This window comes from Adiantum capillus-veneris, chromosome 7 (genome assembly GCF_014529385.1).
Source record: "Adiantum capillus-veneris isolate H3 chromosome 7, ASM1452938v2, whole genome shotgun sequence".
NCBI classification, from domain to species: Eukaryota; Viridiplantae; Streptophyta; class Polypodiopsida; order Polypodiales; family Pteridaceae; genus Adiantum; species Adiantum capillus-veneris.
The window spans coordinates 153950612-154094790 of NC_140937.1; the positions used below are offsets into that span (position 1 = coordinate 153950612).

The 144179-nt window shown below is 44.5% G+C and overlaps 1 pseudogene across 1 annotated transcript; it reads left to right on the forward strand.

Moving 5' to 3' along the window:
- The first annotated feature begins 21956 nt into the window (after positions 1-21956).
- LOC147454849 (DEAD-box ATP-dependent RNA helicase 17-like) lies at positions 21957-109514 on the forward strand (annotated as a pseudogene). Its single transcript, XR_015188703.1, has 10 exons — positions 21957-22207; positions 22279-22351; positions 22489-22598; positions 22731-22874; positions 43737-43845; positions 44267-44619; positions 44729-44802; positions 44890-45192; positions 81153-81399; positions 109158-109514. The product of XR_015188703.1 is annotated as a DEAD-box ATP-dependent RNA helicase 17-like (transcript).
- The last annotated feature ends 34665 nt before the right edge of the window (positions 109515-144179 follow it).

The following is a 144179-nucleotide window of genomic DNA, read 5'->3' on the forward strand; positions in this document are numbered from 1 at the left end:
CAGAAGAGTTAACAATGGAATTCAGTGAGGAATGAGCTTCAAGACTAATGAATAAAGTAAAATAGTATGTGGCTCAAAATACAAATATGGGGCTTGGGATACAATCCAGGGTAAGAGGGATGAAAGAGTGAAAGATATGATATGAAGTAGTGGGTCCTATCTATAGCCATCATCTGGCTTCTGACTAATTGTGTACTATCAATTACTGTGGTAACTTTCTTTGGATTACTGCTTGTAGAGGACTCTAGTGTAGTCAGCTGCCGCCAGCCACTTGCTAAGGACTGGTCTCACCTTCTACATTTCTCCTCCCCTTTCTTGAATTTTGGTATAAATATCAAAATTTCTAGTAGCATTACGGGGTAGGGATAACCTGTGCATCATCCATTTCCTTATGTAACAAAGCATCACGACACTAAGGATGATAGCATCCACCACACCATGCGTCTTCAGGATGTCAAACAAGGGGAGTGTGCATGACCAAAGCAAGCCATCCCTTCACGAAATGATATGTAGGGCTATGCATCCATATGATAAGGATAAGAGAGAGAATGCCAAATACCCTCACGGTGCCAGTTTAATAAAATAGCGGCCAAAAACCAATACATAGGAGAAAAGTATGGTGCAATACTTACAAACAAGTAAGACAAGACAGTCGGCTACTCAGATGGGGAGACTAAAGGCCCTAGTTTGTTGAGGGATGAGAGGGAGGTTAGCTACCAAGGGGCAACCAGGTGATGTAGAGTCCACAAAGATAGGGAAGAGGGGGAGGGAGTCTTCACAAGGCCATACAATGTTCGAGAAGGTCTGCATCAACTTAGCCTAGAGCCGGTTCAAATTCAAGATTAGCCAGTTTGAAACCAGGAAAAAGGGAAGAATTTAAAAAAAAAATCACAAGGAAATAGTTCAAAAGTCTTGCAAATTTGGAAGATTTTACTAGTAGTGCTAGTTTGCTCTTAAGGAGGAGGAAACAAGGCTACCTAGGGAAAAAGAATTTCTGAACACTGGGCCACACGATGAGGAAGGCAATAATAACCGCTTCCTCAAAGTCCGAGGGACCTTGGTGGTAGGTGGGGGATTTACAAGGTGAAGTAATCCTTTACGGAGTTGAAAACTAAAAGAGGTTAACAAGAGAGCACCTTCATAGGGGCCTCCAAAGTGAGAGATAGAAAGTGTTTAGGCAAAAATAAGCCAAGAGAAAGGGTATAATTCTATAAAAATCAGACCCCAATGAAAGAGTGGATCCATCATCAAAGGATCAAAAGGAGTTCTCATTCAAGTATTGAATTCATGTTATAGATTAATGGGTAGGTAGACTTTCCAAAAAGGACAACCTTTTACTAGGTTTTTCCTCAAGTCATATAACTGGAGTGGTTAATTCTATTCCAACAAAAGGTCATTAAATGCAAGAGACCCAACAAGATCCTGAGAGGTCTGTTGTATGTATAAAAGAAAATATTTTCAAATTGGAGGAGGCCAAGCTGCAATCAAAGGTACTTCATGAGTTAAAAAAGATGTCATAATGTGTTAATGATTGAAGTACCAAAACAAGTTTCATCACTACATATGTGTGTGTACATTAGAGAAACAAATGAAGTTCTTAGTAGAGTAGGACTTCTTCCAGAAAGTGAAACAATAGGCCAAATCTAGACAAGGTTCTTGTTTAGTCCCAATAAACAAAGAAGTAATCTACTGTGTTGTAACAAAGTCCATGTAGCCTAGTTTAGGTAAATATATGGAAAGGCATAAGAAGAGGAAGTTAGGAGTCTGTTAGGAGGATAAATTTTTGCACCAAGTCAATAGAAAATGTGCGTGTGTGTGTGTGTGCGTGCGCGTGCGCACGTGCAGTACACGCATGCACCCATCCTTTCCCACGAACCATACTCAATGTTTTGGTAGTAGTCCCATTGAGTATAGGCCTACTATCTCATCAAGTCAATGAGAGTTTTACAATATACCCTAAGACAAGGCCAATTGTTATACTTAATATAGCATAGACGGTAGTATGATACATGTCACGTTTTTTTAAACCATTACAATATTACTTGTTGATCTCGGAGAGGTCACCTGAGAAAAATGTAACGTATCATGCGAGTTTAACAAAAGGGTATTTAAAGTTCTTGAAACTTACAAAAACATATTAAATTCTTGAAACTTAATATTACAATATTACTTGTTGATCTCGAAGAGGTCACCTGAGAAAAATGTAACCTATCACGCGAGTTTAACAGAAGGGCATTTAAAGTTCTTGTAACTTACAGAAATATATATACAGAAGGATACTATTTTTTCAAATTTTAAAATAAGATTTAAAAAGAAAAGGGTACATTATATTCCTTAAAGAATTGACAGATAAGCGGTTTTACAAACATGTCTTGAACGCACGTGATATGGTAGTTTTACACATAGTGAACCCTCTGAGTTGTTGATCAAGAATTTGATTTCCTTAAAGGTTGATAAAATGTTAGAGGAGGATTAAAGGATTAGGTAAATCATACCTAGAGTACTAACTGCTTTAGCCAACATATTGCTTTATTTTTTGACCAATCCAACATTAATAATGTCTACTTTATCTTTTTTCTAGATAAAATCTAAGGTTGATGTCAACTTAAAAAGGAGTAAGTAGAGTGATAGAGAAGGTAAAAAATTGAACCGAAGTGGAAAAATTTCCAGGTTCTAATTCAAGAACTGAGATATATGTGGGTTCAATTTTTCAAAACCTTAGGTTAAATAAAAAGAAATTCTTTTTGGAAGCATCTATTGTTAATTCTTAGTAAATGATCCATTTAGCTATATGTATGCGAGAAGAAGCAACTTTTTGAAAGGATCTATTGTTAGCCATGTTTGTCAAGAACCATTTATACTCAAAATAGCCAAGATAAAGGCTATACATAACCGATGAACGGAGAATCCCATTGGAATCCCTTTACTTTGTTTAAAACATGGCCTCCAAATTGGACAAAGAAATCTTCTAAAACCTAAGATATATTGTTCCTATTACTTGAATCATTTATCCACTATCCTAATTCATCCAAAAAAAAAATCAGGTGCAAGAAAAAATTCATATTGTTTTTATGAAAATATTCAGAATTTCCATCAAAAGGCCATCAATGGTTTTGATGTCCATGGATGATCAACTTCTTATTAATGTTTTAAAGTTCTATTATATTAATATATTTCATGTTTTTTTGAAAACTATAGTTTTTAAATATAGAAAAGTTTTGATGTGTCGGTGGCCAAAAACTGCTTCATAATGGAAGCTCTTAAAGCTTTCCATGTTCGTGGAGCTTCACAAATGGCCCGTAGGCTAGACCACCATTGTTTGGCGGACTTTTGAAAATAGCTACATGGTGTAGCTTAGAGGGCTCCGTGAAGCCCTCATCTCCAAATGCCGCACCGAACTGTTGGATAAAGGCCAAGACTTTGTCCGTAGCACCAAAGGTGCCATCGTAGGTAAGGAAAGAGATGCTCTTTCCTCCCTCTTTGAACTTCTTGAGCTTGGACGACCTCTTCCATGTGGCATAGAATTTCCTATGGCCTCTTCTTTTTTATGGTTCAAAAGTTGCACCATCACTTTCTTCAGAAGATGAAGAATTTGAGGAAGATGGAGAAGAGGGTGACCTCTTTCTCGCCTTTTTCTTGCCTTGATCTTCTTTGTCTGCACCATCACTTTCATAAGAGAAAGAGGATGAAGAAGATGGAGAAGTTCTTCTCTTGCTTTTTGTCATCCGTCTTTGAATTATGGTGTGGAGAAGTGTGCGGTGGTCTTCTCCGTTGTGGAGGTGATGGAGAGCGTTTAGCCCGCCATCTTCATGGAGCCATCTCCGTCGAGGTGGCAGGAGACTCACTTATTTCTCGTTCCTTCGGTGGGGGCTCTTGAATTCTCCTTTGGGAAGGAGATGCATCATCAAGAAGCAAATTTTTGAGCCCTTTGTATGGATCCTCTTCTTCTTCCCGAATCGGAGAGAGGCCTCTTTTGGTAGTCTCACAAGGAGGCTTCATAGGTGCTCTCTCGTCATGGTGGGGATTTTGGAGAATCCCATGAGCACGAAGCTGCCATTGCACTTCACTTTGAAGGGATGGATTGCCCATGGCTTGTTGAATCCTAGAAACAAGATAGTTAACAAGCATAGGGGCATCATTAGTAGCCTGCTCATTAGCAAAATCAAAGTTATCAACATTAATTTCACTCTCTTTACTATTGTCAGCCATTCTAACAACTTTTAGGTGTAAACTTTTTAGGTGTACTTTGGCACTTCAAGCCCTAGTTGCTACTCCTCTTTACCCCTTTAGAAAAAGCACTCATCTTACTGTACCCGTGGCTCGAATACCATTAATTGCAAGGAATAGAAGAGAGGGTCGTTCAACACCAAAACAGCACTGGCTCCTGTCAAGATTCTAATAGCTCAATAGTGGTTAAGCTGTAGGCAAGCCCCGTAGGACTCCACTATTAAGACCATAGCTCTCGACGGTGATGCTCCATTATCTGCACAAAGGCAGGCGCATTGCAAGGCTAAAAAATCCCTATTGTACTTACTCAAATGCAATTAATAGTACCAACCATTTATAGCTAGCTTAAGGACCTCCCTTCTTGAGCAAGTAAAGAGAAACCGTGTGCTCTGGTACCAATGTAACATTTAATGGCCTAGTAACTTGTGTGTAGCGGAAAATAGCATGAACATAGTGAGCATTTCATTAGAATACATTCCTAATGAGAATAACAAGAGTGCTTGGGTGGAGAGAGCAACAAAAAGAATACTTCAAAAGAGAGTGAAATTAAGCTATTGACAATAGTTGAGGACCGGATTTACATGGAGCCGGTCCCCCCTCCAAAAGGCTTTGTATTATGGTTTCTCCCATTAAGAGAGACATTTTACAATACAATTCTTTGTGTTCCTTCAATACTAGCTAGTGCAATGAAGATGGAAGCTTCAAGCACTAAGCAAAACGCTTATAAAACACAACATCAATTCCCTCACGGTCTCAGACTCAAGACCTCACACACCTTCGAAGATGGTGAGAGCTAGCGGGGTATGAGTAGATTGAGAGGAAGAAGGAGTAGTCTTACGAAGAAGATGTAGATCTCCTCACGTAATCACTCATATTAGCAAAGCTTAGCTTAGTAATTAGCATGGTAGAGGAGATGAGCATGCAGTGAAGCTTGTCTCTTGGTTGGATTTGCATCACAAAGCCAAGAGTTGTTGGTGTAGTCCTCCCTTCTCTCAAGCTTGGAGTAGGTGATAAGCTTTCCATTAAAGCTTGAGAAGGAGAGAGAGAGAGAGAGAGAGAGAGAGAGAGAGAGAGAGAGAGAGAGAGAGAGAGTCTTGTTACTCCACACATGGACTAGTGTGAATATGTATGCAATAATGCCTTGAGAAAATCGGCCCCCTCTCTCTCTTGGTCGACCCCTCTTGCTATTTGCTCATGCTCACACCCTATTGGACCTCTCCAGGCTTAGCCAATGGAATTTCAAGAGCATAAGTGATAGCCTTTTGACATGTGTCCCCCTTTCCCCTTTTGTGAGATCTTTAGGTACTTAATTAATGCAACTAAACTCGCATTGGACCCCTTTGTCTCCTGGCCAATAGGAATCAGGCAAGCCATTGGGCTGTTGAATGCTCATTGGACCCCTTGGGAGACTGTCCAATAGTCTTCTAGAGAGCTTAATTCTTATTGATTCTTTGATTAAGTGTTTTTAAATTAATTAAATTAGATTTACTCTAGCCTAATTCTCATTGGTCAAGTACACCTTCTTGTGGGCATCTGGGCTAGAGAGCTGACATGTGTCCCTCTTTCCCCTTGTGTAAAGGAAGCTTGTGAGTGTGTGTGTGTGTTTCTCTCTCATCCCCTACTAGTAGGGCTCGCCCCCTCCTAAGTAGGACTCTTTGAAAACTTTTTGGCACACACACTAAGCATCCAATTCTCCTAGTGATTGACCTTTGGAGACAATCTTTGAATTTTGGAACCTTAGCATTTTGGAAGTCTTAATGGGCCGAACCTTAGGGTCTTTTAAGCCCATTGTGCACATTGCTCTTTTGCAGATGGCCCCCCCTTTGGATCCCTATTTTCCCTCCTTTGTATCCCTATTGTGGCCGATCTGCCAACTTAACCAATATTCTAGATTTTTCTCCCCTGGCACTTCCCCAAATTAAATGATAAGTTTAACATGAGAAAACCATTTAGGAGAATTAGATATTAGTTATTATGACAATGACCTAGAGCAGTGATATTGGACATGGGCAGATTTTTTGATTGAGTGGTGGTTAGCTTGCTGAGTTGAAATGTTTGCTTGCTAGGTTCACTTATTAAGTTGCTAGGTTCCCATCTTAAAGGAATGACAACCTCAAAGAGTCTCCGTGCCCCATCCGAGTCACTTCTTTGACTATTGACATTACCATGTTTGTTCCAGATAGCTATGCTTCAGAAGTCCGTCGCGATAACCTGCTAACATTGGCACTGTTGCCGGAAAATGATCCTTAGGTGGTGAATGACCTAGTGCATATTTTGAGTTTATGACAGATTATAAGAACCTCTATGCATTCACATATATAGATGCCCAAGGAGTGCAAGTTTTGATTGCAGATAAGTATGGACAAGTGTACATAATTGTTGATCCATTTGACGTAGACAAATATACATACAAGGGTACTCCAATCTCTATATATTGTTAGCCGAGTGTGAGTGCACCAACAATCTTTGAGATCAAAACTCAAGGAGTTGAGGCTCAATCTATGGGAAGAATACGATTCAAAGAGTCTCATGAATATACTCATGCTTTAGAGACTACCTAGAGACTAGATCTATGGAGTCAATGGGACCACAATTCAAACATAGATTTCCAAAAACGACGTCAGAGCATATATCAGAGAGGATTCTACCATGATTTTCTCCAAAATGAGAAGAGAGAGCGAGAGATGTCTTTGCAAGAGACCTTAAATTGGTAAGATTGGTAATTGAACCACAACAAATGAGACCATCTCAAGTGGCAAAATGTGTCAAGACAAAGTATCCATACGCACATGTGTCACATCGAAACAAATGTTAAGGGCTGAACAAGTATCTAATCTCCATACACAATGTGAGGGATTTAGCTTATTCTTGGAAGTGATAGCAATTGACTTGGTTCCAGCCATTGAACATGGAGGCTTTTTCAAATGTTGAACAACTTTTGCAAGAATTTGCAGAGGAGTTCTCTAAAAGGGAGATCAAGCACAACACGGTGTCGTACATCTAGGCCTTCAAGCAAATGGACAATGAAAAGGTGAAGAAAGCATAACAGTCATGATCCATAATCGATGGTTTCAGTGACAAAGTGACATTAATAATCCTTACCGATTGAGTTGTTATCAACAACAATAGCACTTGACCAACATGGAAGGAAAAAGTTTGCATTGGCTACCTCAAACTTCCTTGTGTGTATCATTTTCTACACACATGGATCAACCCACTGAAATATTATGACATGATATAGCTGATGTGTATCACAGTTATGATTGAAACCTCTAATATGTTTGTTGATGGAGAGATCGTTGTAAACCACCCTACATGGCTTTTTGAACATTCTATGAATATGAGATCAAGTTTTTTTTTCTTCAAAAAAAAATTATTTGACTACTTAAGTCATGTGATTGAGCTTTAAGTTGACTGAATAAGTCCACTAAAAGCTTTTAGTGGACTGGATAAGTCTAGTCTACAAAATATCTTAGTCTTTTGAGTTATTATAAACATTTAGTCATTATAATATGTTAGTATATGTGTACACTTTAGGGGAACCCTCAAATCACTCCTATTTTGGAAAACCCTATGAATGATCGCATATACACAAAAATTTAGGAGAAGAAGTTGTTGCTCAAAAAAATACAACCACCTTCTTTTAAGGGAGAGGGCGATGATATTGAGAGGATAGAAAATTATGGATTGAAGCTATGGATAATACTTCTTTGTTGCAAAAGCCGCACCTGGAAACCAGGCAATGCTAGGGATGTTTCAACTCTTAGGAGAAGCAAAATTATGGTGGAAACAACATTGCCATGACATAGGAGTATTGGAAAACTCCTAGAGTTGGAGGGAGATCAAACAAGAAGTGAAGGAAAGATATTTGCTTCCTACCCATGAGGAGATAAAGATGATTGAGATCTTTAGCTTTAAAAAATACAGCTTATCCCTAGAAGAGTACTACTCAAATTTCGTAAGCCTTAGATGTTACGTACCGCCAATGACCATAGAAAAGTAGTAGGTAGCCTGCTTTTGTCAAGGCTAAAGGGAACCAATTAGCTCGTGACTAGAAGCTTTGAAACCTACCATCATATAAGATGCCTTACTAAGAGCAAAACCCTTAATCAAGGAGTAGGTGATTAGAAGGAGAGTCAAAAAAATGAGAGCTTTGATGGTGCTAGGCAACCAAGAAGATTTTCCAACAATAGAAAACCACAAAGAGCTTATGCCGATAATAACCAAAATCCTCCATGCTTGGATGTTTGATGCTTTGAATGTAACGATTTGGGACATTATCGAGACAGGTGTCCACATCTAACTAATAGAGCAATAGTAGCAACTGAGGTAGACCAAAGACACTACCCTTTTGGACGTAATTGTGGAAGAAGTGGTGAACAAGGTAGAGGGCAAGGAAGATAAACCAAGGCCTTTAGAAGAGGTCAATGTAGGAATGCCCATGCACACTTGGTGAAGAAGAATAGAGAGCAAGTATTTATGTAGCTATTGACAACCCCAGATCTCAAAGACAATTTGCTATTATTCAAGTACCAGCCACCCATTAAGGTCAATGTTTTAATCTTCTCATCGACTGTGGTAATACTCATTCCTTTCTAACCCCAAAATGCTTGCAAAAGTTGAAAAACAAGCTAGACCTATGACAATATAATTGGCTAATGGGAAAATGGTGGTATTTCAATATTCTGTGGGAACCTTTGATTTTGAACTACGAGGACACACTACCTCATCTTTCTTTAGAACCCTCTCAATTGGGATGTATGATGGAATTCTTGGGATGGACTAGCTATCTAGAAATCAAGCCAGCATCCACTGTGTCCAAGGTAGTTTGAGCTTAAAGATAATCAGGCAAGGCAAGTTGAAGTGTAGAGAAAGAATGGGATTCCAAGGATTCATTTAGCTAAGGCAAACCGTCTACTCAAAGGTATGAGAGTTGGACAACAAATATTTGTTGTGAAGTTGAATAAGGTCGATCCAAAATCAAGTAGTACAAAACCTTGTGGCTTCATGAATATATAGATGTCTTCCCAAAGACCTCACCACTCTTCCTCCTAATCAAGAAATTGATAATGAGAGAAAGATTCTCCGAGGAAGTGAACCCATATCAAAGAGACCTTATAAAATGGCTCTACTTGAGGCCGTTGAGTTGAAGGAGCAACTTTGTCAACTTCTAGAATAGGGATTTATTAGACCGAGTAAATCAAGTTGGAGAGCATAGTACTCTTCCAAAAGAAGAAAGATGGGACTCTCTGACTCTGCATTGGCTATAGAGAACTAAACCACGTCACATTTAAGAACAGCTATCATATAACACAAGTCGATGAATTGCTAAACACGCTACATGAATCCAAGGTCTTGTAAAAAATAGATCTAAGATTGGTTACTGTCAAATCAGAATAAAGGAATCAAATACCCTGAAGACAACTTTCAAAACCCCCGATATGGCCATTTGAATTTATAGAAATGTCATTTGGTCTGACTAATTCTCCAGCTACAATCAATATATTGATGTCAGATATCTTCAGGCCTTATCTAGATGATTTTTTCCTTGTCTTCTTTGATGATATTCTAATCTACTGAAGGATGAAGAATAACATGAAGCCCACCTGAGGAAGGTTTTGGACATCCTTCAACAACACAAGCTATATGCAAAGATGAGCAAGTGTTCATTCTTCTCTCTAAAAATTGAATATTTGGGATTTATTGTTTTGCAAGAAGGAATCTTGATGGACCCTGCTAAAATCCGAGACATTGTTGAATGGCTACAACCATCTAATCTAAAGCAAGCTTAGAGGATTCTTGGGAATCATGGGCTGGTATAGAATCTTTATAAAAGATTGTGTGGTGATTGCTTCGCCCTTGACTGACCTTCTGCAGAAAGGGGTGAAGAAGTAGACCTAGTGGTATAGCAGTTGAAGGAGTATTAGTTCAAGAAGGCACTCCAATAGCTTTCACCTCACGGAAGCTTAAGATTCATGAAAAGAACCATGACCTCGAACTATTGGCATTCATTCATGCTTTGAAACTATGGAGACATTACTTATTGGAAAGGAAATTTTGACTTATAATTGACCATAAGATCTTAAAGTGGATCTTCACCCACGCAACCTCGAATATACGAGAAAGGAAATGGGTAGAACTCATTAGGAAGAGAATGGGGTCTAAGAGGGCCTCTTTATTTGGCAATGTAAAGAAGTCAAACCTTTGGATTAAGAAAGTAATCAAAGGACAACTTTTGAATTCAAACAAACAAAACGACTAGTTTATTTGAATTCAAAATTTTCCCCCAAAACGAAATTTGAAATCTAGCAGGTAAAACCATATCATGTAGCATGTATGTGGAAAGAGCTCAATCATTAGATTGGAGATCTATGATCTTGGCTCAAAACGGAGATTATGTGGAAGTTATGGAAGGCAAAAATCATAAAATTATCTACCTCCTTTTTGGAGAGAAAGTGCATCCTTTGACCACTCACACATCTCTTACACACCCACCATTCTTGCACACATAGCGTACACCTATTCATCAAAATGTTAATCACCTCCATAAGCTCATGGAAAATAAAAAGGCTCTCTTAGACCCCATCTTCTTCCTAATGTATTGCAAGAGTATGACTTTGACATTATCTATCACCGTAGAAAGGAAAACATGGTTGCAAATTCACTCAGTCAAAAGCATTGTTTGAGCCTCATATCCATACTCAACAACCTGACCATTGAAAGGAATAAGGAAGCTAAATCATCTCTATCTAGAGTATTAAAGGCAACTTACCCTCATTCGAACTAGAGAATCAAAGAATATACCCCCAATGCAGCTCTTCTCATATGATAAACCTTGTCTCTATTTTAGAGATAGGTTATGTGTACCAAAGGATCCTAGCTAAAAAAGGCTATCTTCGTCGAGGCCAATGCTTCAAGACACCTAGGGTATACAAAGACTATTGACCCATGGGTCAATAGTACGGCATAACTCAATTTTTACACCAAAGTCTTATTTTTGAGAGTTATAAAACGATGTGGATTATGGTTAAAAACATCATTTGTAATGAGTAGCTATTCTAGTTGCAGAAGTCGTGGTGCGATGACACTTCTAGATTGTAAATACAAATCCATTTGACCCATTGAACTCTATTTTGGTTTAACATATGCTAGGCTTAATATATAAGTTACCTAGGTCATTTTGTAAAGAAGAACTTTCATCTTAATCAAGGTATTTTGATGTCGTCGAATGTGTGTGAGAGAGAAAGAGAGAGAGCGAGAGCTTCATCCTGGCACGCTAATAAATTTGCAAGCTATTTATGGTCGTCAGTGTATCAAATAATGTGTGTTTTCTACATGCAAGTAGTCGTTAGAATCGTGGCAACATAAGCTATGCATAGGTACTCATAGATTTCAATTTTGGGCACTTTCAAAGTTCTGATCTGTCTTCATACACGTTTTTATGCATATGGGTTTGGAGTGAGGATTTTGAGTGTAGAGGCTTTGGGGCAGGTGTATCCTAGTGAGGGGATGGTGTTCCTTAAGTTTCGTACGATTCTGGTATGACTTGGTGATTTTCCTTCCGTTTGTGTGTATGTGGATTAGGTGGTGTAGTTGAGAGCATTGAGAATCTCGATTTTGGTTTAGTTGACCTTCTAGAGTGTTGTATGTGTGGGATGGTCCCAGCCTGACAAGCTATAGAGATTTCCTTCGTGTGCCTATCGTCATCTGTGTCCTCGATGACATTATGTTGATCTAGGTAGTGTTGCATGCACTTAATAGGTGGTGTGATTCACTCCTGCAACATTGGGGCCATGGTCGGGGACACAATGACTTAAATAGGTAATCCTACTAACACTCATGTGATGGTTGCTTTCTTTAGTTTTGATTAAAGAGAGCTTTTTTTCTTAAGTGGATCCGGAAGAGGATAATCCAAGATCAAGTGGACAACTAGGAAGCGTGTGTCTTTTCGAGGGTCTGCAACTAGATAGATTTAGCTAGGATTTGTAATATTAGCTCTAGATCATAGTAGTTGTTGGTGGTCGAGTGATTTGTGAGGTGATAAAATTGTTTACTAGTCCGTGTGTGGCAGTGAAGCGTTTTTCTATTCACAATTGTAAAACCCCATATGATGAGTAGGAATAGCTTTAGGTAAGTGATCTGATTCTGGTCTAGAGCTATTCATCACTGATTTATTTGTTGAAGTGCTTGTTTGCATTTAAAATCACAAAAAAGTTTTATTTTGAGGATAAAAATATAATAAACAGGTTTTTGTTGACTTTTTTTAATGACTGATTGATGCTATGCATATAAGAGGGCATTTGCAAGAGTTCTGTGAAGAAAAATTGAAATTCTGCAAACATAGATAGCATACACATATGATGTCTCAAGAGGCACCAGAAAACCAAATTTGACAAATCTGACTACACCAAAGTGTTCAAAAGGGGTGTTCTACCCTAAGTACACCTTGAGACTAGGATTTTGACCAACCCAGAAGACAAAAGTCGAAGTGTTGGAAACAGAAAAATAGGAAACTTGTGATTCTGAGCATATTTTTGCATGAAAATTGGTAGAAGTGCTTGAAAACCAGTTCTATGGAATCGTGGATGACTGTGAACGAATTATGGACAAAAATTTATCAGCAGACATCATACACGTATGATGTATGAAGGGTGAATATGATATCCAAAATGAACCTTTGACTTTATACCCACATTCTACATGTTGTGTTGAGCACATACACCAAATTTCATTGCATTTGGAGCACATAGGCATCATATGCATATGAAGACTTTTAGGCCATAGCTGGGTCAAATCAGACATCTGAGCATACCCTAGTGTCCTAAAGCATAAAAGAAGTATCTAGCCAAAATTTCATTGCATTTGGAGCACATAGACATCATATGCATATGAAGACTTTACATCATACGCATATGAAGATTAGACATCATACGCATATGAAGACTAGACATCATACGCGTATGAAGACTTTTAGGGCAGATCTGGGTCAAATCAGACATCTAAGTATACCCTAGTGTCCTATAGACAAAATTTCATTGCATTTAGAGCACATTTGGGCTAAAAAGTACCTAAAGACAAAAATCGATCAAGGTTCATTCTTGTATTGACCATAACTTGCACAAAAGGTGTTGAAATTGAATTTTGAAAGTTGCTGAGAGTTGCTTGAGTGATAAAGAGTCTTTGGGATAAAATTCACTTCATTTTCCCACAAAAGAAATCATATGTGTAGGATGTCTCAAGTCCCAAATTAGAGGTCAAAACTTACATCTTACCTTTTAGAAGTGTTTGCCATCACAAAATAGGCCTAGGGACCAAGTTTCTTTCTATTTGGATCACTTTTGGCTTAGCTAACTCCTAGGGAAGTTACAAGCAACCAAACAAAAAAAGGAGTGATAGACCTGACTAAAAGTGTCAGAATCACAAACTGAGACTTGGGGTGGTTGGAGTACATCAAGGAGAGTCTAAAATTAAAGTTTGGACCTATTTTGAGTCAGAAAATATCATACGCGTATGAAGACTCCGTGCACATGTTGAGGCCAGATAGGAACTTTGACTAGTCAACGGACTTCCTTTTGACCCTAGAATCCCAAATATCACTCCAAAACGTAATTTGGACACCCATAAGTGGATCAAAGCATGTATCTAGTGTTGACACTCTGAAATCACCAAAATTGACCTACAGAAAGACTAAATGCGATATAAGACTGTTTTGGCCATAACTCGAGCTCTCGGTATCGGATTAAGAAACGTTTTTTATCGAAACAAAGCTCAAGAGTAGCTCTACAACAATTACCAGGAAGTTAAGATTATTGCAAGATACTAGGGTTTTATTCCTCCTTCTCGGAAATGACATTGTGAATGAAAATAAGCGGGTTTACTTTGAGGTGAGATAAGTCAAATCTATACATTTAGGTAAAGCGGATGAACTAAGGGAATTTTGAATAATGAACACAGTGGTCGTAAGTGCGTTTTTTGCCCAAAAAATAATGTGAAATGAATCCAAAAGCAAGAGCCTATAGAACTTATTTGTGTCATAAGTCCACCAGTTAGCCGCATAATCTAGTATGGACCAATCTCTATGTTTGTTCTCCTCATTTGTGATCGATGGGATTTGGATATTGCTTATACAAGCTCCCATAGTAGCCCAAGTCCTGCAAACATGTATGCAAGTCCAAATTGTCTTCTAGCCAGAGAAAACAATTTAAAGTGGTTGTGAGAGTCCCAATGTAATAGGCACCGTTCTTGTGCAAAGAAAGTGCCCTTCTTCCCAGTACATAAACATTGGGTTTCTTTAAAGCAAAAGACAAGAAGAAATTTTCAATAGAAAGAGAGTTCCCTGTGTACTTAACCCATCCATTCCATACACATTAGAACATGTAAGCTTCCAGGACTTGACAAGCATCTCAGAAGTAGCAAAGTTAGTTTGAATAGGGGCAACATAAAAGAGTTTATCCCAAGAAGACCATTTTGAGAGACCATGAAAGTACACCATGGATGCATCCACCAGTAACCACATGCACTCTCTATCAATATGTAGCATATGTTTAAGAAAAGGTTGCTCTCTTGGCATGAGCATGCATTTCAAAGTTCAAAATTCCCAAACCCCCCATATTAAGAGGGATAGACATAAAGTCCCAATTGAACATAGTTGCATATCCTTTATTGGTACCCCATAAAAAATTAATCAAGACAGGTCTGAATGCAGTTAGATTCTTTTTTGACCACTCCAAGAGAGGCAAAAGATAATGAATATAAGGAATCAAGATGCCCTACAAAATTCTTACTTGGACATGAAATGGCCACTCGGCACAGTGCCATGCAGCTAACTTCTTTTATACCCTAGCTCGAACCCAATCTTGCATCTATGTCTGGGACACCAAACCCCCTAATGGATAGCCCGAATGTTTAAATATGAGACCAACCGTTTCTTTCATTGATTTGCCTTGCCAAATCAATGAAAGAAAGAGCACTTACATCAATCAATTGAGATTTAAGCACATTAACATCATGCAGACCAAGGATGCGTTCATTGTCGTGGTCAGGTTGACATTGTTAGCCTTTAAAGATAGGATAGTATCATTTGCAAACCCTTACCCAAACATTTATTTTTGTTTCAACTGCAGACCTTGAATGTGTCCCTTAGAAGCCAAGCACTCTAAATATGTGAACAAGGGATGGGAAATCCATTATCAATGAAGCCTGCAATGTCGTTGACATAGGGAAGACCACCAATAAAGTAAATAGCAAAGGATTTTTCTTTGAGGATGCTGACATGATTCCAAACATGCAATGTTGAAATTTTAATTGTATGTTGCTCTTTTACCTCACGGTCGATAGTAAGACTATCCCTAAGCATGGATTTCATGGCCACAAGGTCGAAGGGCTTATCATTTTCACCCAAGGCTTGGGTCGAAGCCACATCTTTGGGGTTGAGGAAAAAAGCTTCAGGAAGAGACATTGCAAGGTCCACAACAGATTTGTGCAACCACAGTTCTATGTTGATAGAAGATGGGGACTAGAGGGTGGTGTGTTGTTTTGTGATTTAATGACCATGGCAACGTTTACTTTGTCGTGCATGTTGATCTATATTCTCTCTCTCTCTCTCTCTCTCTCTCTCTCTCTCTCTCTCTCTCTCTCTCTCTCTCTCTCTCTCTCTCTCTCTCTCTCTCTCTCTCTGTGAGCAATATTCTTCCAATGTCAATTAATTGAAACCTTTATATGCTACAAGAAAACGAGAGTGGGGGGAAGGGGGGCAATTAATCTAGGAGCCAAGGTTGAAGTTGGTGGCATAGGCCTAGGCCTAGGCATTGTTGATGGTGGGGTGGGCGAGGTTGTCAAAGAGGTTTTCGATGGGGCCCTTTCAGGTGGAAATGTCCTGCATGAAGAAGCCGAACATGGAGAACATGGCAAGGCCCCTGTTCTTGAGCTCCTTCACCTTGAGCTTGGCAAAGACCTCAAGGTTGTTGGCCAAGCCCAAGGGGTTGAACTGGTTGCACGGGTAGATGGGGTCAGACAAGTCGCTCACAATGGCCGTCGACCACTCGATAGCCCTCCATGGCACCCATGAGGATGACATGGCAAGCCCAAATGGTGAGGATGCTTTGCGTGTGCAATAGGCCAAGGTTGTCAAGTAGTTCAATCCTTTGTCTCGCTGAAGATCTACAAGTCGCGCCTAGCCTAGTAATTATCGAGACTAGTTATTGAAGTAACCAGCACAGGGAACAATCAGTCAAAAGCCAGTAGAAAGCTATAAATAGGACCCATTACTTCATTTTCAGGGATCCGATCCCTGAGTTCCCAATCCCAAGCCTAATGTCATTATACATTTGTAGCCAAAAGCTATTTGTACTTTGTAACTCTCATTTAGCTAGAAGCTTGTTACCCTGACTTCATTGGAAGCAAGTGGGAGGAGAGAGAAAGAGAGAGGGTATCTTCAATGCTTGCAAGAGAAAGTGGGAGAGAGTAAAAGAAGAGACTTTATCTTAGGCGCTTGGACTAAGGGAGAGAGAGAGTGAGAGTCCAAGGGAAGAGAGAGAACATCTTAGGCGCGCCTAAGATGGACTGGGGAGGGAGATTTTATTTATTTTTTGACCCTTTAAAGTTTAAACCTTAATAAACCGCAAGGGATGATTCTCCCCTACACACGTCGTCGAAGTTGGATTTTCGTCCGAATCTCGAAATGTTACCCATTGAGTCCACACAACCGTCGAAATTCGTCGAAGCGAACGTCCAAGATTGCGATCAACCACCGGCACTCCTCGAAATCAATATTATTCAAAAAAATTTAAATGAGCCCGAAAATGCCAAAATTAGTCCGAAAGCGCTGAAAATCACCCGAAAATCCAAAAACTTGCCTAGAAATTATGAAAATTTCAGAAAATCATTGGCAATCACATTCAAACAATTTTGACACACATAAACACACCAAAAATAGCAATTTTTGCCGAAAACGTTAGTTACAACAAAATCAACAACGTGGCCTCCAAAAATAGCAAAATGCACAAAACTTGACCAATGAGGGCACAAAAGCACTTAAAATGATTTCGTAAATATGCGCACAAAATAGCTCATCAAGATCACAAGATATCAATTTTTTACGGAATGAAGCGGAAATTAATGCAAAAATAGTAAAAATTGCACAAAAAAAAAAAAAAAAAACCATTTTTTGCGTGAAAATTATCCACACATAAAGGATTAGTGCAGCCAGGTCAAAACTCAATAATCACATCGATTCAATCACCAATTAATTCCGTCAACAAAATCCAAAACTTTGCAATAAAAACGACAAAATTAGGTCAAAACTTGACGCAATTCAAGTGCGTAAATCCTTGTTTCGAGCTCCAAAATGCAACAATTAACCATTACACACATCAAATATGCAACCAAACATCGAATTAATCATGCACATTAAGCACTTTATACGCGCGCGCGCACACACACACACACACACACACACTAATAATTGGCAGTTTTTACCAATTTTTAGGTGCGCACACACAAGGTTTAATGATGTCAAATTTGCAATTTGAATTCACAAATATCTAATTGGCATAACCACAATGCAAATCAATCATCAAATTAGAAAAATCTTTATGCACACATTGATTTTAGGTGCACACACAAGGGGAAAATAGTGCACACACACCTAAAATTAGGCCTACACACACTCAATCAGAATACACATAGACTTGATTTTAGTGCACACACTTGCAATTGACCATCCAAACATGTAATTAAGCAAATTAACATTGCACATCAGCACATGAAACCATCAATTTTGCACATTCGATTCTATGAAAAATTGGGCATTACGACGGTATGCAAATGCACAAAATTAAAAGTTCCAAATCATCAAATTGACAATCGCGAATCATACCGCACAAGATTTGAGTTCAACAGCACCATCCAATTGCCAATTACACAATATTTAGGCGACTTCCGTCGATGCTCCAAAGCCCTAATCTTGCATTCCAAAATCAACAAATCATTAAGCAATTAGCACAAACCGTCATTGTTAAAATGAAATCCAAGCCTCTAATTAAGCACATATCAAAGCAAAAGGACAAAATGTTAGTGCAATTAGTAGAAAATTAGTGTGTAAGTTAGTTAGTGTGCCTAAGTTGTAGATTCAGTAAGTTGTGGAGCCCTTAAGGCCTTAGGTGGTCACATTGCATATTTTTACCCTAAGTATATAAGGCATCATGTAGATGAAATGAGGGTTCTCAACCTCATTTGTTGAGACTACTCTTTAGTGAGAGCTCATGAGGTATGTGGTTATGGAGCTTGTCCTTGCTCATGTGATTTGATTTACACTAATGAATGCTTAATTCTCTTTGACTATGCCTCTCTCATACTCTTTTGTGATTACTAATGATGCTTTGATTAGCTAGATCGTAACTAATTAGTGGTTAATCTCACTCTAATCTTGTGTGATTGTCCTCTAATTATTGTGTGTGCATGTAGGTTTAATTGGAGTGTAGATGCTCAATGGATCTATGTGTGTGCGCTTGTGATTAGTGTGTTACATGATAGGATTAGTGATGTGTGCATCTTTGCAATCAGTAGTGTGTGTGATTGGGTTGATTTGAGGTGAAGAGAAGTGGATATGGAGATTGCCAGACATCATGACTTAGCTCCTCCATACATCGAGAAGCCCACTTCATAGAGTCTCCATTTATGTTGCCATGATTAACTCAATAATCGTTGAGTGTTTCCATGCGCTAGCCGGGTAGCTCATCCCTTCGGATTGACAATTATTTTATTCATTACTCCCTTAGATGCTTTCTGAGACTTTGTCTCAAGTGCATGATTCACTACCTATAATATAAAAGGGTAACCACAGATTCCGAACCCCCACCAAGCCAAAGATTACCCATCCAACTGCTCCCATAACCACTCGAGCAAGAATGTGGAGCTGATGTTGTTTCGAAGTTGTGCAAACAAAAAACACAGCTTATCTCCCTCCCTCCACCCCGGGTCGGGTGTTGCGCTGCAGCTCCCAGCCAACATTGCGTGCCTCCCTCTCTTTCTCCTTTGCTCACGCTCAGCCTATCTGCCTGCCCTAGTCGCCTGCTCACGCTCGTGTCGCCATTCCCATCACCATAAGGGAATCCTCTAAAGATTCTTCTCCCAATTCTTTTTCCAGAATGTGCAGGACATACTCATCCCTCCAGATTGACAATTATTGTTGGTCATTGGAGCTATGCTACGATGGTACCCCCCAACATTTGACGTCATTGTGTCGGGGAGCGATGATCTATGCTAGTGTAATTATGGCATAATCGAATCGGTTTTCTCACTATCTTCACTTGTGTGTTTATGGTTTTGTGGATTTTGGATGTGTGTGCATGAAGCAATGTGCTCAATTTTCTCTAAGTTGATAAAATATATTTCTAATTGTGTGCCTACACACTCTAATTTCACACTAACCCCTTGCTAATGTCACTAATTTTTGTGGGAGTAACCAAGTCGGGCCTCCTCTCTTTTGTTTAGCCATGGGTTCAACTTCTTTCTCAGTTCTGATTGCATCTCGTTAATTGCCATTATTGTACCAGGAAGTTATATTCCTTTAAGCAATGCCTTGAGTATGTGGTCACGATTTTCCAAAATCCCCATTAATAGGAATCTTCGCACGATTGCTTTTGGTCTTTCATAGCAAGAAGCGTTAGCAACCGAGGAACGACAAGAGGAGAAGGCAGGTGCAGCTGAGGGGTGATGGGAGGAGAAAGTGCGTTTTTTCTTTTTAAAAAAAAGGAGTGCATGTTAGCATACATACCCTGCGCTGATGGTTAGCTCATAGAGAGAGAGATAACTCATTTACCAGTGTTCAAACACAGCCTGAGAAGGTGAGCAACAAAGGAGAGATTCTCTAGATTACAATAAGAGTTGATCATCTTTTATTGAAATTGACCAGACATACAAACTAGTCTACTCTACATACTGGCATACTAGAATAATACTTAATACCCCCGAATCTATCCCCCCTCCCCCTTTCCACGTCAGCTCCCTTGCAAGAGACAAAGGGAGAGAATCCTGCGCCCGTCACCCCCCCCCCCCCCATCCATCTCTCAAGCCTGGCTGCTCATCCTACGACGCACAGAGAGAGAGAGAGAGAGAGAGAGAGAGAGAGAGAGAGAGAGAGAGAGAGAGAGAGAGAGAGAGAGAGAGAGAGAGAGAGAGAGAGAGAGAGAGAGAGAGAGAGACTACTCCACCTACTCCGCTGCAAGAGCTTGTGCAAACAAGAAGGAGCACAGTAATGGTGGGTTCAAACTAGGCGGCGGAAGAAAAATGCAAAGGGGCGTCGATCCTTCATGGCGAAATTTCATTGGTTGGAGTTGAGGCACTCTTCCGCCAGGCCCTCCATTTTTCTTCCCACCCCCCCGGAAGAGTTGATGGCCTCTCTCAGCCCCCTTCACTTTTTCACATTTTCTTCTCCACACTGTTTTCCACTAGGCGTCGACACATTTAGGAAGGCTTGTTTCTTCCGCCGGTTCAGTCTGAACCCAGCCCAAGGGACAGTCAGCAAACTACCGTCCCCTGCTACGTAGACCTTGAGAGAGAGAGAGAGAGAGAGAGAGAGAGAGAGAGAGAGAGAGAGAGAGAGAGAGAGAGAGAGAGAGAGAGAGAGAGAGAGAGAGAGAGAGAGAGAGAGAGAGAGAACCCCTCACAACCTTTGCAAAACTTTAGAGTGTTGGGCTGGGGACGACGGACGATGGGACATAGTCCTGACCTAGATTTTCTCCTCACCTCACCGTCTAGGTACTACGGATGCGTGCGGGGGTTTGAGAGTGCCTGGTAACGGGAGTGTCCCCCTCTACTTCATCACGTGGAGGTAATCGGGGGAGTCCGCCACGCACGGGGACTCCATGACCCAGTTTCGGGGCCGTCGGCTCGTAGTCGTAGCCGACGGGTCTCTTCGGCGAGCATTGGCAAGGCGCCACACGCGGACGGGTTGTCCATTTTGGACGTTCAAGTACTCCATGCGGAGCTTGACTTCCTCTTCGAGCTCAGCCATGTAGACGAAGGCTGCGGCAGATTCGTAGTCGGTTTATTTCGGCGCTTCTCGTTTGCAGACGAAGGTTGCAGCAGATTCGTAGTCGGTTTATTTGGGCGAGCGTCGGCTCGACGCTACACGCAGACGGCATGTCCGTTTTGGATGTTCAGGTACTCCACGCGGAGACCTCGGCTTCCTCTTCGAGATCAGCCATGCACATTCATGAACGCGCGTCCATGGCGCTCCTTGTTCTCAACCGACGGGATGCTGGCAGGTTCAGCCCACCCCAACCCGAGGCGGTCCGGGACTTTTCGGCATTTTTCCAAGTTAGCCCAAAGTGGCCTGAGAGAGTTCCAGCGGGACCTCTTAGATATGCGCTCAAGGTCCGAATAGCCTCGTTCGCTCAACATTGATCCTAAAGACGCTTCCACACTCAACTAAACTTCAACTCCGCGCGGTGCCACCAAGGCTCCCGCGCGCGTCAAGCAAGATGTGATCTCGGGCCGTTTTCTGAACGAGGCCATCAACGAGCCGCTAGAGGGACTCAAGTGAGTGGACGCGAGCCTCCCAGCATGCAAGCTCCAAGTTGCGGGCCCTTGACCTCTAGGTGAAGGTGTTCATCTTGAGTGTCTCGGGCAGCCCCGTAACATAGAGAGCGAGCTCGAGAGAGAAAGGAGGAATTCCCTTCATCCCTACCCCTTCTATGCCCGCCACCTCGACCTCACGCTAGGGAATCCTCACCACATTCCACCAAACTTCACCACATACTTAAACTTTCAAACAACACCTATTTCAGTCAGCTTGAGACAGAGTCACCTGATTGCCTAAAACCCAGAACCTCACCGTAGACACTAGCGATGAATAGAAAGAGACGACGGGCGGCGGCGGAGGAGGAGGAGCTGGAAGCTCAGCGGCAGCAAACACCTTTTGTGCACTGCAGCTTCCAGGATTTGGGTCTCTGTGAAACCCTCTGCACACACATGCGCGGTAATTCTTTTTCTGCTCAGGACTTTCACCTTGACTCAGCAGTGAAATTTAATCGCCTGTCTTTGCTCCAGAGCGCATGGGATTCTCCGCACCCACCCATATCCAACAAGCTGCCATTCCTTCAATTCTCTCCGACAAAGATGTGTATCTTTTATAAATGCATGTGCTGTGCTGCATGAATGCTTTTTTTTGGTTGTGTGTGTGTGTGTGTGTGTGTGTGTGTATGTGTGTGTGATGCTTTCAACTTTCCTGGACATCTTCCTTTACTGTCTCATTCTCAGTTTGGTTAATGCCGAAACGGGTACTGGAAAGACTGTTGTGTACCTGGCACCAATTGTTCATAAATTGCAGGCCAAAATGAAGAAAATATCTCGGACTGATGGCACATACGGTAAAAGGCTTTTTGTGACATCAAGGTCGTCTTTCAATGTGATTTTGTGTCATGTTGTCTTGCCTCTAAAAGAACTCTGTTGTCCTTCGAGCAATAAAATGAAAGAGAGCATTCTGATGGATCAGGCAACAGCTTTGGTGCTTGTTCCCACTCGGGAGCTTTGCTTGCAGGTCTACGAAGTTGTAAAACAATTAGTGCATTGATTCCAGTGGCTAGTTCCAGGCCATGTCATGGGAGGAGAGAGCAGGATGAAAGAAAAGGCGCGACTCCGTAAAGGTAACAAGGCCTTTAGATCTTGCATGTAGAGATTATATCTTGTCTCGATTGATGATGCGGTATACAATGCCACTTCCCCCCCCCCCCCCCCTCCCGGTTCTTATTTGAGGGTATTTTTTGTTGTACTCTATTGCTCTGCAATCTACATGTGCTAGAATGTCGGAGAGGTCCTCCAAGTCACATTTTTAAAGGCCTTAGTCCCTAAAAAGCATCAGATACAAACAACTAGGGCCCAAAAACAGAATTTCGTAAAATTGGAGCTGCCACGATTCATAACGCGATTTCTAGGATTTTGTACATCAGCCATGTCATCAGTTTTTAGGTGCTATGTTCATCAGTTTTTATGTGCTATGTTTGGTCTCGTCAGTGGGACATGTCATGTCATCACTTTTATGACAGGTCCAATAGTCAACTTCTACTTGAGTCTCTCAAATGCTGCAATCTGTGAATGTCTTCTCCAAGTGAATGGTATCACTTTCTGAGTCAGGGTATGCAACGATGAAATAATCCCTGCATTCTAATGAACCGCATGTAGTAGGAGCATAATTCCAAAAAGCACCTTACATCATGTACATTCCTCAACGTAAGCCAATCACACGAATAGCCTCCACTTTAGCTGGACCCATTCTAACACCCTCGGCCAAAACAATGTCCCAAAAAGTGTATCTTTGATAAAAGAACTCGCTCTTCTTCCCGTTGATAACCAATTTGTATTCTCTTAGTGCTTTGAATATCTGCAACAAATGCTATCTCGGATTTGGAGAAAACAACGTATTACTGCAAGATCCGTCTTTCTTTAGTACAAGTAATATTGGAAAATGAAAGGTGAAGTACTATGCTGGATCAAACCCTTTTCAATGGGGTTTTGCACTTGGCTGATAATCTCCTTGTTTGACTCTCCTCACTCTGTAAGGTATTCAGTTCGGAGTAGTAGTGTCGGGGATCAATTCTATGGTGTGATCCTCAGTTCTTTCCAGAGGTAACTTGCGAGGCAAACCTCTGTAACTAGACAAACGTGCCAACGGAAAGGAGCAGACGAGACACCTTTGAGCAGTTCAAAACAATTAAACTGAGAGAGAGTGCATGACACACGAGACGGGAGTGGTGGAGTTCCACCCCAAGAGAGCACTAGCCCCAAACCCTGGCGCCCCTTTTGGTATTTCTTTATATTGCTTGAACTCAGTACAACTCTGCGGGAGACTGGCAGTTGGCTCTATTTCACCTCCTGGTTGGAAGAGCCCAACCCATCTTTGTAAAGGCCCTTGGCCTCTCTAAAAACAGTACATGAAAAGCTTTAACACTAAAAGCTTCTGGCCTTCAAAAAGCTGGCAGTGTAATTTCAACAAATCTATACAGTGTCTTCAGTGGCTTGACATGTCAGCAGTTTGTGACATCCCCGCTTCTTGAAAGAAGAGTAATCGTCTGCGATTACCGTATATCTGCAAAACAACTCAAGTTAGCTCAAAACTTTCCAAGGGACATTCTGAGGGACAATCAGTTTTCTCATTCCAGATCGGAGCTCTTGATATTCTAGTGTAGCAAATTAGCCATCACACTCAAACTGCGTTGATCGGTAATGGGTGTCTCGATGCACTAAGATTACATACCCATGCAATCTCACCCAATTTGGAATATTCAGTGGTTGGCCGCATATACATGTTATGTCACGAAGTGATGACGTGGCATGACCAACTGGAAGAGAAATGGCTGAGTGAACAAAACTGTTCCAATCAACTTAAAGAACTTATGGAGCACTAGCCGACAGGCCTAAAACCCCAAATACCAAAAGCTTGGCCTCTGGGAGAGATTTTCGTAAAATGCGTTGACATGCTGACGTGGCAGATCGTACGGATGGTGATATGGCAGGGCCATACGGAATTTCCGCAATTTGCGTTGCAGGTGCCACGTGGCAGGCTGTACGGATTTTCGCAGATTACACTGGTTGCTTTTGGGTATCTCTAGTGCTAGCTTTTGAGAGCAGATGCTTTTGAGGGGAAGTGCTTTTGAACCTGCTTGCTTTTGGGGCTTTGCTTATGGGCATCCCTTGTAAGAATAAAAGAGCCCTTGGGGCCTCACTCTGCAGAGCATCTGGACGCAGAGTCTGTTACAGAGTTTGGGCACCCCAAGTCGGAAATCGGACACGACTCGAGAGAATCACTTAAAATACTTCACAACTTTAAAATCACAGTTCAATTTGGTCGACACGGCCCAACGTAGTTCCGTGCCCAAAGAGAGTGGCCCCAAAGACTGGCGCCCTTTCAATATTTCTTTTATATTAATACTGCTGAGCGAGAGTCCTTCGCGAGGAGGAAAACGCATAGGGCTGAATGCTTGATGAATCATACTGGAAAGTGTAGGCTAAGGTTGCCTTATGTATGCCCGCATGGTTTTTCCCGACCAACTTTTGGCAAAAACGACATTTTTATTTTAGCCTAATTATGAATGTTTATTTAATTATGCTCTAACTTGCTCGTCCAGACTCAGAAATGAGTTCCGAAACTTGCGGCTAACTGCTCCTTCTTCGCAGCTCACTAGGAGACTCTCCAGAGTGGCATACGACAACTGAAGGATAGTCCTAAAATGCATGTGCATGCACATAATATGATTGTTAGAGTGTGTCATCGTGCATCGATAGGTGGTGCACATGACATACAAGATACTTGGAAGATTCACAATGCATTTCATGTGAGTCTATTGAGACCTTTCAAAGGTGAGGTGCCAGTGGATAGGGAGCCAGAGGAGCAACCCAAAGAGGAAGAGAGAGGAAATTCTCATTCCAGAACAGGTCCTGGCTCACAAGGAAAGGAAAGTGAAAGAGATCAGATCATAGTGCGCCTCAAGATCCCGACAAACACAACGGACAAGGGCGGATAGGGAAGCTACCCACACATCCCAGGGCACAAGGAAAGAAAAACAATGGAATCAACTAGTAGATCATAGAATTCCACAAGACCCTTCGGGAGTTGTACTTTCGTGCTCCGCGTACCCGCATCTCCATAGTCAAGAAACGCACCAGCGTTTTCAGCATTCCAGCAGTTCGTGTATTGGATTTCTAATACAGCAGTTGGGTAACGCAATTGTGTTACCGCAGTCCATCTCTCTCTCTCTCTCTCTCTCTTTTTCTCTCTCTCTCTCTCTCTCTCTCAGTTTCTTATCTACATATACATTCTCACATTCATTTTAGTTCAATTTTCGGCAAGTGGGCACCCATCAACATAGACAGTATCGTAGGTGGTGTGTTACATTGGTATCAGAGCTTCGCAGGTTGATCGGCGGCGTATGCAGACTTGCGTTTTTGGATTTCGATGGATTTCAGATTTGCGTTGTTGGACTTTTGTGGGTTACCCGGCCTCTCCTACCCCGGACTCAACTGTTTCCTACAGTTACAAGCCACTCCCACCCTTTCAATCATCGCGCATCGGGCGCGTTCTCGTCTTCACCGCTTTACATTCTTAGACTCGGCAAGCCGAGCAAATTGAACCACATAATTTTTTTTTTTGTAGCAGTTTCAACCATCCTCTTGGAATGGCCACCATTGAGGAGATCATGACCGCCATCCAGGCGGCCAATGCAGCATCAAAAGCACGCATTTCATCCCAGTTTGACATCTTACAACAGCAGATTGGTACTATTCAAGTTCGGATACAAGACCAATTGTGTATCATGCAGACAGATTTGGGAATGCTCCAGGAGAAAAGCACTGACTTGGCTGCCCAAATGGAGTTGTTATCCAACACACAGGTCATGACACAGCAGCAGGTTACAGCCCTGCAAGAAAGCATTTCAGCACAGGGTTTTGGAAGCAGAGCACCACAGACATCCCCGCACCATACGAGGTTGTCTCCCATAGTAGAGGGGTTTGCAAAGGCGGTCGTGGATGAGACTCTCTTCGAGGCAGAGGAAGATGGCAAGAGTTCGTATCGTACGATGGACGAGGCGAACCGTTCGCAGCAATTGTTGGAGCAGTTTGAGAAGGCACGTCTCCAAGAGCAGCGCCTTCGAAAGCAGGAACTCTCGGAATTGGTGGCAGCCATTAAAGCTCCCCATACTCCCAGTAGCATTACCGTAGCACAACCATTGGTTCGAAACTCACCCAACTTTACCAAGTATGATGGTAAGATCGACCATGGAGCAGTCAATCAGTTTATCCATCAGTTTGTGGCCCACTTTCCGTTGGCCAAAATTAAGGACCCATAGGATAAGGTTCATCTGGCAGGTCCACATCTTACAGGTGAGGCAATCACATGGTGGCAGCATTGGGCCGACAAGCATACAGACCCCTTGTCGCATACAATGAAGTTTCAATGGGACATCTTTGTCTCCGACTTCAAGCAACGGTTTCTCCCCAGAGTACCTTACTGCATTGGAAGATGAGTTTGCCGAACTCAAGCAGAAAGGCATGCCCGTTTTGAGCTATTCCAACAAGCTTCTCACCTTGGCTCAGCAGATTGGATCCACAGAAAAGGAAAAGCTACGAGCCTTCAGCCGAGGGTTGGATGCCTCAATCAAGTACGGTGTCAGAAACCTCAAACCAGCAACCTACGAGGAAGCATTGGCATTAGCACAGAACAAGGAGTTGGAGCTTAACAATGGTAAGCCAAAACAACCAACCAGCAGTACTTCCTCGCAGCAAACAAATGGGGAGAGTCAAGCCAACAAAACCGCTAAGCCAAACACTCCCACCAAGCCTAAGGTGACTCTGGACGAAAAGTCAAAGGCCGGTGTTATCGGTGGCTAGCTCTCACCGGAGGAGCAGAAGGCCTATATGGCTGAGCAGAGATGCTTTGGGTGCCATGTCAAAGGGCATCGAAAGCAAGATTGTGCGAAATGGAAGGAAAGACAGCAAGCCTCTACTTCCGTAGTTGCAGCATCCCCAGCTTCAAAAACCCCAACATCCTCGAGCACGCCATCAGTGGCACATGTACCCAATCTTCGACAACCCCAGGTTGTGCTCGACGATAAGCAGGAGGGCATCCCACATGCCTAGGGTTATTGCGTGCATATGGCTCTGCCAAGGGCCACAGTTTCACCATTCTCTGTGACACAGGTAGTGAGGAGGATCTTATCTCTCCACAACTAGCTACCAAGTTGCAGTGCACCATGCAGCTTTTTGATTTGGATGTGGATGCATTCACACCTGGCATCCGCACACGAATCACTCAGATAGCAACCAAAGTACAGTTCTTAGTTCAGCAAGCACCAGTTGAGCGAGACTTCCTTGTCTCACCTCTCACAGGTTGCGACATGCTCATTGGGAATCCTTGGATGACTACTCATGTCCCACTCATTGATAGTAAGTCAGGCACGTTCTTCATCACTGAAGGTGTACCTTCCCCAGTCACTATCACATGTGATAGGAGTATACCAGGTATCCCAATTATCTCGCATTTGCAAGCAAAGCGAGCCATTCGAAAGGGCGCTGAATGTGCATTACTGTATGTTCGGGTCTCTCCAACACATTCCACTTCTCATGCCCTAAGCTAGGTAAGCTCCATACATGGAACAGACACCACCCCAGCTCATCCAGGCTTGGAACCTAGGATGTAGGCACTCATCTCCCGATTTCAACATATCATGCTGAGAGATGGCCTCCCTCAAAAGCTTCCATCCTCTCGAGCAGAGGACCATCGGATTGAGCTCATTCCTGGCACAGAACCACCCAACCAATTTCCCTAACGACTGTCAAAAGCATTAGAAGGGGAGTTGGAGACACAGATTGCAGACTTCTTACGGGCTGGATTTATTCGCCCATCATCCTCACCATTTACCGCCCCCGTCCTCTTTGTCATAAAGAAGGATAAGCCAGCCCGTTTGTGTGTTGACTACAGAGCATTAAACAAGTTGACGATCAAGAACAAGTTCTCAATGCCTCTCATCGAGTGCATTTTGGAGCGATTGGATGGAGCAAAGTTTTTCACCAAGATCGACTTGAAGAGTGGCTACCACTAGATTCGGATTTTTGAAGCTGACATTCCAAAAACAGCTTTCAGAACAGAGCGTGGTCACTACGAGTTTGTGGTGATTCCCTTTGGCCTCACAGGAGCTCCAGGATCATTCAACAAAAACATGTCCCGTGCATTTGCACTACTTATTGGGAAGTGTGTCTTCATCTTCTTAGATGATATCTTGGTCTTTTCAACAACATATGAGCAACATTTGTTGGATGTAGAGAAAGTTCTCTAGATTCTTGAGGACAATCAATTCTACGTCAACTCCAAGAAGAGTACCTTTGGGGTACAAGAGGTTTCCTACCTCGGTTTCATCATCAGCAGTGATGGCATCAGATTGGATCCCGAAAAGATCACTGCCATTTTATCTTGGGAAATTCCCCAAACAGCCCAGCAGATTCGCTCTTTCGTGGGTCTTTGTCAGGCCTACAGCAGGCACATGAGGAATTTTTCAGAAATTGCAGCACCACTTACAGATTTACTCAAGGGATGTAAGACAATGCGCCAGAGAGTAACAGTAGAGGGAAAGTCTCTCGAGGCTTTCTATGCGCTTTAGAAGCTGGCATCCGCAGCCCCAGTTTTGAAGATTGCTTCGTGGGAAGAACCTTTTGAGGTCATCATCGATGCTAGTAACATAGCCATAGGTGCAGTACTACAGCAGGATTCACGACCCATAGCCTTCTACAACAAGAAATTGGATAGTGCACATGTAAGGTGTAGCGGAATGAATGTTGCACTTTCTCAAGATGAGTGTTCCATATTTTGCTCAAGGTTCCTTTTAGTTCTTATGGAAGGGAGAGCCTTCCGTTCTTAATGGAGAGTGCTATGATCATGAACAAAGTGAGTGGATACTGTGTGTGCAAGTGTATGAGACTGAGAGATAGAGAGAAGAGAGATACGACACCAGAGACGTTGTAAAACACTCCTCCGAAGGCCCCACTCTCGTTGGCGAGAGTGGTCTACGATTGATTGCACAAACGGGTACAATGATGATGCATGAAAACTGATGCAAGTCTAGGCTATGTCGACGATGACAACCGGGATGGCGAGGACGACAATAGGGCTGAAAACTGTGTGGATCTAACTGCTGTTTAAAAACGCTCACTGCTGAATTCTGCTGCAAGTAAAACGCTGGAATTCGAGGCTGAATTTAGGCTGCAAAAAAGGCTGAATTTCCTTTGATGAAAACGCTGATGGCTGCTGTGTTTTAGGGCTGAAAACGCAGGTTTATCTGCTGCTGAAAACGCTGAATTGGCAGTCCTGCTGGCGATGGTGAAAACGCTAGATGCAAAGGGGTGGAGCTGCGCGGTATCTGCTGAAATCGCCAAGGCAAAGGGATGGCTAGCGATGATGCAAAATGCTAGGCTGAGGGAGGGAAAAACGCCAAGGCAAGAGGTCGCTTGGTGGTTCTTGCTGAGAGAGGGGAGGACTTGTCGCCAATGGCCTACTGTTCTCCTGGCTCATCTGCTGTTTAGGGTTAACCTTGGTTTGCTTATATATTTTCTTACCCAATTTGCCCTACCTACTTTCCAACAAAAGTCACTTAAATTAATGAGTGAAAAATGTCAAAAATAGATAAAATAGGCTAAATGCACTGGAAAAATCCCCTAACTGATTCTAATGGATTCTGATGGGAATGCTTATGATCATGCTGTGTGCAACCAGAGGATATGCATCTATACTAAGTGACTGGGCATGCACGGTCTACGAATAGACTCACAAAAGTGCCAGATTACTTCTAATCTAGACTGACTGGACTGACGGAACCCTGTTATGCTGTAGCTTGTCCACGGACACATAGGGTTGGATGTGTCACGTGACAGCACAACACAACTATTCAGTTTATGATAAAGAGTTGTTTGCAATCATTTCAGCTCTCATGCATTGGAAACATTTTCTCTATGGTAGAGAGTTCACAGTCAAAACAGATCATCAAGCCCTTAAATGGATTCAGACCATGCCTAGTGCCGATTGGAGTGATCGCCAAGCCAGATGGAGCCAGATCTTCCAACAGTACGGTGACATTATCGAGTATTTGCCTGGAAAGCACAACCCAGTTGCCGATGCTCTTAGCAGAAAGTCCAGCTTAGTACAGGCCATTCAACCAGCCACAATATTGGAGATTCAGGGCCTGGATTTGGATTGCATGAAGGGGGAGTATCCTGACTCTGTTGAGTTTAGCGCTCCCTACAATTTGGCCATGGCAGGTGAGCCTGGTCATTACACCATTCAGGACGGTTGGCTCTTATACAAGGGTCGACTTTGCATCACAGCAGGACAGAGAGCAGCACTTCTTCATGATGCTCATGACTCACTTGTTGGTGGTCATCGTGGTATCAACAGTACCTTGGAGAAGCTTGAGAGGTCATTCTATTGGCCTAATTTGAGGAAGGATGTATACGACTATGTCCATAAGTGCCAGGTATGTCAGAAGGTGAAGAGTTCACATCAGAAACCTGCAGGACTCCTTCAACCCTTACCTATCCCAGATGGTCCTTTTCAGGACATCTCGATGGACTTTGTTGGACCCCTTCCAGCCTCACATCCTAGCAGGAACACTATGTGCTTCACCATTGTGGATCGCTTCAGCAAGTTTGTCATGCTGATCCCGTGCAAGCATACATCTTCAGCAGAAGAGATCGCTCGTCTCTTCATTCGGTTTTGGTATCCTATTGCTGGCTTGCCCAAGACCATCACATCTGATCGAGACGCCAAGTTTACTTCACAATTTTGGAAGTCGTTGTTTGACAACTTTGGTACTCGGTTGCAGTTTTCGAGTGCATTTCACCCGCAGACCGATGGACAGACAGAGATCTACAATCAGCTAGCCTTTGATGTACTCAATGCCTACTGTCATGATCAACAGAATCGATGGGAACATCATTTGCCATTGGTACAGGCAATCTTGAATGATACTTATTCATCAAGTATTGGACGAACTCCGTATGAAGCAGTGTTCGGTAAAAGGTTCTCTTCTCTTTTGACGAGGATCATTTCTCCATCCATTGAGGCCAACCGTGTGGTTGAGTCTTATACAGAGATTGTGGAGTCAGTCAAGGACAGGATTGCAAAAGCACAAGAGGCCTACACTCGGCAGGCCAACACATCTCGCAGGGAAGTGCATTACAAAGTAGGGGATTGGGTATATATCTTCGGATCATGAAGCAGAGATTGAAGCAGATGGGCAGAGGATGCCCAAAAATATCTTTCCGCAGCTTTGGATCCTTTCCTATCATCAAAGAAATAAATGCAGTTTCATTTCAGTTACGGCTTCCCCCATCATGGACGATGCATAATGTTTTTCATGTGTCGTGGTTGAAGCCATATGTTGGTCCACCTTGGAAGATGTGACTGACGAACAACAACCAGAAGTTTTAGACGAAGCAGAGGTCATCGAGTCGGAGCAAATTTTACTTCATTGATGGAAGCATGGATCCGGAAGAAGGTAGAGACAGTTCTTCACCAAATTCAGTGATCGAGGAACGCATGAAGCAGTTTGGTTAGACCAAGAATTCTTCTTGGAATACCCACAGTTGTTGGCGGACTACTTGGACGCCATGCGCCTACCGTCAATTTAAGCAGGAGGGAATGTCACGTGCACCACCTATCGATGCACGATGACACGCTCTAACAATCATTTTATGTGCACGCACATGCATTTTAGGACTATCCTTCAGTTGTCGTATGCCACTCTGGAGAGTCTCCAAGTGAGCTATGAAGAAGGAGCAGTTAGCCGCAAGTTTCGGAACTCGATTCTGAGTTCGGACGAGCAAGTTAGAGCATAATTAAATAAACATTCATAATTAGGCTAAAATAAAAATGTCGTTTTTGCCAAAAGTTGGTCGGGCAAAAACCATGCTGGCATACATAAGGCAACCTTAGCCTACACTTTCCAACCTGATTCATCAAGCATTCAAGCATTCAGCCTTGTGCGTTTTCCTCCTCACGAAGGACTCTCACCCAGTAGTCGCGCTCCGCGTACCCGCATCTCCATAGTCAAGAAACGCACGTGCGTTTTCAGCATTCCAGCAGTTCGTGTATTGGATCTCTAATACAGCAGTTGGGTAACGCAATTGCGTTACCGCAGTCCATCTCTCTCTCTCTCTTTCTCTCTCTCTCTCTCATTTTCTTATCTACATTTACATTCTCTCACATTCATTTCAGTTCAGTTTCCGCAAGTGGGCACCCGCCGACACTGACAGTAGCGTAGGCGGTGTGTTACATTGTAACTTCAGTCTGAAGGATACAATTTTTATCTTCTGTTGAATCTGAAAGGTTCACATGATCGCTTTTGGAAAAAGTCGCTCCTTACCCTTTCGTTTCCGTAGTCGTGCCTTTTCAAACTGTAAAAGCACCTAATCATCCTCCTTCAGCTGCAAGTCACGTTGATCCTTGTCTGCTACCTTCTTATGCCGTGCTTGAGACGCCTCGTGCACCATAGCAAAAGTAGTGTCCACATCCTGAACGTACTGATCTGCTTCAAATCTTATCCTTGGTGCTTAGAATAGGTGGAACCTTCTTAGCACCCTCAATAATTTCAAATGGCGTCTTCCCCGTAGACGTATGTACTGTGTTGTTGTAGGCAAGCTCCAGCAACGGCAAATACTTCTCCCATGGAGCCTTCTGATCAGAGATGTAAGACTTCAACAAGTCTAGAACCACTGAATTTGCTGTCTTCAATTGCCCATTTGTCTGTGGACGAGAATTGTAACTGTGTACCCCCAGATTGCCCTTTAAAACAAACCTGTAAAACGGGGATCTCTATCCAAAACTATGGACTGAGGCATGCCATGTAGTCAAAATATCTGCGAGACAAATTGTTTAGCCAAATAATTTGGCTTAACTGTCTTCTTGATCGGAACAGAATGAGCCTGCTTGCTAAATCTGTCGATGCCTGTCCAAATGCCATCATGCCCACTTTCAGTCTTGGGGAGATAAAAAATGAAACCCATTACTATACTTTCCCATTGTCGGCTAGGTATAGGTAAAGGTTGCACGTGCCTTATGCCTATCGAACTTGACCTTGTGGCATATCAAACAATTGCGAACAAATTCATCCACGTCCTTTTTGAGCCAATAGAAAAACTGCTCCACACCTTTCAAGGTGGTGTTTGCCACGATGGCCCAAAAAGGATGGACAATGGCACTCTTTCAAAACCTTATTTGTAAGGTGCTGCGGATGTGAATGTTGAACTTTGCTCAAGATGAGTGCTCCGAACTGTGCTCAAGGGTTCCTTTTACTTATGGAAGGGAGAGCCTTCCCGTTCCTTTAGTGAGAGAGTGCAAATGATCACAAACAAAGTGGAAAAACACTGTGAATGAAGGTGCTGAGAGAGAGAGAGAGAGAGAGAGAGAGAGAGAGAGAGAGAGAGAGAGAGAGAATACGACACCAGAATGTTGTCAAACCCTCCTCCAAGGGCCCCACTCTCTATGGCGAGAGAGGTCTATTCTATTGATTGCACAAATCTGGTACAATGCTCTAGATGCAATGGACTTGCCGACGATGTCGATAACAATGATGACGGGACGAGACGGGCTGAAAACTGGTAACGCTAGGGGCTGAAATCTGAAAATCTGCTATGTGCTGAATTTTGACAATGTGTCGGCGAGGACGGCGATGGTGACGACGCGATGACGATGCGCTGAAAACATAGATGCTGAAATCTGCGAACAGCGGGCTGAAACTGGAAATGCTGGCTGATCTGACCGTGCGGCGAGGATCTGCTGCGGGAAGGTGAGACCTGCGAGGTTAGGGGCTGCTATTGTGGAGATTAAGGGCTGAAAACAGAAAACGCTGATGCAATGGTTGATCCTATTGTCGGGAATCTGCAAACGTTGATGTGAATCTGCAAATGCAAAAACGCCAGGTTGTTCTGTGATCTCTAAAAACGCTAGCTCCTCTGCTGCAGAAACGCCAAGGCTGATCTGCTGTAGAAAACGCTAGGTGGTCTTGTTGGCTGTAAAACGCTAGGTTGTCCTGCCGGTCTTGCTGAGAAGGTGCACTGCAAGTTGTTGGGTATCTGCTGCCTCTTCTACCAGAAAGTGCTAGCGCTAGGTTTCTTTTAAAGAGACTAGCAAATTTGCCCTACTCACTTTCCCAACAAAGTCACTTTTTAATAATAAGTGAAAAATGTCTAAAATAGAGAAAATGGGTTCTGTGCATTGTAAAATGCTCATGATGGCTACTGACTGTAATGCTGATGATCATGCTATGTGCAACCAGAGGATATGCAACTACTCTTAAGTGCCTCGACATTGGTCAGTTAAGTTTCTCTTGTCCACTTAACCATTTTTCGGAAATCTGTACAGTCTCTCACATCAGCATGTCAATGCGTTTTACGGAAATCAGCTTCAGAGTTCCACGACGTGTGCTCCGTAAGCTCTTCAAGTTGGTCAGTTCAGTTTTTCTTGTCCACTTGGCCATTTCTCTTCCACGTGGTCATGCCATGTCATCACTTTGTGACAAAAAATTAGGGTTAGGTTTCATCCATAAAGTTGTAGCCGATCGTAGCATGTCCCATAACCTCTTGAATGGTCCAAATTGGCTTGGACAAATAGTGTTCTTGTAGCGGTGATGGTACTTCCCCCCCCCCCCCCCCCTCCCCAAACTGTGCCAGAAGCTTAGTTTTTCAAAATTGTCGGATCAAAATATGCTCGCATCAAGTGGTCTTGGGTTCTTTATGGCTTATGCCCATAGTCACAAGGAACGCGTCCCAGGGATGGGGGACGGGGCTCAAATGGATTTTTAGTGCAAAAAAGAGGGCGGGACGGCAAGTGGGGACGGGAAGCCCAAAAATGGGCATCCCCTGTGACTATGCTTATGCCCCTTAAGACAGAGCGATGAAGATGGGAGCGTGCCCGATGCGCGATGGACTAAGGGTGGAGTGGCTGGTCAGTGCGCGGCACGTACTCGAAGATTCTTTGATAAAAACATCTCAGAGATGTTCTTTAGGTTCTTTCTTCTTCATCCAACTCGGTTTGGTTCTCTCTCAAGAAACAGAAAGCCATTTCTATAAACTTTGGAAGCGCACGAAGAGTGGCTAGTAAGTCCGAGGCAGGGACTCCAAGGTTTTTTGATAAAAACATCTGAGAGATGTTCTTTGGGTTCTTTCTTCTTCATCCAACTCGGTTTGGTTTTCTCTCGAGAAACGGAAAATCATTTCTATAAAATTTGGAAGCGGATGAGAGTGGCTAGTAAGTTTGGGCAGGGACACGAACATTCTTTGATAAAAACATATGTGAGAGGTTCTTTAGGTTCTTTCTTGAGTGTCGTTTCTTCTTCATCCAACTCGGTCTGGTTTTCTCTCGAGAACAGAAAGTCATTTCTGTAAAATTTGGAAGCGCCTTCTTGCTTTGTCTGCTCTTGAAGGACAGGTATGCTTTCAGAAAAGCACATGCCTGAAGCTTTGATACCAATGTAACAGGAGGGTACCACGTGCCAACGGAAAAAGAACAAACTGAACAACTTTTAGCACTTCAAATAACACTGAACTGAAAGCTATGCACGACGCACGAGACGCGGAGTGACAGAGTTCTACCCCTAGAGAGCACTGGTCCCAAACCCTGGTGTCCCTTTCGGTATTTCTTTATATTGCTTGAACTTAGTACAACGTTGGTACTCCTATCTCTACACTTCTACGCAAAAACGTGCCAAAGAATGAGCCCATGGCACATATTTAAAGGCCCTGGGCCTCAAGTTTTAAAAGCATCAAGTTCTTTAGGTTCTTTCGAGTGTCTTTTGTTCTTCATCCAACTTTATAAATTCCATTCTGATTGCACTTGGAAGGATCGGTATGCTTTTAGAAAAGCACACGATTGGAGCTCTGATACCACTGTAACGGGTGGACACCACTTGCTAACGGAAAAGAATAGACTGAACAACTTTAAGCACTTAAAATAACAACTCAACGGAAAGAGATGCAGGACACACAAGACGGGGAGTGGCGGAGTTCCACCCCAAGAGAGAAGTGGCCCCAAACCCTAGCACCCCTTTCGGTATTTCTTTATATTGCTTGAACTCAGTACAACTTGGTATTCTGTTCTCTGCACTTCCACATGGAAACGTGCCAAAGATTGAGCCCATGGTACATATTTAAAAGCCCTAGGCCTATCCAAAAGCAATACATGAAAAGCATCAAGTTTTTAAAGCATCTGATTTCCAAAAGCTTGCGCAAAAGGGTTGTCCGTACAATATGCCGCGTCATCAGCAGTGGACGCGATTAACGAAATCGTGTCACGTGGCAGTCAGGGCAAAACGCAGGGCGTTCGTACAACTGCCACATCATCAATTTTTACGCTAGAGAGTTTGTGAGTGTGTGCTGGTCATGCTTTATTTATGGCCCTAGGCTCTTGGGCCCCCATTGGATGAGGCACATAAGTTGGTGGGAACTTCTTTTAAAATTAGGCCACACTCGGCGAGGAATTGTAAGTTGGTGAGACTTCTTCTTCTTCTGCTTCTTCTCTTAGGGTTTAGGTCCCCCTGCCGGGATTTGCAAGGCCCAGGTCTTTAGTGCCCTGACACGCCAGTAGTTTGTGACATCTTTCATCTCATGCAAGAATTCAGCTATGGAGTTGCAATAATGGCCAGAATAAATGGCAGTATTGCATTTGTGCACATTCCAATTACTCAAATCTAAAGCAAATATGACATGGGTAACGGTGTGGGGGCCCTTGAGAGGGTTGATTGGGCTCCGTCGGTTTGTTTTATCCTCCCTCTCTCTTTAGTAACACCAACACCACGACGCTTCCTTATAAGTAACTCCTACAACTCCTCATCATGAGTAGGCCTCCTCAAATGCTCAAAAGAATTAGCCAATGTGTCATTGATGTGCCATCTCCATTGTGAGAACTCTCTTTTGTTAGGAGCTTTATGTTCACCTTCTAGATGCTTGCACTCATGCTTATTACTTTTCTCACGTGCACTCAGGTCCTTGGTTGTGGGTTGGCCACCCTTTTACCCTTCTGGTAGGGATTCTAGGCACACATAGGGTTAGCACCACACATTTTACCATTTTATTTATTCCCAGTTTTGTGGATTTTTTTTGTGCTGGATATTTTTAGGGGTTTTGCCATAGTTGGCTCACTATATCAGTGCAGCCTCAATCCACATACCGATCATCTTATATCATTGTCTTTAGAATTATTGAGTCGCCGGCTTCACCTGTGTGTGTGTGTGTGTGTGTGTGTGTGTGTGTGTGTTACTCTGACTTTGTATCAGATCATCCACATTGTAACTTTCTGGTCTCATAGGTCACTTTGGCCTTTTGAAGACGTTAATATAACATTACATTTCATTTCATCTCTCTCTCTCTCTCTCTCTCTCTCTCTCTCTCTCTCTCACACACACACACACACACACACACACACACACACACATTCCCGTGTTCGTGTTTCTTCTTCTGTTGCATACTCAGAGATGGTATTAGAGCAATAGGTGCTTCCCCTTTGAGATCTGCGAGCGCTTTTTCGCCTTCCCTCGCAAGGGCTCTCTGCCTCTGCCTCGATCGCCATTGCTTTTGGGCTAGCCTTAGTGTTAGCATCTTTAGCCTTAGCCTTCTTTTACCACATCTTAGTGTTCAAAAGTTTAAACGTCGGTCCTTGAGTTTTTTAAACGCTGGTGTATTAGCATTTAAACTTCTATGCGTGCAAACTACTTGCTTCTTTTGGCAATGCTCCACTCCCACACACTCTCCCACAAGTATCTCCTTAGCAGCGCTCTCTCTTTGCACCTTCTTCCTTGACGTGCAACCTCAGAATCTCTCGTGTTGGCCTCTCAAGTCTCGGCCTCGGCTTCGGTGGGAGTTTCCTCTTTCCGGGCTGCTTTTGTCTTGTGTGACCTCGACATTGGCTTATGGATTCTTGAAGTTTGCTATTTTCAGCTGTCCATTCTCTCTCTGCGCTCATAATTTTGCACTTTGGAATTGCTCTATCATCGGCCTTGGCTTGTGCTACCAGTCCCCACTTGTTGTGTTGACATTGGACGGATGCGCTTGCTCTCTTTATGATCTCTTGGACCTTGTGGCTCGATTGCGGTTACTTCTCCATCCTCGCACCGGCTTTACTTCGTTCCTTGGGCGTGGCTTCCGGATTTCCTTGATCCCGTGCTTCTATTTTGCGAGACCTTTAAGATTTTTTGATGTACTTATATTTTCCTTGCAGTTATGTACATTCGGCAACGGAATGTTGATCTTTCACCCGTCGGAGAAGTTGGATGGCTCAAACTTTATGGTTTGGAAGATAATCATGGTTTTTTTATGGCGACCGACTTGCGGGATTGGCTTATGGACCGCAACAATGCCACGTGTCCTATTTCGGCTTTCTCAACTACTTTTACATTGGTGACTCCTACCTCTTGAGCTAGCTTATTGTGTATTGAATTTGGTACTTCATCATCGGTTGTTCCACAAGCCATGGTTGTACTCAATCATAGGATGTTTTCCTAACTTTGCATCAATTGTGCAAATTCTGTGATTTCACTTCTTACATCATTTCGATCAGCACATAAGGTTTGGGACTGACTACCTTTGCAACCTGTATGAGGCGGTTACTCCTGGCCGGATCCTTGCTCTTGAGAAGGCTCTACTCAACTAGTAGTCCTCACAGTTCTCTATGCAGCAGCTTTAAGACGAGCTTGCTGTTTGTGGCAAGGTGGTCACCTCGGAGGACATGGCTACTCTACTTTTGGCCAAGCTTCCCTCACAATATGACTCTTTATACCAGTCCCTTGTTTCCTCTTAACACAGAGAAGAGGAGACAAAACAACACTAGAGAGAGAAGCAAGAGTGAGAGAGTGTAGACAAGCCTTGTGGGAAAACTTTGCTCAACAGGAGAGTAAAGGGGCTCCACACAATTTGCCTGAAATGGGGGGACTTGATTCCCCTAGATAGGGATGGTCCTAGGCTGCCGGACCCCATAAAAATCCTCCATGGCCCACAGAATGGGAATATGGAAAGTCATAGTGCCTACGAAAAAACGCCCCTCATCTAGAGGCCTACAAGTGACCATACTGAACATGTAGTGGGCGCTGCCCAAGACCTACCTTCAGAAGATGAGCCTCACAAAAGGCCGGGCATAGCCACAAAGAAGCCCTCCCCCCCAACCGGGAACCCAGGAGATGACCTTTGAACTCAACAATCTCAAACGAGTTTGAATTTGGAGTTTGTTGGAAACGACATTCAAAAGAAGGTAAGGTATTTGGTAGCTTTTGTGCAACTCATGCGGCCTTCTAGATAGTAATTGCACTTTACCGTTCGAGAGAAGAATGGGAGAAACTGTGTTTGTCAACTCTTTTTGGGATGTATGTGGATGAGTTTTCGGACTATGTAGAGCGTCAGGGGGACAGGGGGGACTCAGCTAGCAGGGACATGGATTCCGCTGTTACTATATGTTGATGATATTGTGCTGATTTCTGACTCCCCAGAGGGGATGCAACGTCATTTGGATGCTCTGCATACATTTGCTCGTGACAGTGGATTGTCTGTCAATCTGGGGGAAACCAAGGTTATGGTGTTCAACACTACACCACAGTGGGTCAGGAGGTAGGCACCCACATTTATGTATGGCCAGGAGATTGTGGAGTACACAGATGCATATACCTATCTTGGGGTAGTCTTCGGTGGACCGGTGTTTTCACTAAGGAGAGCACCAGAGACTAGACTGACGAGAGCATATGCAGCTTTGGGAGGACTGGAGAGGATTTGTTCGCAAGTTCAGTTTCAGGAACCGCGAACAAAGCTTTGGCTTTTTGACACTCTAGTGACTCCAGCTATGCTCTATGGAGTTTAGGTATGGGGACCCTCAGTAGACCACCATGGGAGATCTGGCAACACAGATGGATGGAGATGTATGGAGAGGCCTCTGGTCTCTATGATCGCTCGGATGATTCAGGCTAAGGCCTCAAATCCGAGCCGAGCTAGCCCCCCCCCCCCCCCCCCCCCCCTCTCTCGTGGTGGAGGCATTGACAAGATTAGTTTCCTTTATGCATGGTCTATGGGATCTCCCCAGGGACAAATACGCGCGGCTTGCCTTGGAGTCATCTTGACAACTAGCTCTACAAGGCGATACAGCATGTTGGTATGGACAGATGACATCATGGTTTCAATAGCATGGTCTCAACATGGATAGATTACCTTCGCTTCAATACTCCCTGGATGCACCCTCCCTGTCTCTCACACGGACAGAGATCACCACTCATACGTCAGGATCTGATTCAGCTAAATACTAGGAGCACATGGATACAACCGACACAGGAGTTGGGCACGAAGATGGCCTTCTATAGAGAGCTTATAACCGGCCTATACAACGTAGAGGGCGGTACTATTTCAATTACCTGTTAACTTTACACAGAGCACTGAGAAGGGAAGAGAACACAGTTGCGTCCAGCGACTAGAATGTCACTGCGCACACGAGACCGACACCCTGTAGGCCCCAAAGACTGGCGCCCCTTTCGGTATTTCGTTAATTTAGAGAGAGGGAATTACAAAAAGAGAGTCCCTAGAAGATAACACGTGCATCGAGCTAGTACGCTCCAGATTCGGCAGAATTTCGACAGCATAACGGTACCGAAATTAATCCGAATCAGTTTCCAAGCTCAGGACTCTATCCCACTGGCGTTATCCCTCAGTCGGGAGCACAAAACAGTAAATTCCAGGTCGCTGTAATTTCTGGTTCAGTCCTGTTTTTGACCTGATTTGGGCACATGACGGTCCCTACATTGTTCCCTGCACCTTGGGCTTGGTGCCCCTTGATTCTGGAAGCATCCCGGGCACAAAACAGTCTCAAAACAAAGTAAAAAACAGCAAGCAAACAGTGCTGAATTTACTGCGCAATCGAGAGGTTATCACCCTCTCGTGGACCTGCTTTGGTGCAGCAGCTAGCTACACCGGTTCCTGTGCAAAGAGGCTCTTGCCTCGGCATGAAAGCATATTTCCCCACAGCTGTACATAGGTCAAATGAGAAGCCCACTAGTGGGGCATAACATACTGTACGTAGGGGAGAAAGAGAGCAGTATGTAGCGTGCGGGGCATCACTCCCGTCACCATACTGTGCATAGAGGGCAAGGTAAGCATTCCATAGCTTCTGTACCTGCTACAATCCACTTGAGGCTGAAAATGGCGCCCCCTTTGTTGATATGCAACTCGTTTTTGCCTCCCAGAGTGGCAGAATCGCTCATAGGCTGACACGTCGCCCAATTTCCGAGTTTGGGCTTTCCCTGCTAAAAATATCTCAACTGGTGCGTCAGTTGACTTGGCAGCAGAGCAATAAAATGTTCCCCTTGTCATTCCAGAGCTAATGACGCGAACACATTTTCTGGTAAAAAATAGCAGTTCCCTAAATTTTAGGAGATGCTTCCATGGCGTCCCTATCGGTCTCCTGACCATCATTGAAGACTACCATTTGACCAACATCTAACTCCAGTTTGGCGCACACGAGCTTCCATACTCATCAGAATTCAGTGCTAACTGGCCCGGGCAGTCCCTGTCTGACCGACCTAGATCCCCGATGTGAGAAACCCATTTGGCTGCAGCCGTTTCACACTGGCCATGCAATGTCCACTTGCACCTTTTCAAGGGTTCCGGGACAAACAAGTAAAAATAAAATAAATATATCTAGTACTTATTTACGGAAGGCAACAAGAAAATACACCTCCTGGTGACAGAGCTTCTTCTCCAACTCACGGGGACGGCTTTGTGACTAGGCCTGCATACATGGATACACATTTATCTCATGGGATAAGATGCGCTATTAGACATATACACACATCCTCACATCAGCTCCAGATCGAGACTGGCCGATATCGAGGGGTGCCGACAGGAGCCAGGATATGTCACCTATGTATCTTAGAGCCAGAGACAAGAGCTGCAGTACACGTCATTGCCCGGCATACTATGAGATACGCGACCGCTTCCACTATCTATTCAGAGAAGGGTTCGGACCTTTTTCTAGGGTCATGAGATACAAGGATCAGAGGTGTCTCGGATTGTTCCTGCTAGAGCTGCGCAGACTTAGGGAGAGCTTGCTGAGGACATCAGGGGAAAGACAGTCTCAGAGAGGAATCACAAATTTATTTACACCAGATAGAGGAGAGCCAACGGAGCAGTCATTATGTCAGATCTCAGAGCCTACTCATACTAGAGGTACACTGCTTGACCGAGCCACTGAACTTGGTAGATCCAGACGTCCACGACCTCGGGGGGTCTCCCACTACCGATGAAGGCTGCAACAGAAGGTACATATCACTTTAGCTTGACATGCAAGACGCCCAACCAGAGTTCTGACCATGGAGGAGGTCGATGAGATCCGACAGCGACTGATGAGAGATTTCATCTGAACCCACAACCAACACCCCCCCCCCCCCCCCCCCCCGCATTTCCTTTCTCCTTAGTGTTTTAGTGTCAGTTCTCTGTAACTTTGTAATTTCCGTACTCAGACATGGTATCAGATTCACCAATTGTAACTTTTTGGTCTCATAGGTCATTTTGGCCTTTTTGAAGACGTTAATACAACATTTCATTTCATTTCATTTCTATGGCTGGTGCGATTGGGCCCAAGGAAATATTTGTCACCACAAAGGCGAAGATGTTGAAACTTGTTACCCATTGGGAATCTTACTTGTCCATGAGTGACTCTTACCACATAATGTTTGAAAGAGATACTATCTTAAGTGTCTTGACTTTGTTGTCCAAGAGTCACTAATTGCAAAGATTACTGCAAGGTCTATGAAATCTGCATGGATATCACTTGAAGCATCTTTGTTATCTGAATCTTCCAACTAATAAAAAATTCTTTGGAATCGCAGTACAGAAATAAAGCTTTGGTTTTGATGTTGGACACGAACTTAAGAGTATGATTTTTCAGGGACTGGTATTTTAATACCCAGCATCTTAGTCTCATTATGTGCACCTTTCATCTTCAGGTATCACAATCTTGGTTGCCACTCCTGGGCGTTTACTGGATCACTTGCAGAATACATCATCCTTCTGCTATAAAAATCTGCAGTGGATTGTGTTTGATGAAGCTGACAGGTAAACGATGACATAGCAATAATTATTTGTGCGTGCTTCTGGGTTTTGACAGACAGAGGCATTTACAACATACTGATGTGATTGACCGGCATATGCAATGTTATGCTCGTGTGCATGTCTTGAACTTTGTGTGTATGGTCATGTAGCATTGGATTGCCAGCATGTCCTACTTTATACTATAAGAATTTCATGGAGGCACTCTTTTTCAATCACTTTACCTACCACGTTTTACACTCTGAACAGAACTAGAATTGTGAAGAGCTTCTAAATTAATGTTGCATAGTGTGAGCTCCTTTGAATGACACCCTTTTCATTTAGTGTATTTTAGAGATGCTCAAATGGTATTATGCAGTTAATTTTTTTGTAGTTTTACATTCGATATGGTTGATGATTGCTTTTGTTTCATTTCTCTATGTTGCAGGCTCCTAGATCTTGGCTTTGGAAAAGATATAAAAAGCATCTTATCGTTCCTAGACTCCCTTCAACATGTCAGTTCAAAAAACCAGTCAAGCAGTCGACGCATTGTCCGACAACATTTACTGCTATCTGCCACATTGGGTGATGAAGTGATGGAGCTTGCATCGTTAAGCTTGCAAAACCCAGCAAGAATTGGCTTTTCAGAACCTCTACAGTATGAAGAAGAGCCAAGTGCCAGTGCATCTTCCAGAGTAGAGAAAGTTTCTGCTAATTTGAATGACTCTCCAAAGTGTAATGCTGGAAGGAATCCCTTGGAATATAGCGTGCCAATGCAGCTTGCCCAAAATTTTGTGTCAGGTGGAGAGCTCTCAAAGTTTGTGTTTATGTCATGTGTAATTAAAACTGGAGTTTTTGGTCTGTATCTCTTGTTCGTGAGGATTTCATTTTGTGTTGATTTTGGTTGCAGTGCCATGCAATTTGCGGTTGGTGAGTCTGCTGGTTGTTTTACACACGTGGCTGGACAGGTCTAGCAGTCATAAGGTTTCTTTCTCCTAACCGATAAGAGCACCAAAACGTTATATGCATTTATGGAATTTTTTTGAACAAGTTTTAATGTTTCTTGTTCAGGTAGTTGTATTCCTTTCTACTTGTGATTCGGTGGACTTTCACTATGCTCTTTAACTGATTTCTTTTGGATTTTTCTCCAAGAGAGGAACAAGTCACGACAGGGGGCCTAATCAATGGCAAAGTTTTTCGTTTGCATGGCAACATGTCGCAACAAGAGCGAACAGAAACGTTTCTTGAATTCAACAAAGAGAATTCAGCCCTTCTGCTCTGTACAGACGTAGCTGCAAGGGGTCTGGATATTCCAAAGGTCACACATATATTACAGTACGACCCCCCTGGAGATGCCAACGCATATGTTCACAGGTACAGGCAAAATCACTGATTGGGCTCTTATTTGAGCTAAAAAGTGGAAGCATGGTTACCTTGCTTGCATGTAGTTCAACCGCACGTTTTTGACTTTCTTGTACGTTGAGATTTAAATCAAGTTTGTCAGGCTTCACAGGATTTGTGTATCAATTGCAACTGAAGATACTTGTAACCACTGTGGACTAGTGATCAAGAGAATATGCCTGTAAATGACCAGAATTGGCAATGATTACCTTTATGCTTAACAACAGAACAATCTGAACTGAAATAATAGTGAACGTAGAAAGAGAGAAGTTTATGGATTGGGCTGCGGGATGCTTTTGCATAAGAGATTTCAATGGCCCTAAACTGCCACTGTCAGCACCCCCCCGTGGATATTTGTTTATTAGTTTGAAGTTGTATGAAGGTTCAAGAAGTTCAATGACTCAGTGCATATAGTGCATTATATGCAAGCTCTTGAGGGGTTGTTTTATAGGCCCCAAGGGCCTTAAAGCTAACCCTAGAAGCCAATATTTTCATCCCTTTCAACATGCGATGTGTGAACACACCTAACTCCCCCCCCCCAACCACGTGATGGCAGTAGAAGCAATGCACAGTATGTAGATAGATAGATAGATAGATAGATGTTATATCAACGTCTTCAAAAGGCCAAAGTGACCTATGAGACTAGAAAGTTACAATGTGGTGGATCTGATACAAAGTCAGAGTAACAAGATGACAGAATGACGAAATGACAAAATAAAATACTATGGAATCCTAAACTGCTAGGTGTGAACTAAGCAGCTAAACAACTAGCTGGGATAGCTAGATCACAGGAGATCCAACATCGGTCGTTGGCGGATCTCATCAATCTCCTCCATGGTCAGTAGTCTGACCGGGCGTCGTGCATGTCGAGTCAAAGTGATCCGAATCCTCTGATGCAGCCTCCGTCGATACTGTGTAGTCCTGTGTAGTTGTGGGCGTTTGGATCTCCCCAGCTCAGTCGCTCGGTCGATCAGTATGCCTCTGGTGTAAAGCGACGAGCTCTGCTGTGGTAGTAACTCCTCCGGGTGTCCAGTGGCAACTCTAAAGAAGTCTGTGATCTGTCTCTGAGACTGGCTAGCCTCTCCTCTCATCAGGCTCTCTCTGTGTCTGCGTAGCTCGAGCAAAAACGAACCGAGGCATCTCTGATCCTCGTACCGCATGACTCTAGAGAAAGGTCCAAAGCCCTCTCTGAACAAGCAATGGAAGCGGCCTCGTATCTCGTAGTAGACGGGGCAGTGGCATGTGTAGTGCAACTCTGTCTCAGGCTCGATGTCACACAGGGGGCATGTCCTGGCCTCTGTCGGTACTCCGTTGTATCTCCCGGTCTCGATCCGCATCTGGTGTGATGATGTGCGTATATGGCCAATAGCACATCGTATCCCATGAGACAAGTGGGTGTCCATGTATTTGGGCCTCGTCACAAAACCATCCTCCGTAAGTTGGAGGAGATGCTCTCTGTAGAAAGCCATCTTCGTGCCCAGCTCCTGTGCTGGCTGTATCCATGTCCTCTTGGTGTCTAGCTGAGTCAAGTCCTGGTGAATGAGCCTGGTGATCTCGCACTGTGTAAGAGTCAGAGAGGGTGCATCCAGTGAGTACTGAAGGGAGGCAATCTGTCTATGCTGAACCCATGCGCTTGAAACCATGATGTCATCTCCCCATACCAGCATGCTGTATCTCCCTGCATGGCTAACTGTCGAAAGGACTCAAGTGCAAGGCGTGCATATTTGTCTCTGGGAAGTTCCCACATGCGGTGTATGAAGGAGACAGATCTGGTGAGCGCCTCAACCACTAGTGGGGGGCAGCTAGCTCTGCTCGTACAATAGCACGTGGTACTGAAGCCTTGGCTCTAATGAGCCGCGAGATCATAGAGACCAGAGGCTTCTCCATGTCCCCCCATCCATCATTGCGGCATGTCCTCCCGTGATGATCCAGTGCAGGTCCCCAAATCTGAGCTCCATAAAGCAATGCAGAAGCCACCAAAGTGTCAAAGAGCCAGAGCTTCGTCCGCTCCTGAAACTGAACTTGTGAACACATCCTTTCCAATCTACCCAATGCTGCATGGGATCTGGTCAATCTAGTCTCTGCTGCACTCCTCAATGAAAATGCTGGCCCACTAAAAACCACTCCAAGGTAAGTGTAAGCATCTGTATACTCCACCTTCTCCTGGCTGTATGTGAAGGCGGGCGTTGACCTCCTGATCCACTGTGGGGTGGTATTAAATACCATGACCTTGGTTTTACCAAGGTTGACAGACAAACCACTTTGTGGGCAAATCTATGCAAAGCCTCCAAGTGACGTTGCAACCCCTCCGAAGAGTCGGAGATCAACACAATATCATCAACATATAACAATAGTGGAATCCATGTCCCTGTCAGCTGTGCACCTCTATCACCATCTCTCTCAATGTAGTCAGAAACCTCATCCACATACATACCAAATAGAGTAGGAGAGAGCGGGCAGCCCTGCTTCACCCCAATATGGAGTAAACCGGTGGAGAGAGAGAGAGAGAGAGAGAGAGAGAGAGAGAGAGAGAGAGAGAGAGAGAGAGAGACATGAAATGAAATGTTATATTAACGTCTTCAAAAGGCCAAAGTGACCTATGAGACCAGAAAGTTACAATGTGGTGGATCTGATAAAAAGTCAAGAGTAACAAGATGACAAAATGACAGAATGAAAAAATGACAAAATAAAATACCATGGAATCCTAAATTGCTAGGTGTGCACTAAGCAGCTGAACATCCAGCATCGGTCGTTGGCCGATGCTCGTTGGCGGATCTCATCAATCTCCTCCATGGTTAGTAGTCTGACCGGCTGTCATGCATGTCGAGCCAAAGTGATCCGAATCCTCTGATGCAGCCTCCGTTGATGCTGTGTAGTCCTCCGCAGTCGTGGGGGTCTAAATCTCCCCAGCTCAGCCGCTCGTTCGATCAGTGTGCCTCTGCTGTGGTAGTAACTGCTTCGGGTGTCCAGTGGCAGCTCTAAAGAAGTCTGTGATTTGTCTCTGAGACTGGCTAGCCTCTCCTCTTATCAGGCTCTCTCTGTGTTTGCACAACTCGAGCAAAAACAAACCTAGGCATCTCTGATCCTCGTACCACATGACTCTAGAGAATGGTGGCCTCGTATCTCGTAGTAGATGGGGTAGTGGCATGTGTAGTGCAACTCTGTCTCAGGCTCGATGTCACACAGGGGGCATGTCCTGGCCTCTGCTGGTACTCCGCTGTGTGTGTGTGTGTGTGTGTGTGTGAGAGAGAGAGAGAGAGAGAGAGAGAGAGAGAGAGAGAGAGAGAGAGAGAGAGAGAGAGAGAGAGAGAGAGAGAGAGAGAAAGAAAGATTTTTAACGTCTATATCAGGCCGAAGTCGGCCTATGAGACAAATCAAATGTACATGGTGTGTATGTCATCCGTCTATCGGAAAGACAAATGAAACAAAACTGATACAAAACTGAACTGAATGTAGGTAGTGGGGTATCTGAGGAGGGATGGAGCTCTATCTCTAGGGGTATATGCATGTCTATATGCTCAAGGTAGTACAATCATGAGAATGCATCAAGCTATCTAGCTCCATCCTGTACTAATGGGGGGATGTAAGATGTGGTACATGGGCGGGTCTGGTGCCAAGGCTACCCGGATGAAAGTTGTCGGGTCGGCCCTCATCTGGGCCACTCGGTCCTTAGTGGCACGGCGCTCTCGGGCTCGGATCTCCTCGATCTGTCGGTGGTGGGAGCTCGCGCCCCTGTAGCCTGTGACTCGTGGTCGTCGTCTAGCTCGGCTCACCTCCGCGTGTGGGAGTGTCACTCCCCTCTGAGTGTCTGGTAAGGGAGGGGCGGCAATCCTCTGAAAGAAGTCTGTGAGCTGCGACTGTCTCCCCTCTGTCTGTGTAGCTGTGTGTGGCTGTAGTAGTGTGTCCGGATGGCTCTATATCTCTAGTAAGAACCGTCCGAGCTGTCTCTGATCTCGAGAGTCCATGATCTCTCGGAGAGTGGGCTGTCCTCTGAATAAGGCCTCATACCTGCCTCTGATCTCAGTGTATGCTCTGCATCTACATACAAAGCGCTCCTCACTCTCCACCTCCTCTGTGCAGGCTCTGCAGACTCGCTCCTCCCTGGGAACACCAGTATGTCTCCCGATCTCAATCTCTAACCTGTGTGAAGCCACTCTCAGCTGACCAATCGCCACCCGTGAGCTATGTGGCATATATGTGTCCATGTAGCGTGGTCTCTGTATGAACCCCCCAGACAATATGGTGAGAAACTGGTCTCTGTAATCTGACATCCTCGTCCCCAAGCCGGGTGACTCCCAGACTCTCCTAGTGTATAGCTGCCACAGATCCTGTCTCAATACCAAGTTCCTCTCAATGCGAGAGAGGTGAACATATGGTGAGTGGGGGTCGTACTGGAATGGTGGTAGGCTCTCCATGTCAAGACCGTGTCCCTCAAACCATGCTCTGACCTGTGAGTACCATGCTCTCTCATGCCCACTCTCTGAGAGAGAGAGAGAGAGAGAGAGAGAGAGAGAGAGAGAGAGAGAGAGAGAGAGAGAGAGAGAGAGAGAGAGAGAGAGAGAGAGAGAGAGAGAGAGAGAGAGAGAGAGAGAGAGAGAGAGAGAGAGAGAGAGAATCATTTCCTGCTTCAGAGAGGGAAAATATGCCGTAATTCTAGAGAGAGAAAGATATGTTAACGTCTTCAAAAGGCTGTTGTAGCCTATCAGAGAAGTACCAACTTACGTCCATGTCTGATGTCATCTCATCATCGAAAGGGGGAGATCTTGTACTCTCTCCTCAGGTCTTTAGATTAGCCCATGAGCTTGGCTATGAGGTGGGCCATGGCTGTTGCTGAGGCGTCTGGTGCTGTGTCTCTGATGTCTCACTAGGATAGCTCTCATTTGACCATAATATGGGTCTCTCGTGGTCACCCTGGTGGGCATGGTCGTCGGGCTCGACAAAGTGCGGTGGCTCTGTCAAGTGTGACTCGCAGGGTGTGTGTGTGTGTGTGTGTGTGTGAGGTATGTGGCGGAGTGGCTCTATTGTTGCTGATCTGGTGGGTGTGGGGTCTGGTTTGCTCTATCTGGGTGCCTCTGATGGAGATGGTCTCCTGTCTCGTAGTGGTGCTGTGCCGCGTCTTTGGAGCTATTAAATGAAAAGCTGTAGGCATTTCTGGTCTTCAACTCCATGACATGACAAAGGTGCCCGAAACCTTGTTGAAAGAGGCATAATATATTAATACCTCCCCCGTATGTCATAGTCTACTGTGTATTTGCGTATGTAGTGTTCCTCTGTCTCCGACTCTCGGCCGCAAAGCTCACAGATCCTGTCCTCCATTGTAGTGGCTGCCCATCTGCGTCTGTCCTCTCAGTCTGTGTGAAGAGGTGCGAATCTGTCCAAGGGCAGCTCACATGCCGTGGGTGAGTTGGATTTCCAACTCTCTGGTGTAATAATGAAACCATCCTCAGAGAGGTTGAGAAAGTGGTTCCTATAGAACCCCATCTTTGACCCTATAGGAAGTGGTGGTCGGGTCCATGTCCTCTCTGTCTCAATCCTCAGAATACATTCGTCTCTGACTCTCTGCCCCAAAGCTCACAGATCCTGTCCTCCATTGTAGTGGCTGTCCATCTGCATCTCTGTCCTCTCAGTCTGTGTGAAGAGGTGCGAACTTGTCCAATGGCAGCTCACATGCCGTGGGTAAGTTGGACACTCATTGCAAATGGATGGAGGGACACCAGGAGAAGATCCATTCATGGGCTTGTGGCTTATTGCAAGGGAGAGATGTACTTTGCCCACTCACATGATGCCACAGAAACAAGGAAATCCGCCGATGTGCTTGCAAGAGAGTGGGTGTCTGCCATAGAGATCATTGGCCCAAAGGTGGTGTTGCAACTTAGTCATTGATGGGGAGGCATCAAACAGGGCAGCCGACGCCATTTTGGAGGGTAGGCATCCCCACATCAAAGTGTCATTTTGTATGGCACATTGCCTTAACAACCTTTTAAAGGATATAGGGCGCCTACTTTGGATTGAGCCACTCATTACAGATGCGTCCAAGCTAGTGTCCTTCATCGACAATCACAATCTCCTTCGTGCTGCATTCTTGAAGCGGTCAGGGGGCAAGGTTTTCTTGAAGTATTGTGAGACCCGCTTTGCCTACAACTACCATCAATCTCCTTCGTGCTGCATTCTTGAAGCGGTCAGGGAATTTGCGTGCTATGTACAGGGATATGCGAGGATCATTTGGGCTTGCCGATGCCCAAGTTGATCGCACCAAGATCTCCTCAGTTTTGTGGCGGAAGGACTATGGCTCAGATGGGTCAGAGCTTCAACGACTCGCTATCCGTATCCTCAGCCAAGCGGTTAGCTTCTCTTGCCTGGAGCAATAGTGTTTACAGCCACGTTGTATCCAGGAAGAGAAACCGACTTGCCTTGGAGAAAGCAAATGATCTTGTATTTGTGAGTGCAAACTTGCGTATGCTTTGCAAGTCGGCATCCAAAGTATCAGATCCCTTTTTACAGTGGGAGATGGAGGCAGAGGCGGAGATACTTGGGGAGGCAAGTGCATCTACAGAAGTTTTGCATGAAGTGGATGATGCAGACGAGCCTATTGGGGATGAGGATTGGGATGACATCCATGATCTCCACGCCACCACTACAGACTGGCCGGCCAGTGGCTCTTCTGGTCCTTGAGCCTTGGCCCTTGACATGTTTCCATTTTGGCATCTATGTATTGAGCTCTTGAGTCCCTAGTGGCTAGTCTTGACTCTTGAGCCTCGACTTTTATCTTTTCTTTGAGTTCTCAATGCTTACCTTTTTGTAGCGCCTTGGCTGGGCTTATAAGCCATGCTTTAACGTATAGTCATGGTCTTTTTACTCCATCTTTTTGTCTTTTGAGCTCTTTGATCTTTGCACTTCCTAGATAATGTTATTTGTGATGCGCTTAGTATGTTATGAGGTGTCTCATTACAATTTACATCCGCAACCACTAACGCGCACAAGCAACATGTTGAAACATACATGAACATGATTCTAATTGTCCAACTAGATGTTAGAAGCTTGGCTTATAGTTGTTTACTAACTTATACGTTGTTGTGAGATTAATTTCATCGTTTTTTTTTGGACCTTTCCGGCGTTCTTGTTCCGGTCCCCGCCTCTCCATTCCGGTCCTGTTCTGGAGTGCACCCGGTCCCGTTCCCCGTTCCAAGTAACTTTGCACCATGGACATGCTGCCCCCTTTCGAGTACTCTCTTCAGACACCCTTGATGTCTCTTACACGTGTGGAGATTACTAGACTCATTCATGAGAACATGATCCAGCTGGATACTAGGAGGACATGGATAGAGCCGCCACATGAGTTGGGCACAAAGATGGCTTTCTATAGAGAGCATCTTCTCCACCTCACTGGAGATGGGTGTCACCAGGAGGTGTATTTTTCCTGTTGCCTTCCGTAAATAAGTATTAGATATATTTATTTTATTTTTACTTGTTTGTCCCAAAACCCTTGAAAAGGTGCAAGTGGACATTGCATGGCCAGTGTGAAACGGCTGTAGCTAAATGGGTTTCTCACATCGGGGATCTAGGTCGGTCAGACAGGGACTGCCCGGGCCAGTTAGCACTGAATTCTGATGAGTATGGAAGCTCGTGTGCGCCAAACTGGAATCTGGGCCACTCGTCAAGTCACTGCAACTTTATAAGTTGAAAGGGGCCAGTAAATTAACCCACATTGTAGATGTTGGTCAAATGGTAGTCTTCAATGATGGTCAGGAGACCGATAGGGACGCCATGGAAGCAGCGCCTAAAATTTAGGGAACTGCTATTTTTGACCAAAAAATGTGTTCGCGTCATTAGCTTTGGAATGACAAGGGGAACATATTATTGCTCTGCTGCCAAGTCAACTGACGCACCAGTTGAGATATTTTTAGCAGGGAAAGCCCAAACTCGGAAACTGGGCGACGTGTCAGCCTGTGAGCGATTCTGCCACTCTGGGAGGCAAAAACGAGCTGCATATCAACAAAGGGGGCGCCATTTTCAGCCTCAGGTGGATTGTAGCAGGTTTGGAATGCTTACCTTGCCCTCTATGCACAGTATGGTGACGGGAGTGATGCCCCGCACGCTACATACTGCTCTCTTTCTCCCCTACGTACAGTATGTTATGCCCCACTAGTGGGCTTCTCATTTGACCTATGTACAGTTCTGGGGGTTTATGCGCGTTTGCCAAGGCAAGAGCCTTCTGAACAGGAACCGGATTAGCTAATTGCTAATCCCCCACAGGTACGCACAGTTCCATCACGAAAGATTGCGAGTTTGGAGAGTTTTCTCGCGTGAAAACTCGTCCAATTCACAGGGGAACTGTCCCATTGCATGCGGGAGCCCTTGGGACACGTGTAGGCGTGTTCGCTCCGCTAAAAACGATCCGAAACAGGGAATTACAGCCTGCTGTGTTTTTCTGCAGGTTTAGGGTTTCGCACCTAAATTGCAAGGGAACATCGGGGGAGCCTCGTGAGAGCCTTGGGATGCGTGTACCGGCTTTTGGGCTCCCGGCTTTTGGGCTCCCGGTGTTTTTGACCTACAGGGGTTTTTGCGCTGTTATGTTGTCGAAATCCGGTCGAAAACCTGCGTCCTCAGCCCTCTCCAGGTTTGGACAGCTTTGTGAAAGCTTGTGCTAAGTGGTCGGATCGTCTACCTTAATTTGAATAAAGAAATACCGAAAGGGGCGCCAGTCTTTGGGGCCTACAGGGTGTCGGTCTCGTGTGCGCAGTGACATTCTAGTCGCTGGACGCAACTGTGTTCTCTTTCCTTCTCAGTGCTTTGTGTAAAGTTAACAGGTAATTGAAATAGTACCGCTCCCTACGTTGTATAGAACGGTTAAATGGTTCCATTGCCAGGATAGTCACTTTTTCTTCAAAAAGTGCAGCGTGGATTGTTGTGGGTGAAAGCAACACAGAGCTTGTCGATATGGCAGAGAGGAGAGACCAAGTACCTGAAGAGGGATCTTCCTCACATGGCACAGAGAAAATTCCTTCAATTCTTCAAGAAGAGGACAGGTTGTTTAGAACTCAACTGCGTTGTTGCATGGACATGTTTTAGCAGTTGGCTAACAACCCAAGGATGCAGGAATTCTTACAGGCTCCGACACAGGGTTTTCAGCCTCCTACACAGGGCATGACTGAGCCGTTGCAAGAAAAGGAGATTTCCAATAAGGAGAGGACTCATGATGCTCGAGGGAAAGCCCATGTGGTTGAGCAACTAGCGGTGTCCAATGATCCAAAGCAACTTGCTTTAGCTGGACAGGAACCGTTTGTGAATGGTCAAGGGAGCAATGAACATGCTATGCGTCAGACCCTTCCATTACCTAATACTTATCCTGGTTATTTTGGAGGTGGTTCAATGTTTCAAGCTATGGCTGGACCTTCCACAAGTTATATGCTAGGAATGTGTTCGGGACAATGCAAACAGGCATGGGTAACCCTATGTACGCGAACATGGGTGTCCGACCAGGTTTTCAGGGTGCCTATGGCCAGTTTCGAGTGCCTGGAACACAATTTGGTATGGCTGGTTTTTTGCAGCCATACGTACAAAATGCAGATATGACAGGGAAAACAGTTGATGCGAGTGCTGGAATGAACACTCATGGAGCACCACTGTTACAGGCACTTGTTTATGATAATGTGGCTCCTTTGAGTCAGCTCAAGGATTACAAGGAAGGTGGGCAGGGAGTGAAGTTTGAAACTTTCAGAGGAACTGAGGACCAATTAAAGGCTTTGACCTTCATACAGCAGTTCGATGTAGCTTATGCTGGAGGCAACTTCACGGAATCTTCAAAGATACGCAAGGCTGCCAATTTCTTGAAAGGGAATGCGCTTCAATGGTGGACCGCATTGTTGAACCAAGGTCAAGCCCCAAATTTCAGCAGTGTCAATTCCGTACCATTGTGAACTAGACGAAATGAAGACACAATATGCTGAAGATTCAGATTTTGCAAGGATCTATGACCAGCTTGTTGATGGGCAACATCATGAGCACTATATGCTCAAGAATGACTTTCTCATGATGCATGGAAAGTTATGTGTTACTAAACAGTTACGGCCAAAGATTTTGATTGAAAGTCATGCTCCACCTTATGCTGGGCATCGTGGAATTGATGCGACAGTGAAAGGGGTTGAGGCATTCTTCTATTGGCCAGCTTTGCGTCAAGATGTTGACACATTTGTAAGATCATGCTTAGTATGCCAAAAGTCAAATTTGACAGACAAAAGCAACCGGGATTGTTGCAGCCATTGCCGATCCCTGATAGGCCATGGGAAAGTATAGCAATGGACTTTATCTTTGATCTTCCAAGGACGCAAACAGGAAATGATGGGATGTGGACTATCATTTGTAGGTTCAGTAAGTAGGCCCATTTCATTCTTGTTAGGAAGAAGATAAAGCCAGAACACATGGTCAAGATATTCATGAGCAATATCTTTAAATATCATGGGATGCCTCAGTCAATTGTCAGTGACAGGGATCCACGTATGAGGAGTCTTTTCTGGAAGGCATTGTTTGAGAACATGGGCACTACGCTCAAGTTCTCTTCTTTGTTTCATCTGCAAACTGATGGACAGTCAGAAGAGGCAAATTCTACTGTCTTGGACCTACTCAAATGTTATGTCTCAGAGCACAAGGCAACTTGGGAACACAATCTCCCATTGGTTGAATATGCTTACAATAACACTGTGCATACATCAACAGGTAAGGCACCATTTGAGATAGTGGAAGGAGGAAAGAAAGTCCCACCGATTTTGCAGACTAAGGACAAGATATTTGAGGCAGACAAGTATGTGCAAGATATGGATGAAACATACAGGAAGATAAAGATTGCTCTTGAGAAGACTCAGGCTAAGCAAAAGAAAGCTGCTGATCGTCACCGTCGTGAACTTGTATTTTCACTTGGTGATTGGGTACTTTTGCGCTTTGAAAAGGCCAGGTTAAGGAAAAGGAAAGGCAAGGAACGCTTGTTTCCTAAGCTTAGTATGCGATATTATGGTCCTTTTCAGATTTCAGAAAAGATCAGCGATGTAGCTTACAGGTTAAAGCTACCAAAAGGCTGGAAAATACATAATGCTTTTCATGTCAGCCTTCTAAGGCCCTTTGTTTGTGATGTGCCAGAGAATATGCTTGATGAGGAACAACCCGAAGTGGAAGAATTGGATGAAATCCGTGTTCTTGAACAGATATTGGCACATAAAGAAAGAAAGGTTAGAGGAAAAGTTGCAAGATGCTATTTGGTGAAGTTCAAGAACTATCCATCATTAGATGCCAAATGGATGGAAGAGTCTGAATTGCTTGATTCACCTCAGCTATTGCAATTGTATCTTGAAGCCTTTCAAATGGAACCCACAGTGACTTGATGCAGCCTTTTTGGAGCATGACAAGAGCATGGTTCATGATGCTCAAGAGAGAAGTTAAGCAATTGTATCTACTCTTTCCATTCAGAATTTAGCTAGAGAAGTTTGTGCTCAAGAGTACACTAGAAGACTTCTATGCTTGATATATGTGTCGTAGCCAAGTTGGTGGGATTGTTTAATCATCCAACGCTACATTTCCGGAAGCATGTATATCTTGGATTCCCATCATAGAATATATGTGATATCAGGAGATATCTGCATGTATTATTGGCATGCAAGCGAGGTCGCTTGCAGTATTTCAAGGGTGGGATGTGTCACCAGGAGGTGTATTTTTCCTGTTGCCTTCCGTAAATAAGTATTAGATATATTTATTTTATTTTTACTTGTTTGTCCCAAAACCCTTGAAAAGGTGCAAGTGGACATTGCATGGCCAGTGTGAAACGGCTGTAGCCAAATGGGTTTCTCACATCGGGGATCTAGGTCGGTCAGACAGGGACTGCCCGGGCCAGTTAGCACTGAATTCTGATGAGTATGGAAGCTCGTGTGCGCCAAACTGGAATCTGGGCCACTCGTCAAGTCACTGCAACTTTATAAGTTGAAAGGGGCCAGTAAATTAACCCACATTGTAGATGTTGGTCAAATGGTAGTCTTCAATGATGGTCAGGAGACCGATAGGGACTCCATGGAAGCATCTCCTAAAATTTAGGGAACTTCTATTTTTGACCAAAAAATGTGTTCGCGTCATTAGCTCTGGAATGACAAGGGGAACATTTTATTGCTCTGCTGCCAAGTCAACTGACGCACCAGTTGAGATATTTTTAGCAGGGAAAGCCCAAACTCGGAAACTGGGCGACGTGTCAGCCTGTGAGCGATTCTGCCACTCTGGGAGGCAAAAACGAGCTGCATATCAACAAAGGGGGCGCCATTTTCAGCCTCAGGTGGATTGTAGCAGGTTTGGAATGCTTACCTTGCCCTCTATGCACAGTATGGTGACGGGAGTGATGCCCCGCACGCTACATACTGCTCTCTTTCTCCCCTACGTACAATATGTTATGCCCCACTAGTGGGCTTCTCATTTGACCTATGTACAGTTCTGGGGGTTTATGCGCGTTTGCCAAGGCAAGAGCCTTCTGAACAGGAACCGGATTAGCTAATTGCTAATCCCCCACAGGTACGCACAGTTCCATCACGAAAGATTGCGAGTTTGGAGAGTTTTCTCGCGTGAAAACTCGTCCAATTCACAGGGGAACTGTCCCATTGCGTGCGGGAGCCCTTGGGACACGTGTAGGCGTGTTCGCTCCGCTAAAAACGATCCGAAACAGGGAATTACAGCCTGCTGTGTTTTTCTGCAGGTTTAGGGTTTCGCACCTAAACTGCAAGGGAACATCGGGGGAGCCTCGTGAGAGCCTTGGGATGCGTGTACAGGCTTTTGGGCTCTCGGCAGTGAAAAACAGAGAATTACAGCCCGCTGAATTTCTGTGACAGCTCACCAGAAAGCTTCCAGATATCGAGGGAATCCGTCCTAGACAGGTGTTTTTGACCTACAGGGGTTTTTGCGCCGTTATGCTGTCGAAATCCGGTCGAAAACCTGCGTTTTCAGCCCTCGCCAGGTTTGGACAGCTTTGTGAAAGCTTGTGCTAAGTGGTCGGATCGTCTACCTTAATTTGAATAAAGAAATACCGAAAGGGGCGCCAGTCTTTGGGGCCTACAGGGTGTCGGTCTCGTGTGCGCAGTGACATTCTAGTCGCTGGACGCAACTGTGTTCTCTTCCCTTCTCAGTGCTCTGTGTAAAGTTAACAGGTAATTGAAATAGTACCGCCCTCTACGTTGTATAGGCCGGTTAAAATGGGTTTGTGATTTGACCCAGCTACATGGATACACTTATGTCTCATGGTTTGTGGTGTGCCATTGGTCAGATACGCACATCCTCACATCAGTTGGAGATTGAGACCGGTAGATTTAGAGGGATAGATAGTAGGATATGCTGCTTATGCCAGCTAGAGCCAGAGATAGAGCTACATTACATATGTCATCGCACAATGTACTATGAGATTCGGGGCCGCTGCCACTGCTTATTCAGAGAGGGTTTCGGTCCTTTCTCTAGGGTTATGAGTTATGGGGATCAGAGATGTCTTGGGCTATATCTAGTTGAGTTACATAGAAATAGAGACACTTTATTGGGGAGAGCTAGAGAGAGACATTCCAGAGACGGATTACAGATTTCTTCTCACTAGATATGGGACAGCCAAAGGAGCAGCCATCATTGCAGAGCTCGGCCCACACTCATTCGACCACTACCGGCACTCTCATCGACCGAGCATTGGAGCTACGGAGATCTAGACAGCCACGATTGAGGAGAGGTGCTACACAACATCGACGGAGACTACAACAGAGCATTCGAGCCATACTCTCTCTACATCTAGAGTGCAGATTAGGATGGATTCTAGTAGTAGTACACAGATACCTCATGAAAGCTAAGATGATGCCAGAGAGCCGTCTACCCCACAAGGCATGGCAAACCGGATGTAAGCCGCAAAAGAATTACAAGAGTAAGTTTCTCACATCTAGTCTTGTAGAAGACATACGGAAATGGTTCTCTAGATGGAATGTGGGAGACCATGTGGACATGCATATAGAGGAACACACCGAACATGAACATGGGCTGAATTTTGACATGAGCATACTTAAGCCCTAAACACCAGATGGAAGACAACAGTACACATGTCCAAATTTGAGTACTACGGCAAGCACATCAATACACAATATTGGGAGACCTACAAGACTGGGGACACTCAGATGCATATAAAGACACCCATGTCCCACCGGGCAAGATGGGCCATTACTTTGATGCGGACGCGATCACACATGCTCAAGATTGAAACGGGAGGGTGGCTGAATATTAAGGAAAATAGGAGTACATGCCCACAAAGCAAATTGAACAAAGTGGAAAGCGAGGCTCATGTCACCGTTGAGTGGCCAACATACGCACACATCCGTGTTGAATTTCCACAGCTCTTTCAAGGGAATGTCACCTTTGAGGAGCTTCTCTCGGATATACCCCTCCCCGGTAGCTTTAGGCATCTACTTTGCCAAAATATTGGATCATCACACAACACTCACACACAAGAAAGCTACTAGCCCACTACTCCCTCCCACATGAGGGGAGCATCTTGTAGACCTTTTGTGGTCCCATGGGTCATTTTGGCCCCCCGAGGACGTAAATACAACATCATCATCATCATCTCTCTCTCTCTCTCTCTCTCTCTCTCTCTCTCTCTCTCTCTCTCTCTCCCCCCCCCTTTCTCTCTCAACTTTCAAGCTCTCCCCCTCTCCCCTTCCCTCTCTCCCTCTCAAGCTCTCAAGTTTAAACGATACACGTTTGCCATAGTAAGGTTGAATGGTCTTCAAATAGAGTTTTTTGTGAGTGTTATATTCAAAGGACTCTATTACTACTTCTATTCAATAACACAAAGCTAAAAATTGCATTATTTGGGTGGTTCTAATGCTCTCGTTCCAAACCTCTCTACTATTCCCCCGTTCCGCGAGGATCTCGTCGCCATTCCCATTTTGCGCTCCAAGTAACTTCGGTCTAGACTATAGTCAAAGGGTGGGAGTTTGTCAATGTCCAGCCCATGCAATCTCGTCCAAGTGGTCATCTGTGAGTATCAACAATCTCTATCTCCCTCTAGTGATAATTGCCTAGTGGAGGTTATAGCGTATCACTAGTGTGGGAGCTCCCATGCTCTTTGTAGGAAGGTCATTGGCTTCAGTATGGCCTCCACTGCCATGGGTGTTACCCCAAATTCTACTCTGGCAATTGAGTGTGGTGTAGAGGTTTGCTTTTGATCATGTGTGATGACATCATGATGAGCAGCCTCTCCATGTTATCCCAACCATCATAGTGATCCCTCCTATGGCCAATTTGTTTAGCGAGCGGACTCAATCATTTGTGGTATAGGCTGCATCCCCAAACATAGTATGGCAGGTGTGACTAGGGTATCAAAAAGCCATAGCTTAGTGCGAGGCTCGTGGAGCTGTACATGGGGACATTGACTTTCGAGCTTTCCTAGTGCTGCATACCCTCTCGTCAAATGGACTTCTGCTGTCTTTCTTAGCGTGAATCTTGGACCAGAGAAGGTGACTCCCAAGGAAACATATTCCCTCACTTGTTCCATTGCTTACCCATAAAAAATAAACCGGTACATGACCTAGTCACACATGCTGTAGATGTGTTAAAGACCATGGCTTTGGTTTTTCCGAGGTTCACAAAAAGTTCTCTATCTCTACAGAAGGCATGTAATGCGTCTAAATGTTCCTGCAACCCCTCTTGTGAATTTGATATGGGGACAATATCATCAGCATAGAGAAGTATCGGTATGAGTATTTTGGTCGAACTAGCTCCAATCCTATCACCGCGCTCTAGGTACTTAGAAATCTCATCTATGTATAGCACAAACAGTGTGGGGGCATCCGTGTTTCACCCCTATGGTGCTATCAATTCTGCATGATAGTACCCCCAGGTGCTCTTATGGGGCTTGTCACATTCTCACACAAAGCATATATGCCCAATAATAGGCGCTCTCGTACCCTATGTCAACAATCTCTGCATGATTTGTGCTCGGGGTATCGTGTCCAAAGCCTTGCGGGAATACACAAAGTAGCAATATATCTTCTTATTATGAGCTTCACCCTCCTCTGTGATCGCTCTTAAGTGTGAGGATGTGATCCAAAGTGGTGTATCCACGTCTGAAACTAGATTGTCGTCGTGACCTCAAGCCGCGGCCCGCATTTCAGCCCATACACTAAGGTCATGCTCCAAAATAGATCGGTAGATCTTGGCTAGAGTGTGACTAATCATGACGGTCCTATAATCGCTTGGGACGAGAGGGTTGCCACTCTTAAAGAGTGGGACTATTGAATGGTCTAACTAGTTCATGAGGAACCCCTCACATACTACTCTATTAAACATGCGTATTGGTACAGGCTTGGACACTTCAAGCAGAAATCAATAGCAACACGCGGACAAAAACTGCAAAATTACTGAACTTAAATATATATAGAGAGGAGGAGAGTCGACACGGCACGACGGAGTTCCGAGCCAAGACGCACTGGCCCCAAAGACTGGCGCCCCTTCGGTATTTCTTTATTATTGGTCTTTGCAAAGTACAACTCCCAAGGGACCAACTCTCTTTGAGACTGTGCGTCCAGATATTGTACGGAAGAGTGGGCCTCAGGGTTGTTTTAAACTTACAAGGGATGCCCAAAAGCAGAGCCCAAAAGCATCAGTTATAAAAGACAAACTCCCAAAAGCATTTGCTCTCAAAAGCTCGCGTGAAAAACTACCCAAAACAGCCAGCGCAAATCGTGCAAATTTGTACATTCTACCACGTCATCAATCGGTGCAATTTACGAAAATCAGCCCTAGATGTCAAGCTTTTGATATTTTAGGTTTTAGGCCCATCGGCCGGTGCTCCATAAGCTGGTAGCGTAAGGTTTTTATTAAAACCCCAACCCCTTCTGCCTAGGTTCCTCAGCTACACTCTCAGTTCAGTTCTCCTCTTGGCCAGTTCTTCTCAGTTGGGCACGCCACGCCATCACTTTGTAACATTCCCTCCTCTTGAAAGAATTGTAATCGTCCACCTGCAAAACAGGTAAAGAACATAAACACTTTCTTCGGTAGACACTTACTCTATGTACCAATGCATGAGACTCCACCAATCCAGCACTTCTACAAACTTACAAAGACATCAGTCACTGATCAATCACATTTCTATTAAGGGTCTTAAATATAAATCATGATCATTGTAACCTATTTAGCAATCACATCCTGAGCGCATTGAATTAACTCTTGTTACTATTAGATTCATATCCTTTCTTCACATTTGAAGCAAACCATGCCAATGACCATCCTCACAACTTCACAAAATCACCTTCTTAATTCATAGTGAACAGCGTGTTACATTCATTTATTCTAGCCATCGCATCCCATTCAGAACTCGTAATGCACCTAGATCATCTCATCCTTGCGGAACTCTTGGATGTACTCTTGATCCAATCATCTCATCTAGATAGAAATTTTGATGCACTAAGTTCAAATCATTCTTTAGACAAAACGTTGCAGACATTTTATCTTCCTCTACATGTCTCTAACGATACACACATGAAAGAGCACATGTCTTCAATTCAATCAAGGAAATTTCCAATTCAATGTACATATGTTCATAAAGTCATTCTGCAAAATACTATCAACCTGTAATAGGAAGGCACCACGTGCCAACGGAAAAGAACAGATGAAACAAACTTTAAGCACTTCAAAACAACTGAACTGAGAGAGAGAGAGAGAGAGAGAGAGAGAGAGAGAGAGAGAGAGAGAGAGAGAGAGAGAGAGAGAGAGAGAGAGAGAGAGAGAGAGAGAGAGAGAACTATGGGGAGGACTGAAGGGCAAGCCGGGCATATCTGTTTCTGGGAAGGTCCCACAAGCTATGTATGAAAGAGACTGATGAGTAAGTGCCTCAATCACCACGGAAGCGATAGCTAGCTCTGCTCTAATAATCTCATGAGGTACTGCCGTTCGGGCATTGAAGTCTCTTAAGAGAATGATGATACCATCTCTGGAGAACTCCCATATGTTATCATCAAGCACAGAGAAAGGAGACTCTCCTCTAGGTGACACATATGTTGATGAACTTGGAGCAAAGTAACATATGGAAATATTGCAAGTGTCAGCCTTCAATCTCACACACATGTACCTGGCATGATCATCTCCCCGCACAATACGTACAAGCGAGTGTAAATCTTCCCTAAAATGAACTGCTACCCCCCCCTCCCCATCTGTATCTAGTTACATGTGGCATCAGCTGACCTAGCTGGTGAGTCTTTGTGTCATGTGACACATCCAACCCTGTGTGTCCGTGGACAAGCTACAACACGACAAGGGTTCAGTCAGTCTAGTCAGTCTAGATTTAGAAGTGTTCTGGCACTTTTGTGAGTCTGTGCGCAGACCGTGCATGCCCAGACACTTAGTGTAGATGCATATCCTCTGGTTGCACACAGCATGATCATAAGCATTCCCATTAGAATCCATCAGAATCCTTCAGGGGAATTTTCCAGTGCATTTAGCCTATTTTCCCTATTTTTGACATTTTCACTTATTATTTTTAAGTGACTTTTGTTGGAAAGTAGGTAGGGCAATTTCGCTAAGTTAATATATAAGCAAACCAGAGTTAGCACTTTCTGGCAGAAGAGGCAGCAGGAGCACTATCGCTCAACAAGCAACTTCTCAGCAGAACTCCAAGCCCTACTGTTTTTGCTCCACAGCAACAACCTAGCGTTTTTGGACCAGATCAGCCAGCGATTTGTACTTGCAGATTCCGGCGACAGCAGAACATCATATCAGCCTAGCGTTTTGCTTTTGCAGAACAACCGGCGACAACAACAGATTTTCAGCCCTAGCGTTTTTGGTTTGCAGCACAACCTCAGCCCTAGGATCAGCGTTTTCAGTTTTCAGCCTTTAGCACTCGCAGATCAAGTCCCGAACCTTGCAGATCTCACCTTCCCGTAGCAGTTCCTCGCCGCACAGTCAGTTTCCGCAAGGTTTACAGTTTCAGCCCGGAAAACGCAGATTTCAGCATCTGCGTTTTCAGCGCGTCGTCGTCGCATCATCGTCATTGACATCGTCCCCGACATAGAGTTAGAATTCAGCAGATAGAGATTTGCAGATTTCAGCCCTTAGCGATTTTAAATTTCAGCTGTCTCGTCCTCGTCCTCATCGTCGTCGACATCGTCGGCAAGTCCAAGCATTGTAGAGATTTGTGCAATCATAAGTAGACCGTTCTCGCCATAGAGAGTGGGGCCTTCGGAGGAGGGTTTTACGTCTCTGGTGTCGTATTCTCTTCTCTATCTCTCAGTCTCATACACTTTCATGCACAATGTCCTTTCACTTTGTTTGTATTTGTTGCACTCTCTCATTAAGAACGGAAGGCTCTCCCTTCCATAAGAACAAAAAGGAACCTTGAGCACAGTTCGGAGAACTCATCTTGAGCAAAGTTCAAACATTCATTCTGCTGCACCTAACATTGGTGTTAGAGCTTTGGCAGTGTTCTGTATCACTCAAGGAAGAACCACATAATTTTTTTGCTTGTTGAGGTCGCACGAACCCAAGTTCGCTAGGGCGTGGATTCCGAATCATGTTTTTAAAGAGTGACAGGAATCCCAGGAAAGAAGGGCTTGTCCAGCCTCCCCTTGTGCCTCTTTTCACTCATTGAGAGCGGACCGTGCACTTAGCGGCCAGCCAATCGACGTGAGGTGGGAAAAGCAACCTTGGTGTGAGCACACAGATTGCAAGCTAAAGAAGAACCTTAAGACCCTCAAGAACCCAAGAACCCAAGACCCGCAAGAACCCAAGTTCCTCGTGAACTTAAGAACCCAAGACCCCCAAGAACCCAAGTTCCTCGTGAACTTAAGAACCCAAGATCACAAGAACCCACAGGAACCCACGACTTCAGTGGATGGTCATCACTCGAAGCGGAATGGATACTTCGCTTGGAGGTGATGAGCATGAGAGAGGCGAACAGGAATTTTCCCCACCAGAGGTTTTTCTGACCTTCCCCTTCCCCATCTACGCCAAGGATTGCACTAACTCCTATGGAGGAGTTGACGCAGTTGTTTATGGACAACAAGTTCGAAAGCGAAGCACGAAAAGCAGAAAGAGCAGCAAACAGAAAGGCCTACGAAGAAGAAACGGCAGACATCGATCGTGAATACGAAGAAAGCATGGCAGCCATAGAGCGTAAGTACGACTTGGAAGACAAAGAAAGACGAGCCAAATTGGATCGCGAGAACAAAGAAAGTCAAGCCAAATTTGATCGCAAGAACAAAGCAAGACAAGCAGAATTTGATCGCGAGAACAAAGCCATCAAAGAAAAGAGCGACCAACACATGAAAGAATTCTTGCGACTCTTTTCTCAAGTTTAGGCATAGATGCAAAAGATTCGGGAAAAGGAGACTCTCTCAGTCTCTTCTTCTCCAAAGCATGACACACATGATCTGCATGATGATGATTTGAATGACAATGATTTGCCTGATGATTTGAATGATAATGATGAGCATGATGATTTGGATGACAATGACAAGCATGATGATTTGCATGATTAAGATGTGATTTCTCACAAGCATGATGATTTGCATGAAGATGACGTGATTATTCACAAGGAGGATGAGTTAGTTGATGCTTTTTCTAGCAAAGCTAACCTCGTTGCAGATTTGATCAATCACGAAGGTTCGATCTTGGATCTCGAGCCTAGGTCCAAAGAATCCCTTCAGGAAGAACCGATCTTGGCTCTCAAGCCTAGGTCCAAAGAACCCTCACAGGAAGTATTATGTGTTCGCATGATTTATACGCACGCATTGTTCGAGTGTTTCATTCGTGATTGTTTCCTATATTTTAGTCAACGTCTTTATGTGATCCCTTTTCCTAGGCATGACATATTGTACGTTGAGCACGTTTCACTCATGAATGAGCACGAATGTATGCGGATTGTTCGTGAAAAGCTGAAAAGTATGCATTCAAGGAAGTCACATTCCATGTCTCTCCCTTGGCATGACACATTTGTAGAAAGACCACATGAAGTATGAGCACCAAGCATGGGCATTTCCGTTGTGAATTGCCACAGTTGATTGATTTAGATCGAAAAGAAAAGATTCGATCTCATTGTTTGCATATGTTCGATGAACGGTTTGTCACTCCGTCTCTATGTTCATCTACATTGCATACGCAGTCTTTAGAGAAGACAAGATTTTTTCCATTCACTTTACATGGAATGGGTATGTTCATGGTTTTGTGTTGGAAATGGTTTCAGGAATTTTCAGCCATGGAGATTCTTGAAGAAGAAAGAAGCATGACTCTAGACGCAGTTGAAGCATCGAAGGAAACTCAAAAGACTGTCGCTTTCGGCGCGGCCCAAAGAAGCAAGCGTTGCAGACCTTTATGAAGTTCAAGTATCGCACGACCCACATATCAGAGTGGGCCGGCGAAGAGTCCCTTCCAGGATTCCGGATGCTATTGGCGATCTCCCTTGACGCCATACAGTTCGGTATTAGTACTTCACTTTGAAAAGGAGGGGATGTCACGTGACACATCCAAGCCTATGTGTCCGTGGACAAGCGTGGACAAGGGTTCAGTCAGTCCAATCAGTCTAGATTTAGAAGTGTTCTGGCACTTTTGTGAGTCTGTGGGCAGACCGTGCATGCCCAGGCACTTAGTGTAGATGCATATCCTCTGGTTGCACACAACATGATCATAAGCATTCTCATCAGAATCCATCAGAATCCTTCAGGGGAATTTTCCATTGCATTTAGCCTATTTTCCCTATTTTTGACATTTTTCACTTATTATTTTTAAGTGATGTTTGTTGGAAAGTAGGTAGGGCAATTTTGCTAAGTTAATATATAAGCAAACCAAAGTTAGCACTTTCTGGCAGAAGAGGCAGCAGGAGCACTATCGCTCAACATGCAACTTCTCAGCAAAACCCCAAGCCCTAGCGTTTTTGCTCCACAGCAACAACCTAGCATTTTTGGACCAGATCAGCCAGCGATTTGTACTTGCAGATTCCGGCGACAGCAGAACATCATATCAGCCTAGTGTTTTGCTTTTGCAGAACAACTGGCGACAGCAGCAGATTTTCAGCCCTAGCGTTTTTGGTCTGCAGCACAGCCTCATCCTTTTTGCAGATCACCACGACAGAATCAGCCCTAGGATCAGCATTTTCAGTTTTCAGCCTTTAGCACTCGCAGATCAAGTCCCGAACCTCGCAGATCTCACCTTCCCGCAGCAGTTCCTCGCCGCATGGTCAGTTTCCGCAAGGTTTACAGTTTCAGCCCGGAAAATGCAGATTTCAGCATTTGCATTTTCAGCGCGTCGCCGTCGCATCGTCGTCAAGGACACGAGACGCGGAGTGGCGGAGTTCCACCCCAAGAGAGCATCGCCCTCAGATGATGGCACTCCTTTTGGTATCTCTTCATATTTCTTCAACAAGTTACAACATCGGTGGCTCTGTTTTGCAGCTGCTCCCACAAGAATGCCGGAGAGAGAGAGAGCCCACCTATCATATCTAAAGGTCCATGGCCATTTAAAAGAAGTACAATGAAAAGCATATGGTCTAAAAGCATAGCATTGAAAGCAGGTAGCGTATTTCGCTGAAATCCGTACATTGCGACGTCAGCAGCCTGCTAGCGCGATTTTCGGGGTCCAAACACTACCATGTCAGCATGTCAGCACAAATTACGAGATGTTCGTACAGGCGTGCCATGTCATCAACAACCATGCATTAATCTTTTGCGTGTGTGTGTGGGTCTTGCTTTGTTTATAGTAACTTGGGGCCCATCGGACGGGGTCCCATAAGTCAGGGGGACTTTTAAATTACTTGGGTCACTTGGCGAGTAACTGTAAGATGGTAGGAACTTCTTCTTCTTCTTCTTCTTCTTCTTCTGCTTCTAGGGTTTAGGCTCCTTGGCCGGGATCTGCAGGTTGGCTAGGGTTAGGCTCGGGGCGTCCTAACCCGGTCGGATCTTCAATGGCTTGACACGTTAGCAGTTTGTGACATCTCCCCTTCTTGAAAGAAGAGTATTCGTGTGTGATTACGGTATTTTTTCAAAACAACTCAAGTTAGCTTAAAAATTTGTAAGGGTCATTATTACCGGCTAGTACACAGCAGAGGGCGGTACTAATTCAATTACCGGTTGACTTTACACAGAGCACTGAGAAGAAAAGAGAACACAGATGTGTCGAGTGACTAGACTGTTAGTGCGCACAAGGACTGACACCCTGTAGGCCCCAAAGACTCGCGCCCGCCACCCCTTTCGGTATTTCTTTAGTCAATTGAGAATAGACGATCCGAACACTTAGATCAAACTCTCACCAAGCTGTCCAAACCTGTCAATGGCTGAAATTGCAGGTTTCCGACCTGATTTCGGCAGCATAACGGCGCCAAAACCTCTGTAGATCAAAAGTACATGTCTAGGACGGATTCCCTTGCATTTTAGAAGCTTTCCAGTGAGCTGTAACTGAATTTCAGCATGCTGTAATCTTCTGTTGGGTCACAGACAGGTGCCCAAACTCCTGTATAACCAGCATAAGGCTTCCCCGAGGCTTCCCTAGTGTTAACTTGCAGTTTAGGTGCGAAACCCTAAACCTGTAAATAACACAGTAGGCTGTAATTCTCTGTTTTGGATCATTTTGAGCGGAGCAAACACGTATATGCGTGTCCCAGGAGCTCCCACACGCAATGGGACAGTCTCTTTGTGATTTGGACGAGTTTTCATGTCTCCAAATTCGCAATCTTTTGCGATGGAACTGTGCGTACCCGTGGGGGATTAGCAATTAGCTAATCCGATTCTTGTTCAAAAGGCTCTTGCCTTGGCGAACACTCATAAAACCCACAGAAGTGTGCATGGTCATCCGAGTAGCCCAACTATTGGGGCATTACCATAGGTGCAAAGGAGAGAGAGAGATGCACGAGAGCAAATCATTGCGCTACATGAGACAAGGGAAGAAGCCAAGCTTTCCATCAAAGCTTCAAACCAAAAATCCACTCACAAAACTGAAAATCAGCCTTCAGTCTCATATTTGGGCGCCCCCAGCTGGGATGAGAGCTTCTGGATGAGTGTGTTGGTTTGCAAGTTGCTCTCCTATTGCCATGTCGAGTTTGCCCCTTTGGCTAGTATCCACCAACTTATAAACTTGTTGGTTACTTGCTAAGTGGCCCAAATTCCATTTTGGCGCGCACACGTTTTCATACTCATTAGAATCCAATGCTAATTGGTCTGACTAGTCCCCGACTGACCGACCTAGATTTCCGATGTGAGAAACACGTTTGGCCGCAGTCGTTTCACACTAGCCATGCAATGTCCACTTGCACCTTCTCAAGGGTTCTAGGGAAAAAAAGCAAAAATAAATTAAAATAAATAAGGAAGGCAACAGGAAAAATACACCTCCTAGTGACGGTCATTCCGAGGGCCATTTAGTTTTCTCATTCCATATTGGAGCTCTTGATATTCCGACGTATCAAAATTAGCATCACACCCAGACTGCATTGCTCTGGAACGGGTGTCTTGTTGCACTAAAATTATATACCAAGGCAATCTCATCCAATTAGGAATATTCAATGGTTGACACATAAACTATAATCACTTTCAACAACGGACCGGACGGAAACACAGAGATAACTGTAATCTACACCCTTGGCAACACTTTTAGCACTTCAAAACAACTTGAATAATTGTAAAAGAGAGGTAAAGAGAGAGGAAATCCACGCGAGAGACACGAAGTGGCGGAGTACCACCCTAGAGGACACTGGCCCCAAAGATTGGCGCCCCTTTTGGTATTTCTTTATTATTGCGTCAAGATGCTACAACTCCCGATTGGTCCAGCTCTGCATCTAGATGCCTTAAAGATTGGCCCCAAGAGGCACTTATAAAGAGTACAAGGGATGCCAAACGTAGAGCCCCAAAAGCGTTTAACATGAATTGTATCAAGTCTAAAATTATTTGGTCCAAAAAGCTAGCGCCCATAGGCTCTCCGTACAGCAACTGCCACGCGCAAAAATTCCGTATAGTAGTGCCACGACATCATGCCAGCGCAAATTGCAGAAATAGCCATATAGCCTGCCACGTCATCAATCTTTAGGGAAGCTGTGTATGTGTGAGAGTGTCCTGCTTTATTTTAGAATTTTAGGCCCCTACGCCAATTCTAGTAAGTTGGGCGGGAGTTAGGATTAAAATTCTAATCCCTTCATAATTTTGGGTCTTTCGACGAGACTTCTTAAGTTGGAATTTCTTTTGTTTCTCCTTCTTCTAGGTCTTAGGCCTCTCGGCCGGCTTTGCAAAACTCAGTTAAGTTAGTCCGAGATCCGAAGGTCACTCAGATATCCTAGCACTATTGAGATGCAAAAGCCACATAGAGAGAGTTGATCATAACACAAAGGATCCCGGCTTTGACCAAGAGATTGGCATGGACCACCTTCCTAGGGATAGTGAGTCTTGGGTGGGCCAAATGAACGCACTGGACCGATGCGTCTATGACCTCATGCAATGTGTTCACTTTTATAAGTGTTAGAAGAGGATGAAGTCTTCTCCTCTAAATTGCTAGATGGCTCCATGTCCCTCTAGACTTTTACAAAAAATTACTTTTCTTGCTTTTTCTCGGCTTCTTCTGCCTTCTGTCATCCTCTTTGGAACTAGAGGACGACGAACCGACGGAACTATCTTAAGACAAACAAAAATCTTGGTCACCCTCGAAACGAACATGCTTCTTGGATCTACTTACTACCTCGTCGACTTTTGGTCCAAGGAACCGGGAAAAATCCATTGATTTCCTCTTCTTTCGAGAGTTCTTTGAGCCTTTTATTAACTTGTTCATCTTCTTTTCAAGAGTTTTTTCAAACTCTTTGTGCGAGTACAATTTTTGATTTTCTGCACTTGGTTTTTCTTTCAGCCTCCTTAACGTCTTAAGAGGAGAATCGACCGCCTCTTGTCATCTGGAGTGAATCTCATCAATCGGGTAATTCTTTAGGTGATTCACATATTTCATGTCTCTTGAGTGCTTGATCAGTCTTTCACACACGTGTCAACCTACAATTGACGTTTGTACTCTGCTCTCTCGAGATTCCTTGCCGGAAATCTGCCAAAATCTCCACTGGTTTCTTTTGTTCCCATGCTGGGTTTCAGCTTTTCTTCATCTCCTCGGCAACCCACAATCGAAGGGGTGTCGTCTCTGTCGGATTCTCTGCCAGAACCCATGTGTGCCGCAGAAGGGATTGATCCTCCGTAGAAGAAAAATCGTTTCGAGCTTTGAAACCATTGTTACAGGCTTGGGCACTCCAAGCGAGAAATCAATAGCAACACACGAGCAGAAAGTGCAAAATTACTAAACTTATAAATAGAGAGAGAGGAGGAGAGTTGACACGGCATGGTGGTGTTTCGAGGCAAGACGCATTGGCCCAAAAGATTGACGCCCCTTTTGGTATTTCTTTATTATTGGTCTTTGCAAAGTACAACTCCTAAGGGACCAACTCTCTTCGAGACTCTGCGTCCAGATGCTCTACGAAAGAGTGGCTATTAGGGCTATTTTAAACTTACAAGGGATCCCCAAAAGCAGAGGCCAAAAGCATTAGTTCTAAAAGCACAAACTCGCAAAAGCATCTGCTCCCAAAAGCTCGCGCGAAAAGCCATGCCCACCTACCAACACCTTCTTTACCATTGAGATGGTAAAGAGAGCCATTGATAGGATGAGGACCAGCAGGGCATATGATCATGATGGTCTAGTAGCAGAGCATTTTACACATGCTAGAGATATGCTGGTTGAGGTTCTTGTAGTGTTGTTCAATCATGCCATGTGTGAGAGATTACCGGAGACTTGGAGGTTGTCTACTATTCTGCCTATCTTCAAGGCAGGTGATCGTACAGAGCGTGCGAATTACCGCACTATTATGGTTGGGCACACATTGACACGGTTTTATGCATCCATTCTTGAGCAGCAATTGAGGAATTGGGCAGAGGGTGAGGGTGTATGGGCAAAGGGACAGGCCGGTTTTAGGAGGGGTTTCTCCACTCTTGATCATATTCTGATACTCAGAGCCATCATTTAGGAGGGAAGGTCACATGGCAGCCCGATTTATTGTAGCTTTGTGGATTTCCGCAAAGCATTTGACATGGTTCTGAGAGCTTGATTGATGCGCAAACTGCAGGAGATCGGGGTGAAACAGGGTTGCCTAAACTATCTATGATCTCTCGACTGATCAGAGCCAAGGCCTCCGGAGTCCGTACCCCAGGCTATCATTTGAGCAGAGCTAGCTGCCCCTCCTATGGAGATTGAGGTGCTTACCAGACGATTCTCCTTGGTGCAGAGCTTGTGGGATACTACTGCTTCACCATGGACAGGCTGCCCCCTTTCCAGTACTCTCTTCAGACACCCTCGATGTCTCTTACACAGGTGGAGATTATTAGACTCATTTCGTCAAGACCTGATCCAGCTGGATACCAGGAGGACATGGATAAAGCTGCCACAGGAGTTGGGCACGAAGATGGCTTTCTATAGAGAGCATCTTCTCCACCTCACAGGTGATTTGACCTAGCTACATGGAACACATATGTCTCATGGTTTGCGGTGTGCCATTGGTCACATACGCACATCCTCACATCAGCTGGAGATTGAGACTGGTAGATTCACAGGGATACCGGCAGACAACAGGATATGCCGCTTATGCCAGCTTATTCGGGGCCGCTTCCACTGCTTATTCAGAGAGGGTTTCGGTCCTTTCTCTAGGGTCATGAGTTATGAGGATCAAAGATGTCTTGGGCTATATCTACTTGAGCTACACAGATATAGAAACACTTTACCGGGGAGAGCTAGAGAGAGACAGTCCCAGAGACAGATTACAGATTTCTTTTCACTAGATATGGGACAGCGAGAGGAGCAGCCATCACTGCAGAGCTTGACCCACACTCGTTCGACCACTATCAGCACTCTCATCGACCGAGCACATTCGAGCCATACTCTCTCGACATCTAGAGTGCAGATTAGGATGGAGTCTAGTAGTAGTAGTATTTTTGTTCTAGTTCTTTTGTACCCAGACATGGTATCAGATTCCCTATTTTGTAACAGATTGGTCTCATAGGTCATTTTGGCCTTTTGAAGACGTTAATATAACACTTCATTTCATCTCTCTCTCTCTCTCTCTCTCTCTCTCTCTGTGACCCGACTGTACGCATCCACACTGGAACAGAAATTGAGTAGATGGGCAGAGAATGAAGGCATAAGGGCAACAGGACAAGCTGGATTCAGGAGGGGTTATTCCACTTTAGATCATATTCTTACGCTCAGAGCCATTATTGAGGAAGGAAGAGCAAGCGGGAAAAGGATGTATTGTTGCTTTGTGGATTTTCGGAAAGCTTTTGATACAGTACCAAGGGCTAGATTGATGCGCAGAATGCAAGAGTTAGGGGTTCCCAAAGAGATTATATGGGGGATCATGGCCTTATACGGGTCAGTAACTGGTTATGTACGTACTCCAGAAGGGGATTCCGACATTGTTCATTCCACCGTTGGAGTAAAGCAGGGATGCCCACTGTCCCCTACTTTATTTGGTATGTATATAGATGAGGTATCAGATTACATTGATAGAGAGGGTGACAGAGGTGCTCAACTTGCAGGGTCATGGATCCCTTTGTTGTTGTATGCAGATGATATTGTATTGATAGCAGAATCACCAGATGGAATGCAGAGGCAGTTAGATGCATTACATAAATTTGCGGAGGACAGCGGACTGTCGGTAAATTTGGGTAAAACCAAAGTTATGGTGTTTAATACCACACCGGAGTGGGTTAGGAGATCGGCACCTACATTTGCATATGGCCAGGATACAGTAGAGTACACAAATGCATACACATACCTTGGTGTGGTATTTACAGGACCGAAGTTTACTCTTAAGAAAGCAGCGGATGCTAGATTGTCCACAGCCTCTGTGGCCTTGGGAGGGTTGGAGAGGATGTGTTCACAAGTGCAGTTTCAGGAACCACGAACGAAACTTTGGCTCTTTGATAGTGTGGTGGCTTCGGCTATGCTTTATGGGGTCCAGATTTGGGGACCATCTGTGGATCAGGATAATTGGAAGTCAATGGAGAGACCTTTGGTATCTATGATTTCCCGAATGATTAGAGCCAAGGCCTCTGTACCACACGCGATTACCCGAGCGGAACTAGCTGCCCCTCCGATAGAAATTGAAGCTCTTACCAGATCAGTGTCCTTTATACATGGTTTGTGGGATACAAATAATTGCCGATATACTAGATTGGCCCTCGAATCCTCTCGACAATTAGCAATGAAAGGAGATACATCAGGCTGGTATGCGCAACTGTCCTCGTGGTTTTAGAGACACAGGTTCAGTATGGAAAGATTACCCCCCTTCCAATACTCTCTTGAGGCTCCATCACTGGCAATCACACGAACGGAGAGTAATAAAATCATCCGCCAGGATCTTATACAGCTGGACACTAAGAGGACATGGGTAGACCCTACACAAGAATTGGGCACGAAGATGGCCAACTACAAAGAAAACTTCCTACAGCTATCTGAAGATGGTTTTGTGATTTGCCCGAGCTACATGGATACCCACCTGTCTCATGGTTTGAGATGTGCTATTGGTCAAATTCGTAAATCCTCACACCAGCTGGAAATTGAATTTGGCAGATTTAGGGGAATCCCACTTGAGAGCAAAATTTGCAAGTTATGAGGAATGGAGCCGGAGACAGAATTACACTACATATGCCATTGCACCGTATACTATGAGATACGTGGGCGTTTCCATTGCCTATTTAAAGAAGGCTTTGGACCTCTAGATAGAGTCATGCAATACCAGGATCAAAGATGCTTAGGCCTGTACCTATTGGAACTACATCGACACAGGGATAATCTAATGAGAAGACAAAGAGCACTACAGCCTCAGAGGCAGATCACAGATTTCTTCGGATCGAGAGAAGCAGGAATGGAAGGAGAAGCAAGAGGCCATCAGTGAGCACAAAGGAGTACCCACATTCATACCAAAGGCACCCTCATTGATAGGGCGATTGAGCTTAGGAAATCGAGACGACCACGATCGAGATGCAGAAGCACACTTCACCGGAGGAGACTACAACAAAGGATTAGAAGCATTCTAGCCAGACACCCAGAATGCTCCTAAGAAGTTTATTTAATACTTTGTATTTAGTTTTCACATTTATTTTCACCCTTTCACACTTTTCACACTTAGTACTTTAGTACTAAGGTACCCAGACATTGTAACAGATTCACCACTTTTGTATCAGTTTGGTCTCATAGGTCATCCTGGCCTTTTGAAGACGTTAATATAACATTTCATTTCATTTCTCTCTCTCTCTCTCTCTCTCTCTCTCTCTCTCTCTCTCTCTCTCTGTGGGGCACAATAAACATTCTCGAAGGACGTGTGCTGATCCAAGAGAGCAAGATAAGCACGTTGGAAGACCGAGTGACGACCCAAGAGGAAGAGATCACGTCACTCAAGAAAGAACTCGCCGAAGCCCGATCAAGAAACACACTAGAAGAGGGCGAACTGCAACCCTCAGTAATTGAAGAAATCAACACGATCAAGGAACAAGTACGGGCCATCAAAGAGGGAGAAGAACAGCACAAAGAAATGACGACTTCTTGGGTGGATGTTCTTACCAAAACCCAACAAAAGGCAGACGAAGCCGAGAAATGGATGAAGGTGGCCAAGAAAGGAAAAGACAAGGAGATAACGCCCACGTCCACACCCAACAACATCATTAACCAGACACTAGAGGAGGAGCAAAGGAGAAGGGTGCGCGCTTTACATGTGAGAATTTGCGGTCTTAAAGACAAAGGCAATGTGGACGAAGAAGTAAAAGAACTCACAGCATTGATGGGGATTCATGAGCCGACACACACAAGGGCATGGAGATTGGGCAACATAAAGAAAAATGGAGGCAGTGGAGAAACCTCAAAAGAAAGAGCACTCATCCTCCGTTTTCCCTCCATGGAAGCAAAGAAGTCATTCTTGAAGAAAAGACCAACTCTTAAAGAGACTGGCATCTTTCTTGGGGATGATCTCACCCTCTCGTAGATCGCTTATATGCAGGAAGTAATGCCGGAGATTAGAGCGGCAAGGGGAAAAGGCAAGATCGCTTTTTACCAAGACGGAAAAGTGGTAATACTTGAGCGACGCTCCACATGACGGTGGGAGACTTATGGGACCACACTCAAAGTAGCTGCCTGGAATTGCAATGGATCTATGCGTCTTGATGTGGGTGCTTTTGAGGATAGCTTTACTGGAAGAGATATCATCTTCTACTCTGAGACACACCAGGCCCCTGGGCAATCCATGCCTCACATCAGTGGATATAGGTGGGAGACAGCCTACAGAAAGGAAACACGCTCAGAGCACAGAGGGCGGGGCTCGGGAGGAGTGGCAGTGTTATTTAGAGAGGATCTGCAGCTACTGATACATATAGCCCGCGGGGACGAGCAGGCTAGGTACATGTGGGTGAGACTGAAAGCAGAGACAGGCAGATACCTCTATCTAGCTATTTGTTACTTTCCCCTGAGTACATCTGTTTATGCACCACCCAAAGGACAGTCCCCTTTCTCTATTTTGGATGATGACATATGGGAGTTCTCTAGGGACGGTGACATTATCATCCTCGGGGACTTCAATGCTAGGACTGCCCATCACCAGGCAGTGTTTTATGATACTTCAGAGGAGATGCTAAGAGAGATAGATGTGGCAGAGACGGGCCTTTCCAGACTATCACACGATATGGAATATACTGAGTATGGGCGACACCTGATAGACATGGGCACTGCACATGGATTGGCCATCTTGAACGGCCTACAGAGATTTCCTTCTGTGGGAGGCTTTACATGCTTCCCACACAGACATGGAGCCAGCACGGTGGACTATGTCATGGCACAATCGAATCTCATCTCTAGTATCGAGGATCTCACAGTTGGGCCTAGATCGGTGGGGGTGGCGGTGGATCATGCTCTGGTGTCGATGACCATCTCCTTCCATTTCAGTGCAACACACAGGCCTACTCGCTACACATTCACAAGGGAGACGGACTCTGTATACATGGATGGAATCTACAGAGGCCTATGCACTGAGAACCCGGGGCGACCTCTGGAGGAGCTAACTACTATACTTACACAGACATTACATGAGGCAGCAGCTGAAGCATACCCACACACGCAACCTGAGCAGAGCCACCGATTTGGGAGCATGCCTCAGAACAACTGCTACGATGAGGAGTGCCGCCAGACTAGAGCCAGACTTCACAGGGAGGTGCTGTTGGGGGACGTCACTCACAGACAGTCACAGATGGACTTCCGACGCCTGGTGCGGCGGAAGAAGAGGGCTTTTCTGGCTAGACTCGAACAGGATCTAGATCAGCTATTCTTGAGTCAAGACTCGCGTGAGGCGTGGCGGCTCTTTCATGAGCAATCCCCCCCCCCCCCCCGCTATTTCCTCCACAGAGACCTGGGGTCAGTACGCATCATCTTTGTACACAGTACCTGGACAGCCGCCCCTACCCAACCCCCCAGACCCATGCCCACATACGTGTGTCTTTTTCACTGCTGAGATGTTGAAGAAATCCATTGACAGGATGAAGACTGGGAGAGCATATGATCATGAGGGCCTAGTAGCTGAGCATTTCATGCATGCCAAAGACCTGCTAGCAGAGCTTCTAGCAGTTATGTTTAACCGTGCCGTGTGTGAGGGCCTACCGGACACTTGGAGCCTATCTACGATCGTACCTATCTTCAAATCAGGAGACCCCATGGAGCCTGGGAATTATCGCACTATTATGATTGGGCACACACTGGCATGGTTGTATGCATCCATTCTTGAGCAACAGCTGAGTAGATGGGCAGAGAGGAAAGGAATATGTGCAACTGGGCAGGCAGGATTCAGGAGAGGCTTCTCTACTCTTGACCATATCCTAACACTCAGGGCCATCATTAAGGAAGGCAAATCTCATGGGAGACGGATCTATTGTAGCTTTGTGGACTTCCGCAAATGTTTCGACACGGTACCTAGAGCTAGACTGATGCGCAGATTACAGGAAATGGGAGTACCCACAAAACTCATTTGGGGGATCATGGCAGTGTACAGATCAGTAGCATGTACGCACCCCGGAGGGACTTTCTACACCGGTTCACTCCGCTATTGGGGTGAAGCAGGGCTGCCTGCTCTCTCCCACTCTTTTCGGTATGTATGTGGATGAGATTTCTGACTACATTGACAGCGATGGGGATAAAGGTGCTCAGTTGGCAGGGACATGGATTCCACTTTTGTTATATGCTGATGACATAGTGTTGATCTCCGAATCCCCAGAGGGAATGACACGTCAATTGGATGCTCTGCATACGTTTGCCCACGAAAGTGGTTTGTCTGTCAACCTGGGTAAAACCAAGGTTATGGTGCTTAATACCACCCCACAGTGGATCAGGAGGTCAACACCTACACTCACATACGGCCAGGAGACTGTGGAATACACAGACGCTTACACTTACCTTAGAGTGGTTTTTAGCGGACCTACATTCTCACTCAGAAGAGCAGCAGAAACCAGACTTACTAGAGCCCATGCAGCATTAGGTAGATTGGAGAGGATGTGTTCGCAGGTTCAGTTTCAGGAGCCCCGGACGAAGCTCTGGCTCTTTGACACCTTGGTGGCTTCAGCATTGCTCCATGGAACCGAGATACGGGGACCTTCAGTGGATCACCACGGGAGGACGGGTCGCTCAGACGGATGGGGGAACATGGAGAAACCTCTCGTCTCTATTATCTCGCGGCTCATTAGAGCCAAGGCATCAGCACCACGGGCCATTATCCGAGCAGAGCTAGCGGCCCCCCCACTTGTGGTGGAGGCGCTCACCAGATCAATCTCCTTCATAAACCGCACATGGGAACTTCCTAGAGACAAATATGCTCGCATAGCACTTGAATCCTCTCGACAGTTAGCCATACAAGGAGATACAACATGCTGGTATGGGGAGATGACATCATGGTTTCAGGCACATGGGTTCAGCATAGACCGGCTGCCACCATTCCATTACTCATTGGATGCACCATCTCTCACCCTTACACAGTCAGAGATCACCAAGCTCATACGCCAAGACATGACCCAGCTAGACACCAGAAGGACATGGATACAACCAGCACAGGAATTGGGCACGAAGATGGCTTTTTACAAAGACCATCTTCTCCAGCTTACGGAAGATGGTTTTGTGGCGAGACCCAGATATATGGATACCCACTTGTCTCATGGGATACGATGTGCTATTGGCCAGTTACGCACATCTTCTCACCAGTTGTGGATTGAGACGGGGAGATACAGGGGAGTAGCAGCAGAGGACAGGACATGCCCCTTGTGTAACATGGAACCTGAGACAGAGCTACACTATACATGTCGCTGCCCTGTCTACTACGAGATACGAGGCCGCTTCCATTGCTTATTCAGAGAAGGTTTTGGACCACTCTCAAGAGTCATGGGATACGATGATCAGAGATGTCTGGGTTTGTTGTTGCTCGAGCTGCGCAGACACAGAGATAGCCTGATGAATGGCGAGGCTAGCCAGTCTCAAAGACGGATCACAGACTTCTTCAGAGCAGACACGGGACAGCCGCAAGAGCCACTCCCACAGCAGAGCTGCCCCTCGTCTCACACCAGAGGCACACTGATTGACCGAGCGATTGAACTGGGGAAATCCAGACGCCTGCGACAGCGAAGAACTACACAGCATCGACGGAGACTATGACAGAAAATTCGGAGCACGCTGGCCAGGCATGCACGACGCCCGGTCAAACTACTAACCATGGAGGAAATTGATGAGATTCGCCAACGACCGATGCTAGATCTCTTGTGATTCAGCTATCCCAACAAGCTGCCCATTTTTTGCTTAGTCTTTTGCTTGGTTCACATCGATCAACTTAGGACCCCATAGTATATATCTTTGTTTTGTACTTTTGTTAGGTTATTTTGTTATTTTGTTACTCTGACTTTGTATCAGATCCACCACTTTGTAACTTTCGGGTCTCATAGGTCATTATGGCCTTTTGAAGACGTTAATATAACATTTCATTTCATTTCATTTCTCTCTCTCTCTCGCTCTCGCTCTCGTCAAAGTCACTTCCCTCTCTCAAGTCAAAGTTTTGCAGCCTTTCCTGCACATAATCATGTGAGGTGGCCTCTCTAAAGTGGTATCTGGGATACTTAAGGATACATGGTCCTGCCTCTCTTGAATAAGCATAGAGTGTTGTGAATGTCAAAATAGCATAGTCTGCTGCTATGCCAATAGGGCTCTTGGTGTTGGAAATCTTGAAGCTCGTAATGTCTGGTATCAGTGATGTTGAACCCGTCAAGTAGTCTACTGGACTTGCCCCCCGTTTATGGTTCCAGCATGTGAGTGCATCCTGTCCCAGCCAACAGGAGAGACCCTAAAAAATAGCCAGTCTGTGTGTGCTGCCAAGTAGTTTTGGAGAGGAAAATCTGCTGGGAGAGAGAAACTGTTAGAGAGAGAGAGAACAGTCTAGAGAATCAAAATCAGGTTTAGGGAGATTGTAGCAGTCTCTATAGCATAGAGATTCTAGAGAGAGAAAGTAAGTACCTAGCTAGTGGCATTCTTACTCTTAAGAGATTGACATGGACCACCTCTCTTGAGAGAGAATATCTGTGCCTGGCCAGATGGACCAAATGATAATTTGCATCTTTGACCTAAACATAGAAACCCTAACCCTAAAACCCAACACAAAGATGGTTGTTATTTTGATCGAGGGATGTGTACATTAGACAAGTGGACTATCCAATACAATGGAGACTGCTGGAGTCTATGTCCTTTCTCATTGCATCTGCAGAAAAGCATCTCTTGATCAATTGCAACTAAAGCTCTTCAGATTTTTCCCCAAATGTACCATACATCGTTGTAACTTGCTTGTGTAATGACCAAATATTCACCTTGCATCTCATTTTTTTGTGCAGAGTTGGAAGAACTGCTCGTCTTGGACAAAAAGGCGAAGCACTATTATTCTTGCAGCCTTGTGAAAGGGACTATCTGACTGAGCTACATAAGCACAGTGTGATCTTGCAGGAGGTTTCTTTCAGGGGAATGTGGGCCAAATTATTTAGAAAGATCAAATTAAATACTGCAACAGATTGCGACCTATTAGAAACACATCCGACTGTGTCAAATTTTCTAAAGTCTCTTGAGAGCTTCATCAGCAAACAGGTGTGGTGTCTTTTACTGGCGTGCACAAGCATATAGAAGAATTTTAAGCTTGTGTGTTTATTGGTATGTAACAGTTTCAAAATAGATAGGGCATCATTGTTTGTGCGTACATTCCTCTCCGTACTTTGCATTGCTCTCCACAGCAACTGGGGTCATCACTGGAAAAAATTAGAGCAAGCAGAAACCAGCCGGTTATAGACAGGTTTCCCTTGTCAGCCCTGCTTTTATGTACTTTCGTATGAATATGTTTGTGGTGTGTGCGTCCATGTGCACGTCTGCACACATAAACGTGTTGTCAACTGAGCATTTGCTGTAGCTGTGACAAAGCAGTGGAAAGCATATTTTGATTGCTTAGTGCATTCACTCTTATGTTTAGGCAACTAATGCCTGTTACTTTGAAAAAGTCTTAGAAAAGTTGGTCAAACCCCTAGGTTAGAACCTACCGAAGTTGGTGGTGCAATAATGGGCAGCAGCACCTCCCCTTCCCTCTTTATTCCCTACCCCTGTGCGTTCTTTTGTGCTTTCGGTAATTGTCCACGTGTGAGCATCTTGGGTGCTCTTGTATGTTTGCTTGTCTGTGTGTGTGTAGACGCCCACGCATGCAGGCAGGGTTGTTGGATTCCTGTTGGCTTTGGCTCCTTCTTCCACCTAAGTGCTTGGCTTTGCCTAGTCGTCTTCTGCATCATGTTTGCCTTCTTCCATGTAGTTTAAAGTTGGCACTTGCGTTGTGGGTTTTGGTGCTGGTGCTGCCAATGGTCCTCTCTCTCTCTCTGGCCTTTTGAAGACATTAATATAACACTTCATTTCCTTTCATTTCTCTCTCTCTCTCACACACACACTCTCTGAAATTGGCCCGCAGGGCGGTAGACTTTGGCTTTCACCCGAAACTTTACTTTAGACTTTAGGACATAAAGAAACTTTGCCAATAAAACCTATAATTGGAATTAACACTTCGAACACACTATTACACACACGGATTGGAAGCTAGAGCGCTACCAAGCAGACACCAACAACCTGTTGGCCCCAAAAACTGGCACCCCCTTTCGGTATTTCTTTATTCTTATTGTGAATAGACGACCCGAACACTTTCACCTATCTCTCACCAGCTGTCCAAACCTGTCCATGGCTGTAATTGCAGATTTTTGACCCAATTTCGCCAGTATAACGGGCAAAACCCTCTGGAGGTCAAAAGTACATGTCAAGGACACTTTCCCTTGCGGTTAGGAAGCTTTCTAGTGAGCTGCAGGTCAATTTCAGCGTGTTGTAATTCCTTGTTTTGACACTGTCAGGTGCCCAAAGCCCTGTTTAAGCATCCCGAGGCTTTCCTGAGGCTCCCTTGACGTTGTCCGTCAGTTTAGGTGCGAAACCCTAAACCTGCAGAAAAAGACAGCAGGCTGTCATTTTCTGTTTTGGATCATTTTGGACGCGCACGTCTACACGTGTCTCTGGTGCACCCAGCACACAATGGGATAGTTCCACTCTGAAACGGACGAGTTTTCACGCGAGAAAACTCCGTTTTTGCAATCGTTTGCGATGGAATTGTGCGTACTTGTGGGGGATTTGCAATTTGCTAATCCGGTTCCTGTTCAGAAGGCTCTTGCCTTGGCAAACACGCATAAAACCCCCAGAACTGTACATGGTTATCTGAGAAGCCCAACTAGTGGGGCATTACCATATGTGCCCAGGGGGGGGAGAGATACACGAGAACAAATCATCGCACTACATAGAGCAAGGGAGAAGGCAAGCTTTCCATTAAAGCCGTGATCACCTACGGAGACATTGTAGTCACTTGAAGAGCAAAAATCAGTCCCCTCTCTTGAAATGGGCGCCCCCTCTTCATGCAGACTGGGAAAGTGCCTCTGAAGCCGCCATGTGTTGAGTTTGCCTCTTTTGAGTTAATTTTTTAGTACCCACCAACTTATAAGTGTAGCAAGGGGCCTAAATGACTTTGACCTGAGCCTAGACACCCTTCTACTCCTCGGATCCAGTGTTGACTGGCCCAACCATCTCACGGCAATCTGCCCTTCCCGACTGCGGGTGAAACTCTTGGCCGTCGGCCGTTTCACATTGGCCACACAATGTCCAACCATTTGTGACTTCAAAAAGAGGGTCCCAAAAATTTTAAAAAAATCAAGGGAAAGAAACCAACAACTAAGGTTAGTGGTTGCCACATCCTCGTGACATACGCCCCTCTTGAAATCGCAAACGTCCTCTATTGCATGCCATATATACATGACATTGATGATCTTGTGTTGTAACTTGTTAGTACCCTTTTATCATCGCATGTACCTGCAAGAAAGGTCATAACACATAGATATAAATGACTTAATGAGACCTTCATACTTTTGTCATTTCCATCTATGATAGAAGTGAATATAATACCTTTTAACACTTGAAGAACGTTGCACACTTCTATTGCAGTGTATCCGTATGTATATTTGATGTGCTAGCTCCATCATTACCCCTCTTTTGAACACGTTGAGTTGGGGCATACATAGGCTGTAACAAACTTGGACACCCCAAGTCAAGATTCTACCGCGACACAACAGAGATTCACCTAAAAACAGTTCACAAAGACGACACGGCCCGGCGTAGTTCCGTGCCCAGAGGTATTGGCCCCAAAGACTGGTGCCCCTCTCGGTATTTCTTTTTATATTAATCTGTGTTCAAAGTACAAGAGAGTCGGGAGGCGCTCACTGTTAGACTCTACGTCCAGATGCTCTGAGTAATGAGGCCCGATCCACTTATTTATTGGTACAAGGGATGCCCAAAAGCAGGGCCCCAAAAATCTCTAACCCAAAAGCTTACTAACTCAAAAGCAATTATCCCAAAAGCTGCTAATAAAAATCAGCCAGCGTAATTTACAAAAATCCGTACTGCGTACGGACTGCCACGTCATCAATGTAATTTTTGGCGCAAAATCCGGGCTGCCACGTCAGCATCCAATTAGTGCATCATCCGGGCGTCCGTACTGGCTGCCACGTCAGCATGCGTCTGTGTGTGTATGTGCGCACTGCCACATCATCAGTTTATGACATACCCCCCTCTTGAAAGAATTGTAATCGCCCTCGATTACGCTTGCAAAAACAGATAGAGGCCATAAATTGTCTTAGTAGACACTGATTGTTAGTACCGACGCACTAGACACGACACATCTAACACTTGTACAAATAGACAGTCACATCATCGTACATCACAGGACATCACATGACAAATCACATTCAAATTCATTCCAAATCTTAGACCATGATTAATTGGCAACGTATTTATTAATCGCATCTACATCCAATCGGGACCTCACAGATGCCCGATTAACTAATCCTTGTTGCAATCATGTCTATAGAGATTTATGAGACGGAAATGTTGCCGTTATTTCGTCTTTCAGTTTCTGCACCCAAACAAGTCAAGTACAAATCAATCATTTTCATATTTTCGGGAATTCCAGTTCATAAAGCCCAGCAGTATCCCTGAAACAGCAGTATCCCTGAAACCCAAAGGGACATCAGTGACTCTATATCAAAATCGGGGTAATCCATTCACAAAGGAGCGGAGTGACTCCCCTCTTGTGCAAGCCCGTTGCACTAGATTCACCCATGCTGAAATCGGGGTTCTATCGGAGTAGATTATGCTAAACCGAATGCTTCAAGGTAAAGTTTCAAAATTTGAGGAGTATCTGCTAGGTCCTCCTCCTCCATCCACTTTGTATCCAATGCAGAATAGTTCTTGAATTTAACCAAGAACTGCCTAATCACTTTACCTTTAAACTTTCCATCCTTGTGTGCCAATATCTGTTCTGGAATGAGTATCTCCTCGCTTTCCTCCACTTTGGGTCGCTCATTTGGCTCCCTATCATCGGGCACATCGCCTTTAAAAGGCTATAATAGACTCACAGGAAATGCATTGTGAATCTTCCAAGTATCGGGCAGCTTCATTTTAAAGGAGACATCATTAGTCTTTTCTTTTATTTGGAAAGGTCCATAGTATCTCATGCTAAGCTTTAGAAAAAGCCGCTCCTTTTCCTTTTTCTTTCTTAGGCGTGCCTTCTCAAAACGTAAGAGCACCCAATCGTCTTCCTTTAATTTCAAATAGCGACGTTGTCGACCTGCTGCCTTCTTGTGTCTTTCTTGAGATTTCGCTAAAGCCTCCCGGACCTTGGCAAAAGCAGTGTCCAAGGCCCTCGTGTACTGGTCGGCTTCAAAATTCTTATCTTTCGTGCTAAGGAAGGGTAGAACCTTCGTAGCACCTTCAATAATCTCAAATGGCGCCTTCCCCGTAGAAGAGTGGATCGTGGTATTGTAGGCAAAGTCCACCAGGGGCAAATTTTTTTCCCATCGAGTCTTCTAATCAGAAATGTAAGACTTCAATAAATACAGTACGACTGAATTTGCAATCTCAGATTGCCCATCTGTATGTGGGTGGAAAGATGACAGGAACTGCAAATGTGTGCCAATGTTCTCCCAAATAGCCTTCCAAAACAAACTGTCTGAGACTATTCTGTGGCGTACTGATCGACTATGTCCTCAAAGCTTCTATGATGAATCACGGAAACAGTCAAGACTAACGGCTTCCGGGACAAAGCATCTGCCACCAAGTTCTTCTGTCCATGTACATGGACAATCTAGAAGTGAAACTGTGACAAGATGTTAGCCCACCGCATCTGCTTTTCCGAAAGCTACTTCTGTGACAAGAAGTAGCTTAAACTCTGATGATCAGTGAAGACCGTAAAATCGGCTCCGAGTAGGTAATGTCGCCACTGAGTAAGAGCATGGATAACCGCCAAAAACTCTTTCTCATAAATCTGTGTTGTCAATTCCGGCCTTGAAAACAATCGGTTGTCACAGGCAATGACGTGGCCTTCTTGCATTAAGACCGCACCCAGACTACGACCACAAGCATCACAATATACTTCGAATGACTTTTGCAATCCTGCAAAGTCAATACTGGTCCCGTAGTCAATTTCTCTTTCAATGTCTGAAAGGCAGTCACCTCTGTGCGTCCCCACGAGAAAGGGACTCCTTTCTGTGTCAGAATGTGCAAAGGGGAAGCGACCTCTGCAAACTTTCAAATGAACCGCTTGTAGTAAGAACATTCTTCAAATCGAGCCAATCACGTATAGTGTCAATCTTGGCCGGGTCCATGTGTACTGTTGTTGTTGAGACGATGTGTCCCAAAAAGTGTATCTCCGGCAAGAAAAATTCACTCTTCTTGGCATTGATAACTAACTTGTGATCTCGCAATGCCTGAAAGACCTGAAGCAGATGGTGTCTATGTTTTGTCTCATCCTTGGAGGAGACTATAATGTCATCAAAGAAAGTGCCGACAAAAGATCTGTACTCTTTGAAAATCCTATCCATCATTCGGTTGAAAGTCGGTGGAGCATTGGTAAGGCTAAAAGGCATCACGAGAAATTCATATAAATCGAAGCTCGTCCTAAAGGCTGTCTTGTAGACATCTCCCGGTGTGATTTTGATCTGATGATAACTGCTTTTCAAATCAATTATGCTGAAACAGGAGGATTGTCACAAACTGCTGACGTGTCAAAGCCATGAAGAATGGGGCCAACTTACAGATGCCGGCCGAGGGGCCTAAACCCTAAGAAGAACAAGTAGCAGAAGAAGAAGTCCTACCAACTTATGGGGACCTCGGCCCCAGTGACATAAAGGGATTAAAATAAAGCAGGACTCACACACACACACACACACACACACACACACACACACACACACACACACACACACACACACTCACGCAAAGCGGATGACGTGGCAGCTGCACGGAAGTTCCTAAATTTACGATGATTGATGACGTGGCAAGTTGTACGGATTTCCGCGTTTTGCGCTGGCTGATGACGTGGCAGGCTATATGGATTTCCATAAATTACGATGGCAGCTTTTGGCATTGCTTTTCGGACTAGAAGCTTTTGAGTTTGAAGGCTTTTCATTGTAACTGCTTTTCAGGCCAAGGGCCTTTGAATATGAGGTTAGGGCTCATTCTCTGGCATGCTTCTTGGAGAAGGTGCAGAGGTTGGAGTACCAACTTGTACTGGGTTGATGCAATAAAAAGAAATACCGAAAGGGGCGCCAAGGTTTGGGGCCAATACTCTCTGAGGTGGAATTCCACCACTCCGTGTCGTGTGTCGTCTCTCTCTCTCTCTCTCAGTTCCAATTGTTAATGAAGTGCTAAAAGTGTGTTCAGTCTGTTCTTTTCTGTTGGCACGTGGTGCCCGTCTTGTGACAAGGATCCCTGTAGTCGGTCAAGAATATCATTGATCCTCGGAATCGGAAATTTGTTCTTAATGGTGATTTTATTGAGAGCCCTATAATCAATGCACATTCTCCAAGATCTGTCTTTCTTTAAAACCTACAACATCGGAGAGCAGTAGGGTGAAGTAGTCGGCTGAATAAGACCGTTTTCCAAAAGGTCTTTCACTTGGTTCATAATCTCTTCATTCTGGGCTCGGCTAACACGGTAAGGTGGGCGGTTTGATGGTGTGCTTCCAGTTATCAGATCAATAGTATAATCCTCAGGACGAGATGGTGGCAACTCGCTTGGTAGGCCCTCAGAAAAGCAATCGCATGAGTGGAGAAAATCTTGGCGTTCTTTATCAAGTTCAGACGTATTCGTTCTGTGTTCATCATTTAACTCTTTGTAGTAGATCGAGTAAACAAACAGGTGGATTTCATTAATTTGGAAACGGTTGAAGCCGATATAGTAGGGACAGACTCGCCCTTCAGTTTCACATCAAGTACAATTTTTCGGCCCTTTTTCATTTGTCAAAGTCGCTTTCTTCGCCTGATAGTCAACCAGGGCGTTGTTCTTATGGTACTAAGGGACTCCAAGGAGGACGTCATAACCTGCCAAGGGCATTATGTAAAAGTCCTCGTGCCCCAAATACCCCTGACAATGCAACCGAAGTTTGCCAATGACAGGTGTAATGGCTATGTCTCGTCTGGGTGCCACTAGAACTGCCTCTGTTGGTGGTCCATTCGATCGGGTGTAATCTTGAGCGGCGCCGCCCATTCAGGTGAAATGAAGTTGGCCTTGGCTCCTCCATCAAAGAAAATTAGGGCTTCTTGATCTTTCACTTTGCCCCAAGCTCGGCAAAGTTCTGTACTTTCATCAATCGTGCTTGGGTCAGTACCCATGCAATCTGGAACTAGTCCTACTTTCATCTTGCCTTTTCTGCCACGTTCCTCAGCTGCTCTTGAACTCTCTAGTCTGTCTTCATGTTGTTCTTGCTGTGCCTTTTTGGGGCACTTCGCGGAGACGTGCCCATGTTCCCCGCATCCAAAACACTTCCCTTCTTTGATGTAACTAGCCCTCACTCGAAGAGTGAGCCGGGGTCATGTATCCTTGTCTTTCTTTTCTTGGAAACTCTTTTTCTTTCTACTTTCATTGTGAGAGGTCTGTTGGGTTCTCTGAGTCAAGATCTCATCAGTGGGGTAGGTCAAATTTTCCAAATGTATCGCAAAACTCCGTTTCACATGATCCATCAATTCTTGAATAGAATTTGACTTTTGTTCCAGGCAGTAGTCTCGGATCTCTGTAGGGAGTCCGCAGTAAAACCGCTCAATCTGTTCCTTAAACGAGACCTTCTTAAAAGAAGAGGTTGGTAGAAAATTTCTTGCAATAAGCGTCCAAAGAATCTCCCTTGGTCATCTGAAGATGATTCCAAGCGATTCGTATATCTCGTTCGGACTCCCGAGTCGACCAAGAAGAAATAAAGAGCCTTTTGAATTTCAACCATTTAAATGGAGCTTCCTTCCTCAGAAGAAGAGTGGACCACCATGTTTGAGCATTTCCCTTGAAGAAAGATGTAGCCCTCCTAATCTTGGAGTGCTCGAGTAATGATGTCAAACTGTTGAATGAAAACCAAAGCCCTCGGACCATCTTGGAACCCAGAAAAGGATTCAAATTTAATCGACTGTCCACCTTCTTTGAATTCTTTCACTTTCTTGCTTTTGTCTTCGAGAAAGTTATATTGGTTGGCTCTGTAAAAATGCTTCTTCTTTGCATAAAACATGTGATCGTCGGAGTCCGAACTGTCTGAGGATGACTCCTCTATAGGACTGTCAAAAACTGGGGGAAATTTGGGTTTCTTTGCCTTTTTCTTGCCCTTTCCGAAGCTTTGCTTTTTGCTTCGCTTTTTGCCTTTTTTGTCTTCCTCGCTCGAGTCAAAAGAGCTAGAAGAACTGTCAGAAGAAGAAGAAGCAGAAGAACTAGGTAGTCCTTCAAATCGTACACGCTTCTTTTGCTTTCTTGCCGATGCAAAAGAAGATTAACGACCCAAATAATCCGGGAAGTCAGTCCCCTTTTTGTGCTTTTTCTCTTGCTTTTTGGATTTGTTGTTTGTGTCCAAAAGCTGACTAATTTGTGCTTGAACCACCTCTTGTAATTCTTGCTTTGTAAACATTCTCTAAGAAGGAGGTTTCTTGATTGCCCGTTTAATGGGTGGTTCTGTGGCTTTGTGCCATTGGGTGTGCACTTCTGCGATGGATTGCTGAGACAAAAGTTTTGCAAATTGCGGATCATTCGCAATTTTAATCATCTGCTTTGTGCACTTGTCAACATGCTCTCGACGCTCCATCTCTTCAAATTCGTACTGATTGGGATGAGGTGGCCCGTACTCTTCCTCTGTTTGATCATGAAAATCTTCTTCGTGATCTTCTCCCGCATTAGCAGATGTAGAAGAAGTCGACAGATTCTTGTTGGAATCCATAAGTGTCGCGAGAGAAGGATCGGATTTCCCGGTAGAAGAGAAATCGGCCGCGCTCTGATACCACTGTAACAAACTTGGATACCCCAAGTCAAGATTCTACCGCAACACAACAGAGATTCACTTTAAAACAGTTCAAAAAGGCGACATGGCCCGACGTAGTTCCGTTCCTAGAGGTATTGGCCCCAAAGACTGGCGCCCCTTTCACTGTTTCTTTTGATATTAATCTGTGTTCAAAGTACAAGAGAGTCGGTAGGCGCTCACTCTCAGACTGTGCGTCCAGATGCTCTAAGTAATGAGGCGCAACCCACTTATTTATTGGTACAAGGGATGCCCAAAAGCAGAGCCCCAAAAATCTCTAACCCAAAAGCTTACTAACTCAAAAGCAGTTATCCCAAAAGTTGTAATAAAAATCAGCCAGCGTAATTTGCGGAAATCCGTACTGCGTATGGACTGCCACGTCATCAACGTAATTTCCGACGTAAAATTTGGGCTGCCACGTCAGCATTCAATCAGCGAATTATCCGGGCGTCCGTACTGGCTGCCACGTCAGCATGCGTCTGTGTGTGTGTGTGGGCATTGCTACGTCATCAGTTTGTGACATAGGCTGTAACCCAAAGGCCTCAGGGTAGAGCTGCAGTACATTTGGAGTTTCCAAAAGTTCGCACTCTTCCATCCAACTTTGCATCCATAGGTGGATAATTTTTGAACTTCACCAAATATCGTCGTGCAACTTTTCCTTAACATTTCTTTCTTTATGTGCCAAAATCTGCTCAGGTACCAAGATGGCGTCAACTTCATCAACTTCTGGCTGATCCTCCTATGGCATATCGTCTGGCACATCACCCACAAAGGATCTTAGAAGACTCACGTGAAACGCATTATGAATCTTCCAAGTGTTAGGCAATTTCAGCCTATAAGCAACATCGCTGACCTTATCAAGCACTTGACAAGGCCCATAGTAGCGCATACTGAGCTTAGGAAACAACCGTTCCTTGCCCTTCATCTTCTTTAACCTTGCCTTTTCAAACCTCAATAGAACCCAATCACCAGGTGAAAACAACAGTTCACGTTGGTGACGATCAGTTGCCCTTTTTTGCTTTGCCTGAGGCTTCTCCAAGGCAACTTTGATTTTGTTATACATTTCATCCATGTTCTCAACATATCGATCTGCCTCAAAGATCTTGTCCTTTGGATGCAAAATGGGAGGAACCTTTTTGCCACCTTCAACAATCTCAAAAGGTGCCTTGCCTGTGAACGAATGCACCGTATTGTTGTACGCATACTCAAGCATAGGCAAATACTGTTCTCACTTGCCTTTATTATTTGACACATAAGATTTCAACAGATCCAAGACAATAGAATTAGCCTCTTCTGACTGTCCATCAGTTTGTGGATGAAACGAAGACGAGAACTTGAGCGTAGTGCCCATGTTCTGTCACAAGACAGGCACCACGTGCCAATAGAAAAGAACAGACTTTTAACACTTCAATAACAACTGAATTGAAAGAGAGAGATGACACGCGACACGGAGTGGCGGAGTTCCACCCCAGAGAGTATTGGCCCCAAACCTTGTCGCCCCTTTCGGTATTTCTTTATATTGTATCAACTCAGTACAAGCCAGTACTCCAGACTCTGCACCTTCACCAGGAAGCATTAGAGAATGAGCCCTAACCTCATATTTAAAGGCCGTAGGCCCCAAAAGCAGTTTACATTGAAAAGCCTTCAAACTCAAAAGCATCTGGTCCAAAAGCAATTTCAAAAAGTTGTAGCGTAATCTACGGAAATCTGTACAGCTTGCCACGTCATCAGCCATTACAATTTTCGGAAATGTGCCATGTCATCAGCAGCTATGCAATTTCTTCTGTGTGTGTGTGTGTGGGTCCTGCTTTATTTTAATCCCTCTATGTCACTGGGCCCCCATCCGACGGGGTCCCCATAAGTTGGTAGGACTTCTTCTTCTTCTGCTACTTGTTCTTCTTAGGGTTTAGGCCCCTCGGCCGGCATCTGTAAGTTGGCTCCATTCTTTAGGCTTTGACACTGCAGCAGTTTGTTACATGTTCTCAAACAATCCTCTCCAAAACAAACTCGTCATGCGAGGATCATGATCATTGACAATCGATTGTGGCATACCATGGTACTTAAACACATTGTACATGAACAACCGTGCCATCTGGTCAGATTTTATCTTCTTCTTGACAAGAATAAGTTGGGCGTGCTCGCTAAACCTGCAAATAATGGTCCATATACCATCATTCCCTGTCGACGTTCTTGGAAGATCAAAGATAAAATCCATAGCAATGCTTTCCCATGGCTTGTCTGAAATAGGCAATGGCTGTAATAACCCTAGTGCCTTTTGCCTGTCAAACTCGACCTTGTGGCAAATCACACATGCTACCACAAAGGCATCCACATCTCTCCTCAAAGTAGGCCAATAAAAGAATGTCTCGATCGCTTTCACTGCCACACCTATACCACGGTGCACTGCATACGGTGGCTTTCTACCATAACCTTATGTCGCAATGGCCTAGTGACACATAGTCTACCATGCATCATCATAAAACCTTTCTTGAGGAGGTAGTGCTCATGGTGTTGCCCATCTTGCAACTACTCAAAGATCCTTGCAAAATCTTTATCAATAGCATACTGTTCCTTCATGTCATCAAGCTCATGATGATAAGGAATTGACACAACTGACATATGTGGATTTCTTGATAACGCATCAGCCACCACATTCTTCTTGCCTTCCACATGCATAATCTGGAAGTGGAACATAGAAAGAATGCTTGCCCATCGTAGGATAACTTTGACTATGTCAAGAAGTATCACAAGGTTTGATGGCCTGTCTAGACAACAAAATCAACACTTTGCAGGTAGTGCTTCTAGCTAGAGAGCGCATGAATGACGGCCAATAGCTCTTTCTCATAGATTTGCATAGTCTTTCCTGGCCCTTGCAAGATTTTGCTCTTGTAAGCTACTACTCGACCATGTTTCATTAGCACTGCCCCAATGTTATTGCCACACCATCACACTGACTTCGTGAGATCTGGTAAAACAATCACGGGATGTGAAGTCAACTTTTCCTTTAAGAGACTGAAAGCTGAAATCTCTTTTTGGATCCATCTTAAAGCGACCTCTTTCTTTTGCAAAGCGTGAAGAGGTGAAGCTATCTATGTAAAATTCTTGATAAACCTTCTAGAGTATGAGCACAATCCAAGGAAGCTTCGAACATCGTGCACAGTCTTGAAGTCTGGCCATGTCTTATAGCTTCAACCTTTGCAGGATCCATTCAAGCAACATCCTTTGACACACTATGGCCAAGAAAGTGGATCTCTTCTAAGAAGAATTCACTTTTCTTAGGATTGACAAGTAACCTGTGATTGCGCAGCTCTTCGAAACAATGTCAAGTGATGCCTATGCTCCTCTTCATTCTTCGAATAGACTATCATGTCATCAAAGAATGTGCCAACAAACTTTTGATGCAAGCGGAAAATCCGGTCCATCATCCTATTGAACATAGCAGGAGCATTTGTAAGACCAGGTGGCATCACTAAAAACTCATAGAGACAAAATGTCGTCCTAAACGCAGTCTTGTGCACATCCTCTGGCCTTATACAAATCTGATGGTACCCGCTCTTAAGGTCTATCTTGCTGAAAATTGCAGCACCCTTTAAACGGTCAAGAATATCATCAATCCTTGGAATAGGAAACCTGTTCTTGATGGTATCCTTATTCAACGCACAGTAGTCCATACACATGTGCCAAGAGCCATCCTTCTTCTGCACTAGGAACACTGGGGAGCAAAAAGGTGAAGAACTAGGCTGAATCAGCCTTTTCTCTAGAAGCTCCTCTACCTGGCCCATAATCTCTTTCTGCTGAGCCACACTAACCTTGTTGGGAGGTTTGTTTGGTGGGCTACACCCTGGCACCAAGTCTATCGCATGGGCCTCAAGCCTCTCCGGTGGCAATTGTGACGGTAATGAATCTGAAAAACAGTCATTAAACTCTCGCAAAAATGTTGACCTTTCTTTATCTAACACAAATAAATTTATCTGATAATTATCTAAAACATCACGTGCAAAAATCAAGTTCGCAGAAAGATGATTTTTAATTACAGAAGTGATAGCTTTCCTGACCTTAGAGGCCTCTGTAAAATTCTCCCTTGCATAAGCTATATCGAACTGTTGGAGGAAAGTAAGAGCCTTCGCCTTATCCTCAAAGCCGCTGAAAATGTCAAACTTTACAATTGCATCACCTTCTTTGTAGGCTTTTGGCTTTTCCAGTGCTTGTAACAAGCTTAGAGGCCTCTGTAAAATTCTCCCTTGCATAAGTTGTATCAAATTGCTAGAGGAAAGTAAGAGCCTTTGCTTTATCCTCAAAGCCACTGAAAGTGTCAAACTTTACAGTTGCACCACCTTCTTTGTAGGCTTTTGGATTTTCCAGTGCGTGTAACAAGCTTGGGCACCCAAGTCTAGAATCTGTCGCAACATGAGAATCCACTTTAAAAATACTTCACAATTCAAGAGTCGACACAGCCTGGCGCCGTGCCAAGAGTGATTAGCCCCAAAGACTGGATCCCTTTTCGGTATTTCTTTTTTATTAATCTTTGAGCAAAGTACAACTGTCGTGGGTGCTCGCTCTCAGAGTCTGCATCTAGACGCTCTGAGAAGTGAGGCCCTTAGGACTCTTTTATTCTTACAAGGGATGCCAGAAGCAGAGCCCAAAAAGCAATGAACTCAAAAGCAATAAGTCCCAAAAACAACTTGTTTCAAAAATCTGCTAGCAAAAAGCACTTGCGCAAATTGCGGAAATCCGTACAGTTGCCACGTCGGCATATCAACGCAAAAAGCGGGTGTCTGTACAGCTGCCACGTCACCTGTCCGTACAGTGGCCACGTCAGCAGTCTGCCAGCGTGTCGGCGTCCGTACTGCCAGCGTGTCAGCGCGGTTTACGGCAGATCTGTACATGCTGCCATGTCATCAGTCAATCCACGTGTGTCCAGGTAGTACTGCCACGTCATCAATTTGTGATATACCCCTCTCTTGAAATAATTGTAATTGTCGTCAATTACGCCTGCAAAACAGACAGAGGCCATAAACCAATTCAATATACACTGACTCTAAGTAGCGACGCACTAGACGACACAAATTCAACACTTGACATCACATCACATCCAAATCACATTGAGATCACATCACATATATTTATTTCAAATCTCAGACCATGACTGCCAACAACGTATTTAGTAACCGCATCTAGATCCTCACCAGACCTCACTGATGTCGGATTAACTAATGTCATATTGTGATCATGTCTATAGAGATTTTCGACTTAAGCACTGCTGTGTGCGAGTAATCATTCGCCTCAAGCACTATCGTGTGCAAGAATCACGCGCCTCAAGCACTATCGTGTGTGAGTAATCATTTCCGGGGATTCCAATCCATCACTAAGTTAATATCGAACAGTGGTCCAATCATTCAGTTCCAGCTGTGTGGCCATCTTATCTCGCAGGAACTCTTGATGCGCGCACGACAGTTCCATTGAATAGGTCGCGATCCAATTATCAGGTTCATTCGAGAGCTGTCACTACTCCAAAATCATCGTCTCATTCTTAATTCTGCTCTTTCTCCAGAAACAACAGATTCTTTCATAAAACATTAGTTTTATTCAAAATTCAAAATCATCTTCCAAAAAGTCTTATTTTCATAAATTCATAAAGTAAAATAATGCTAGTTCATCCATAATTTTTTGTATCTAAAATCTGTTATGGAACGAGTATCGTCTCGTCTTGTTGTCCTTTCAATCTGTTAGTCGTCTTGATTCTTGTGTCTTTTTGGGGCACTGTGTAGCGATGCGTCCTTGTTCTCCACATTCAAAACACTTTCTTGCTTTGAAATATTCATCTCTCTAGTCTTCTTTCAATGGAGGTCGTCTATTTCTTTGTTGTTTGTTTTTGCTATGACTTGTTGAAGGTTCATCTGATGGGTAAGTCAAGTTACCTGAATGTATAGCAAATCCCCGCTTCGCATGTCCGAGCAACTGTTGTATAAACTCGAACTTCCTTTCAAGACAGTAGCTCGAATTTCTTTAGGAAGTCCACAACAAAACCGCTCAATCTGCTCCTTAAAACTGATCTTCTTTAAGGATGAAGCAGGTAGAAAAGTGTCCCAAATTCTTTCATAGTAAGAATCCAAAGATTTTGCCTTGACCATCCGAATATGGTTCCAGTCAGTAATCACGTCTCGTTCGTATTCTTGTTTGAGCCATGAAGAAATAAAGAGTTTCTTAAATTTCAACCACTTTGTCGGCTCTTGTTTCCTCAACAAAAGAGTGGACCACCATGTTCGTGCATTGCCTTTCCGAAAGGATGCTGCCCGTCTGATCTTGGAGTGCTCTGTATAGCGGCCTCCTCGAAACCCTGAAAAGTGCTTAAACTTTACTGCCTCTCGTCCCTCTTTGAATTCTTTGGCCTTTTTTCCCTTGTCGTTGAGGAAATCGTACTGATTGGCTCTGTAGAAGTGCTTCCTTTTTGCATAAAACATATGATCTTTCCGTCATTTCTTACCCTTTCTGTCCTCATCACTCGAGTCAGAAGAAGACGAGCTGTCCGAGCTGTCAGAAGAAGACGCGGACGAATTGGGCACTTCTTTGAAGCATATATACTACTACTGCTTTCTGGCATTTTCAAAAGTGGATTTTTGGCCCAAGTAACCGGGGAAGTCAGTTACCTTGTTACGTTTCTTCAGTTGCTTTTTTGATGTGTCCAGAAGCTGATTGATTTGGGTCTGGACTGCGTCATGGAGTTCTTCTTCAGTAAACATTCTCGGAGTAGGAGGCTTCTTGATTGCCGGTTTGATTGGTGGCTCGGTGGCTTTTTGCCACTGAGTATGCACTTCAGCCATCTACTGCTGGGCCAAAATTTTTGCAAATTGGAGATCCTTAGCAAATTGAAGCATCTGCTTTGTGCACTCGCCAACGTGCTGTCGACGTTGCATCTCCAAGAGTTCATACTGTGTGGGCCGAGGTGGCGCGTACTCTTTCTCTGCTAAATCGCTTGAATTTTCCGTATTGCCTCCTCCCGCCTCAGCGATTGTAGAAGAGTTCGATTGATTCTTTTCAAAATTCATACGTGCCGTGAGAAGAAGGATCGGATTTCCCGGTAGAAGAGAAATCAGCAGTGCTTTGATACCACTATAACAAGTTTGGGCACCCCAAGTCTAGAATCTGTCACGACACGAGAGAATCACTTTAAAAATACTTCACAATTCAAGAGTCGACGGCCCGACGTAGTTCCGTGCCAAGAGAGATTGGCCCCAAAGATTGGCGTCCCTTTCGGTATTTCTTTTATATTTATCTTTGAGCAAAGTACAACTCCCGCGGGTGCTGGCTCTCAGATTGTGTGTTCAGATGCTTTGAGAACTCTTATTCTTACAAGAGATGCTAAAAGCAGAGCCTCAAAAGCAATAAACTCAAAATCAATAAGTCCCAAAAACAACTTGTTCCAAAAATTTGCCAGCAAAAAGCACTAGCGCAAATTGCAGAAATCCGTATAGGTGCCACGTTAGCATGTCAGCTCAAAAAGCGGGCGTCCGTAGAGCTGCCACGTCACTTGTCCATACAGCGGCCACGTCAGCAGTCCGCCAGCCTGTCAGCGTCCGTACTGTCAGCTTCTCAACGCGTTTCACGGCAGATCCGTACATGTTGCCACGTCATTAATGAGTCCACGTGTGTGTCCGGGCAATACTGCCACGTCATGAATTTGTGACAGTGCCCCCAAATTGTCATAGGGAATTGTTTGCAACATGGGCACTGTAAGAGGGATCATCGGCGTTCCTTGGCCATTGACATTTTGTGTCATTGGTGCCATATGTGGTTGCTGGTCGGAAAAACCAGCCATGCCAAAATTGCCTTGTGGCACCCCAAACTGGCCTTGGTTGCACTGAAAGCCTTGCTGCATGATGATATTACCATACATCGGGTTCGGTATCATGCCTTGCATACCCCCAACTATTGTTTCCGGCATATAATGCTGGTTTCCAGGCGCATAACCAGCCAGACTTTGGAACACAGGTCCACCCCCAAAATACCCAGGATGTACCGTGGGTGGTGGAAAAACTTGATGCATTGCTTGGAAACTGGTTGCCTATCCATTTAATGCAACATGTGGACTTTGAAAGGTAGCGGGCTGAACCCGTGGAATTGGCGTCGTAACCACCTGTTCATGGACGGAAGGAACCCGTCTTGGAGCCCCAACAGACTCGGCAAGGTGCAAGTGCTCCCTATCCTGCTTGGACGCATGATGGACTTGGGCTTGAGCCTCAACGGGCTCTACCGGTTGTATGAGTTGCATTGTCTGCTGTGGTACGGTGGTGCTCGCAAAAACTCCATAAACCTTGGGTTCTGCACCAGTCAAGTGAAAGCATTCACAGCGGCAACCAACTGAGTCCTGAATGCATCATCTTCAAGTTGCCCAGTCATAAAGACTTGCATTGGTGGGGCATTCACATCAACAAAAGGTACAGACAGGGGTGGCCTAGAACTACACACACGGCTTGGAAGCTAGAGCGCTACCAAGCAGAGCAGACGACCTGTTGGCCCCAAAGACTGGTGCCCTTTCGGTATTTCTTTATTCTTATTGCGAATAGACGATCCAAACACTTTCACCTCTCTCTCACCAAGCTGTCCAAACCTGTCCATGGCTGTAATTGCAAGTTTTTGACCCAATTTTACCAGCATAATGGTGCAAAACCCTCTGTAGGTCAAAAGTACTTGTCAAGGACACTTTCCCTTGCGGTTAGGAAGCTTTCCCATGAGCTGTAGGTCAATTTCAGCGTGCTATAAAATTCCCTGTTTTGACACTGGCAGGTGCCCAAAGCCTTGTTTAAGCATCCCAAGGCTCCCCTGACGTTGTCCTACAGTTTAGGTGCAAAATCCTAAACCTGCAGAAAAACACAACAAGCTGTAATTTTCTGTTTTGGGCGAAACGAACATGTCTACGTGTGTCTCTGATGCACCCACACACAATGGGATAGTTCCCCTTTGAAATGGACGAGTTTTCACGTGAGAAAACTCCGTTTTTGCAATCCTTTGCGATGGAATTGTGCGTACGTGTGGGGGATTAGCAATCAACTAATCTAGTTCCTGTTCAGAAGGTTCTTGCCTTGGCAAACGTGCATAAAACCCCCAGAACTGTACATGGTCATCTGAGAAGCCCAACTAGTGGGGCATTACCATATGTGCCGAGGGGGGAGAGAGATGCGCGAGAGAAAATCATCGCGCTACATAGGGCAATGGAGAAGGCAAGCTTTCCATTAAAGCTGTGATCACTTGCACCCACTACTCACACACACACTGTAGTCACTTGAAGAGAAAAAATCAGCCCCCTCTCTTGAAATGGGCGCCCCCTCTTAATGCAGACTGGGAAAGTGCATCTAGAGCCGCCATGTGTTGAGTTTGCCTCTTTTGAGTTAATTTCCTAGTACCCACCAACTTATAAGTGTAGCGAGGGGCCTAAATGACTTTTAACGGAGCCTAGACACTCTATTAGGCTCGGATTCCAATGCCGATTGGCCCAACTATCTTGTGGTGACGTGCCCTTCCCGACTGCGGGTGAAACTCTGAGCCATCGGCCGTTTCACATTGGCCACACAATGTTGAGCCATTTGTGACTTCAAAAAGATGGTCCCAAAAATTTAAAAAAATCAACGAAAGAAACCAACAACTAAGGTTAGTGGTTGCCACAGCCTCGTGACACTGTCACACGCACACACACACACAAAAAAAAAGAGGGCTTGTACCCTGTTGGTATTACTTGAAAAGTTACAAAAAGGCAAAGACTGCTTGCTCAAAATACAACTCAAAGCTGGATAACAAGATACAATTATAGGTCGAAAAAACCCCTGAAAATAACAAGGAAGCACATAGGTGAGGGGAAAAACTAATGGAACAATATTGGTATCAAATATGTGCATAGTTATCGACAGGGAGAATAGGAAGTTGAAGAGGCTGATGACTTAAGGACAGGGCCCCACAAATGTTCCCAAGACATTATACACAAAGTTACCTGGAACGGGAATGGGAGGGTCTGGAACTATACGGGAACGAGGGGGAGGAGGGTAAACCGGAACGGAAATGTGGCCAGAACGGTAGACTAAAGAAACACTTGAATTGCCTCCCTTGAGCTTAGCTTCAAATCTGCTCCCAAACAACCCCAAAACGGCCTCCAAATCTGCCCCCAAACAACCCCAAATAGCCCCAAATATGCCCCCGAACATCCCCATTTACCCGTTTCGCCCCCCGTTCTCCTATTCTGGCCCTCGTTCTGGTTACACCCCGTTCCAAAACGGCGTTCCGTTCTGAGAGCCCGGACCCGTGCCGAACGCCGTTTTGGAACGTTTAGGCTGCGTTCTGTCCGTTCCCTGTTACACTGATTCTACATCCCTAGGGCGGTACAACGTTGCCAAGACAACATCCTTTGATAACTACCTAACTAATTAGTCACGAGTGGTGCTCACGCGAAGTATGTGACGTGACATTAGAGGGGTGAGGGTTTCTATCCGTAAACCCTGATCAACTTAGAAGACATGGCCGAGAGGACTAAAACACAAAGAACTGACCAACTTGCAGAACGTGGCCGAGGGGCCTAAAACCTAGAAGAAGAAGACACCAAATTTACGAAATATGTTGACGTGGCACTGCTGTATAGAAAATCCTTGAAAACACAGATGATTGCTGACGAGGCTACATTTTGGGCTCTAGATGCTTTTGGGACTGACAACTTTTCACAGCAATCGCTCTTGAGGCCATGGGCCTTTAAATATGTACATTGGGGTCTCCTTTTGGCATTCTAGAGAAGTAGAGGAACCCCCAACAATTGTACCTGTTGAAGCAAAGTAAAGAAACACCGAAAGGGGTGTCGGGAGTTTGGGGCCAGTGCTCTTTGGGAGTGGAACTCCGCCACTCCGTGGACTCTCTCTCTCTCTCTCTCTCTCTCTCTCTCTCTCTCTCTCTCTCTCTCTCTCTCTCTCTCTCTCTCTCTCTCTCAGTTCAGTTGTTTTGAAGTGCTTAAAGTCTGTTCGAGTCTATTCTTTTCAGTTGGCACGTGGTACCCTCCCGTTATGTTGGGGTCAGAGCTTCATGCTTCTGCTTTTTTGAAAGCATACTGGTCTCTTTAATAACTCAGAGAACAAGATGGTGCTTCTTGATTCTATAGAGTACTCGCAGTTCCTTCTTGACGAACCGTGAGGCGCCCTGAGCAGAACGTCCCGATTCTGCAGAGCTTTCAAGAGTTTCTGAACTACAGGTTGCCACCTTTGTTGCCTCAGGTTTTTCCTCCTCTAGCACCCGAAAGTGCAAGGGTTTCCTCACGACAACCCACTCAGACCTCTATTCCGATCGAGGGAGATTTCAGGAATGTGGTGCAACCATTTGACTTCTACCTGGTGCAACCGCCTTTGCCATCGCCGTTGCCACCACTTGCCCCACCGCCACCTGGGTATAACGGTTGGAGCCCGTATGCCTACCCCTATTATCCACATCTTGGATTTGCACCACATCAACCCAAGGATTTTAAGGATGGTGGATCTATAGTGAAATTTTTCACCTTTTCAGGAGTGAATCGAAAGAAAGCCTTATAGTTCGTAAAGCAGTTTGGCAATATCTATGCCTTGGGGAACTACACCGAAGAATCTAAGGTCTCTCAAGCCACCAATTTTCTCAAAGACAATGCTATGCAATGGTGGATTTCTATAGCTACCAAGCTGTCACAAAGTGATGACGTAGCATGGTGTAAAGGACAAAGGCTGGACAAAAGGGGGCCTAATCCCTAGGAAAGAGTCAAAAGAGATTCTAACCAACTTGCAGGTTTCTGTTGAGGGGCCCAAAGGGGTTAGAATGAAAAACCTAACTCACCGAACTTGTGGAACTCGGCCGAGGGGCCTAAAACCTCCTAAAAATTAAGCTAGGCCCAAAATGGCATGGAACTTACTGGCGTGGCAGCGTTGTACGGACACCCACGATTTTTGGTGCGAATTACAGACAGGGTGCTGATGTGGCAACGTGTACGGACTGCCGTTAGGCGCTAGCTTTTGGGACTCCACATGCTTTTAGAACCTACGTTTTTCATGAACTGCTTTTGGGCATGGCCAAGGGCCCTTAAAAGAGTGCCAAGGCCTCTTCTCCCCGCATATTAGCTTGGAGCTTGCCAGAGAGAGAGAGGACCCTCGGACTTTGTACTTTGTGGAAGCTTAATAAATAAAGAAATACTGAGAAGGGGCGCCGGTCTTTGGGGCCATTGCTTTTGGGCATAGAACTCCGTCTTGCTGTGTCGTCTCTCTCTATGTCTCTCAGTTTTGTTAAATTATTTCAATTTCTCTCACATGTGTTGCACTAGATCTTTGGCTTAGAGTGTCCAAGTCTATTACAATGGTACATAGCCCAAACGATCTTCTTCTATGGAGAATCCGATCCCTTTACTTGCAGCACCCGCACCCATGGATTCAATCAAGGAATCCCTTCAAGAGGAAACTGTGGTACTTGATCACTTGGGCAATGAAGAAACCAACGGGGATTCCAACGGACCCCTTTTCGAGGACTCGGAAGAGGAGTACGGTCGGTGTCCACCCACAACTTAAGAAAGAATGGAGATGCAGCGTCAATAGCAGGTCGAGAACTGTGCTCGATAGACGCTATGCTATTCAAGGATATCCAATATGCGAAATCTTTGGCGAGGCATCCACATGATGAGGTGCACTTTTGATGGCGGGCTGCCATCTAGTCACCTTTGAAGTCGGCTCTAAAGAAGAAACTTACAACGGCGGTATCTAGACAAAGAGTGTACTCAAAGGCTGCATTTGATGAAGCTATAGAGCAACAAGTTAGTAGACTCATGAAGACCAAGAGGCAGTCGTGGAAAAAGAGTCAAGCAGCAGTCTATCCTGGCTACTTGGGTCGCAAACCTACCTTTGAGGCTTCCAATAAACCAAAGAAGCGTGTTGGCTTAAGGAGGGTTGGCAGGCTCTAAAGTTTGTTACGTTTTCAGGCTTTAGGGATACCTATAGAGCACTCCAAGGTACGAAGAGCGGCGTCATGGTGGTCTACCCTATCGTTACGTAGGGAAGCACCGACTAAGTGGTTGCAGTTTAAACGAGTTTTCACCTCTTCGTGGCTCACACAGGAATACAAACAAGACGTGATCACCACTTGGAATCATCTAAGGATGACCAAGGATGACACATTGGACACCTATTGCTATAGATTTTGGGAGACTTTTCTACTTGTTTCTTTGTTCAAAAAGATAACCTTCAAGCAACAAGTTGAGCGGTTCTGTTGTGGGCTTGCCTATAGAAGAAGTCTGAGTTCATGGGACATGCCAAACAAGGTTTTTATATGCACGGTGGCACGCTCACCTACCCTACAACTAGACTTGTGGCAGTAAGAACCGGACAAGAATCGACTAACGAGGACAGGAAGAAGGGAAAACAACAGAAAAAGAAACCATCAAGCCCTAGATTGTCAGCAGAGCAGCGCGTCCCGTACTACAAAGAGGGCAAATGTTACGGATGCGGGAACAAGGGCATATGCTTGCCAAGCGCCCTAACAAAGTTTCCAATGACCAAGCCAAGGACAAGCCAGAGAGTTCCAAAGCGGGGGAGGGGTGAGCAAAGAAAGGAAAGACCAAGGCAAGTTGGTACTGGATTTTGTGGGGATCGACCTAGAATAGATGGATGAAAGTACAGAGCTCTACAGAGCGTGGGGCAGAGTACGAGATCAAGAAGCACTTATCTTCTTTGACGGAGGAGCCAAGGCCAACTTCATCTCGACTGAATTGGCGGCTCAATCCGGGATCACGCCCGATGAAATGGGACCAACGGTCGAGGCAGTTCTTGTGGTATCAGGACGGGATGTTGCCATTACACCTATCATAGGCAATCTTCGATTGCATTGTTAAGGGTACGTAGGACACGGGGACTTCTACATCATGCCTTTAGAAGGGTGCGACGTCCTTTTGGGAATCCCCTAGTACCATAAGAATGGCGTTGTGGTTGACTACAGGGCTAGGAAAGCGACATTGAAAATTGAAAAGAGTAGAGATATAGTACTTGATGTAAAATTAAAGGGCGAGTCCGTCCCACTTGTATCGGCTTCGGTCATTTCAAAATTAATGAAATCAGTTTTTTTGTTTACTCGATCCACTTGAATGAGTTAAATGACAAGAAAACGTCAAATTTGTCCGACCTTGAGAAGGAACGACAAGATTTTCTGCAAGCTCAAGCTGATTGCTTCTCTGAAGGCTTACTGGGAGAGTTACCTCCTCAGCGACTAGAAGATCACATGATTGATTTGATTCCAGGCAGCACGCTACGGAACCGGCCACCTTACCGAGTTAGCAGACCCAGAATGAAGAAATCATTATCCAAGTGAAAGAGCTTATCTAAATGGAGGTAGAATTTTTTTGTAGACAATACAATCGAATTTCTTTTGGCAACAACAAAACTGCTCAATCTGGTCCTTCAAAGTGATCCTTCGAAACGAGGACACTTGCACATAAATGTCCCAAAACCTCTAGCAATAGTCATCCAAAGTGTCTTCCTTTTTCATTCTCAGATGATGCCAAGCCGTGATGACATCTTCTTCATATTCTTGCGTTAACCAAGCAGAAGTGAAAACACTCTTGAATTAGACCGCTATGTATTTGCGTTTCCTTTCAAGTATGAATCTGCCCTTTGTACCTTAGAGCGCTCCAAGAAACGACCTCTCGAGAAGGCGATGTCAAAGTGCTATATGAAGGCAAGGGCTCAATGGGTGTCCTGATAGCCTAAAAACATGTCAAACTTGATTGCTTGACCCCCTTCCTTGAACTCAATTTTCTTTTTCTTTTTCTCAATGTGTGAACTATTAGAAGAGGACGAGGTCTTTTCCTCTGAACGGCTAGATGGCTTCCTGTGCCTTCTAGACTTTTTCTTAAATTTGCCTCTCTTGCGTTTCCTCTTCTTCTTTTGCTTTTTCTCATCCTCATTGGAACTAGAGGACGATGAATTGTCGGAACTCTTTGAAGATGAAGAACCGGGGAAATTTGTTGATTTGCTCTTCTCCCGAGAGTGCATCTTCTCATCAGCTAGTTTTTCTTCTTTTCAAGAGCTTCGTCAAACTCTTTTTGCGAGTACAGTATCTGCTTTTCTGCGCTCGGCTTTGCTTTCTGTTTCATTACCAACTTGCGAGGAAAATGGACGGCCTCTCGCCATTTGGCATGAACCTCGTCAAGCAGGTAATCCTTGAGGTGATTCACATATTTCGGATCCTTGAAGTACTTGATCAATCTTTTCATGCACGTGTCAACCTGCAGTTGACATTTGTACTGCGTTCTGTCAAGATTCCCTGTCGGAAATTTGCCAAAATCTTTCAATTCCTTGAAAAAAGGCTTCCCCCCGTTGGTTTTCTTTGTTCACCGTTGGGATTTTTCTTTTCTTCATCGCCCCGCAGACTAACAGTTGGAGGAGTGCCGTCTCTGTCAGATTCTCCACGAGAACCTGTGTGTGCTGGAGAAAAAATCGGATCCTCCGTAAAAGAAGAATCGTTATGAGGTCTGATACCATTGTTATAGGCTTGGACACTCATAAGCGAGAAATCAATAGCAACACACAACAAAATCTGTAAATAACTGAACTTGATTTTATATATATATATATATATATATATATATATATATATATATAGATATAGATATAGATATAGATATAGATAGATAGATAGGTAGGTAGCTAGGTAGGTAGGTAGATAGATAGATAGATAGATAGATATGAAATGTAATATTAACGTCTTCAAAAGGCCAAAATGACCTATGAGACCAAAAGGTTACATGTGGTGAATCTAATACCAGGTATGGGTACAAAAAGAACAAAAAACTGAAAAGAAAATAGTGGGTAGGGGTGGGGTGAAAGCTGATACAAAGGGAATACAAAGGGTGAGCTGATACAATGGAGCTCTCTGACAGTGGAGGCATCATATACATATACATCAGTATCCGGGACGGCTCCTATGCTGCGCCAGTATGGTATGGATCCTCTGTCGCAATCTGCGTCGATCTCGAGAGGGCCCTCATCCGTGGGCGACGGGATCGCCCCAACTCTATCACCCGATCAAGCATCATGCCTCTGGTGCCTCTGGTGTTGTTATGCTGTGGGGGTTGCTCGAACTCCTCTGTCTGTGACTGAAAGAAATCTGTAATCTTCCGCTGTCATTGGATCTCTCTCATTGTGCCCCTCTTCAAGAGGTCCTCTCTGTGTTTGCGAATCTCCAGTAAGTATAATCCGAGGCATCTCTGATCCTGGTATCTCATGACTCTAGAAAGTGGCCCAAAACCCTCTCTGAATAGACAGTGAAAGCGGCTTCGTATCTCATAGTATACTGGGCAGTGACATATCTAATGTAGCTTTGTCTCTGGCTCTATTTGGCACACCTGACAAATCCTAGGCTCAACGGGTACTCCTCTAAATCTGCCTGTCTCGATCTCTGGCTGATGTGAGGACGTGCGTATCTGAACAATAGCACATCGTATCCCATGGATAGATGAGCATCCATGTATCCTGGTCTGATCACAAAACCAGCCTCCGTGAGTTGGAGAAGATGCTCTCTATAGAAAGGCATCTTCGTACCTAGCTCATGTGTAGGTTGTATCCATGTCCTCTTCGTATCCAACTGAATCAAGTCCTGTCTGATGAGCTTGGTTATTTCTGCCCTAGTGATTGGGATGGAGGGTGCATCCAGAGAGTGCTGAAATGGGGGTAACCGGTCCATACTAAAGCCATGTAACGGCAACCAAGATGCCATCTCTGCATACCAACATGATCTATCTCCATGCAATGCCAGCTATTGCGAAGACTTTAGTGCTAATCGAGCATATCTGTCCCTAGGGAGAGCCCAAGTGCTATGCATCAATAAAACTGATTGAGTGAGTGCCTCCACTACCAATGGAGGAGCAGCGAGCTCCGCCCTAACAATGTCATGTGGTACAGAGGCCTTGGCCCTAATCATCCGAGAAATCATAGACACCAAGGGCTTCTCCATACATCTCCATCCATTAGTACTGCCAACTCTGCTATGATGATCAACTGAGGGGTCCCATATCTCCACTCCGTACAGCATGGCAGAAGTGACCAAAGTGTCAAAGAGCCAAAGCTTTGTCCGAGGTTCTCGGAGAGAGAGAGAGAGAGAGAGAGAGAGAGAGAGAGAGAGAGAGAGAGAGAGAGAGAGAGGGGGGGGAGTTCGTTCCCAGATGCACTCGCCCCAAAGATGTAGAAAACAAGTATGAGAAGGTAGAAAACAAGTATTGACGTAACCTGCAATTGAAGGAAAATGATTGGTGATTCTTCGCTTTGAGAAGGCACCCTTTAGAAAGAGGAAGGGTAAGGAGAAGCTTTTTCCAAAGCTAAGTATGCAATACTATGGGCCCTTCCATGTTTCAGAAGAGATCAATGATGGGTCTTTCAGATTGACGTTGCTAGATAATTGGAAGGTTCACAATGATACTAGAGCTTTACCTTGTGGCTTTTGGTTTAGTTGTGCCTATTGCAAAAGTGGTATGGGACGCTCGGTCTTACACATGCACGCCTACGTCCTCGGAGGTTGCCAAGCTAGGGGATGCTGCGAGAATTCGGATGGTAGCTACGGTCGGGTGGCTCGTCCAGGTAGCTGGGAGATCCCTCCCTTTTATTCATTTCACCTACCTACAGAGAGACCTAAAGCATGGGACAAGCATCTGCTTGGTCTCATCCCACAAATGCAGCAGGAGAGAGATCCACTCTGAGAGGAGCTCAAAGAGGCAAAGTAAAGAGTAGAAAATTGGGAAACTCAGGTAAAGGAACTGCAACAAGTCTAAGACGAATGAGGCAATGTTGACTACTTGACTCATTAATATTGATATCGAGCAAATCAATGACATCATTGTCTAGGAATTATAGAGAAGATAAAAGAGGAACGATTCCAGGAAAACAAGGCCTATTATTATCTAAGTAGGGGATCTTCCTGAAGGATGGGAGGCAATGAAGTACTTGAGAAGATGAATTATACCAGAACATGAAATACTATGCAGGAAAGTGGGGAGAGCCATTTCATTGTGAATTGAAGGCATGCATATACTTCTCGCCATGAAAAGCTACATGACGAGAGTGAAGCAGACGAGGGCAATGCAAGGAATCAAGATATGCTAATTGGCAATGTTGTTATGACCTCTTTTTTCTTTTGGAGTATTTCTTACCATGGATGTAACTTTTGGTTGCATAGGTTATCTTGGGCTTTGCAGACGTTAATAGAACATTTTAGTTCATGTCTTTTCTTTCTTTCCCCTTTTTGCTGCTCTAATGTCTTACTGTTTTTTAAAACTTCACCCGTCTGCTGTGCACTCTGATATGTCTGCCTCTTGGTTTGCATGTACAGGGTGACTATTGTTTCTTCTTGGCAAGGAAGGTTTGTGTGACAGAGCTACTTCAATTATTGGTTCCCCAAGGCAGTGAAGAAAGAACGTGACCATTGAGGGTGTTTAAAGATGTTCTTTTCTTTTGAAAAAGAAAGACACTCCAGTACGTTCTGTTAAACTTGCAATTGATTAATCTTGCAATAGTTGCAAGTGGCAAATTTAGTTAAATAGGTATCAGAGCTTTCTTTGTTGTTGAAGAGCGGATAGTCTAAGGGCACCGCGAGTGTGGGTGCAAATTCTTCTCGATTCATAAGAGGAATTCATAACACAGTTTTTGATGCTGCAATAAGTAGCTGTCTACTGCTTTTGTTCAACACCAACATCCTTATTATTCCTTTAATTGGACCACTTACTATTGTTTATGATAACTTGATGTGGCTGAAAATGTATTTAAATTGCAGTGGTGAATGTTATTGAGTAAGATTCTGTGTTCAATTGTGTGTTTTGCACGAGTGTTTTAGCGCATGAATCAGTTTGTAAGTCAATACTTTTCTTACCTTCTGATTCATGCAGAACTATGTGATCATGGCTTTTTTGAGAGAGCTTACCCGTATCGTTGTTTGGCTGCAGGCTAGTATGAAAGAGATTGCTGCTGATGCTTTCCGGTCATATGTACGTGCATATACTGCACATAAAGGAGATTTGAGAGCCATCTTTCAAGTAAAGAAATTGCATTTAGGACATGTGGCAAAAAGTTTTGGCTTGGCTGATCGTCCCTCTCTGCTTGGAAAGTCTCTCACTAAGAAGAGGAGCAGAGAAGCAAAAGCAAAAGCAAAGCACTTTAAGAGGGCAAAGCAGCAGCAGCAGTAGCAGTCGCTTAAGCCCGCTCGGATGGCAGAGTAAGTAACAAGAGAACAGCAGCCTTGCTGCAAGAAATGGGTCTTATTTCTCTCCAATTTCTCTTGTAAAGTATGAAGCTCCCTTTTGATGAAGCGTTGGGTGATCTTGCCAAAATCACAATGCAGTGATGGTGACAATTTGAGTCACAGTTTTGTAGAGATGTGCTTCATGCCAATTTCAGACATCTACTCTCGACGTACAAATTTGTTTAGTGTAAAGGTGGCTTCTCCGACAGTTGGCATTACAGGCAGGTCGACAAGTTGGGACATTATTATGCATCGATGGGGGGCACAGCTTTTGTGGAGACACTGGAAGCGCTGATACCACTACTTTAGGTTGATGTCTGCAGTACTGCATACAAATCATTAGGTTGCGAATTTTCAGACTTTGGAAGATGAGTTCTGATGTTTGCTGGGGCATTTCGTACTTTCTTTTGCCCATTTTTGCATCTTTTCATGAGTTTTAGTAATCCGTCCTTTGAAATTCACTAGTGTTTCTCTTGTTAACAACCCAATAAATAGCAGTAGAAAGGCCTGCTTTGTGACAAGCAAATTGTAGTGAGGTGCGCATGCATACAAATACTTCGTCTAAAAAGTGGCTTGAAGACGGTAAGATTTTTAAAAACTTATACGCTGCTAGTCTGTGTTAACATCATAGTATAGATTGTTGTACAAGAAGAGTTTATCAGGGACATTTTTTTTGAACCAGAGAGAAAAAGGGCACACTTGAAATCTCCGGGATTCGAGGTTAAAATTCCAAGTGTTTGCCAGTATTTACTTGGACTTGTAAAATTTTATAAGCGTGCTTCAAGGAAACCTCGGAATCTAGCTGGAATTTTGCAACTTCAGCTGGTTAAAAATATAATAAACCCTAAGTTTTTGGCAAACACCGGAAGCTACGGGGTAGGGAAAGGTCGCTCAGTGGCCTTTCCCTGTAATCTTGCGACCAGCGAAGGCCCGGAGCTGTCTTGGGAGCACAGATTACGGGAAAGCGACCTTTCCCAGCCGTCAAGGTGCAGGGGACCCCCCCAACAGTGTACTCTGAGCCTGCGCAGAATTTAATTACTGTAGATACTGTTTTTTGGGAGTTGCTGAGTTGTCAGCTCCCCAGAGAGTAGTAGATGTGTGGGATTTTGCATGCTGATGTGTCGGCAAGAGGTGATTTTCTTGCTGCTGAATTGGTACGCTGTAAGTGGCCCTGCATGTCGAATGTGCCCTTGACATTCTACGTGCTGAGTTGGCAAGCATCCGACGGATGCGTCGAAGGATTCCGTCAAGCTGATGGAGGGCCAGACCTACAGCCCCTCGAACCGGGACTTTGACGGTGTAGGGAAAGGACACGCTAGTGTCCTTTCCTGGCCGTCAAATGTCCAGGGCGAGGGCCTCCATGTAGCGAGCTTGAAATCGACTTGGGAGCAGATTCTGGCGCAGCGAAAGCGATGTGGGGGACAAATTATGTGCAGCAAAAGCGGCGTGGCGGCAAATTCTGTGCTGCGAAAGCGACGTTCGAAAGTTACAGACGCCAATGATTGGCTTAAAATAAGATTTATTCTCTCTGCCGATGTGTCACTCATCCATGGCTTTAGGCATATATTATGTGATTTAATTGCCATTGAATGGAGGGCCACGATCCCCCCCACACTGACTTTGACGGTATGGGAAGCTTTGGGCTGTCTGCAACTCTTTGGGTCTCAGCATCATTTTGTTTGCTGCGTCAGAAGTGTAAGAGATGAATACCCTTGTTCGTTATCTGCTCAAGGTGATACATGTCCCCGTATGATTATCATTTCCATAGGAACGTTTACTTGTGATGCTTACCCACATCGAATGCAGTTAGAAGGCTTATGGTTATTATTTAGAAAGGAAATTGTAGCTCTTCAAAGACTAATCCCCTCACTGATCTGCATACATAGGGCTACAAAAAATTTCCATGAAGATAAAAAGAAGACGAAAAAGACCTCTCTCTCTCTCTCTCTCTCTCTCTCTCTCTCTCTCTCTCTGCACCCCCCCTCGCGCTCCCCTGTTCCTTGCGCTCCCCTGCTGCCCCCGCTCCCTCTCTGCCCCCTCCATTTGAAGACTGCCCGTTCCCTCTCACTATCGTGATGCCCCCCCCCCCCCCGTCTATCGCTCAATCCCCCCCCCCCCCCCCCCCCCCCCCCCCGGCCCCGCCTATCGCACCCCCCCTCCCCAGTCTTTCGCGCCTTGGCATCCCCCCCTTTTTTCTTTGAATTTAATTTAACTTATTCCCCCCCCACCCCCACACAACCACGTCTCTCTCTCTCTCTCTCTCTCTCTCTCTCTCTCTCTCTCTCTCTCTCTCTCTCTCTTTCTGATCCTTTGGGCCTCACCGTAATGGGTCAACGTCAAGGCCATGAATGCTCAATGGGTGTTGCACAAATTGTCACACTTCAAGAAGACTCTACACAGGACACGGAAGCCGCCAATGTCTCACCTGTTTGCAAGCCGCGAGCAAAGGCAACCTTCATGCTCACGAATAAGCGAATGGCACAGATGGAGAGGGAAATGAAGGAGTGGAAAACAAAGATGGAAGGATGGTGGAAGGAGAAGGCAAACCTCCTTCAGATGGTCTTCAATGAAGGCGCACAGTGGAAGGAGAAAGAGAGCCTTAACGCAGAAATACAGACCCTCAAAGGAGAAGTCTCAGTCCTCAAATAGGAGAACCCAAACGTCGAGATACGGGTACTCAAAAAAGAAGTCTCAGCCCTTAAACAGGATCTTGCTGATAGAGTAAGCAATGGACTAGAGGAAGACGAATTTCAACCCTCGGTAATAGATGAAATCAAGGAAATTTAAGGAACAGGTAAGGATGATCACAGAGGAAGAGAAACTGAGTGTGGCAAAGACATCTTCATGGGCGGAGATGATAACAAGGACACAAAAAAAGGCAGACGACGTTGGAAAATGGATTGAGGTCGCCAAGAAAAGGAAAGGTCAAGAAAATTCTTGTACACCGATGCTTATCAACATGACTCTCGAAGAAGAACAAAGAAGGCGGATGCGAGCATTGCATGTGAGAGCGACCGGTCTCAAGGACATAACCAATGTGGAGAAAGAGGTCACAAGCCTTACATCCATGATGGGGATGGAGAAGCCTTTTCACACAAAGGCATGGAGGGTAGGTAAGAAAAGTGATGGCACGGGAGAGTCTTCAAAGGGGAGAGCTCTCATACTACGCTTCCCCTCGTTGGAAGAGAAGAAGGAATTCTTGAGAAAGAGGCCTACTCTAAAAAAGACAAGTATTTTCCTCAGTGGTGATCTGACTCTCTCACAGCTCGCACATACGAGAGAGCTAATGCCAGAGATTATAGCGGCAAGGGAGAAGGGAAAGATAGCCTTCTACAGAGATGGACGGGTGATGATTTTAGAGCGGCATACTGCATGACGGTGCGAGACCTATGGCACCACAATGAAGATGGCTACCTGGAATTGTAATGGGTCTATGAGGTTGGACGTGGGTGCATTTGAGGAGAGTTTCAAAGACAAGGATATTGTGTTCTTCTCAGAGACTCATCAGGCCCCTGGACAGGTAATGCCACATGTGGTGGGATACAGATGGGAAACAGCTCACAGGACAAATGCGAGATCGGAGCATGGGAGTAGAGGTTCAGGAGGAGTAGCAGTGCTATTCATAGAGGAAACCATTACTGCATATTGTACGAGGAGATGATCATGCTAGATATATGTGGGTGAGACTGAGACCTGACACAGGTCGATTCCTATATATTGCCATATGTTACTTTGCTCCCAGTACATCAATGTATGCCGCATCCAGAGGGCAGTCGCCTTTCTCTTTCCTAGATGATGACATTTGGGAGTTTTCTAGGGATGGTGATATCATTCTCCTAGGGGACTTCAATGCCCGAACGGGCAACTCGCACACCGTCTTCTACGACACTTCAGATGAGCTTAGAGAGTTGGATGTGGGTGAGTTGGGACTTGACAGATGCTCAGATGACAGAGAGCAAACGGAGTATGGGAGATACCTCATAGAAATGACGACTACACATGGATTAGCCATACTTAATGGCTTACAGCGATTTCCAGGAGCAGCCGGTTTCACATGCTTTCCACATAGACATGGGGCCAGTATAGTGGATTATGTTATGACACAACCGAGCTTTGTCCCCCGCATTCAAGATTTCATAGTGGGAGCTTGGCTAGTGGGCATAGCAGTAGATCATGCTCTCTTGACACTATCCGTTAAATTTTAGTATAGTACAACCCAGACATCAGGAGGCAGGTCACACACCCTCTATACATTTACACTAGAGATTGATTTCGTTTATTCAGAGGAGATCTGGGACAGTCTATTGGAAGGCACAGCTGGCACAAATGGTACATGCCTCTCAGTGGAGGAGTGCACCACTCTATTGACTGAGACACTGCATGGGGCTGCATCAGTGGCATACCCACACACTCAGCCGGGCAAGAGACGACATTCTGGGAGCATGCCCCAGAATAGTTGGTATGATGAGGAGTGCAGAGAGATGAGAGCCCAGCTTCAGAGGGATCTTCTTTTAGGAGTCATCACTTACAGACAGTCTCGGATTGCTTTCCGACGCCTTGTGCGACGGAAGAAGCGAGCTTACCTAGCTCAGATGGAGCGAGACTTGTATCAGATGTTCTTGATTAGGGACTCAGGAGAGGCATGGCGACTCTTCCATGAGCACTCCCCTCCCCCAGTGATTACTTCACCTGAGGTGTGGGGCCAATATGCGACATCATTATATACGGTTCTTGGACAGGAACCCCTTCCAGACCCTACCAAGCCTTGCCCAGCTACGAGCACATTCTTTACACCTGAGATGGTACAAAGGGCCATCGATAGGATGAAGACCGAGAAGGCATATGATCATGACGGTCTAGTAGCGGAGCACTTTATACATGCCAGGGATATGCTGATGGAGGTTCTCGCAGTGTTGTTCAATCGTGCCATGTGTGAGGGATTACCTGAGACTTCGAGGTTGTCTAATATTGTGCCCATCTTCAAGGCTGGTGACCCTATAGAGGCTGGGAACTACCGCACTATTATGGTTGGACACACATTGGCACGGTTGTATGCATCTATCCTGGAGCAACACTTGAGTAATTGGGCAGAGGGCGAGGGTGTACGAGCAAAGGGTCAAGCCGGCTTCAGGAGGGGTTTCTCCACTCTTGATCATATTCTGACACTCAGGGCCATCATTGAGGAGGAAAAATCACATGGGAGACGGATTTATTATAGCTTTGTGGATTTTCGTAAAGCATTTGACATGGTACCAAGAGCTCGATTGATGCGCAGACTACAGGAGATGGGGGTGCCCATAGAGGTGATTTGGGGGATTATGGCTTTGTACAGATCAGTGATGGGACATGTACGCACTCCGGAAGGGGTATCTGATTTAGTTCACTCTACTATTGGAGTGAAACAGGGCTGCTCATTGTCTCCTACTCTATTTGGTATGTATGTTGATGAGGTGTTTGATTACATCGACAGGGAGGGTGACAGAGGTGCACAGCTGGCAGGGACGTGGATCCCATTGTTGCTATATGTTGATGATATTGTACTGATATCTGACTCACCAGAAGGTATGCAACGACATTTGGATGCACTACGTAGTTTTGCAGAGGATAGTGGATTGTGTGTAAACCTAGGTAAAACCAAGGTTATGGTGTTTAACACCACACCGCAATGGGTCAGGAGATCAGTACCTACTTTCAAATATGGTCAGGAGATTGTGGAGTATACAGATGCATACACTTACCTGGGGGTAGTCTTTACTGGGCCGAGATTTTCCTTGAGAAGAGCAGCAGAGACTAGACTAACTAGAGCTGGTGCGGCTCTCTAAGGAATGGAGAGGATGTGTTCGCAGGTTCAGTTCCAGGAACCTAGGACAAAGTTATGGCTCTTTGATACTTTGGTTGCCTCTACTATGTTATATGGGGTGCAGGTTTGGGGACCTTCTGTGGGCCAGGAGGGTTGGAGGCGTATGGAGAAGCCCCTGGTATCTATGATCTCTCGGCTGATTAGAGCCAAGGCTTCCGTACCGCATGATATCATTCGAGCGGAATTAGCTGGCCCCCCTATGGAGATTGAGGCGCTTACTAGATCAGTCTCCTTTGTACAAAGTCTGTGGGATACTACCAGAGACAGATATGCCAGGGTGGCTCTAGAGTCCTCCAGACAATTAGCTCTTAATGGGGATACATCATGCTGGTATGCACATATGGCATCATGGTTTCACACACATGGTTTCACCATGGACATGTTGCCTCCTTGTCAATACTCTCTACAGGCACCCTTGAGGTCTTTGACGCGGGTAGAGATTAATAGACTCATTCGTCAGGATCTGATCCAATTGGACACGAGGAGGACATGGATAGAGCCGATACAGGAGTTGGGCACAAAGATGGCTTTCTATAGAGAGCGTTTTCTCCACCTCACGGGGGATGGCTTTGTGATTCGACCTAGCTATATGGACAAACATCTTTCTCATGGCGTGCGATGTGCCATTGGCTAGATACGCACGTCCTCACATCAGCTCGAGATTGAGACTGGCAGATTCAGAGGGACACCAGCAGATAGCAGGATATGCCGCTTATGCCATCTAGAGCCAGAGACAGAGGTACATTACATATGTAATTGCACAATGTACTATGAGATACGAGGCCGTTTTCATTGTCTATTCAGAGAAGGTTTTGGTCCTCTATCTAGGGTCATGAGTTATGAGGATCAGAGATGTCTTGGGCTATATATACTTGAGCTACACAGGCATAGAGAAACTTTACTGAGGAGAGCTGAAGAGAGACAACCCCAGAGACAGATCACAGATTTTTTTACGCTAGATATTGTACACCCAGAAGAACAGACAGAGGAGCAACCAACAATGAAGAGGTCTACCCGCACTACTGGCATTCTCATAGACCGAGCATTGGAGCTAGGGAGATCTAGACGACCTCGATGGAGAAGAGGAGCTACACAGTTTCGAAGGAGGCTACAGCAAAGGATCCGAGCCATATTTTTTCGTCGTCCAGAGTGCAGATGAAGATGGATCTCTATGAAGATAGATCTCTACTTCCCTCCCAAATTGTCTAGACATTGTATTGCTTAGTTCACACCTATCCGCTTAGTTTAGGATTCCGCAGTATTTATATCTTGTTATCCCTAGTTTAAAAATTTATTTTGTTAATCTGACTTAGTATCAGATACACCGCATTGTAACTTCTTGGTCTCATAGGTCATTTTGGCCTTTTGAAGACGTTAATATAACATTTCATTTCATTTCATCTCTCTCTCATATATATATATATATATATATATATATATATATATATATATATATATATATATATATATATATATATATATATATATAGAGAGAGAGAGAGAGAGAGAGAGAGAGAGAGAGAGAGAGAGGGTTTGCATCAACTTTAACCTTTCAGGCTTTCCCTTTGGACAAGGCTATCCTCAAAGAACACGGGGTCTTCAATGAAGACCCCATCATGGGATTGATGGTGGGGAGGTAGATGCACGAGATGCGAGGTAGACTTGGCCGTCCGATTTTGAAGGGGCGTATCCGAGTTTACCTTTACTTATGCTTGTAGGGGATTACTTTACAGCTTTTTGTTTGGGCTTTGTGCACAACAACACACATTCCCATGTGGTTAGCTTGTTCAAATCTAGGGGGTGCGTTGACCGATGGATTTTTGCTGGACGTCCATTGCATAGTGACATAAGAACCCGTTTCAACCCCTGAAGCCCAAAAATGGTGAAACAGCCGAAACATGTCGGCGAAACGAGTTGAATTATTATTCTTTTGCCCCCTTTTGACCAGTTAACCTCGAACCACCCAATTGTGGATTTTTAAAGCCGTGCATAAAGGTCGCTTGAAAAAACGATAGATTTTTTTACCCTCACACACATCAAATAATCTCTCTCTCTCTCTCTCTCTCACACACACACACACACACACACACACACACACACACACACACACACACACACACACACACACACACACACACACACACACTCTCTCTCTCTCTCTCTCTCTCTCTCTCACACACACACACACACACACACACACACACACACACACACACACACACACACACACACACACACACACACACACACACACACACACACACAGTGAACCTTACACGTCAGCTTGGTCCCCTCGTCTTTACTTGTACGTTTTTGCAGCTGGCTGCCGACTTACCTTGTTCACTCGTGACTCAAGTCTCACATCTAGATTTTGGTATTTCACCTGTGTTGATCAGTAAATTTGTATGTATATTTAATGTATAATTATATGAACATACATGTAAAACGAAACTTGTGTTTCGCTTTCTTTGAGCTCCGAATCGAAACATTTCAAAAACCTCGAAACCCCAAAACGCACGAAATCTCGAAACGTTTTATGTCACAGTGTTCCATAGGACTCCATTGTCCTCGAGATTCATGTGTGCGCTTGTGGGTCCTCATTAAAGACCCCATGCCCTTTAGTCTCGTGGCAAGGTTATGGTGGTATATTCTTTTCGGGGTGCCCAAAAGTCAAAGGGCTTCAAGGCGACAACATTTTGGCTAATAAAATCTAGAACATAACTAATTATTTACTGGAAAAACTGACTGGTTGATTATGATAAAAAATTAAAAAGACAACTCATCTCTTCTTTCGGCTTGCTCGTTAAATGGTTGATGAATTAGACAATTAATAGCGGTAGGGGCTACGAATCATGGATACTTGTGAGGTTGTTGAGAGCCGCGTAGACAGAGAGAAAGTCTCTTGAGGAGACCAGGTAGTGGGAGACATTCACAGCGGGAGATCACTGACTTCTTCAGAGCACGGCAGCCGGATGAGCATGCTTCTTAACATACTTCAAAGCCCACTTCTATTAGAGGTATATCAGTGGACAGAGCCACTGAGCTCGGAAGAGCTAGACGCCCACGACATAGACAGAGGCTCCACGAGAGAATTAGGACAATGCTAGCACGACATGAAAGACACCCAGTACAACTATTTACAAAGGCGGACATTGACGAAGCTCTTCAACAACCAATGCAATACTTTCTTGGACAACCCCCGATGTCGGGCATCCTTGGGAATGGATGATGATGATGATGATTTTCAGTCTGACGATTTTAGTCTTTTAGTTTTAGTATTTCACTTCATTTTATTTTTGTACCCGGACATTGGATTAGATCCACAAGGATTGTATCATTTTTGTCTCATAGGTCATTTTGGCCTTTTGAAGACGTCAAATATAACATTTCATTTCATTTCATTCTCTCTCTCATGGGTCTCACTGTTTTTAGGGTTTCGTTACTTCTTCTTTGCTGTTTTTAGGGTTTTGAAATTGCTTTCTTGCTCTTTTTAGGGTTTCATCATTGTTTTTTTGCTGCTTTTAGGGTCTTGTAATCGTTTTTTTGCTGTTCTTTAGGGTTTCGTGAATGTTTTTTGTTGTTTTTGGGGTTTGCCACCGTTTTTTGCTGTATTTTAGGGTTTCAAATATGTACTCTGCTGTTTTTTAAGGTTTCACAAGCGTTTCTTGTTGTTTTTTAGGGTTTCTTGTAATTTTTTGTTGTTTCTCTCTCTCTCTCTCTCTCTCTCTCTCTCTCTCACACACACACACACACACACACACACACACACACACACACACACACACACACACACACATGGAAAGTATCGGAGAGAAGAAGTAATTCTTGAAAAAGAGGCATACTCTCAAGCAGACATGTATTTTCCTTGGTGATGAACTCAGAGATTACAGCAGCAAGGGAGAAGGGAAAGATTGCGTTTTACAGAGATGGTTGGGTGGTGATTGTAGAGCGGTGCTCTACATGATGATGTGAGACCTATGTGACTACATTGAAGATGGCTACTTTCAATTGAAATGGATCTATGAGGTTGGACGTTGGTGCCTTTGAGGACAGTTTCAGAGATAGGGACATTGGTCACGATTGTGACTATGTTGCAGTATTACATCTACTCCTAGTTGCAGATACGCGAAGTGCCATGCCAAGGAGGACCCCTACGCTTGGATGGTTACGACCCTTTGCTCAAGAGACGTGCCTCTTTGCCAAAAGCCACACTCCTTCGACGACTAGTCACACCCCTTCGCTCTACGGGTGCGACTCTTTGCCTAATGGTTGCAGCTATTCGCCGAAAGGATGTGTCTTTACGTTTAAAGTCATGTCTCTTCACCAAAAGACGTGTCGTTTGATTCGTGTCTCTTCGTCTCCTATATAAGGAGCCTATTGTACTCAGTTTCAAGCAGTCATTCAATCAACCAAACACAAAGTCGTTGAGTCTTGTTTCTGAGTTCAGTTCAAGTTTCTTAAGTCTTAATCATGAGTTTAAGTACTTAGTTAAGGATTAGCACCTAGAATCCTTATAGTGGTATCAAAGCAAAAAAAAATCCCGGGACCCTAAGGTTGTGAGCCTCTCACCCTCGCCGCTACACTCTATCCCCTTCCCAGAGTTGTATGGAAGCCGACATTTGGTTACACACAGGAAGGATAAGCTGTACGATGAGGTAACTCTAATTTATACTATTTGTTACAACTAAACATAGAGGTGTGGCGTACCCACAACATATGCTCGGATTTTGTGCTGGAGCAGAGCCAATCTTGCTTGCACCCCTTCATGCCCATACAATCGCTGGCTTTGCTTCTTGCGTGGCGTTTCCTTTCCCAAGGGTCACTTCTTCCAAGTGGCAACAATTTTCCCCAAGCGCTGCTTCACCAAGCTTCAACAAATTCCTTACGCTGCATTGGCTATTTCTTACGTTGGGCAGTCTTTTACGATTTCAGCCAGCAAGTTCTATGCTATTAAAATGGCCTCAATTTTAAAGGTTAAGTGCCAGCCCCAAGAAAAAAATTAAACCTCTAATGTGAAAGCAACTTATTAAGTTAATTCTCGCAATTCAACTTATGTACAAAAATATGAGGAACAACCAGCGATCCCATTTTTCGAATGTTGCTCCTCCAGCCTCTGCTCCCAGCGCTGGCTTTGTGTGCACTTTGCGCATGCGGGACATTTCGCCCTCATGGCCGATAAAGTCTTTGATGTGCCTCTACCGCATCTCTTGTACATAGACGAGATTCCGGACATTGTTCTCCCGGAAAATCTCCCTGCACCCGATGTGATTGTCATCCCCGATACTCCAGAACCCGAAATTATTGTCATTCAAGATTCATCGGAACCCGACCTTGCTCCAGTGAGCGCTCCAGTGCCCAAACGCGCTCCCATTCTAGAACGCGTACTTGCTTCAGAACTAGTACCCGTTCTTGCGCCTCAGGTCGTGTGTGCTCCACAGGATTACTTGATTTACGTCACGCAACTCTGTTAGAGGTGTGGATGGTACGGCACATCTACTAGCGTGCAAGTCTCGTCATCTTCCACACTTCAAAAGTACATCCTTGGGTGATACCCTACTCCCTGATAGAGTGCAGATTGGACGCAATCAACAACATTATCTTCCTCCAGTCCCTGGTGCGTGTTCACAACGAGCTCCTAGTCTCGAATTACACAGCCCACTCTAAAGGAGACACCTCCCATTGACGAGGTCGAGATCTCCATGTCGACGTCCCATGAAGAAGATGGTCAGCAGGCGCAGATGCTTGCCTTTCTCAAAGCCCAAATGGAAGCTATGCAACAGACCTTCTCAGCAAGTCTTGCTTCCATCAACACTTGCTTGGACCAGTTACAGATGCAAACCTTTGGACCGACCAAATCGATGGTTTTGCAGCCAAAATTTTCTCACCCAAAGCAGGGTTTTTTAGAGACAACTAAACACAAAGTACCTTTGTGCGAGAGTAAAAGTCTCAGCATGAATATTCTTGGAATTGCTACAGTTCTAAGCAACCAACTTCTTATTGGAATCATCATCAACAAAAGCAGCGCTTCCAAAGGATCATGAGTGATATCAAGATGGGCTTACTCAGTGGCACGGATATCCGACCCTAGTCGAGTACTCGATCGTGAACGTCGCGACGCTGAACAAGTTCCCCCTCGCTAGCCATGCCCTACATTTAAGTCTTTCTTATCTGCTGGTGCTCAAGTTGAAGATTTATTGATCCTTTCCTTGTGCAAGAGGATCCTTCAGAGGTCCAAGAGGAAACAGCTCCCTCGACCTCCCCCTTCTCAATTGGAAGCCTTAATACCCGCTGAAACAGCTGAAGATTCAGAAGATTCTGGTTCTTGTGTGACAATGGACAAGCACATGACCCCTTCTATGGCCGTGATCCAGGCAGGAAAAGTCGCGTCATCACCGCCCTTGCAGAATAAAGTCTTTATCTCTGAACACATACCCAATGCAGTGGTGAATGATAATTCCTTAAACTTGAAGACTCCAGTCCTTGCCTTCAACGGTGCAAAGGATAAATCAGATGCAAACTCTTGCAGCACGACTTTAGTCGCTGCAAATGAATCTTTGGACACAACTTGTTCTATTGATAAATTTTTACAGATGGATATACCTCCAAACACTACTTTATCTGAGTCTACGACATCCGTTCAAGAGGATTTTAGTGTTCCGGACAAACCAATGGAATACCTTACAGATTTCCAACCAGTGGTCATCACTCCACAGAAAACTCAAAATTTCACTCGAAGCAAATACAGATTCAATCTTTTCTTGGACAAAGCTTGAAGTTACAAAAGAATTTGACAAAGGCACTTATCAAGTTGCAGATATGATCAGTTTTCAGTTTGGAAAAATAGTCATGGTCAATAATAGTGCCATGACATGGGACTTAATAGAAAGAGTTTTGGATGCAGAAGCAGAACAACAATACATTTCCTTCTTTCCGGAGTTTCTACAACTACCCTGGGTTTTATTTAAAGAGGGAGGGAATGTCACGATTGTGACTATGTTGCACTATTATATCTACTCCTAGTTGTAGATACGCGAAGTGCCATGCCAAGGAGGACCCCTGCGCTTGGATGGTCATGACCCTTCGCTCAAGAGACGTGCCTCTTCGCAAAAAGCCACACTCCTTCGACGACTGGTCACACCCCTTCACTCTACGGGTGCGACTCTTCGCCTAATGGTTGCAGCTATTCGCCAAAAGGATGTGTCTTTACGTCTAAAGTCATGTCTCTTCAGCAAGAGACGTGTCTTTTCATTTGTGTCTCTTCGTCTCCTATATAAGGAGCCTATTGTACTCAATTTCAAGCAGTCATTCAATCAATCAAACATAGAGTCGTCTGAGTTTGTTTCTGAGTTCAGTTCAAGTTTCTTAAGTCTTAATCATGAGTTTAAGTACTTAATTAAGGATTAGCACCTAGAATCCTTACAACATTGTTTTCTTCTCTCAAACTGATCAGACCCGTGGATAGCTTATGCCGCACGTGGTGGGATACAGATGGGAGCCAGCTCACACGACAGTCGTGAGATCTGAGCATGGGAGTAGAGGTTCATTGAGGAGTAGCAGTGCTATTTAGGGAGGAGTTGTAGCCACTACTACATATTGTACGAAGAGATGATCATGCTAGATACATATGGGTGAGGCTGAGAGCTGACACGGGCCGATTTCTATACAATGCCATATGTTATTTCCCCCCAGTACGTCAGTCTATGCTGCATCCAAAGGACAATCGCCTTTCTCTATACTAGATGATGATATATGGGAGTTTTCTAGGGATGGTGATATCATCCTTCTAGGGGACTTCAATGCTTGAATGGACAACTCTCAGACAGTCTTCTACGACACTTCAGATGAGATGCTTAGAGAGCTAGATGTGAGTGAGTTGGGGCTTGAAAGATGCTCACATGACAGAGAGCAGACGGAGTATGGACGACACATGGGTTAGCCATACTTAATGGCTTACAACGATTTCTTGGAGCAGCCGGTTTTACATGCTTTCCACACAGACACGGGGCCAGTACAGTGAGCTATGTTATAGCACAGCCAAGCTTTATTCCTTGTATTCAGGATTTCTTAGTGGGAGCCAGACCAATGGGCGTAGTAGTGGATCATGCACTTTTGACACGGTCTGTTTCATTTCAGTATAGTACAACCCAGACATAAGGAGGCAGGTCACATACACGTTATATATTTACACGAGACTGACTCGGTTTATACAGAGGAGATCTATAGTTGTCTATGCACAACGCCTCTCAGTGGAGGAGAGCACCACTTACTGACTGAGACACTGCATGGTACAGCATCAGTGGCATAACCACACACTCAGCCGGGTCGCAGGCGATATCTTGGAGCATGCCACATAATAATTGGTATGATGAGGATTGTAGAGAGATGAGAGTCTAGCTTTAGAGGGATCTTCTTTTAGGATTCATCAATTACCGACAATCTCGGATTGCTTCCTGGTGCCTTGTGCGACAGAAGAAATGAACTTACTTTGCCAAGAAAGAGCGAGACTTGTATCAATTGTTCTTGAGTAGAGACTCAGGAGAGGCATGGCAATTCTTTCATGAGCACTCCCCTCCCCTAGTGATTGCTTGTCCTGATGTGTGGGTCTAGTATGCCTCATCGTTATATACGGTTCCTGTACAGGACCCCCTTCTAGATCCTACAGAGCCATGCCCACCTACCAACACCTTCATTACCACTGAGATGGTAAAGAGAGCAGGAGATCACTTTACACATGCTAGAGATATGCTGGTAGAGGTTCTTGCAGTGTTGTTCAATCGTGCCATGTGTGAGGGGTTACCTGAGACTTGGAGGTTGTCTACTATTGTGCCTATCTTCAAGACAGGTGATCCTACAGAGCCTGGGAATTACTGCACTATTATCGTTGGGCACACATTGGCACTGTTGTATGCATCCATTCTTGAGTAGCAGTTGAGTAATTGGGCAGAGGGTGAGGGTGTACGAGCAAGGGCCAAGCCGGTTTCAAGAGGGGTTTCTCCACTCTTGATCATATTCTGACACTCAAGCCATCATTGAGGAGGGAAGGTCACATGGCAGACGGATTTATTGTAGCTTTGTGGATTTCCGCAAAGCATTTGACATGGTACCAAGAGCTCGATTGATGTGCAGACTGCAGGAGATAGGGGTGCCCATAGTGTTGATTTGGGGGATTATGGCTCTGTACATATCAGTGATGGGACATGTACGCACCCCGGAGGGGATTTTTGATTTAGTTCACTCCACCATTGGGGCGAAACAAGGTTGCACATTGTCTCCTACTCTCTTTGGTATGTATGTTGATGAGGTGTCTGATTACATCGACAAAGAGGGTGATAGAGGTGCCCAGCTCGCAGGGATGTGGATCCCATTGTTGTTCTATGTTGTGATATTGTGTTGATCTCTGACTCACCAGAGGGTATGCAGTGACAGTTGGATGCATTACATTGTTTTGCAGAGGATAGTGGATTGTCTGTAAACCTTGGTAAAACCAAGGTTATGGTGTTTAACACCACACCACATTAGATCAGCACTGACTTTTTGTAGAGTATACAGATGCATACACTTACCTTGGGGTTTTCTTCATTGGGCTGAGGTTTTCTTTGGGGAGAGCAGCAGAGACTAGACTAACTAGAGCTTTTACAACCTTGGGAGGGTTGGAGAGGATGCATTCGTAGGTTCAGTTCCAGGAACACCGGACAAAGTTATGGCTCTTTGATACTTTAGTAGCCTTAGCTATGTTGTATGGGGTGTAGATATGGGGACCTTTTGTAGGCCAGGATGGTTGGAGACTGATCAGATCCAAAGCCTTCGTACCCCGCGCTATCATTCGAGCAGAGCTAGCTGCACCTCCTATGGAGATTGAGGCGCTTACCAGATCAATCCTCTTTGTGCACAACTTGTGGGATACCACTAGAGACAGATATGCTAGACTGGCCCTTGAGTCTTCCAAACAGTTAGCTCTTGAGGGGTACACTTTATGTTGGTATGCACAGATGACATCATGGTTTCAGACGTATGGCTTCACCATGGACAAGCTTCCTGTAACAAACTGCTGACGTGTCAAAGGCTAAAGAAGGGAGCCAACTTACAGATATGGCCGAGGGGTCTAAACCCTAAGAAGAACAAGTAACAGAAGAAGCCCTATCAACTTATGGGGACCCTATTCGATGGGGCCCCAAGTCACATAAAGGAAGAAAATAAAGCAGGATCCAGACACACTCAAAAATTGATGACGTGGCAGATTTTTAAAAATTGCGTTGGCATGATGATATGGCAGCTGTACGAATTTTCGTGATTTACGCTGGCAGCTTTTTGGCTTCGCTTTTGGCCCAGATGCTTTTAAGTTTGAAGGCTTTTTACTGTGAACTGCTTTTTAGGCGAAGGGCCTTTAAATATGAGGTTAGGGCTCATTCTCTGGCATGCTTCCTGGAGAAGGTGTAGAGTCTCGAGTACCGGCTTGTACTGTGTTGATGCAATATAAAGAAATACCGAAAGGGGCGCCAAGGTTTGGGGCCAATACTCTCTGGGGTGGAATTCCGCCAGTCCGTGTCGCATGTCGTCTCTCTCTTTCAGTTCAGTTGTTATTAAAGTGCTAAAAGTCTGTCCAGTCTGTTCTTTTCTATTGGCACGTGGTGCCCGTCTTGTGACAGCGGTATCAGAGCATCAAGCGTGTGCTTTTCTGAAAGCATACCGGTCCCACAAAAGAGCAGACAGAGCTATTGAAAATTTTTATTTGAGGTACCTTCGCCCTCCAACCCAGACTTATTAGCCACTCCCACCCTTACTTCATCGCGCATCGGGCGCGCTCCCGTCTTCACTGCTCAAGTCTTACAGGGCATAAGCCATTAAGATGACTTGCAAAGAAGGATCCGATATTTGTTTCGAGTCACTGTTTTTCTCAAAAGCAGTGCCATGCAGATGGTGATATAGCTACCAAGCCGCACACTCCAAGTACTTGGCAAGCTTTCAAGAAAAAAAAATCTTCGAAGTTATATGGTTTCTGACATCTTCCTTCGGAGTGCAACTTCTGGCATAGTGGGGTATCCTGAAATGCTTGCCATGGAAACCCTAGAAAGATTATAACTTGAAATTTCTCGACATCTCATTTGTAAAAAATTTACCAGACACCCAACTTTTTGAAGATGTGCTAACTTGAAATGCTAACTAGCACAAAAAGCGCGACAGGTTAACATGCTTTCACCCAGATGTCTCTTCACGAGCAGATGACCTTGGAGGTTCGATGTGATTGCTATCTCTTGGGACTACCATTGCCGCCAAAGAAACATTGTCTGTCCAAGAGCTGATGGACCACGCTGTGCTCGACTACGACCTCATGGAAGGAACCTAACCCTAATTTTTGGTGCAGGTTTCAAGATGGAAAGTCAGTCGACTTTTCGAGCTCGACTGATGTCGAGATTTCTTTTTAAGTTTGAGTTCTATTTGATCTGGTTTGATGATCCTGTTTGGAATTTGTTTGAAATGGATGGTATCTGTTTTGAACCTGTTTTGGTGTCGATTTAAATTGTTTGACTCTGGTTTGATACTGGTTTCAATGATTGGTGACTTTACTCCCGGGTGGAGAAGTGAGAATACTGTTTTGCTATTGTTTGAACCTCCGAACGATGCAGGTTGATGCCTGGGGAGGGTTTCGTTGTATGCTTGAACCTCCAAGCAACGCAAACTGCGGTCTGGGAAGCGTTTGGTTGTACAGTCCTTTGAGCTCATGGCTCGGACCTTTTTAGGTTATTTGCGGGGAGAGTGACGAGGTAGTCGTTGAGTAGCTTCATACCACAGACTGTTTGTCACGGGGGAGTGCTCAATGGCGCTGTTTGTTGTGTCTTGTAACATGCATATGTAAGCATTTGTGTTGCATTGTGATGTGCCAATTACTGAATATTCCTAATTGGATGAGATTTCGTGGGTATGTAATTTTAGTGCATCAAGACACCCGTGGAAGATCAGTACGGTCTGGGTGTGATGGCTAATTTTACTACATCGGAATATCAAGAGTTCCAATCTGGACGAAAGGAGAAGCTAACTCCTTGATCAAAACAGCCGAAAGGAGAAGCTAAGTCCTTGATCAAAAGAGCAGAAAGGAGAAGCTAACTCCTTGATCAAAAGAGCAGAAAGGAGAAGCTAACTCCTTAATAAAAAGAGCAAATTGATTGTCCCTCTGAAATTTTTGAGCTAACTTTTGTTTTGCAGATATGCTGTAATCACGGACGATTACTCTCTTTCAAGAAGGGGAGATGTAACAAACTGGTGACGTGTCAAAGCCTAAAGAATGGAGCCAACTTACAGATGCGGCCGAGGGGCCTAAACCCTAAGAAGAACAAGTAACAGAAGAAGTCCTACCAACTTATGGGGACCCTGTTCGATGGGGGCCCAAGTGACATAAAGGAAGAAAATAAAGCAGGATTTGGATACACGCAAAAATTGATGACATGGCAGATTTTCAAAAATTGCGCTGGCATGATGACGTAGCAGGCTGTATGGATTTCCGCGTTTTGCGTTGGCCGATAACATGGCGGTTGTACAGATTTCGTGGTTTATGTTGGTAGCTATTTGGCTTTGCTTTTGGACCGGATGCTTTTAAGTTTGAAGGCTTTTTACTGTAAACTGCTTTTTTGGCCAAGGGCCTTTAAATATGAGGTTAGGGATCATTCTCTGGCATGCTTCCTGAAGAAGGTGCAAAGTTTCGAGTACCGGCTTGTACTGTGTTGATGCAATATAAAGAAATACCGAAAGGGGTGCCAAGGTTTGGGGCCAATACTCTCTGGGGTGGAATTCCGCCACTCTGTGTCGCGTGTCGTCTCTCTCTCTTTCAGTTCAATTGTTATTAAAGTGCTAAAAGTCTGTTATTTTCTATTGGCACGTGGTGCCCGTCTTGTGACACTGTCCCCTTTCCAGTACTCTCTACAGGCACCCTCGATGTCTCTTACAGGGGTGGAGATTACTAGACTCATTCGTCAGGACCTTATCTAGATGGATACCAGGAGGACATGGATAGAGCCGCGCTAGGAGTTGGGCCCGAAGATGATTTTCTATAGAGAGCATCTTCTCCACCTCACAATAGATGGGTTTGTGATTCGGCCCAGCTACATGGACACACATATGTCTCATGGTTTGCTTTGTGCCATTGGTCAGATACGCACATCCTCACATCAGCTGGAGATTGGATTGGCAGATTCAGAGGGATACCAGCAGATAGATGGATATGACGCTTATGTGAGCTAGAGCCAGAGACAGAGAGAGGGTTTTGGTCCTTTTTCTAGGGTCATGAGTTATGAGGATCAGAGATGTCTTGGGCTATATCTACTTGAGTCACACAGATATAGAGACACTTTACTGGGGAGAGATAGAGAGAAACAGTTCGAGAGATAGATTATAGATTTCTTTTCACTACATATGGGACAGCTAGAGGAGCAGCCATCACTACAGAGCTCGGCCCACACTCATTCGACAACTACCGGCACTCTCATCAACCGAGCACTCGAGCTACGGAGAGGGGCTACACAACATCGACAGAGACTACAGTAGAGGATTCGAGCCATATTCTCTCGACATCTAGAGTGCAGATGAGGATGGATTCTAATAGTAGTATCTTTGTTCTAGTTCGTTTGTACCCAAACATTGTATTAGATTCACCATTTTGTAACAGATTGGTCTCATAGGTCATTTTGGCCTTTTGAAGACGTTAATATAACATTTCATTTCATGTCTTGGGCACTAAGATGGCTTTCTATAGATAGCATCTTCTCCACCTCACAGGGGATGGGTTTGAGATTCGACCTAGCTATATGGGCACACATCTTTCTCATGGTTTGCGTTGTGCCATTGGCCAGATACGCACATCCTCACATCAGCTCGAGATTGAGACTGGCACATTCAGAGGGATACCAGCAGATAGCAGGATATGCCGCTTATGTCATCTAGAGCCAGAGACAGAGTTACATTACATATGTCATTGCACATTGTACTATGAGATATGAAGCCGTTTCCATTGTCTAGTTAGAGAGGGTTTTGGGCCTCTATCTAGGGTCGTGAGTTATGAGTATTAGAGATGTCTTGGACTGTATCTACTTGAGTTACACGGGCATAGAGACACTTTACTGAGGAGAGCTGGAGAGAGACAATTCATGAGATAGATCACAGATTTCTTTACACTAGACATTGGACACGCAGAGGAGCAGCCACCATTGCAGAGCTCTACCCGCACTCATACTACCACTACTTGCATTCTCATAGACCGAGCATTGGAGCTAGGGAGATCGAGACGACCGCCATTGAGGAGAGGAGCTACACAGTATGGATGGAGAGTACAACAGAGGATTCGAGCCATACTTTCTCCACGTCCAGAGTGCAGATGAGGATGGATCTCTACCATATCTCCCTCCCCCAAAGAAAATTCACTGAAAGGAAAATCAAAGGTTGAAATAAAACCTCTCTAACGAATTCTATCTCCTGGTACTCTCCATGATTGAAATAGAAGAGTTTTATGGCCAAGAGAAGGGGAAGACAAAGAGGTTGCCTCCCATAAGTTTGAGAAGCAAGTCAATGAGCTAATGAAGTCACTATGCAAGGGATCAATCTTAAACGATGTTCCCCTAAAGCCCTTGACTTGGTCCCTATGAACCGGTCATAAGCATCACAAAAAAACCATTCTTTGATTACTCTGAAGAATAGTGTAAGGGTATGCTCACGCTAGACATTCTTATTTCCCTTTGGAGTTATTTGATGCAATCATTTCTTTTTTTTCCTTTACATGTGATCACACACAGGACGCCAAAAGGTGTAGTGAGAGGGCAGGAAAATATTTTCTAACGGATGGCACAAGGTTCCCTATTCATATAAATAGGGGGTAGGAGGGGAGGAGTTCCTGACCATGATTACCCCTCTCTCCCATTGATATCAGAGCAAAAGGGGGAGGAAAGTGGGTGTTTCCTTTTGTGCATGTAAGGACAAGCTTCTTTTGCTCTCCCTCTCATTCCTAGCATGGGTAGAGCTATTTACATAGAGGCAGGGTTGACCTTTGACTTGCACCAATCCATGTTGGTGGGCTTCTTATGTTTGTATATGCACTACACAAAAAATCCATCACAAATGAGACGTTTGTCTCCCATTTTACAAGGCGGCATGAGAGAATTTCATTGCGAAGGGAGCCACCATCACTATGGAGAAAAGCTCTTTTTTTACACATTCAAGGAGTAAGTGAGCACCCAAAGGGTGTCCTAGGGTCACCCTAAGGGGCTTATCCCACCCCAAGTCACTTTTCAGGAGGTCCAATTGTTTGTATGAAGAGTTTTGGGTTGGCGAGGACTACAACGGCCAGGACGTTTGGATAATTTTGGATTGTACCGACTTGCAAAGTTCGCATATGAGTTCAAAATTACTCACAATATTTTATCAACATGATTGTTTGTCAAGCAAGCTATTAGAAATCAAAATTATGGATAGAGAGGGAGGTAGAGACCTAATCATCCCTCTCTCTACCCACACCTAATTATCCCTCTGTCTATAGAGAGGTAGAGTGGTAAGTTGAGCGCAATATGATAGAGAGAGAGGGTAGAGACTAGAGAGATAGGGTAGAGAGAGAAATAGGAGATTTATCTACTATTGCTCTCTATCTTCTCTCTCTACTACATTCTATCTAATTTTAAACCTAAACATAACCCTAAATCTAAACCCTCATCGTAACATTAGATTTAAACCCTAATCCAAAAGCTAAACTTACATATGAAAACTAAATCCTAAACCTAAAAATTAGGCTTGGTTCAAAGACCAAGGGTCTAGAACGTATGGTAATCAAAAAGAGACTTTGAAACTTGAACAATCTTTCGATTATGCCTTACGTTACCCACAGATTGCATGCTCTAGTGTCCCATGCCACTAGAATAAGCAATATATATGATATCCTGATGCATCGTAATATCATTAGTCACAATTATCATTCAACAATCAAATCCATTAATACAATAATAATGCCATCATCACAAATCCAAATCCATATCAACATAAAAATCAATTCCAGTGTACTTTGGACCAACAAAACCATACTAACAACAATGGTGGCCAAACACATGTTGTATGATTTTGGAATTGATGTTGCCTAAATATACAAATTGTGCTACCTAAACCAACAAATTTTCACGGGATCGAGTTGTCTAAAACCAACAAATTTGCACTAGTGTTGGATATATCATCGAATATGCACAAAGGGTGTTGTTTAGACCGATGAATATGCATTATTGCTACCTAAACCAACAAAATTGCACTATATTATTGGTCTTGCCTAAACTAGTGAATTGATATTAGAATGTACTTGTGCACTACATAGACCATCAAATTTTTGTAAATGTGACTAATAGACTAGGCACGTAATAAGCCACAACAAGATCCCTACTCTCCAAAGCAAGTTGAAATTGATCATAAATTGAATAAAGATCACCCATAGAGAATATAGCCCTTCCTACAAAGGCTTCAACAAATTCATCAACAACTAGACTTGTATCCATATTTTGAATTGTTACCTTATTTATTGGTTGCATATCTTGTATAATCCTTAAAGCACCATTCTTCTTTGGAACAATAAACCACCGATTAGAATATGGAGCACGTGACGATTGCAAAATACCCATATGTATCTTTTCAATGAACAAATCAATAACCTTTGGTAAATGAGATTTTGGAAACACGAATTGGATGTAAACTCCGAGGCATATAAAGAACAATAGATATAACCATAGGTCCAAAACCATTTGGATCTACACATCTAATCTCACCTGGCTCAAAAGCAAAAGCTTTACCATGACTTGCAAGCATCTCTTGAAAGCACCCCTTTAGTAAGGATATAATCTTCTTTGATCTTTAGTTGCTTTAATGTTTTTTCAATGCACCAATGTTCTTCATAACTCTCAATATAGGTTGTTGAGAATATCTCTCTATAACTTTTTCACTTTCCTCTGATAAAGGTGTAACCACCGATCTCACCTTCTTTGCAATTGTATTGTATTTTGTCTCTACCCAAACTTTAATTGAATATTCCAAATCTTCTTTTACCTATGTAAGAATGTCATACATGTCCTTCGACTGCACTTTCACAATTTTAGTTCTACGTTGTAATGTGAATCTGTTGATAACTTCAAACAACATAGTGTCCACATACAAAACCTCTTCAAAGATTCCTGAAATAACATAATCACGTCCAAGCACATCACATCCCTACAATTCATTTTTAAGAATTTTTAATATATTGCTTCTCCCATTTGTAACATATTGCTTCTCCCACTTGTGAAAATCATTAGATTTCCTATAGACATCGAACTTTCAAATGTTATCCCCAAAAATCCCGAAGAAAAAGTCCCCTTTAGCGATAACTTTTCCTTCATTGAACCACCATATTATCACTTTATAATTGCACTTCAAGAAAATCTTAACCAAACATGTGTTCTTTAAAGTCTTTATGTATCTTTGGTAATGTTTGCTCTTGCAAACTATCTATAATTCCAACATGGTCAACACACACTAAAAAATTGAACAACTCTTTTACCGTCTCTACTTTGGATCCTTGCAAAAGTTGAACCATCATTTAGCACCTTTGTCTCCATATGCACAAGTGTAACGTATGGTTGTCCCGATATAAGCTGATAGGAGAAACGCTCCTATCCAAAAAAGTTATGTTCATCACAAAAATTTTCGATTTAGTTACCTTCACGTTTGCACATGTACCATACAGATTGCATGGAAGCCTATTGGCAACTCGAATCTGTCAACTATGATCCACATCGATAGAGGCAACTTCCCTCTTTGGTGCAAGCCCCTTCGAACCATGGTCCACAAGTGCTAAAATCAACCTTCTCATCTCCATCATCATTAAAATGAACATGTCCTACCTCAGGTGTAATTTGACTTGAAACCATCACATATTTAAGCCCCTCATCTTTAGATTCTTCTTCATAAACATCCAAAATTGACTCGTTATGTCGAATCATTGGACCCTTGGCCAGATCAAATTCCTATTCACTTGGTACCTCATGTTTCCTCTTTATCATGTCGATGATTCCTTCATGGAATTCGCCACTTTCTATCCCCAAGATGTCGCCTAATGTGAGTTCCACCTTGTATTGAGGATATGCTCCTCAAAAACCCTTTTTAAATTTGTACCAATTCAATATCGGATTTCAATTTGTAGGAAGGTCCTCTGTGCTTACCTCATTTCTTGTCCTTTGGAGTCTCCTTCATAACCACTTCAAGAGCAAACATTGGCTTGGAAGTAGGCTCTTGCCCCTTCTTGTTGTTGGAACTTGCAGCCCTCTTTGAAGACCCTATATTGTCTTTGTCCCTTTTACGCTTCTCCTCCACTATAGCTTCATTGTCATGAGATTTAGCAATAAATGAATATACCAAAAGAGAATCCATTGGATATGACCACTCTGTGGTTTCATAAATACAATTTCCAGGTTGACATAGCTTTCTGTGAGTCACCTTACTTGATTTAATTGTCTTTAAAGATAAAGGCCATAAATTTTCTTTAGCTTTAACACTTTCAACATCATCCTAACTATACATGTGCAATCCATAAGTTGATGCTTTAACAAGCAACATTAAGCTGCATCTCTTCCACCAATTTCTTCATATCACCTCTTAGCTTAAGCGAACAGGCTCTCCAGTTCCTTGAGATGGATCCTCCTATCTTTCCAAAAAAAACTACACTTTCTTGTAAGCTTCATCAAATTCTTCACGATCTTTATGTTCATGATTCAAACTATTACACCACGTACATCAGCTATCCCCAACTTGTTGTGGAAGACGTTGCCTAGGCTTTGACGCAAAACAATTTGCACTCAAACCTTCAATTTTATAGAGTTCAAATTCAAATTTAATTCTTGTATACATTTTATGTTCGTCAAGAATTGGATCCTCCGTCTTAGGTTTTGAAGGGGTTACACTCTCCATTGATTCTTCTTCAATTGCATCCATAGGACCGGTTACAATCAGCTGGCCCACCCTCGTTGTCGCTTCACAATCATGTTAATTGCTTGAAAAATATTTTCCAAAAAGAAGTTAAACCTAGATCACCCATTGAATCTTCAAGTAGCTACACCAAAATCTTTTGAAGTCATTGGTTGCTAGCTTGAACAAATAACTCCACCCTTTTCAATTTCATCGATTGTTACTTTGTTGTAGATAGCTATTCAAATACCTTCTCAAACTCCCGTAGTAGCTCTCGTGCAGATAAGCCCTTGTTTTTCTACACTCACTTCATAAAAATCTGCTTGGTCACTCTATGAGAATCTTCAAGAAAGTTCTCCTCTTGCAAAGTCTTCTTAAATTCTTGCCAATTAGCACCATGTGCAAGTCAAACTCCCGTAGTAGCTCTTGTGTAGATAAGCCCTTGTTTTTTTTCTACACCCACTTCATAAAACTCTGCTTGGTCACTCTCTGAGAGTCTTAAAGGAAGTTCTCCTCTTGCAAAGTCTTCTTAAATTCTTGCCAATTAGCACTATGTGCAAGTCAAATTTCTCCAAATTGGGCCCTCAATTTTGACACTACAATCAAATGAAACCCTTCAATTGCATCAAGGTCTTCAATGCCATTGTCCTCCATAGATTGTTCATAAACAATGCAAAACGTCAAAATATTATGGCCTTCAAAACGCTTACCTCCAGTCTTCTACTCTTTGTAAGTGCTGCAGGGCGAAAGTTTCCTGTCACGGCTCACCGCCATCCAGAACAGCTACAGGGCGGGTGCTCTAATCTTTGAGCACCGCCACCCTCTAGGGAACCTCCTTGCCTAGGTCCTCTGCACACGGCTACGGGAGTGCTTTTCATCTTTGCTGCATTGCCAGAGTCTTCTGCATACTACAACGCTTTTACTACGCGCCAACGACAGCAGGTTGTGACTGTGCTGCAAGTGGCAACTCGGCTGGGAGGACTCTATATGCTTTGCTGCAAGCCTCCTTCCTGGTAAAGGGCGTCACAACGCAGTGATACAGCGATACGGCGGCTTCTAGCATCAGGACACGGCTCCAATATCTGCATTGTCTGCAACACCTGGTGATCACTGCTACACCATGGATTCTGCAAATGCCGCTCCTTCACACAATAGGGTGCAGCGACACTTTGGGGACGGGCTTCTCGACGGTCCCCAGCTCCTCTACCGTGTGATAGTGCCGTGTGGCACTGCTACTGCATATATACCATTCCCCCATCCTCGTCGGTGGCCAGCCCTTTCCTTGCAATGGCTATGGCCATGGAAATAGAGGGAGCCGCGGGCTCTCCCAACAGCTCGCCTGAGCCTTTGCTCGGGAGTAGCTCCACTCCGATTATCCCCTCCATGGGCCCCTCGACCACCAGCAGCCTTTTAAGCCCTCTTTACCATCTAACTACATACGCTACAACCCCCTTGGCAACCCTTGCTAAAGGAAACTCTCGGGCTTCCTTGTACCCTCCCAACCCTACCCTCTCCCTCCTTGGATTCACCTCGGATGCGGCCCTCTTTAATCCACCCTCGGGGTTGCTACACTCCCGGGACTACCCACCTCCTTTTACCCAACCTCTTCTAAGAAAACTCTTTTCGGTCCGGAGGAACTTCGGGGGCTCACGGCCAACTTGCCCTTGGAGGACCTCAACCAACTCTCCCTCCCCTCTATCAAAGCTTTTGGCACCGCAAGTGCGGCTTTTGTATCACGTAAGGGCGCCTTTCCCAAGTCTATCCAAGGCGGCATCCTTTCTAGCCCCCCCCTAACTTTTCCAACCGCTTTTGGCGCTCTCTCTGCGAGCTCCTCTTCCTTGGCCTTTACCCCACCCCTTGCCACCAATCTGCTTGTTGAAAACTTACCCATTCTTCCCGCCATTAACAAGCCTTGTGAATTTGATAAAATTGTATAACTCTCCTTAGTAGAGTTTCAAACCCTCAACCATAAGCTACACCAAGCCACCTCTCATCTCACCCATTTGCAAAACCTTCTGGCCAATCAAAAAGCTCCACTTAGTCTATGTATGAAGCCTCCCCGCCTCTCCTTAGATGATGCTCAAGCACAAGCACTCTTGAGTGCCAAGTTCCAATCCCTTAATATCCAATTTCAATTGGATTGCACCCAAGGCATTCTTATCAACCACCTTCAAAAAAGCGTTGACTCATACCGCGACCTTGTAGAAGAAAGGCTCTTAGACCTAACTAAGAAGCTTGTTTCCGTCTCCTTTCCAAGAGTCCAACCTTCGGCATGGGCCAATCAACTCCTCTCTTGGAAGCTTTCAACACTTCATGAATTTGATGATCTACTTCAAAATTCTATCCTCCAAACCCATTTGGCCTCCTCCTTGAACTCGGCGGCTCATAATGCTAGGAAGAGAGCACAAGCTACCATTTCGGAAGAAGCGGAGTCTCTACCCAAGGAGGAAATGGTGGGAGAATTAGGCATCATGAGGTCACCGCACAAATGAAGAACCTTCTCTCACCTCCCCCAAAGAGGCCACCACACCTTAAAGCCTCGCATTGTGTAATCCACAATAAAAAACCTCTTCCTTTGGCTAGAGCCTCTCATGAGGGGGTCATGCATCAACCTTTCAAAAAACCCAAATCCTTTCCCCGGGGATCCTCTCTTCCACCCCTTGTAAGCTGCCCCCTACCTCTTCCCCCAAGAACTACCTCTTTCCTCCCCTCTCTCCCAACCTCACCTTTGTTCCTCCCCTTTTGAAAACACCCAATTACCCTCTTAACACTTGTAATACTTCCACCCCTTTCCCCCACCCGCAACATCCCCATCCTAAGCATAGCCTCCCCAAAAATCATAGAGTTTCAAAAAACTTGCAATGGAGGAGGATGAAATAGGTTCAGAGCACCCTTCCTCTTGGGTCCACTTGCTCTTCTCTCGTACCCCTCTCTTCCCTAACCTTTGGACTCCTCCTCCATGTAACTCCTCGTTTCTTCCTCTTCACGATACTAGAAAAAGGTTTAAATATTGGCTTCCTCTCACCAATTCTCTTCTCTACAAAATCTTGCCCTTAAGTAAGCAAACAATCTTCTCTCTTGAAAATAAACTAACCAACTTCTCCTTTCACAACTTGGCTAAGCGCTCCCTCTCCTCCGTAGAGCGCAAAATTTTGGGTCTTGGACTCAATTACATTCCCCCGTCCCCTCCTCCACCTTCTTCTTCTGTCCTCGAAGCTTATTCCAATCTCAAGAGAAGTCTACAACTCAAACTCTTTTTTAATAAAGATTCACTTCCTCTCTCTTTTTCCTCTTCCAATAAGAATGCACCTCTTCCTCCTCCTTCCTTTTCTATCCCCAATCCCTCTTGGAACCCGCCTTCTCACTCCACCACCCTGCGGCTTTCATGTGATGATGCTTTCTCCCTTTTAAAACCTCTCCTTAGCCATTCTCCACCTTTTTTTGCTAAACCCGTCTTGCCAGAAGCTATTTCCTCTCTAAAAAATGATCATAAAATTATAATCAAGCCAGCCGATAAGAACCTTGGCCCCGTCATCCTCTCCCAATCATGGTACAATAAAGAAGCCCTACGCCACCTCTTGGACCCTCTCACTTACTCTCCTATCTCTTCACCTCCATTACCATTTGTCCAATCCACTCTTCTTTCCATTGTTTCCCACTTTCATCTCCTTCCTTCCAAAGAAATATCTTACATCCTCTCCTCCTCTCAATCTTCTCCCAAACCCTGTCCCTTCTTCCTTTTGCCAAAAATCCATAAACCTACCCTTGTAGGCCGTCCCATTTGCTCCTACAAGGGGTATACCTTGGAGAATGCCTCGAAATGGCTACATGTGCAACTCTTCCCCATACTCCTTACTCAAAAACAACACCTCCCGAACTCTCATTCTCTCATCTTGGACTTGGCCGCCATCACTTTTTCTCCCCATGTTACTCTTTTTACCTTTGACGTGGAGTCGCTCTACCCTAGCATTCCTATCTAGGATGGACTCTATGCACTTAAAAACTCTATCCAAGGTCTCTTTCCCTATCCAAAAGTTAGCTTCATTCTTTCCCTGGCCTCTCTCATTCTCAACCACCATTACATCTCTTTTCAAGGAAAGTTTTGGCAGGTGAAAGGCACCACGATGGGGTCTAACTTTGCGGTGGTGTATGCTTGTCTTTTTCTATGTTCCTTGGAGGAAGGAGGGAACCTTGTCTCTTCCCCTTCTCTCCTCAACTTCAAGAGATTCATAGACGACGCTTTTGGAGTTTGGGATGGCCCCCCCTCTAGCCTTAAAAAACTCCTCCTTGAGTATGGGCATCCTCTCCAAAAACACATTAAGATCACTTCCTTTATCTCCTCACATGAAGCTTTTATTTTGAACATTCACTTCTTCAAAGGGCCTTCTTTCTACTCTAAGGGGATTCTTGACACACACTGTCACCAAAAACCACTTAACTCCTACAACTACATCCCGTGGCAATCTTGGCATCCTAGGCACCAAAAAATTGCATTTATTTTATCAGAGCTCAAGAGATATATCATTAGAGAAAACACGCTCGAGGGTTTTATCTCTATTCGCAACCTCTTCTTCTCCCGGCTTAGAGCTAAGGGATACCCTACACCGTTCCTAAAGGCTTGCTTTCTCTATGTTACCTATGCTTCTAGGCCCGCTCTCCTTTTGAAAAGTAACCTCAAGAATGCAACACCTTCAAAATCCCCTTTACACCCTTTACCCGCCAACTTAATTTGGCCCGGTCCATTAACCAACCTCTATCTAAGATTCTAGAAATCCACCCCGAACTTCCTCCCTTACCAAACCAGTCATTTGCTGGCTCAATGCACCCAACCTTGGCAACCTTCTATCTAGTAAGAGCCCTTCTTCCCCTTCTCCCTTTCCCCCTCCTTCTTCTTTTGGTCGCTTACTCCTTTTCTAAGGGAACAACCTTTTTCGTTCCCCCCCCCCCCCCCCCCCCCCCCCCCTCCCTTTCCTCCATTTAATTATGTCATAATCTTCACCTCTTGGTACCCTCTTGTAATTTGCACTCTTTAAACCATCCCTTTTCCCCTCTTTAAATCCCCCCTTCCCTCTTTTTCCTACCCCTTGATAGGGATTATTCTTCCTTTATTGAAGAGGCCTCCTCCCCTTTAAACTCTGTACCTGCCTCCTTGGAATCCCCTCCACCCTTTGGATGGTTATTTATTTAAACCCACCTACACCTCTTGTATGGGTTACACCACTGAAGAGCTAATTGCAAAACGCGTTTGGTGTTAACCCCATTTGCAATATTACCCCTTTCCCTCCTCCCTACCACACTTTGGCTCTCCCTCTCTCTCACCTCTCTCGTTTTTCTTGGCAAAAGTTTTCATTCGCTCGCTTAGTGTATAGTTAGCCGCATAGGCTTTCTTAATATTTTTCAAGAGTCTTCAAGGAATTTCTCCTCTTGCAAAGTCTTCTTAAATTCTTGCCACTTAGCACCATGTGCAAGTCAAATTTCTCCAAATTGGGCCCTCAATTTTGACATTACAATCAAATGAAACCCTTCAATTGCATCAAGGTCTTCAATGCCATTGTCCTCCATAGATTGTTCATAATCAATGCAAAATGTCAAAATATTTTGGCCTTCAAAACGCTGCAATTTGTCAGTCACCACCTGCCTAGCCTTCCGGATTTGCTTGTTGACATGGAATTGTTGTTGAGTGGCGTGTTGTTGCTGCATGTAAGCAACAAACTATTGCATCATTTGCTGCATGACTTCTTCTTATGGTGTAGACATCCTCACCATCACAAATTCCCACCTTGACTCACTTCACGTCGGGTTCACCAAAGACGTGGGGGATTAAGTAGTTAGGGAAAGGAATCGGGAAAGCACTGCGCCTCTGGTTGTGAGAGAGTGATTGGAACACAAGAGATGCTACACAGATTGCAAAATGAAATCAAGAAGCTAGAATTGTATTGTTAATTGATATCAAAAACTGGTTTACAAGAAATTGCCACAAACGGGGCCCTATGTATACTCAATTCAAGTGGAAAACACCATGGTTAACTTTCCCTTTGTGTCGCTCACAATAGGTGATGTACACTAGAGGAGAGGATCAAGCCGAATGCATTTCCAATCTTCTTCATCTTCTTCTTTGTTGAGAGAGAGTGAGAGAGATAAATCCCCTCACTTCGTCGTCCTTGCTTGTATGCCAAGCCTTGCCGAGTGAGAGAGCTAGAGAGAAAACCTTCCCTTTGTCCTCCTTGCTTGCTCATTTTCCTTCTTATTCTTCTCCCCTTGCTTTCATGAAGCTCTCCTCCTCTTGCTTGCTCTCCAAAACACACACCAAAAAATACTCGTTGGTTGTTGCTTGTTCTCGCAAAAAATATATGCAAAAAAAAAAACCTCTCAAAAAGCCCTCTTTTTTCTCATTTTGTGTACCCTACCATGATCTCCCAAAGTAGCATTTTTTTTCTTTTTTTAGCTCCTCGGGCCCTTTTCCATACAAACTCCCACTTAACTGCGATGGCTTCTTCCATAAGGGCGGCCCCTTACTAGGTGTCACAAAGGGCCTCCAACATCTCGACACAACAAATGGCCGACCACGTTAACGGACAAGACCACATCCCACAGCGGCAACCGCGGGCACATGTGAGGAAGGAGACCTCCCCATCATAGTGGGCCAAGGGGAGCTCCTCCCTTGGTGGGGGGTTGGGGGGGGGGGAGGGGGGGGGGGGGGGGGGGGCTCTGGATGCTAATGGAAGAGGTAAAAAGTTATTATATATATATATATATATATATATATATATATATATACATTGTGTTTCACCACACATGTAGGATCTCAAGCATGGCATGAGATGGATCCCCTCCCCTATTAATTCCAAAAGCTCCATACAATCGACCCTTCGTTTTGGTGATTTGGCACTAACTTGCTCAATTTGAGCCCAAATTGAAGCTAGAAAGTCTCGACTTGTTCTCAATCTTGTTGCCCACATCCTAAGCATCATATTTGTCTCACAAACTAGAAAAGAAAAACCATCATTACATTGCACTTCCCCCATCCATTGAAGCCCAAAACCACAGACTCACTCTCATGAACTTGCAAACAACTTGAAGCTTCTCGGTCTTAGCTATGATGGCATATCTTGCATTTGTTCGTGGAGAGATGACAACTCACATAACAAGGTTATCCCACACTTGTTTAGATTTTGTGAGGACCCCACAATTGGCATGCAGGTCCTAGGGTGCTAGGCGCCCCATCCTACCCCCTTCTCTAGTTCTAAGAAGTTCCTTACAAACTTCATGCAGAAAGCTTGGGCACTAGGCACCCTATCAATGCCAAAATTTTCCTTAAATGTCTCCTATATTGGATACACACAAGCGGGAATATTGCTCACTTATGAGGTGTGAAAAATGGAAGAACCTAGGGTGCCTATGGCATATGGAAGAACCTAGGGCACTAGGCACCCTAGCTTGCCCCCTTTATAGAGAGATGAGAGCTTCCCATGCAGGAAGCTAAGGTGCTAGGTGCCCCAACAATGTCAAATTTTCCTAGGAAATTATGGGGTGTGATAGAGGGAAGAACCTCGCACCCTAGCTTGGTCCCTACCCTAGCTTGGTCCCTAGCATTGCCAAGTACAACTACGTTTTTCACCAACCCTTGTGTGTTAATCTCATCATGAGTAGATCTTGTATAGGCTTGTCTACATTGTGGTCACTTTGTATCCCAAAAACTATAATGTATCACAACTCAACAACCACATCCTAGCTACTTTTAATTTTTAAACGGCACATTTCCAATGTGCTCCACAACTTAACAAAAGCATTGGCAAGCGTGACATTCTTTAACAATAGTCCTCTAATACTTCATTGTGAATTTCTTTGCCCACTTCAATGTCTTGGAAAGTGCCACATGCCTCCAAAAATGAAAACGTAGAGGAGCGCCTCTAGAGATAAGATCATCTTGCATTTAATCAAATAGCCTAGAAGTTACATCACATTTGGAATATATATATGTAGATGAACCCGTTTGAAAGAATGCCCCCATGATGCATCTCTTTGAATCAATCTTGTTGTCCTCTCCCATTTTTGGGTACCTTAAAGCACTTTCAACGATATCAACGCGAGAAAGGCTTATGCTAGGACACTTTTATTTGTGCAAAAGGGCATGCTCAAGTCCACACAGCCAATGCTACACCTATGCCTCTGCCACGATAAAACTATGGCGAATAAATCATTTCAAAGTTAATGCCCTTAGTGCCATGATTTTAGGGTTGATTTAATTTAGTAAACAATGCTTTCATGAATCAAGATTGAAAACAATTATGAAATATAGCCTTGTTACAATTTAACTTAACATTTGACAGTAATGTTGATCCTCATATATTGATTGTTGTGATGCCCTTGCTTCCATGGTGGCACTAGTGAAGCATTTGCTAATGTTTGCATAATCATTGAATGGATTGCTTAATTCCAAAAGGCCATTATGAATCTCTGGTTCTTCAGCTGCTCGGTTCCCTTCATCAATTTTTTTTTGAACTAGTTTCCCCCTTTGGTTTGAATTTGAACTTGTTTCCCCCTCTGTTCTGGTGGTGGCTATTCTGGTGGTTGTTCCTCCAACTAAATTGTTCCCTCCCTAGGGTTCATCTCAGTGAACTGGTCTGGGTATTGTCTCTTTTGTCTCTCAACCTAATCCTTATCCATGAGCACAACAGTAAGGTCGGTTTCTGTGATGAGTGGGAAAATATTCATTAAGGCAAATCATTTTTTCTATATATCCGATATTTTTCTTGCATAATTCCTCTAGCCTCAATGCCTTCTTCCAGCTTCTAATATTGTCAGTATTTATCTGAATCCTTTTGTTGGCAGCTTGGATAGTTAATGTCTGATTTGCATAATCATGTATAGCACCAAACAATCTTAAGCCAAGTTCTCCTTGCCCACTGTGATGTGCATGCTTTCCACTAGTCCAGTAGCTTGAACCACTCTATGATCAGTCATTGTCACTCTGAATGGTGTTGGTTTTAAATCTGTGATTCCTAGCTTTTGCCTGAGATTTACACAATGCCACCATCCAATATAACTCATGTTCCAGCCTTTTAGGCTTTGTTTAGGATCCATACACATATACCCGCCACTCTCTTTGTCTCTCTCCCTCGGTTCTCTCTCATCATGGCCTTTCGGCACTGAAAATAAAAACTGACCCCAATCTCTCTCATCAGAAAGCGCACCGTCCGGAAAAAGCCTTCACTCAGAGCGTCGTACACACTAGGGCCCTGCACTGACGACTCACGAGTCACTTTCTTAAATTTTCCCCTGCGGTGCAAAAAGTCTACACCATCTCTCTCTTCTACTCTCCCCGGCAAAAGGTTCAAAATTTTGACCTAAAAACCGGTAGAATTTCAAGTTTGCCCTTGTTAGCCCTGCTTTCTCTCACTCTCTCTCTCTCTCTCTCTCTCTCTCTCTCTCTCCTCTCTTTCGCGCGTACGGCAGACTGGCAGAGCGTCGGTTCAAGATTGTACACTCTCTCTCTCTCTCTCTCTCTCTCTCTCTCTCTCTCTCTCTCTCTCTCTCTCTCTCTCTCTCTTTTCTCTCTCCATGTCCATGCTACCTTCCCTGCCGTGCGCCATCAACTTTGTTAGCCCCGCCACATGCGCTTTCTCTCCATCGAGTCCAGAGCTCACCAACAGCCGCCAACAGTGTTTTCAATTTCCGAAATGCCGGTTCACGGCAAGGGGAAAAGGAGAAATTCCGCCCCATAATAGAGAAAAATAGTGTAAAAACCTGAAAAAGTAGCCTAATTTTCTAAAATTTCCTCTTAGTGTAAATTCAAGGAAAGGAATTTTGTATGTTTGGCAAAATGATTTTTCCCGAACGCTGGCCGCCAACATCATTCTCTCCCTCTCCCTTCTGCTGCATCCAGTTCTGTCAAGCCGCCAACGATCACTCCTCTGT